This window comes from Falco cherrug, chromosome 7 (assembly GCF_023634085.1).
Source record: "Falco cherrug isolate bFalChe1 chromosome 7, bFalChe1.pri, whole genome shotgun sequence".
NCBI lineage: Eukaryota > Metazoa > Chordata > Aves > Falconiformes > Falconidae > Falco > Falco cherrug.
The window spans coordinates 51,294,220-51,431,701 of NC_073703.1; the positions used below are offsets into that span (position 1 = coordinate 51,294,220).

The 137,482-nt window shown below is 40.8% G+C and overlaps 1 protein-coding gene across 8 annotated transcripts; it reads right to left on the reverse strand.

Moving 5' to 3' along the window:
- Positions 1 to 25,964: 25,964 nt before the first annotated feature.
- On the reverse strand, positions 25,965 to 118,132 carry PCNX1 (pecanex 1). Of its 8 annotated transcripts, none has more exons than XM_055715093.1 (36): positions 117,797 to 118,132; positions 109,535 to 109,743; positions 104,003 to 104,108; positions 101,020 to 101,065; positions 100,054 to 100,143; positions 96,717 to 98,417; positions 85,182 to 85,311; positions 80,340 to 80,524; positions 73,019 to 73,109; positions 71,255 to 71,312; positions 68,928 to 69,145; positions 67,535 to 67,688; positions 66,745 to 66,777; positions 65,569 to 65,740; positions 61,953 to 62,063; positions 61,371 to 61,462; positions 60,035 to 60,144; positions 58,204 to 58,309; positions 56,392 to 56,484; positions 54,084 to 54,234; positions 52,028 to 52,169; positions 50,423 to 50,600; positions 49,926 to 50,034; positions 49,186 to 49,315; positions 48,031 to 48,089; positions 47,105 to 47,320; positions 46,268 to 46,521; positions 45,052 to 45,282; positions 43,601 to 43,701; positions 42,142 to 42,292; positions 40,177 to 40,407; positions 39,520 to 39,794; positions 37,536 to 37,777; positions 36,023 to 36,459; positions 34,470 to 34,610; positions 25,965 to 30,957 (listed from the first exon to the last, which is right to left on the reverse strand). In XM_055715093.1, the coding sequence occupies exons 1-36, from the start codon at positions 117,947 to 117,949 to the stop codon at positions 30,817 to 30,819; spliced, it is 7,047 nt and encodes a 2,348-aa protein (XP_055571068.1). In that variant the 5' UTR covers positions 117,950 to 118,132; the 3' UTR covers positions 25,965 to 30,816. The 8 variants fall into 8 exon arrangements, with proteins under 8 accessions (XP_055571068.1, XP_055571069.1, XP_055571067.1 ...); XM_055715094.1 differs by having other exon boundaries at positions 68,928 to 69,130; positions 85,182 to 85,314; XM_055715092.1 differs by having other exon boundaries at positions 85,182 to 85,314.
- Between the last annotated feature and the right edge of the window lie 19,350 nt (positions 118,133 to 137,482).

The window sequence follows — 137,482 nt, forward strand, 5'->3', positions numbered from 1 at the left end:
CCTGCAAATCCACTTGATATTGGTTTCTGTTTATTCAGCAGTGATGTCGTATCAAAACTTTCTGGAGCACTCTGATGGAGACTTAGGTTTATTAAAAGAAGGCTGGATAGCAGAGCCAAGTTTAGCTGCAGCCAAGTTATTCAGCAAGACAGCAAGTTGGGTAGCAAAGCAGAAGGATAACTCTCGGCTCTGTGCTGAAGTCTGGCTTGAGAGCCTGCATCTGCTCCATCTGCAAATACCGTGATGTGCAAAGGTCCATCCTGAACAGGAATTATCTGCACTCACAACAACCCAGGGTTTCAACCTTAGTTCTGTGAAGGAGACTCCTGTGTGCTGTATTTGTCTCCACTCGAAAATAACACTGGCCAAGATGCATTTTCCACCAAAAAAAGGCCCTACAGACATGGGGAGAAACAGTAGTAAATTTTGCAAGAAAATGTTTTTCAGTGGGAAAATACTAAGTTGCTAATATCTCTCAGAAGCAACTTATTTCCCATCAATTTTCAAACAACATGAAGGAAAGCTTCCAGAGTTACTTGGCAAGAAGCATTGTGTCAGTACCACACATGGATTTTCCTGCAAGTTTTCTTGCTCCTCAGGAGCCCACCAACATTTGCCACATTTCCCCAGCCATTCCCAGAAAGAGATGCAACAGCTAGGAACACAGGGCTTTTACACTCCCTGATGAAAGTGTTTCCTGGGAGATACAGACCCGGGAAGCCCTTGACAACTGCTAACTAAAACTGGCATGGTCCTTGCCATCCCCACCACTCTTTACAGTTGAATATCTGCACTCAAACCTCTCCACTGTAAGGGCAGAGATTGTGTCACATCAAAGCAGCAGCTACCCCAGGTCTGTGAAGCGTATCTCACCAAAGGGCGGGGCGGGGGGGAAGTAGCTAAGTTTGCAATATGAATTTCCCATGATTTCAGTTTCCTGGGAAATTCTGAAAGGAGTAGTTTCATTTAAGCACTGGAACAAACCCAAGAGTGAGGACTTCATACAAACTAAACCCCAAGTTTTGAGCAGCCCTTCGCACGTGCATGTTCCTTGCCACACTTAATGCTCCCTGCACAGCCAGGCCAGGGGGTTTTCTCAACCCAGCTGAAACGCTAGCACTTCTTGAGGGGCGTGGGAGGTGTACAGACAGGTAAAAGTGAAATATTGTCAATGGCTTCTTGTAACACACCTAAACCAAAGTTACCTGTACTAGCTGAAGCTACAGCTTTCTACGAGCACAGCTTTGTTTCCCCAGCAGCAGTGAGCTGTGCTGCTCTAGCAGGTTGAAGTATGTCTTAAAGTGCTTCATACTGCTCAGCGTCCCCCGGGGAATGCTGCATGCTGGTGGCCTTTCCAAGGGGCCACGAGGGGACCCGTGGCTGCTGCAGGGCCAGGGCACAGCCCCTGTGCCAGGGCCCTTCCTTTGAGGGTTTGCTGCACAGCCCCAGCCAAAGCACTTTGTGCTCCCTGCCAGGCTCCCAGGCAGCATATTAGCAATAGCACAAGCTGCCTCACCCAGGGAAGTTGGGTGAAATCTATAAAGTCCAAGCAGAGCATCCCAGGGCAGTGTAAAATACTACCTTTTGTCCTTTGCTGGCACTCACGGGAACAGTTACTGTTCAGTTTGGATAGAGCTGATGACTCTGCTGTTGTTCATCGTTTATCATCTCTAGATTATTCTGGTTGCAAATCATTTGGCTGATTTATCTTTTTTTCTGTTTCACAGATGGCAGCACCCGTGAAGCATGACACCCTTGCAGGCAGCCAACTTCTTGCGAGGCAGGAAGCTCGAGGACCTTTGGGGGTAAAATGACCCTTGATATTAATTGCCCTCTAATGCTCATGGAATGATGCACTGTGGTTTGCATGGTCCTCCCCGATACAAACTCCCTCTGCCTGAGTCACAGTGTGAAGACGGCGCTGCTTCCAAGGAGCCTGGGCTGGCAATGGGCTGGCACATATAAGAGTGTAATTTTATTGCTGGGCTGCTTCAGGTTTACGCTTCAGCTCCAGTTCAGCTTCTTCCAGGGTGGAGCTCTAAAGCACTTAAACTGTAGCTAGACTAAGGCAGTGAGGAATAGGCCCACCACTGCCATTTGGGGTGAAAGGAACACGCAGAAGCTGCACTTCCCCCTCTGATGCCCTGTTTTTTTGGGGTGGACAGCTAACAGAGCTGAGCAGCTCCTGCAGCGGCCAAGAGGGTGTTTCCAGCCCCAAGGCACACTGAATCAGTCCCTGTGACGGTTCTCCTCCGCTGCATTATTAGCAGTTAAAACCTAAGAAAACACAGTGTCTTCCCTAAACCTCTGCTTCATTTGCCTTCCTCTCAGCATAGCAACAGCCCCCACCACAGACCAGCCCTCATTACAGCAGCCGGGGGTGGGGGGGAGGGCGGGGGGGAAGCATAGGTCAAATTCTTCTTCCGCAACGAGCTGCAAGCCTGTGATCTTTAATGGGATTATGCTGGGGGGAAAGGACAGGACCCAGCCTTGTGATTGCAGAGCAGCTTGTGATTCATGAACATCAGTGTGCTGTCTGGGGACATCCTGGACACCGCCTCCGCCTTCTCCTATTAGGATCTCTTTGTGCAGCGGCACGGCGTTTGTTCAGCTGTCCCCAACCTCAGCCCCTGACCCCACGCAGCCAGCACTGTCCAGCTGCCTGGGGCTGGGACATGTCCAGAGCGAGGACGGAGCAGCCCAGCGAGCAACAGAAGTGACCAGCCATGCTCTCTCTGGGTCTGTGCCTCGGGGTTAACTGGCTTTCTAACTGAATCATAATACAATTCACTCTTACCTCCTCCTACCCCTTATAAAGTACGGCCCTTAAAAAACAAAAAGAGGCTTACAGCTTTCCCCTTGGTGACAACGTGCAGGCTGGCATGTGCTGCGGTGCTGGTGGCTCTTCGAAGCAAACCTGGGAATGATGCCTCCTCTCTCCTGTGCACATTTTTTAGTGAAGCTTACCCTGTATTTTTGCTATTTTTGAGGCCCTTTTAGTCAAATCTGGTTGAAATTGGGTAACAGGCTCAAAGATAAGGGTGGCAAAATGGGTAATTCACGAGATCACATGAAACTTCCTTCCATAGGAAACATGTCTAAGCCCAGGTGAAAGAGTGTGATGTATTAGGAAGAGGGGCAGATTTACAGGACAGAGCCAGAGCATATGCAGAGGCGCATGCCCCTCTCCCAGGGGCATCCTTTCGGACCGCCCTCACAGCCAAACAGCCCATTTCCACCCTCAGTGGAAGCTCTTTCCTCTGCTTACGATGGGCCTGTACCGAAGGATAAAGACCCAGGCATTGCTGAATCACACATTCACCACCTCCCACCGTCACTAATGCACTGCACGCCACTCAGGAACGAGGGTTCATGGTTTCTAGAAATAGAGTGAAATAAAATATCATGTCATCTGCCTGAAGATTCACAGCCCACGTGTTCTCCCACACATGCTGCTGCAAAGGTACCGTGCCGGTGCTTTGGGCAGTCCTTGGGCTGGCCCTTCAGTAGCAGCTTAGATTCAAGCTCTGACTCCAGAGCAGGAGTGTGCTCCACAGACAAGCACCCACAGCAGCAGCATTTGCCAGGGGCAGCAGTCCTCTCTGCACCAGGGTGAGCTTTGCATGAGTTCAGGACAGAGGATTGTCACCAGTAATATCTGTACAGCCTTCGCTTTCCCTTTGCAGGAATGGGATGATCTTACTGTAACCAAGCCTGGATACAAGCCTCTGTCTTCACAATTTAGCCCACCCCTCCACTGCAAAATATAAAAATTGGTAAATAAAATCCCTGAGATATCCTAGTAGGGAGAAGAGTTTCTCCAGAAAGTGTCTATTTATATAATCTCTGCGGCACTCAGATACCATGGAAATCAGTAAAGCATAATATCTCGGCAAGGCTGTTGCATTGCAGCTTTATGCATCATTCACCATTTGTTACCAAGCTTAAACCTCTTTCAGGATTTCTGCCCCCAGGGTTGCCCAACTGAGTAGCCATATTTTGGGATCACATCGCATTTTCCACATATTTCACCATATTATTCCTAGCCATGTTTCCTTTCTCTAAGCCCACAGCTCCTCCCTGTCCATTACTCTCCAGGAACAGCAGCCAGAAAGCTCCTATTCCCTCATCTGGCTCCTGCATGGGGATATTTCTGAATACAGACTGCAGACTATTTAACAGTGTATATCTCAGCACCACCCCACGATTCTCTTGTGCTCTCTACTGATACCTTGCCACCAGCTATCCTTTATTAGCAGCACTTTGGGCAGTTTTAAAAATTGCCAAGTCTTTGTCAGAGCCAAGGTAATTTGAATAATTTTTGAGTAACTCTTTTTAAATGTTTTACTGAAACCCAAATATATTCCGCCTTATCACATGCCCCCTGAATCTATTAAGTCTGCAATTCTAGATGGTAGATTCATTTAAAATTCATTTTGCTGGGGCATATCTACATTTGTTAGACTGCTTATCCCATATTCTGAGGGAACTGCCTTTTAGGCATGCTTCTGTTGCTGGGAAGTCTAAAGACCAAAGTCCAAAAGGGTTTAGTTCACATCCAGCCTCAGCAGCGGTTGATCATTAAAAGAGATTTCATCTCTGTCTGCAAACTTCATGCTGCCTTCTGACGGGTCACAGGCTGGTTAAGAGACTCCAGTCTTCTGCTCATTTGATGTGATCGATCAGCTGCGATCACAAGCTTCAAACCCTGATCCTCCCCTTGCCAGGGTCCAGCAGGAGTATCTGATTCTCCCTGGCCCTGGTGACTGCTGTGGAGCTCATAGCAGCTCAAATCAGGCAGATGGGCAGCGTCCAGAGGACCCACGTTTGGGAATAAAGACTAGGCTACAGCTTTGCATGGATGGTTTACTAATATATTTATCTGATGCCAGAGAGGCCATGTATCCTTCTCTTTAAGCACATGGGACATTAGGAAAAAGCTTCAGACTGTCTGTAAATATGTACAAAATATGAATAATTCAGCATTGCTGAAGATAAGTCTGTTATGCAGGGAGCAGTCCAATTCAAAAAAAGTCTCCATATGTAAGCTATGAAAGAAATACCAGAATAGAGAGGAATAATGTGTGGCTTAGGCTATAAACAGTCACGTCACCAGAACACAAGGGGTCCTAGCCCTGGGCGTGCTAGCCTGCTGGCTGTGGGTACACGGGTGTCAAAGTGGCAGCTGCACACCCTGCAGGGTGAGAGGGATTTGTTTGCCTTGTGCTTCCCACACCTTACAGATTCCCAGGTGACACCACTGCGCTGATCCCAGACCCTTGCAACCTAATTCATGTGCCAGTATCCACATTTACAGATTTTCTTGAGGCAGGTGTCTTGGTACCCAGCAAGCTCATGGTTTGTCAGGCATGCAGGTGCCTTAGCTAGGAAGTGATAGAAAGACCTCTTGCAGAAGGATTGCAGAAGGGAGCACATCTTGTTGGTAGAGAAGAGCAGTTCGCAAAGTATTCAGATTCTGAACACTGTAAGACTGAGCAACTAGTGACAAAAGGAATCCACCACCATGCAGACAGTAATTTTGAGTACCACAATCAATCATGGAAGATTACCTTTTAAATACCCGAAGTCCCCTGTCTGTTCTTTCCCTACAGCAGTTTGGGGATTTCTGCTCAAATAAGCAATCTTGCAGGTGAAGACCAACCCTCCGCCGGTGACTTCAGCCAGCAGTTCATAGGAGAGCTCTGGGCTCTGCACCCCTGGCGCTTCATACCTGCCCCAAGGAGCAAGCCACACTCAGCACTGCAGGGACTTGTCCTTCAGCATATGCCAAATGTATCTCCTGGTGTCCTTCAACATATGCCAAATGTATCTCCTCGAAGTATTTAGAATGATCTATTGTGGCTCCTCAAACAATAAAAATGCAAAAGAAAGCTTTCATGCTGTAGGCAACTGTGAAGGCTGGATCATTTGGGCTATTAACCTTGTGAATACTGCAAACATTTAAAGATCTGCCTGGCTAAGCACCCTTTTCTTCACTCATGTAGCTGAAAGTTAGTGGAGATATATGAACCAACTAAACAGAACACAGTGAATGACTGCAAAGTAAATCTAGGTGGATTGCAAAAATCAAAGTAGCTTTATTTTGCGATTTCTAATAAAATCCTAGAAATTTATAGACACATTGATTAAATATATTATTCCTCTAAAGCAAGCAAATTGCTCTATTCATGCCAACATTATTTTTTCTCCTGGTTTTTCCTTTTTATTTTTTTTTTTATTTACCAGACAGCGAATCAAAGAATAACTTCTACCACACTGCCTGCAAGGCAGGTTTGATGATTTGCACTGTTGCCTCCCAAGCCAATGGCAACATTTAAATTTCTTGCAAACAGAAAAAGACCAAGGCTCAAAGAGTTAATACTTGTAGCACAGTCAAGGGATGACAGGAAAGACCAGAGAGGGTTTAAATACTGTAAAGAGAAGGAGCCAATTAGCAGAATGGACCAGGACAGAATTAGCATTCAAGGGTAAAGATAGGAAAGGAAAATGTAGACTATCAGGAAGGACTTCATGGTGGTGAGATATGCAAAATTATCTCTCAAGAGTAAAGTGTCAGAAGCTCTACTTCTTGGTACATTTAAAATTAAGTTGGACAAAGCGATAGTGGGTGAATGCAAGATTAACAGTTCTGCTTCAGCAGGAAGACAGGCTCAAGCTATTTTCATCTTCAACTCCTCGGAGCTGGCTTTTAGCATGATTGTTTCTGAGCAGGAAACTAAAAGTGTTCGCATGATGGCCAGTAGCAGAGAGCTATGCCTGCACCTACGACTAGCTCTGGCAATATTAAGACATTTTGCCAGACAGATCTATGAAGAACAGAGAAAAACCATGAGGGCTGAGACTGCTTTTGAACTCTCTGTGAGAGAAATTAAGAAGTAGATGGAAAAGGAAGCAATAGGATATAGATACACACATCTAGTGATATAATTAGTTTACTGCATAACAGGCAGTCATTATAGTATCCAAACCAGAATTTACACCTCTGGACTATTGATGACATACCCCTAGTTTGCCTTGTAAAAGAGATGTGTCACCAGTATTCTCTGGTCCCAGACTACATCAGGCATTTTTTACAGGACATGTTGCAAAAAAGCCTCTTTCTTGTGGCGATGGAAGAGTCAGGGCTGGGCTGTGACGAGTTCTACCGCTGATTTCCTGCACGATCCATAATCACTTCCTTCACCTTCCCCAGGGTAGCCCTGTTAACATGATGGTGGCTGGAACCATTTGCCGAGTGTGCTTCATCTTGCATTTCTTGCTCAAATCCTTCTGAAGACAAAACTCTCCCAGCTGTGACTAAATATTAGTCATGCACAGAAGCAGGGACTTGAGAGGAGTGCAGCTAGCAAAGTGACAGCCTACTATGGTGAGAATTTAATATGAGTATTTAAACTCCCAGAGGTTAAAACAGTTCTCTTGCAAAGCAGCTGAGCCAGGTGCTGAGTTGCAGGCAGGCTTCGCACGGTGGGGAGCCCAGCTGGGTGGGAGGCAGGGGTCAAGGGCAGCTCTCTGCAGCCACCCGCTGCAGCCCCCGATTTGAGGCACGGTGTGATCTTAAGGCTGCGGATCTGGCTCTGCCTGTTCACAAGTTTGGTGAAGGGGCTCTAGGACCTCTGATCCAGCCTTGCAAAAGAGAGAACCAACCCTTAGGAAAAAAGGAAATTGTTGTGGAAAAAGCCTGCTTTACCTCACGAAGGCGGCAGCAGGCGGCTTTGACCTGGCACGGATCCTACATAATAAAAGTGACCTACTCGTTCAATGCATTTTCTTCAACAATAGCTGGGAACTATAAGGCCCAGCTGTGCAGTGCGACACAGCATTGTACACCCAAGTGGATACCTATAGATCTGACTTTAGCAAATTAAGCAATCCATTTACTGCCTATTTCTGCTACTACTGAGACTTGCACACGGGTAGTATATGATAAGAGAGAAAAGACGCAGAGAGTTAGATCTGTGCTGCTGCCAACATCTGTTACCACAGCAGAGAGAAGCATTGTTTATCTACGAGTCTAGGTCTTGAGATCTTGGCTAGAGTCATTTCAAGGCTGCAGGATAACTCCAATCAGCAGCAGCTCCCAGGGACCAGCTAGGCAGACAGCATCCCTGGCTTTACAGGGAATGGGCTGGCCAGATGAAATCAGGCTTCATATATTTTAGGCTTGGCAAACATCACTTATAGCAGTGATTGTGACCTTTTTTCCCCTCTCAACCCACACTTTTAAGTCTCAGGCTCACATTGCGATCTGGTTAATGCTCAGAAGGGAGGGCCAGGCATGCACACACACCCTCCTATGTATTTTTCTGGGAAAAGTCACAAGGTTATAACAGGGAAAATGGGACAAAACCAAAACATTTCTTGGCTACAAGCCCTGGCCAAGCAGGGAGAACTATTAAACTATGGGACAGTTTTCAGGCAGAAAGGACACTGCACAGTCTCATACTTCGTTCAAAACTAGGCTACCAAAGGCATTGGAGAGTACGCTGCAAGCAATGATCTTGCAGGGAGACCAGTGGACGAGCAAACAGAAATTAAAAAGTTGGCTGTAAAAACCCTCCTTTGTCAACTTCCTAAAGCTCCACAAAGCCATGCACAAGGAAAGCTGGCTTTCCTGGTAGAGACAATTTTGCCTGTAGCATATCTGTGCCTGTTGTCCTGGAAGACCAGCTGGAAAAAGCTGGTACTATGTACTCCACTGAGTTGCCATGGCTGAAAGGTTAGAAATACATAGTTGTCACATATATTGACATTCCTATTACCTCTGCCATTAATCTCGTTACCTCTCCTGGCTAAGCTATTGCTTTCTTAAGCAGTGGACGGTACCCAATTAAGGAGTAAGCTGTGCATATCAAGTCACATAGGTCAGACTTTGCTTCCTTCTCTCAGGAAAGGTGATTTTAAACAAAAGTTTCTATTAAATGAGGTTGGAAAGAAATTCATCCTGGCTTTTATCTTAATGGTCTTTTGAATGTCACCTTTCCATTTAGATTGTCTTGTGATAATCAGGGGCTTCCCACTGACACACAAAGGCTTTGGCAGCTCTTTTCATAATGCCTGTCCCTTCAGGCAGCGCTCTAATTCAGGGAGCTTGAGTGTCTACAGAAAGAAAAAGCGGTGCTTATTAAAAAGAGCACACAAACTTCATCCACCCTGAGCCGCATACATTATTCCCCAGTGAAAAGGATTTCCAGTTCCTCTTTATGGAAGTGGAGCCTCATGAATACAGAAAACCCAGTGGATCAGCCTGTTAGTCATGCCATGTCCCCCCAGCTTTCCTCTAGGATAATAGCAAGCCTCAATTAGGAGCAAAAAGAATTAGTAAAATACCTGCATAAATGATCATACATCAGATATCTATGTGAGAGCTGTTAATGAAACACAAAGAATTTTTTTCTCTCCAGAAGGGTGTATGTGTTACAGTTACACAGCATTGCCAGTCCTGTCTGAAATGCCCTCTGGACCTTTATAAACCCTGCACTTAAATCCCTCTTGAAAGTAATTTTCTTCCCATCCCTCCTACAATGAGAAGCCAGCAAGTACTGGGTTGGTTCGTCTAAAGTGTGTGTATTTTAATATGCCTGCTACAAGACCCATTAAAAACTGCACCCTTGCTGACAGTAACAGACTTCTTTCTTTGTCCTGTCCTGACACTCCTCTTTGCCATCACCTCCTCCTGTGACCTCTGACAGACAGCGCGTGAGCAATGGGAGGCAGGCAGCAAATCCTCTCACAGTGCCTGTCCAGCTTTCTGCCATCACAAAGATAAGCTTCCAGGGATGCTTGCTTACCCCAAAGAGTTCACTGGGGCAAAGGGAGAGGCACACATGTTACTCCTTCAAGCAATAATGTGATCATTATGGCTTCCCCCTATTTCTTCTCACAGCCTCACCTGAGAGTGATTGCTTTGATCATTGCTAGTGCTGTGGGCAATTAATCTAACAGTGGCTGCTTTTTGAAGCACTTTGAAGAACGCTGCATTTGCAAGGCCCTTCACCAGCCATAAACGATGTAGCTCAGTTGCAATGTGACAGTCTGGTCTAACACAAATAAAAAAGTAAGCATAGCTGCATGTTGAATGGAAAGATCAAGCTGAATTGCAATGTAATCCTCGTCTAATACTGACATGGAGGCACAGTCCCTGCCTAACAGGGTACAGATGACCAAGAGCACGGAGTTGCTGATTAAACAAAACAGCTCTGATGAGCAGAGAAATGCTGAATGCTTCCATCAGCAGTTCATTTAGGCAAACTCTCAGCTCACAAGTAAACAGATGCCAGATGCCCCCCAGAGCAATGCAATGATATAAAGAAAAAATCAGGTGATGGATGGATATCTAAAGCGTTAAAAAATCTATTCCTTTGCACTGCTTTAAAGCAATAAAGTATATCTGACACAAAAACTGGCCAGCAAGACTGGGAATGCTGCTTTCTTCCTGTTTCAGTTCATCAGCAAGACTTTCATGAAGGTCAACACATTTTAATGTCATCCTAGCCAGAGAACAAACAGCTTCCAATTTTGAGTAATTACTTTGGAAAAACTCAGGCTAGCATCCCTGTCCATTCACAAATTTGTCATTCTGTGGGAGGACCTTAAATGGGGTGGGAGGCTAGAGGATAAGCTTATGATAAAAACTCATTAGACTTGACCCTCAACAAGAACAGAGCATTTTCTGCCACTCCTGTACAAAATAACACATGGGGCGAAGCTGGCCCTGCAGCAGAGTGGCCGTATGCTGCTGTGCTCCCCTGGTGCCCCACAGCTCTTGGGGTGCCTCATTCCAGGCTGTGCTGGTGCAGCTCCGGCTCGTCTCTGCAACTCCAGCGGGCTGGCCACGTGGGGCAAGGAATACATAGGTTTCCGTCTTGCACTTCTCCCTGTACTTTGTGGCATGCATGTTACAACCCCTCTGTATCTACTGTGCCATGTCCTTCCCCAAAAGGTTTATTGCCAAAGGCTTTCCTTTTGATATTAACGTCCTACCAACATCAGTTTCTCAGAAACTGGCAGCAGCATTCAATCCAACCTCGAGCACACAGTTACCATCCTGCCCTTCATGGCAGTGCCCCCCTAAGAGACCTGGACTGAATATTCAGCCTGACAAGTTATTCTTTTGGGGATTTTAAAATATTTTTTTTATGATTCTAGATATAAAACCCACAGGTATGTATGGTTTCATCATTATCTCACCACAAGTGGCATAACTCCTTCAGGTACCAGCGAGAAAAAGCACAATGTCAGGTAGCAAACCCAGGAATTTCACCGGTTGAAATTAATCATTCCTTTTCAACCTCAGCTCTCAGGAGAGAACAGCTGTGAAATGCCACCCTCAGCATTTATCCCCATGGAAGACATTAGCCCAGCTTTCCAAACTAGCTGTCACCTTGGAACAAGGGAAGCAGAAAGCTCTCACACCCAGACGAACAGACATACAGACTTAATCATTAAAGGTATTGATACCTGACATGGCAAAACGGCCTCTGTTTTTCTTACTTGTTGACATTTTGTTTTATTACAAAGCATGACAACAAGGATAAAAGATGTTTATTTTCCCTTGTGCCTTGACCAAAGCCATTTGAATAGGCTTAAATCTCCATCAGGTGAAACAAATGCATGCTTGCCTAAGTCCCATTTACAGCCTAGTTTGAGAGAACAGGACTCCTTATTCTTTTGTTGTACATCTTGCATAATGCTTACACGATGTTTGAGTTAGCCTTAGAAAGCCTAATGATTTCAACTATAAGGTATTAGATACAGTATTTAGTTTAAATTGTTGACAAAATGCACATAAATTATTTACAAAACCCTAATACAACTGCACGATCAAACTCATGCAAATTTACTTTCTCCATTAGCAGAATGGTATGAGTATTCTCAAACACAGGAACAATATTGTTTCCAACCTGCCTTGCAATATAAGCACCTTATGCAATATGTATGCACATGCACCATGTTACGGCGTAGCTGATACAGGTTAGTTAGCAGAGGGTGCATGCATCTGCAAATTGCACAGGGACTAATTGAGTTTTCTGTATTGCCATAATTCTTTCTCCTAGCCTGCGTCTTGTGGACTCTTAATGAAGCAGAGATCTGATGGGGGGGGGGGGGGGGGGGGCGGGAAAGAAGAGTCTCTAAGTGTGTCATTAGAAAGGTGATGTCTCAGTGCACACACAGCTTGCCGAATCCTTTCCTATCAGTTATTCAGCCTGGACTAACACCGTGTGCCTTGTAAGACCAGCTGTGTCACCCAACAGCTAAAAGTGGTTCTTCCTGAGACAAGGAGCTGTTGGAGGATGGTCATGGGAACCATCTTCATCCCTACCTGCCGATACTGGTGGCTGTTAGGATACAGGTGGGTCCCTCGAATTGGCTCGCAGGGGACTGCCGGGCAGGTCTCTGACTGATGAAGTTGCTCATCTTGACACACCTTCTGTTCAGCAACAAGCTTATGGTGGGTTGGGGTTTGAGCTACTGGTGTTCTGCTGGTCCAGGGAGAGGAGAAAGCTTTAACAACTGCATTAGGAAGCACCTGGTTTTCCCTGCCACATGTGCACTACTGGCTTTAGGGAGGATGTTTTCCTACCCCTAGGAAGCGTGTTTCGTTATTAGTTTTGTAGGACACCATCATTTTTCTAAGTTACAAAAAGAAAAGCAGGGGAAAAGTTAACAAATTCAGTCTATCAAAGCGGAGTTGCATGGGGCAGGTGAGGGCTTGTTCATTCTTCCGCAGCACAGCTGGGAGCTTCTCAAAGGGAAAAATCACAGGAAAGGTTTGTACCGAAAGTGAAGGCACCCTGAGCACAGAGGCTGCTATGAGGCTGAACAGCCATCCTCTCATATTCAGCTCTGCTAAAGCTTATTTACAAGTCATCAAATAAAAAAGTGAAAGTATTTTACATCACTACACTAAGGAAATATTTGGCATATTCCAGAAGTGCTAAAAGGTCATGGCAGTGAAGCACGAGGGGTTCAGCAGGTGCAGAGCCATCTAACCCGCTCCTGTGGGAAGGTAAAGAGGATGATGCCTGAGGGATGGGATGGCATCCAGAGGGATCTGGAAAACCTTGAGGAGTGGGCCCATGTGAACCTCATGAGGTTCAACGAGGCCAAGTGCCAGGTCCTGCACCCGGGTTGGGGCAACCCCTGGTATCAACACAGGCTGGGCGTGAAGGGGTTGAGAGCAGCCCTGTGGAGAAAGGCTTGGGCGAACTGGTGGATGAAAGCTGGACATGATGGACAATAGTGTGGCCAGCAGGACAAGGGCAGTGATCATCCCCCTGTACATGGCACTGGTGAGGCTGCAGCACGAATACTGTGTTCAGTTTTGGGCCCCTTACTACAAGAAAGACATTGAGGTGCTGGAGCGTGTCCAGAGAAGGGCAACGGAGCTGGTGAAGGGTCTGGAGCACAAGTCTTGTGAGGAGCGGCTGAGGGAACTGGGGTTCTTTAGCCTGGAGAAAAGGAGACTGAGGGGAGGTTGTAGCAAGGTCGGGGTCAGTCTCTTCTCCCAAGTAACAAGCAATAGGACAAAACAGCATCAAGTTGTGCCAGGGAAGGTTTAGAATGGCTATTAGGAAAAATTCCTTCACTGAAAGAGTAGTCAAGCATTGGAACAGGCTGCTCAGGGGAGTGGCTGAGTCACCATCCCTGGAGGTATTTAAAAGACCTGTAGATGTTGCACTCAGGGACATGGTTTAGTGGCACTTGGCAATGCTAGGTTAATGGCTGGACTGGATGATCTTAAAGGTGTTTTCCAACCTACATGTTCCATGGTTCTATGAGCTAGCGATATGTGCTCGCAGCCCAGAAAGCTAACTGTATGCCTGGGCTGCACCAGAAGAAGCATGGCCAGCAGGTCAAGGGAGACGGTTCTTCCCCTCTACTCCACACTGGTGAGACCCCCACCTGGAGTACTGTTTCCAGGTCTGTGGTCCTCAGCACAGGAAAAATATGGGCCTGTTGGAGTGGGTCCAGGGCAGGGCCACAATAATGATCAGAGGGATGGAACAGCTCTCCTATGAGGAAAGCCTGGGAGAGCTGGGGTTGTTCAGCCTGGAGAAGGCTCCAGGGAGACCCAGCTGCAGCCTTTCAGTACTTAAAGGCAGCCTATAAGAAAGATGGAGAGAAACTTTACAGTAGGGCTTGCTGCAATAGGACAAGGGATAATGGTTTTAAACCAAAAGAAGGTAGATTTAGACTAGATATAAGGAATTTTTTACAATGAGGGCAGTGAAACACAGGAGCAGGATGCACAGAGATGTTGTGGATGCCACATCCCTGGAAACATTCAAGATCAGGTTAGACGGGGCTCTGAGGAGCCTGATCTAATTGAAGATGTCCCTGCTTATTGCAGGTGTGTTGGATTAGATGACTTCTAAAGGTCTCTTCCAACCCAAACCACTCTATGGTTCTACAATTCTATGATTTTGTGACTCTGCTCTGTTGTGTCCCTCTGCTGACTGTAGAGGGATTCTGCAGGACTACGGATCACTGCTCGCTGCAGCAATCTAGTGGGTCATGCTGAGTGCTGAGCCTCACTGGGTAACCAGATAACCAGCTACTGCTAACCCGAAAAAAGTTTGGTACCTGCAGTGTGCAGGGGAAGATGGGTTGTTGCATCCCTCTCGTGTGGCTGGGGGAAAGAGGCACAGCCTGCACCATTCAGCGCAGTCACAGGCTTTCCTCCAAAGGTTTGGAGTTTGAAAGCTTTCTGTAGCTGTCCCTTCCTGGTGGAGGGAGGGGGTGTTCAGTGAGAAACCACCCCCTGGTGAGCAGGTTTCTCTGCTCTTTGTCAGTGCCCAGTGTGTGTTCATCCCACTGCACCAGGGCTGTGCACGGAAATCCTGTGGGCAAATGGTTCTCTCATCTAGGATAGGATGTGGTAAGCAGGGAAGTTCATTTTGCAAGGACTCTGTTTTGTACAGCAGTGCATTTGTGTGTTGTACCTTGGGCAGTTATTAAGAACTTAGAGTAGTTTTCCTGGAGCAATGTGCTTGTTGGATAAAGACCTTCCTTAGAGAGGGTGGTTGGTATTATTTATGGCTTGATCTGATCTAACAGCTTGCTGCCAAGGAAAGGAAAAGTCCCACTTCTTTCTCGCTGCATTGACACCAGCCCTGGCAGCCCTCTGAGCTGGCTCTGCTCCCTGCGCTGGCAGAGACAACCTCTCTAAGTCCCAGGGGAACAGAAACCGGGAGCGGGAGGATCCCTTGCTTGGGAGCTCTGACGGAGGGAATGGAGCGGAGCGCTGCAAGGTGTAAATTCCTCTTCAGTGCTGAACAGAAGTGCAATGAAATCTGCTTGCTTGAAACACTTCGATCTGGCTTCTTGGCATATGCAAGTAACAGTAGAAGCTGATTATAGCATTATTTTCCCGCAGGACACCTGCCTCATTCACTAGGCAGGATGAGCTGTCCAGTACTCGCTTCATTCACTGCACAACATCCAGCATGTTACACAAGAAACATGTGCCAAAGACACATAACTAAGTAATGAAGCACCATTCTAACAAATAGGCACTGAATGGCAATGTTAAGGAGGAAAGCACAACTTTATTTGTGTAAACGCCTTGATTTGGAGTGCTTCCGTTGAGAAATATGTCCTTTTACACACAGCTCAGTAATTATTTATGATAAAGAAACTGTATCTAACAGAACAATTCACGAAACCAAAGTAATGCCCAGTTGTGCACAAGCTTATTTGAGAGTGCATCGCTGTGGCCCCCTCTGTGAAAGAAACAGTCGGGTCTTTTAGCTAATTGATCTCGCGCTGCTTGGAGCATTTTAGGGGGAAGGAGCACTGCCGGCATCTCCTGTAGCTCTGGTTAATGGGCCTGAACTTCTTTACATTCATCATCTCAGCATCTTGTCAAAGATCTCAAGGACTGAAACTTTGAACTGAAGCACCTGTAGTGACCAGGAGCATTTCCAGTCTAATCGTGGACCAGATTCCAGCTCCTGTAAGTGCTGAATTAACCTATTTCCACGACCTAGAAGAGAAGCTTTTTCTGCACACACAGCATTGCTGAGTCTCAAGGTTTATTGTGTCTCTGAATATTTGGTATTTTTCTTAAATCTCTTGCCTGTGAGGAATGTGAACATCTTAAATTCCATCAAAAATGAAAAAGTTTTGATTATTCTGGCAGTGAAGAAAAACTCATAGCCCAGGTGCAGTCTGTAGATGCAGCAGCAGAAGACAAACCTTGCCAGAGGGTGCTCGGCTGCAGGCGCCATTCCCAGTGCCTGCTCTACCTCTTCAGTCACTTGCCTCAATTCAAAATAACAAGATGTGGTTTTAACACTTCTGCACACCATTCAGGATTTCACAAGCAGGAGCTCGGATGACAACGTGAAGTACAGATTCACACAGACACACTGCAGCGTGATGGTGTCAGGCAGGAGGTGGGTAGGTGGGTGTTCAGAGGGAATGGCTAGCCAGCAAGCAGTCCAGTGACGTGAACGGGACCCAGAAAGGCACCTGTCCTACACCCACACCCTGAGGACCCGTCCTTCTGACAGGGCCCTGCTGCCCCACCAGCCAGGCGGGACCCCCAGGGGTCGGGTGCGGATGAGCCGGGCACCAAACAGCTGCTACAGGCCCCTGCTGGTGGCAGGGTTTGCCCTTGGGCTGATGCTCCCCACAGCTGCAGGGGGTCTGTAACTGGGGTAGGGTGCAGGGGGGTCTGGGGTGCACTAATGCACAGGCGCACGCCTTCGCCAGGGATGCTGCCGCAGCGGTTGCGAGCGCTGTGTTGGCTCCATCCCACCACCACACACTACACTGCTGCTAGAAAGTTACTGTGAGTGTGACACTATATAAAAATCTTACAGACATCACCTATAATCTGATGTAGTTTCTATTTAGAAGAGCCGCATAACTGAGGAACAGCGGTTTTGCTTGGGATCCTGCTTTCTTGCTGCAGTGATGCTGTGATTTGGGCCTGGGGGCAGCAGTCAGAGACCCTCTGAGCGCGCTCTGCCTGCACTGCCCTTCTGCCTCTTCCCTGGCTGTGCTGGCTTCCAACCAGCAATGACAACGCACGTCACTAGTTTTTCACACAGATGGAGTATTTATAGTTTAGGGCTTTTGTACTCTCTTCCATAGCTTAATTAGAAATACAGTTTCCTGTAAATCTCCCTGCACTTGTGGGAATGGAGGAGAATGGCAATTACCGTGGAAAGCCAGGGGCAGCGGGGGGGAGAGGAAGACAGACACAGACGTACATACATACATACAGAGCCATTTCTCTGCAAGTGGTGTAACAAGAAGATGGCACTGAGCTAACGCCAGCGGAGGGGACTGTCTGCGACGGGTTTGTAAGGGAGCAATGTCTCATTTCATGTTTGACTTTGGGAAGATTCCCATATTACATAGGAAGAAAGCTCATACATACTGAAATAAACTGGCTTTAGTCTGCAATACCAGCACAGCCTGCATTACCAATACTTTCACATTTGAAGGAAAAGGTTCTAAACAGTATTATAACTGTGTCCAGGAAATCGGAACAACTGCCAATGTCCTAAAATAATCGTGTTATGATAAGTGGTCAAAGGCCATATTGTAGAAGCATAAAATACCAGAACTGTGCACTGAATCTAACTTATGGCAAAGTACAATAAGGGATATGAAGGGATAAAATGAGAAGCAGTAATATGGGGAAGGAGGTTCTGAGAAAAGAGCTCCTGAGATGCACTGTTCCCATGGTGAAACCAGCCTAAGCATACCCCCTTCCCCTGGGCAGGTATTCCTCACAGAAAAACCTTTTCTAGCCTCCAGCCCTGTCATGGACAACTGGACTTACATTGGCACACAGCGTGTTTGTATCAATCCAGAGGCTTTTCTCCTGGTGCCCATGAAGTGCACTGGCTGCAGAGAAACCCCACCCCAGGAGCTGCGGCTCTGGCTGTGGCAGGGAAAGGGCTACCACGGCAAAATTCAAGGCTGTGAGTTGGGATCTCCAACACCCCTGAGCATGACAGCACTTATGGAGCTAGGCTGCTTTCTCAGCTGGCTTCTGGCTCTGTGTCAAGTGAGTTGATTCAGAAACCCTGCCTCCCCCCAAAAATGACAAAATCAGTGTTATGAAAGCCTTTATAGCATGACATATATATACAGAAATTGCTTCCCGCAACACTTCTCTCCCATGAGGTGGATAAAACTGTTTTCACCTATGAGAAGATAAGAAAAGGGAGGTGGAAAGAATTAAAATGATCCAAAAGTCACCATAGCAGCAGAGTTTTGACTGCAATCCAGGCCCCTGTGCCTGGCTGCTCAGCTTTGACCTCTGCACAGACACCTTCTCCTACAGCATCCTTGGCCCCTGCTACAGCAGCTGCCAGCTGAGTCAGAATCTGTATTTTAAGCAGTTCTCACTCAAGCAATTATGTATTTTACATGACTGGTTTGTAATTATGTGCACAATGGAGGCATAGTTCCTTTCACTGCCACCCTTCACGTCCTCGCAGGTGTCATTTAAAACCGGCAAGGAAAACACTTAGCAAAGAGTTAGGAAAGGTGAGCATCTGCATGTTTGTGAATGGAAGCGTGAGCTGGTAAAGCCATGCTTGTCCCCAGGCACTGTTTATAAATCCTTTGCAGGATGAAAATGGAAATGCAGTTGCGGCTGCAGATGCGAGCACCCCATAGCAAATCCCCGAGCTGGGCTCAGGCAGGAACGCTGAGCTACAGCTACGGTTTTGTCTGAACTTCCAGCTCACATGACTCACATGCTTTCTGCCTAAATCCTTGTGCGATTCTTGCTTTGCTGCAGACATCCCAGGACACGGCTCCGTAAGGCAGCCTTTAATTTCAGAAGCTAGTATGTGTGTGTATATATATATATACACATATATACAAACACACACAGAGAATAACATGTTCTGGGATCTCTTTAGCGAACCAGGGACTGCCCTTGCACTACTCTGAAAGGCCCAGAGATGAGCCACAAGGCGGAATGATTGCTCACACTGCCCCGAAAGCCTTCTATGGCCCGGTGAGCGAAGGCTCTCAGCCTGAACACGCTGCCCAGTTCATGCTTTGCGTAATGCCCGTAAACTCCCCCTCCTACTCCTCCGTCCCCCCACCCCTGACCCTGAAAACACCTTGGGCAGTGACATGCCAGAGCTAGAAGCAGCTTCCCAGGGTGCAGGTGGGGACCGACGCACCTCGGGCATTTGGGTGCATGGGCTCGTAGCTGGCACCTGGGCATCTTTGAGGGGCACTGGGGTGTCTTTAAGCGACAGCACTCAGGCTGCCAGTGCCTTCAGGGGGTGGCCGGGCTGTGAGCAGCCCACACACCTGGAGGAGGGCAGGGGGTGCTGGGGGCGAGCAGTGCGGAGGCGGGCCAGCATTTTCACCTTCCTTCAAGACACTCTTTATATAGCTGGTTACATAAAGCTGTACAATTTGGCTTCTGTTGGGAGAGAAACGCGGGCGTAGGAGTACTGGTACACCAAACCCGACTGTAAAAGTCATCTGTGCAGTTTGGGGTTTTTTTCTGTCGTTCACCACAAATCTCTAGAACAGTTGCTGCAAAATATTTAATAAAACAGAATAACTCAGCAGTAAGTCATGGCATACCTTGAAAACCCGAGCTGGCAGCTGGAGGATGGCCCCTGTACAGTTTTCCAGCTGTGACTGTGCCAAGGCGTCCCAGGGCAGCACCGTAGTGTCCACCCCCTTCCCACAGCGGGGGGACCAAGGGCAGTCAGGGGTGAGGGGAGCTCGGGGATGCCCCTCGGGAGCTGCAGTGGCTAGGGGTGAGAGAGGCGAGGGGCTGCTCCTCTCCCGGCATCCCCCTGGTGCTGACAGCAACTTGGCCACCGGGGAGGGTAAGCACGTGTTCTTGGGCTTGGCACGGGAGTAGAAAAAGCACTGCTTCCCCCAGAATGACATTTACTTGTGTTTACGTGGTGCACTTGGTGCCCAAGATGAAGCCCAGCTGCACCGTGCCGCTGCGCAGCACTGCCAGCACTGCTGCCATCTCCTTCGGGGAACGCGTGTTCCGTAATGAAAACCAATTGTGGTGAAAATAGTTCAGGAGCCGTGCAGCGTGACACCATGTACAGATGAACTTGTAACTGCTCGCCATGCTTCCAGCCAATTACTCATTATGCAAGTCACTGCCATTCGTTATTGTCCACGAGGTGGGTTTTACAGCAGAAGGCGAGGGAGGGCAGTGCCTGGTTGCTCACAGCCACCCCCCAGCGCAGGGCAGGGCTCCAAAGGCCTCCAGCGTCTGCTGCAGCAGTGAAGCCAGAGCAGTGGCAAAGCCGAGGCAGAAATGTACGGGGCTTGCACCTAATCACCCCTCAGGGGGGTCCCACTTGGTGGTTTAACATCCATCTTAGTTGTTCAGAAGCTTTGCGGTGGGTAACGCTGTTTCTGCTGTCAGGAGCTCCCAACCTCTCATGCCCAGCAGGTACCTTCCCTTTCAGTATATAAAGGGGGCTTACAAGGAAGAGACGTTTTACCAGGCCCTGTAGTGACAAGAAAAGGGGCTATGGTTTTAAACTGAAAGACGGTGGGTTTAGATGGGACATAAGGAAAACATTTTTTACGATGTGAGCGGTGGTGAGGCACTGGCACAGGCTGCCCAGAGCAGCTGTGGATGCCCCATCCCTGGCGGTGTTCAAGGCCAGGCTGGATGGGGCTGTGAACAACCTGGTCTGGAGGAAGGTGTCCCTGCCTGTGGTGGGGGGTGGGGGTGGAACTAGATGATCGTTAAAGTCTCTTCCAACCCAAACCATCCTATGATGCTACCCCATGCAGGTACTCACCCAGGCACAAACACCGAGGTGGCAGCTAATCCCTGCCTAGGCTTGGTGGGTCTGCACAGCAAAGATGACCTCAGGGTGCCCACCTGACTCAGATTCCAAGCAGCAGCAAGTACTTCCATATGATGTTAGGGCTGTCTTTTCTCACAGGTGCTGGCTTCCTCAGTCCTAAGGCACTCTGCATCACACTGAACTGAAGGGGGAAAAAAAAACAAGAAAAAAAAAAGGTGAAGAAAGCAAATCAGCTCTCAGACCTCAGCGGTGGTTCCCTGTGAGCTGGCAGCAGGCAGACAGGCTGGCAGGCACAGCGGTGGGGTCTGCTGGTGGGCAGCACGACAGAGGGGTCAGCGAGGGAGGCTGACGCAGCATGTGCAGCTGTGGGGTGCGATGGGGGAAGGCTCAGTGCAGACGCTGCCAGGGAATGCACTGGTGTTGCTGCCCTTACCGTGGTTGGGGTCACCCTCTGTGCCCAGCCAGCCCTGCGGCAGCAGCAGGCTGCTGCTCTTTGCCTTGGCAGCGCTCGGTGCCAGCGGGGTGCATTGGCAGAGCCTGGGGAGAACCGGCTGCAGCTGCAAGGGCACATCCAGGCTCCCTGGGTGGCAGCAAGCAGCCCTGGCTGGCCAGGGGACCCTCACCTAGGTACTTCCCTGGCAGCAACAAGCTAACCTACTTTGAAGTATGAGGCATTTTTCAAAGGCAATTTTTTATTTTTAAATCAGGTAAGGCACCCGTAAAGCAAATCACCCAGGCTACAGCCAGGAGTCATTTTCAGGGATCATTCTCACAGATTCAGTGACAAAAGACAAGACTGCTGCAGGAAGCTACAGCCCAGAAGTTTCCAAGCCTTAGGCAAAAGTGAGTGAAGAGCATTAAAACCAGGGGGCAGGAAAAAGATCCTGAGAAAGCAAGAAATAGAATCTGCTGTCTCTGCCGTGGCCAGGCAAGAGAGCCGGGCAGGGGCCAGGCAACTGGTCGCTGCCAGCCCCGCTGGGCTGACTTCTTTGCAGTCCCAGGGGAGGGAACAGCCCCAGCCTCGCTGTAGATGTACACAATATACATTGATGGAAGAAAATGTTCCATAGCAAGCAACAAGAATGACAAGAAAGGGAGGAGCTGTCGTTTGTAATTGCTCCTGATATAGCAGAGCACTGCTTCTTCTGGAGAGCTGCCATCTTGTAACCTGTAACCTGCAGAAGGGCGAGCTGCTACCAGTTTTGCTTTCAATGCATTCAAGTGACAGGGCTTGCAATTCCACTGGCAAGGAGAGACACTGCTTCCTCTCAGGTGGCTTCCTCTCTCAGCGGGTATCAGGGAACCCTGAGGGCAAATCGCTCAAAGCGCTGGTAAATAGGAAGCGTGCAAGAGAAAAAGTTAGTGTACCACGGCAGTTACAGTGCAGGGGAGTGTGAGCTAGTGTGCTCCAAACCTCCGATGCTCCTACAGTGAGGAAACAGGAGAGCTGGAACGGTTCCTGTTGCTGGGGAACATCGCTACAGCCTCTCCGTCCCCGGCAGCCACTGCTGGGATGTGTAAAACACGCTCCACTGACAAGGTAGGAAATTGTTTTCTACAAAGACAGCATTGACTTACCGGCAACAATCTCCCGCCTGCGTTTTCTGGCACCCGCATCAGATGGAGCAGGTAGGGTTGCAGGAGAGATTCACAATGGCACACATGCCAAGGATTTCTTTCTACAGCAGGAGTGAAAAAGTTACAGAACTCTGTGCAGGTTCACAGCACGCCTCCCCGAGCCATCCTGTGAGACCTGCCATGCCAGCAGAAGGGATGCAGGGTCCAAACCAGCAGCAGGGGCCACCCACATCCACACCAGACTGCATTTTGAGCAACCGCAGTACAGATAGGTGTTTGGGTTGCAGGAGCTGGCCATGCGTTTCCAAGAACTGCTTGTGGAAACAACAGCCATCTTATTCCCAGCATTACAGAGGAGCAGGGACACTGTGCTCTTAAACCAAGGTTTAATATGCAATTTTGCATGAGAATGATAATGCACCATAACATATACAAAACATCGCAGTGAAGAAAGTGGCCTATTATGACCTTTTTAGTAGTTTCCAAGACTGGTGTTTGCTAAATTAGAAACAAATTAAAAAATAATTTGTGCTTTGAGGAATTAACTTCTGGTTCACTTAAACACAGGGGAATTACTAGAAAGAGGCAGAGAAATTATATCGGAGCTGCCTACTTCATGTTTTCCAGCTTCCAGAAAGATGAAGGTGGTCTTTCCCTTTCCTCACATGTCCTTTCCCCAGTGTATTTGTCTTCCTTTTTCTTGCTGTTTGTTCCTCTCTTTTTCTTACTTCCCTGGCAGTGGGATCATGGAGAGTCAAATGAAATTATTGGTTGGGTGGGTCTTTTCCTTTCTTCTTGGCATACGAAAGGGCCTTACAAAGCAACACCAAAAAATCCAAAATCAAACTCATTCATCCCTGCCCTGGCCCACGGAGGGAAGGACCAGCCGGCAGCAGAGCCGACGGGGGCCAAGGGCTCCTGGAAACTACCCTGAGCTCACAGCAGGGCTGCAGCAGCGGTCGGGCAGACGGGGCTACTGCTCTGGCTGTGCCGGGCCAGCACCGGGCCAGCAGGGCCAGGGCCGGTAGGGCCAGCGCCAGCCGCCTGGGCACAGCAGTGTCGGGGGGCAGCGGCCTGGCGGGTAGGTGCTGCTCCGCTCCCGGCCCACGGAAAGGCAGCGGCTTGCTGGGTGCGGGAGGCTCATCCACATCAGCCGGGTCCCAGGTACCTCTTTCAGGCCGCGGGACCCCTAAACGCAGCGCTGCCCCTGCACCCGCTGTCGCTGTGCCCCTGTTCCCGTCCCCCTTGGCGCCTTGCCGTTGCGGAGCCGCGGGGCTGGGGCCGCGATCCCGCCCGCACGGAGGGGACAGTTTTACGTCCCGTTCACCCGTGCCGCAGAGGGGGCGGCAGCCCCAGCGCGGGGCGCGCAGCAGCGCGAGGCTGGACCCCCGGCCCCGCACGCGGCGTTAGCGGGGCAGCCCGGCACTGCGCCGCTCGGCTTAGCGGGAATAAGCAGCTGGATGCTGCGGGAGGGGCTGGAGCTTAGCACAGCATCCCTAGGGAAAAACCCAAAGCCCGCAGCCAAGCGCCACCGGCTCGCTAGAAGAGACGAGCAAGCAGAAAGGCGGGGGCGGGGTGGGGGGGTGTTAAAGACCGGCTTCCCACACTCCGGGGCTTTGTGCCGCGCCGGGGCCGGCGGGCACCGAGAGGGCTGCCCCGGCCCCCCGCCCGCCCGCTCCTACCCGCGGAGCTCCCCCGCCGCCGGGGCAGCGGCGCCTGCCCGGGCTCCTGCCGCCCCCTGCCGGCCGCGGGCTCCCTCCCGCCGGGGCACAGCGCGGCTGCGCCCCCCGCTCCCCGCAGCGGAGCCGCACGGGAGGCCCGGCCCCCTCGGCACGGCCAGCGGGCGGGAGGCGCCCCCAGCCCCCCCGGGCTTCCCCCCAGCAGGGTCGCTGCCGCCGCGTCTCAGCGCCTCGGACGGCCCCGAACAGCCCCAGCGCTCGGCCAGGGCCGCACGGAGGCGAAGGGGCGGCCGCAACGGGCCGGCCCGTCCGCGCAAGCGGCGCCCGGCCCGGCGTCCCGTCGTCTGCAGCCCCCGCGGCGGTTGCGCAGCAAAGGGGAGAAGGGCTGAACCGCCAAGAAAAAGGGTCCCGCCGCGGCGGGAGAGGGAGCTCGGCCTCTGCCCCCGGGAACCCCAGCCTTCCTCGGAGGGCACAGCAAAACCCGGTTAACCTCATCGCGCCAAGAGGGAAAATACGCCTAAGAGACGCTCAGAAGTAAAGGTGGCAAGGCGCTGCTGGAACCCGTTACCATCTTTCCACACAGAAATTATTTTTCAGGTAAAAGCCGATTCACAGGATGGTGCTACAAGCACCTGGGGCATTCCGAGGGAGCCAGGTGAGAGGTGGTACGCTGGCACAGACCAGGCGCACGTTGCTGAAGCAAAGGTCCTGCTCGCAGTTGCCAGACAGCGGCTGACATGGACACAGTCCTGGAGCAAGGGAACTGGGCTCCTCTCAGGCAACATAAACTGGTAAATAGACCTGAACCACGAACTGGGGGCTCTATACCCCCCCTTTTTACCGGCTGCAATCCTTGGGCTAACACTAACTGCAGTGCAAACCCCTTTTCTTGTTACCCCTGCATCATGCCTGAAGTGTTGCTTGTGGCCTTTTTTGACATTGTCACTATTAAATACAGCTGGAAGAGCAGCTGCTTCCTGTAACTACATCAGCCACAGACCTGCTGCTCTCTTGACAGAGAGGCAGTAGCTTTTTTAAGAAAAAGGACTTGTTTTTCCCTAAGAACACTTGTTATATATTCATAGCCTCCTCTATCATCCATAAAGGCAGGCCTGGAGCAGCTGTTGGGCAACTCACCACATCTATTACAGGCAAACAGAATCAAGTTACCAGGACATGAAAAACACTGATTTTCTTTTTTTTTTAAAAAAGGAAAGATCCAATCTTTAATCTGAAATACCCAGAGCTGTCCAATGAATAAATCACCATCATTTTTGTAGTTGATGTTCTAACTCAGACAAGATGATGCTGTAATTCTCTGTACTAGCTGAAGAAACTTGAGACAGTATCTAGACAGCAGCTGAGTATTTTAAAATTAATATCAATAATCTTGTATCAATAAGTGCTTCATGTAAGCACAGCATCCATCAGGACTTTACACAGTGCTGCACTTGGCTACCAGATCACAGACAGCAGAAAGTTAAGATTTCTAACTTTTAATCACCAATTAAACCACACTAGGTAAAATATTTCCCTGGGAAGTATGAAGAATGGAAAATTACTGAGCATAAAAACAGTAAAGTAGTGGTCTGTGTTTTGAAAGAGATTCAGAAAGAAGGGAAATTATCATACATACCGAAAATGCTTTCACAGACAAGAGAAAAACAATTTAACAGTAGAAGAGGACACATGGCACTCTTATTTATGTAAGAGTGTGATAACAGGTATAATGCTGGCAGTAAAATAGGAATAACCAAGGCTCATCTTTCTACTACTACAGCTACATAAGAAATGATTTTAAAATAAAAGAATCCTTCATTAAAGGGCGATTTGAGTAAAAAAAAAAGTCATTACAGGGAATCTGTGAGAATGACATCTTGAAAGAATACAATAGTGCAATAAATGACAAGTGAAAAAAGTTTTATTTCTCAGTGTTTGTCCACTGTCAATACTGTCCTTTTGCTGCAACATGTTGCAAAAAACCCTCTGCCTTTTCCAATTTAAACAGCTACAATATTTACAGGCTGTTTCCAATAACACACGCAGACACATACACACTCACAGACACGCAGGTACATATATCCCTATCCCTGGCAAGGTATCCATTTGCTGGTAGAGGCAATATATATTTCCATTGTCCATTAAAAACCAAAGCCATCCTCTTGTTTATGCTCTGTTCTCCCTCCATTTCCTAACCAGCAGCTTATTGTCCAGCTCTTGGGGTGTCTGTGTGATGAGTTAACATATCCAGCTACTTGATCGCCATCTTTCAGAATTGTGGACTAGGTGTACTGGGATTATCTATTCAAACTGTACATACCAGAAGTCATTGCTTATATTCAGATGTTTGTGACCGAGTGATGTATGTATATTACCAAAAATCTTTTGGAGCAGCCATCTTAACCACCTTTTTGGAAATATGCACATCATGCTGGGGTGAAACAAGCCACATGCTTTACTTTCCACCAAGGTGTTATGTACCCACATTTTTACTAAGGCACCAGTAATTACCAGTATAATTTCTGAAAGACTCCAGCGCCACTGGATGTACTGCATTAGATTATCAAATAGCAAGCCAGACAAGAATAGATGCCTATATAATAGGTATAAAATTCCTTAATAAAATTAAGTACATGAAACCTGTGGTGGTATAACACCAAATCCAATGTAAATTGAGTAATATTTGAGTAGTACTGTCAATGGTAAAAAATGCAATCTACCCTCCTTCATTTTGCAAACGGAGAGTTCTGTAACTGGGAAAGATCCTTAAAGCAGTGTCATTCTATCTGCACTCCCGGGTGGTGTGGTGGTGTGTGCGTTATCAGAGAAACAATCTAAAGTTGAATCCAATTGTAAGGAATCTCTTCTCCTCCCTCACCCAAGTCCAGACAAAGCTTAACGGCCACTTGCCAAACAGCCAAGGGCATGGACCTGTGCCACAAGTCTTCATCTTTCACCTCACCAGTCATCTAGGCTTCTTGAAGACTTCTTCAGCTCCTAAAGGAACTGTGAACATGGGGGTAAGGAGTGCCTGGTGATGAACTACACAGCTGACCAGAAAACAGAGATCACCACTCAGAAACATGCCAACATCCCAGGTAAAGTGGCTGTAGGACCATTCCACCAACCTGCATGGACTTACCTCTGAAAATCATCGTTACCTCCCCACTTGCTCCGCCAACTCTGAAATCATTTCACAAAAACCGAATCATGAGAGATCCCCAGCACTCATCACAGGTACCACACAGTGCAAGTGGCACAGAAGTCTAGGTGTCATCAGTGGTGTCACATAGATTTTCGGACTTGCTTTGTTTTAATCAGAACATTTTAAAAGATTTTACAGGGAGGTGAAATGGGAAGAGGTTTTAAAAAATAAAGTAGCAGCCACTTTTAGCAATGAACATAAACTGATTAGTGGAGTTTTCAACCATTTTTCTGTAGTAAGAGTATTTATTTCAGGGAGCAGTAAGTCCTTACGTATGTATGCGTAAATACCACCTTTAAAGAAATCTGAGAGAAACAAAATAGATCAGGGTCTATCTGGAAGCTAAAACAACAGGACTTAACTGGAATGTTCTTATGACAAAAGAGTATCACACAATGCAAGTGGACAGAGTTAAAGCACTCATCTATAATGGGTTTTCATGAAAGCTTAGAAAGATTTAAAAAAATCTGCTCTATGCTGAACTCAATCTGGACTGACAGGATTAATTTGAAAATACCCATCTTTTCCATACTCGCAGCAGGAGAAAAAAAATATTACGCACCAAGAAAAAGGCCAAAGAAAAGAAAAGATGAAATTATCTCCATTTAGAACAGATGTTTCCGTGGACAGATCCACCCTGTGTGGAGGTAGGAAAACACAAACACAGTTTTATCACTTGCACAGTGGAAACCACGACACAAACTTTGCACAAACTAACATACAATCATATATGAATCTTAAGAGTTCAGAACACAGGAAAACTTTAAACCAATTTTCCAAAGCCTTGTGGAAGAGTGAAATTTGAGCTAGGTGGCTTCTGTGGAGCAGATCTGGAATATATATGGGCACTACATGAATGGCTTCACAACAGGTGTTTGCTGAATATCTGAAAGAAGGTATCATTAACCTGCTAACTGGCCATACTGAAATCCATCTCCTGAAGGCAACCTACAAAAAGCCTTAAGATTAAAAACAAATAGAAAGATCCATCAGTCCTCTTTTCCCCTTAAAATAAGCCTTTCTTCCCCATCTGCTGTTTGTTGATCCAATTCCAGGCAGTAACATATTCTCTAGAATTTTTATGTTAACAAGCTATTAAATCCTATCATGTCTACTACCAGCAACGGACGTAGTCATTATCTTGCCCTGAAGAGAGTGAAAGATTATTCAGAGCCAGTGTTACATACTGAAAAGTTGCTTCAGTCAAGTTTAAAAAAACACCCACAAACATAATTCAAAACTTATGTATTTTGTTTTTCAGTTGTTTACCTCAAGAAAAAACAAACTTGTGTAATTAATATCAAATGGGGGCCTATTTTCAAATTCCTCTTCCTAAAATGAAGCAATATTCCTAGGGATAAAGGAAACCCTGTAATTACCTGAAGGGAAGGACAAAAAATAAAACCTTAACTAAAACATCTTCAATTCAAAACTTACACATTTTCTTTGTTCCCGACAGCAACATTACCAGACTGCTGAGGAAGGTTCGTCTACTGTACCACATTTTCAGATATGCAGGAGATGAATTGAGCTACGCTATTATGTGCGCACATGATAAACTATGTGGCACAGCAAAATTATTTCAACAGTGGCAGATCCAGAACTGTGCATTTATACCAAGATTAAATGGGACTGCACATACATAAACCAAATAGCAATATGCAACTGTAAGATGCACAGTACTTCCAGTACAAGTTTGCATAGTACACGATGTAAGCAAGGTCCTGGTATAGTTCACCAGGAACGGTATCTAGAATTGACCAGCTACCAGGCACAGACTTACCCTTTCACGGCTAGATGCCATAGTGATTTGAGTCGGAATACCGTATTTCTTAGGTAGCTGTTTCTTCCTTTGTTTTTTTTCCTCATTCCATATAATTTCACTCTTACGCTAGGTACATAATGGACAAGGTTTCTCTGATGTCAGAGAAAAAAATTACAATAACCTCTGTGGTATATCAGAAGTCTCTTCTGGTTACGTTACACAAAGAAGCAGAGGTGACTGGGAAGAAGATGGCTGCTCCCAAAAGCTAGGACTGTGTGCAGTTTCCCCACAGAGTCCTATATAATTACAGGTCAGAAACAGGAAACAATCACAACAGGTACATTTTTTTTCTTACGGATTAAGAGAAGTGAGTCATAGGAACTGCAAGTCAAGAACAAACCAGTTTCCCTCTCACACTCCCATGATAGTTCTGAGTTACTTGTTTCCCTGAATACACACTTTAAAAAAAAATACAATAAAACCTAGGATATGTAACACATGAATAATTCAACTTCACAGTTATAAATACTCAAATTACACTTACATAGAATATATAATCACAGAAAATAAAATTCAAGTCATAGAAAAGAATGAAGACTAAAGGGAAAGAAAAGGCAAGGTGGTAAAGGTGATACAAGTTTAGGGCTGTGCCTTCTACAAAAGCTCTTTAAAAGCTGAAGTCAAGTTTTTGTTTGAGTTTTTTTTGTTTTGTCTTTGGGGGTTTTGTTGTTGCTGTTTTTAGTTTATAAATTGATGGAATAAAAAAAAAAAACAACTTGCAAGCATCTACAAAGTAATCATGGACCTGCATCTCCCCCTACAAAACTCAAACAACTGTCTCTGCCAGAGATGAGCCAAAGAAACAACATAGTAGCCAGCTCTGGGTGTAAAGAAGCAAAGTAGCTACCGCTAGCGAAGGGAGGACAGATGAAAGGTAGTAGTAGATCAGGGTCCACTTTAAAGCTAGATGTGTTGTACAGATTTGGGGTACCACTGCCACCACAATAGGCTGATGTAGCACAGGGATACTCAGGTGCTTTTCTATGTATTTGTTATTTTACCGTTTATTGTAAAGAGGATGCAGCAAATGCACTTGTACGAAATACAGAACATAGAACCAAACCCATGGCACAGCCCTTACCATCAACATGTATATGGAGAGGGAGGGGATTAATCCCAAAGGCAATTTAAATAATGGTATTTTATATACTTATATTTATATATATAAATAAATGTTCTCAGCAATCTCAGGGTTGTTTTAGTGCATTGCTGTAAAAAAATTAGTGCAGTTCTCATTAATGTTTAGCTCATTAAGGAATAAGAATCTATACATCTGTTCAGTCTCTTCTTGCCACATCGAAAACCCTTACACTGTTTCACCAAACTGAAGGTTTGTAGTCAATTTCTTTAAAATAAGGTGGATGAATTCCACACACTCTGTGACAAGACATGGTATTTTTTGGCAAAACAATTAGAAAAATATGAGGTGCTCTGATCTTAGAACTGAAAAGTTTGTGATTTAAAGCATTATGCAATGCATAAACAAAATTTATAAACAAAAAGATATGTCTCAACAAATCTATCCTTCATGCAAATGTTTCTTCAGCAGCTAACAACTTAAAAAAATTTCTTACACTTGCTTATTTGGGTAAAGGGACTTGGACAAATCTGTGTTTCAAGTCCTCTCCTGCAACTGGACCAAAGTTTCATGTCCTGGGAGCTGCTTCTTCTGGACCCTTCTCTCTTCTGAACCATTGGAGAAGGGGAAGTTTCAGTCTCAGAGATTTACACTTCAGCCCCAAGTTCAAGGACTCCAGTTTCAACAACAGCAACATATTTATCTTCAATTTGAACCAGCAGGATGGTTTTATCTATATGGGACCGACTACTTGGATCTCTGCTGCAAGGCACCCAGCGGTGAATCACCTGAGGGGAAAAAAAAACCATTTATAATAAAATGTAAGTTCCATAGGGAAAGCTGCCATATCAAAGTTGTGGCTGATAATTCAAGACCCTTACAGGGCAAAAGGAGCAGTAACATAAGTGCCATACTGACTGAGCTGCTTGGTTTTCTGTGACAGCATACACACAGATCAACTACTCAGTCTTGCTGGAGATCTGCAGCTTACCTGAGAACAGCCAGCCTTTGATTTGATTTCAGCAGGAACAAGTAACTTGACCCAAATCAGAACCAAACAGTTCATGCAAAGTGAGTTAACAATTGAAAAAAGTGTGCATGTACAGATTTGGGATATTTTCATGCTCTAGCTGTAAAAGGCTAAAATACCCATTCTGTGTAACACATAATAGCAAAGAAACGTAGTTTATCAGAAGTTAGGTGTAAGCTGTCTCCAAGTCAAAACCCTTGTCCTATCATTGTTCGCTGCTTGCTGTAAATTCAAGGTTGATCTTTTAAATCAAATTATTCAAAGATAATTTTAAAAGATAAAATATTACAAAGAGGAAGGGTTTCTAGAAACTGCCAAACTACTGTCCCATATTAGTTTAGATCTACAGAATTCATGTACTTCGGTCTGCTGCTTCCAAGGATCCCACCTGATATTGACCATCAGACCTTTTCCCTAGGCTCTTATATGAGTTTGCATACGTCTGCGCAGCTGCCTCCATAAAAATACACCCTTCACTCCTGGGTGCCCCAAAGGAACACAAGGATGCTCTAGTAACATGGTTTTTAAGTATTGCTAGCTCCACAGAAATAGTATTACCTCAAATTTGCCAGTTGTGGGAAAAGAAACCGAAATTCAAGGCAAGGTAAAAAGCAAACAAAATTAATTTTACAAAGTCCAGGACAGTACAGTGTTCAAGAGTTCTAAAGATACAGGTAGGAAGAGAAGGACAGAAAACCACAAGTAATCTACATGTTCCAAAAACACATCCAAGAGACCCCCCTTAATTCTTACTATACCCAGCTGACAGCTGCCAATTTGTCTAACACTGGGTAAAGAAGATTCAGCTTTGCCCACTGCATGAGATCTGCACGGCATCCACGGGGAGAGCATTTCAGCCAGGGAAGCATGAAACCTTCAGTTCCCCTATTTGATACAACAGCACGGTATTTAAGCAGTCTGTTCATGTCATTAGTCTGTCCAAGTAAACTTTTGATGCTGTCAGGCTGGAGTCAGGCCCCAGACACATGAAACATTTCCCAGTAAAGTCCAAGTACTACATCTTGGCTGTCCAACTTCAAACCAGTGCCTTAGAGATAGCTAAAGGCTGACTCCAAAGGCATCAATGTTGTGGCCCCTTAAAAACTGTGTATAAGCAAAAGCTGTACATAGAGCACAACTCTCTGCAACCACCCCCCTCACACTCAAGTTCTACCATCTCTTCTATCATGATTGGCATTTTTTTGATGCCCATGACTAGTAACATGCAAAATTACATCACTAGATAGTCAAGAGGTGGTAAGAATCTCTTGAGGGGGAAAAAGGTTCTTCCGCATGCCAGTGTCAGGTATCACAGAAAGATAATAGAGAATATACCTTAATCTTAAAGTCTGGGAAAAAATGGCTACCATACAAAGAGGATTACTAAATTTCATCTCTGTGGAGAAACCCTATAATGCCTTTGTGTACTATATATACTGTACTGTATATTTAGCAAAATAAAAGTCAAAGTTAGGAAACATGCTTTTTTCTATGTAGTAGAAAAGTTTTAAACAACTGAGTGCTGAACCTCATACCGAGAGCACTGACATAAGGCTTTGGCTGGTAAACTGCTTGATGAGCCGCATCTCAGCGGGTAAGTATCATTTCTGCTTGTCTGCAGAAAGGACAGCAGCTGCAGGATCAGGAAGGGAAGACTAACAGCTTTACTGATACTAGTACATTTAAACCAAAGGCAGCTGAAGCAGGCAGTGGAAACTGTGTCAATTTAAATCCTTTCCTCCTAATCACACCAGATGATCTGGTGCTTTCCCCCTTTCTTCTTGGGTTAAGAGATGTTCTTCTAAGAAAACCTGCCAGTGTACCAAAAATAGATGAGAAGCATTCAGAACAGCAGCTTACTCTGACCTTCAAATCCTCTTGTTTTAATCTTTCTGAAACATCAATCACTGCATGTCAGCATGCTGCAACTTGCAAAACACACTCTCAAACTCCTGAAAAACACCTGTCCATTGATACCAGGCAACAGGACATGTTTTAATATAACCCTTTACTTTCACCATCTTTACAACATGTTTGAATTGCAATATTAACAATGAAATTCCAGATGTGTAACATCTAAACACAACATAACCATGAATGTTTACAACAGCATTCTACTCCTAGGTGTTACCTACAAGGTAACCCCGTTATCTTAAGAATAATATTGTGGGCCATCAACTGTTATATGATTATTTGTGCAAGAAATTTATTTCCAGGGCCCTTCCTTCACATGCATATAACATCAAGGCAGATTTGGCATATGCTGTCTTATCAGCATATTCCCATTTCTTACCTGAAGTTTGCACATACATCCACAGTAGTATGGACTTTCAGACAGCAAAATCCAGCCCCTGAGTCAGATTTATATATAACACCTCCAAGTGAAGTAAGCAGTTAATCAAAGCAAATTCTTATGAACTGTCAGAACTGACATATTCCAAGTGAAAATACAGCTGTATTTGATGAAGCAGTGCAGAGACAATGCCAGTGACTCTTCCTTTTACTATTTATCACCGAAAGAATACTCACTGGAGCATTTTCACAGAGACAAAGGTTTAAAAAACACAATAAAAAATAAAAATTAAAAAATGTATGGCTTGGTAAAAACCAAAAGGCCTCAAAGACACAGCTGGATTTTTTTCCTCCTTTTAGAGAGCCTAGATTGGAAAATAAGTTTTCTAATGTAGTTAATTTTTATAAGATGCAGATATAAAGCCCCTGGGGAAAAGGGAGATGGAGTTTTAAGTCATAGGCTTCCACAAGTTTTAGTTAGAGAAGATTTCCTTCTTAAAGGAAACACTCATCACATGCCTGTTACATAACAAAGACGTCTAAAGACAATCTTACTTGGCTCTGTTTTCATCAGAATAATTTAAAAAAGTACTGTTAACCAGTCTATTAAGGACTCATTGGTAGACTGACCTTTCGCTTGTGCTCAAGGATTGGCAGTTTAAGGAAAGGAAAATGAAGGCTGGATGAATGAGTGTAATGCCTGAGACCTCATGACAAGAGCTGGAAGAAGGCAAGGAAGGAGAGGTGGTTGACAACATTTGTATCATCTTCCTGCATCTTTTTTTGATTACTGCTTCAGAAATAGCCCTCTGCTTCAAATTAGGATTCCAGACCTAGTCTGCCAGCAACAGTGAATTTGAGGACAGTTGCTGATCCAACTTACTACTACATCTTTGGCCTTGACATCCAGGCAGACTGCCACAGAATCAAGACACTGTCTTTCTTAAAATTAGCTTGTCAACAACAAGCAAAACTTACATGGCCTTCCATGCCTTCCTGAGGACTCCAGTCTTTCCAGCTGTTTCTTCCAGCTTTTAGCCGTATCACCTCATCTGGCCACTGCAGCTCTTTCCTTTTTGACACGTTGATCCCTTCCAGTACTTGACTGGGATCCATTAACTATAAGTAGGAATTGAGTTTTGACTGTTAGTTCAGCCAAAGTTTAAAAGAAACAGATAAACTGTAACCTTTTGCATACTTCCAGAGAACTTAACCCATAGAAACAGATTTCTGACCAACTTCAATATTGGAAACTCAAGCGCCAAGCCAGCAAAAAGCCTGAGCAACACAGAATTTGGAAATTGGGCTGTGGTCTCAGGCACAGCTGGCAATATACCAGTTCACAGCTGTTTCAAGCAGCAGCTCTGGTTCCCTTTCCCACCCCTTCTTTCAGTCACACTGGCTCATGGCAGGGTCTGAGGAGCTGACAACATAAGCACAGGCAGCACCATGGTCCAGTAGCAGGGAAGAGTTAAGTGATAATGAGCTGTTAAAACCAGCTCATCATTTCTTACAAAACATCTGAAGAAACGTGGTCTTGGAGAATTTACTATTGGACTGAAGAACTATTTATCAGTAGATAACTAACGTAGTTAGTTGAGACCCACTTGTGTTTTTAAGTAAACTGGCGTTTCCACAGGGGCAGCAGGAGAAAACTCCTGAAAACTTCTTCCTATTTAAGGACAGAGAGAGCCACGTAATGTCCACTATCCAAGGGCACAGGCCAACTTCGCCTGTATCCTCCTCACACAGAGGAACTAAACAGTTTCATAAGAGGGCCCTTGCCTGCAGACAAAAGCTATTAAGCACAGAACTGCAAAATGGATTTGTTAACTCTTGCCCACTATGATGCAGTTTACTAAGGATTACTCTAAAATGACATATACCAGAAATGAAATCATGTTTGTTATGATCTATCCTATTACATAGATTTCTTGAAGTTTCCCACTAATATACTGCCAAACACATGTACGTGGGGCTAATAAAAGCTAGAAGAGCAAGAACACAAATTTCTGGATTTTGACAAAATGAGTAAGGCTGCCATGATTAAGTTAATCAATGCTGTACTGTTTGCTGCTCAGTAAACCCAGACTTGTGGCAATAACCAAAGAATACATTCATATGAAAATGGATAAATACATATAAAAATTAAAGTGAGTAATTTTTAAACTTACTTTTGTGGAAAGTCTACGTGGTTTAAAAGAAAAAAGCTAGCTGTTTTCTGGCCTGCAAATTAAGCTGTTTAGCTTCACGTGTTGCAATGAACAAAGGCAAAATTAAGTATGAAGTGGAAACGAGTTTAGCTGACATTCTCTAAGCTGCACTACAGCAAAACAGATAACTAATGTGAACAGGGACATTAAGCACGCAGAAAAGCTGGTTGTCCACGAAACCTTCTCCTCATATTAATTCCCCAAGTGTAACTGCACAATGGTTGTATACTGAGACACAGTGGTTTCAACAACATACAAGGCAACGCTAACAAAAGCATGTGGAAGCATAAGTTGAACTCGTTCTTCTGGACTATTCACCTGGATTCTGTAAATAACGTCATCCTTTTTGGCTTGCATTTGATTTGCAGGGCTTGCATTACCACCTGACTGAGTTTCAGTCGCATTACTCCCTCCTTCTGTCCCTAGAAAGCCCACAAGGGCATGCTGTTTACAGGCTGGGATGCTTTGGCTGGAGCTGCTAGAAGAGGGCAGTCCATGCTGCGCGCTGACCCCAGTCTGGCCAGTAGGTTCCATTTGGTTCACCATAGATAGGCGGGATTGGATGGATGATGGGAGGTTACGAAGGGATATCTGACTGGTGGAAGAGCGCCGACAAGGCACAAAGCCTGTTGTGGATGTGCGAAGAGATGAATGACGACTGCCGTAGCAATAAGATGAATGGCTAGCTACTGAGGCACGGGCAGGGGAATGTCTGACAAGGCTTGACTGCACAGAGTGAGAGCTGTGACTTGTGCCTAAAAGTAAAAGATACACAATCAGGAGAGTTCGATAAAGCCTCCCACACACATTAAATTGCCGACACGCAACTGTTTTATCTCTTGGATACAAAACTGATAAGTCTAGTCAACAACATCTGAAACAGCTGTATTGCATAAGATCTGTTGCATTTCATATAGCAGAGCATTCAAAGACATTCCATTCATCTTATCTAGGAATTTCATATTTTGTTCAATCCACAATCCATGCAAGACAAGTAGCTTGAAAAATGCTGTAGCCTTGCTCTTGCCACATTAACAACTTGTCTCTTAATATTAACGCTTCAGTTTCCCATACAGGCATTAAAGCAGGTAGAGATGTCCATGTTCCAAAATGCTAAATATTCTTTCTTAATATACTTGACTGCATGTTCAAAGATTGAATCAGAAAGTTTCTTAGAACAAAAGCTGTTTTTAAACAAGTTCAGAAAAACTTAATAGAAAAACTAATTCCTGTTTTCCACTTTAAGAGTTTATGAGCACTTGTGTCATTGCTTTTCCTGTACTAAGTACTTGCAGGTACCTCTCCACAGCTGATAAACCTAATTATGTTGTGTAAAAAAAGTTCATTCAACTACATACAATTTTATATTCTTTGTGAGTAAAGGCAGTGTTTGGAAAGCTTTTTCTCAGCTTTACTGTTTATCACCTCCTAAGTACAGATCGCTACGGACTCTTGGATAGGATTCAGCCAAAGTACTACGGAAATAGAGAAGCTATTCCACTGTATAAATCTGAAATATCAAGACATTCACAAAAAATGACAAGTTTATCATTTGCAGACAATATGACAGAAACAAGAAGATCCAGTCTGGAGAGATGCATTATAAAAAGTTATTTAACCTATTTTGCCAGCACAACTATAACCTTATTGCTCAAATCCCTGCGAACCTTGCATTGCATAAAACAGCACTGTAGTTTAAGACAAATACAGTAGTTAACACTACATAATCAAGTCACTTTTGTTTGCTTTTCCTTTTAACTTAGGCCTGATCCAAAGTGGCTATAGGATTATACTTGTACAAAATTGTTGCTTTGTTGTATTTTAACTTTACCCAGAGTGGAGGGATGAGTTGGTGGATGAGCTGCAGGAAGAGCTGTCGGATGAGCTGCAACAGGAGGATGCTGTACTGCTCCAGGTCCCTGCCCTGTAGTTGCATTCCCTCCTCCTTGCGACACGCTGCTCTGCGACTCATTGATAGTTGCATTGTTACTTGTGCAAGAAGCTCCACCTCCAACATCTGAATCTTCAATATTTCCACCACTATTGCAGCCAGCTCCGCAGCCTTTCCTTAGTCTGGTAACAAAATGCAATTGACACATGAAGTCAGGATTCTAAGAAATGCCTTATGATGACAGCAAAAGGCTTTACTCAGCCCAGTCCACAGCATTCCCTAAAATCAGATAAAACTTGACTATTTTCTCAGAATATGCTCTGCAAACACAAATGCTGTTTTCTAAGAGATTGCGCTTTTCTTCATGACACCTATTCAAGTAACATTTATGGTAAGTCAAATGCTCATATAAAACAGTTTTTGAAAAATTATGCCACCTCTAAGTACAATTAAAATGATAAAATTCTAAGTATAAAATGCTGGTAGAACATCCTGGTTATTTTGCAACAATTTAGTAAAATTTATACTCCTTAACACCCCAGTCAAGTGTATTCTTATGCTGCAGAATCTTTATCTATACAGATGACCAGCAAAAGGATGTTTGTTGGGGTTTTTTTGTTTGTTCAGTTTTGGTTTTTTTAATGTATTTTCTTGTTACCTTCAGTAATGTATTCACAGTTGTTTGAAGCACCTATTGCAATTATTTGAATCACATATTCTTGTGTGAATTTTGAATATTCAGACAGTAGGTTTGCCAATATTTTCCAGTGTATGTAACTACATACAGGCTTTTCACCACATTCTTTGCATTAATAAGCTTCAGATAGATACAAAACCCAGAACACTACTCCTCCCTTCAACTCCGATTTTTTATTATTTTTTCCTTCTGTCACACTCAAATACACTGAGTATTCCTTTCTAATTTCATTTGCCCTCGAAATCCAGAATCCGGAAACATATACAGCTTGGATCCAAATACCGTTCTGTGTCACACCTTCGCCCTTCTTTCCACTTTCACTTCCTCTCCATGTGCTGGACAAGCACATGACAACAGAAGACCAACACCACAGACTACAGTAAGCGTGACATTCTGGGGTGAAGCAGCACTTTCTGCTTTGATGTGCTGTAGATGTCCAAGTGTAAACGTAACCATCAGAACAGCTACAGGACTGTTTCAACTACAGCACCAGCTCCTGTAACCGGCAAGAACTGGGATGCACTTTTTGAAATACCACATACAGCTGCCACTACCGCTTTTGGGGCCACAGTCATAAGGGGCCAGATGTGCAGCAAAAGTTCTCGTGGCCTATAAAATACAGCACAGCCAGAGTCTGTACTGGGTGACCAAGGGGTCATGTGGAAGAGGGAGGATTGTATTATTATTACTCCAGTTACTTGTTCTAGCTCTGACATACAGGGTATTTATAAACACTCACGAAATTCTGAACAGCTAAAGCCTGCGTTATGCTCTGTATGAGCATACCTTAACAACATTAATATCGGCACTTGCATGCTAAATATTTGCCAGACAGAATTGCAACCAAATAATCCTGATTCTGTGAAGATGGTATTATAGACTGCAAAAAGTGATGGTACTGAAAAAAAATAATACAAAAGTTGCCTTGTCTTTCATTATCAGACACAAAGTAAGAACTAAAGTCATAGTTCTTGCACCTAGACTTTGTTCTGTTTTTTCTGAGCTCTCATTTACATAGGTTTTAGCATATTACTTATATGCCTTGAAGATTAATCCTGTACCAAAGCAGTTGCCATATGCTACAGATGCACCTGAAATAACAATATATGAGCCGTGACTTTCATGTGACTGAATACTATAAATTATGCTGTGTTGGGTATGTATGAGACTAGTTAATGGAATCAGAGCATGAACGCACACTAACGAGAACTCATTTCCTCAGCTCACCTGTGCCATGTAGACACTATGAAGTTTCTGATGTTTCCTAAGCTGATAGCTCCCCCAAGAATCTCCTTCAGCTGTTCATGACTATCTGAGTAGGAAGTAGTCAAAGGTGAGACGTAGATTGGGTATCCAATTGGCTGGTCACAAGAGGAGTTGATCATGTTCCTCAGAGCTTGCTTTGCATTTTGGATACTTCCTCTTTCTGGATTACGATTACGCAGGAAGACAAGCTCTTGCTGTTGTCCTGCCCACAGGCCACGCACACACTCCTTATTCACCTGCAAAGGCCAAGTAGAAAGGCTGCGTCAAACAGCGAGTGTGTGATGACTGCTTTGCTATACCTGGGCCTTCACAAGTGTATGTAATAATTGCACTGCAGAACTGCAAGCATTCTTAGTCACTTCTTCTAAAGGCTGAACTTATGGACACAGGCTGCAACCGTGAGAATAAAGCAAATCTAAGAATGGAATGAGGAGTAAAGTATTTTAAGTAAGGAACCGATGGTCTGATTAAATACTTCCACTATATGAGAAGCAGCAGCCCTAGCAATAACAGATCAGTGACAAAAATATAGTGATTTGAGTTGAAGTAGCAGTTTGGTATAGTTATTAAAATAAACCACAACACACTATCACATTGTGAAATGTGCACAAAGCTTACCTTAATGACCCTGAAACTGAGATACCGCTTATTCAGCATAATGATTTTATATTCATTGGTGCCATCATCCATCACGTGACGCAGAGCAAGGAGGGAGGGAGAATTGGAAAGAACTGCACTCCGCCAAGCAGGGTCCCCTTCATGTGCTATAACTAGATTTTCTTCATGGGTTGTTATGGCTTCGTAAAGGACAGAAGGATCATCATATTCATCCGGAGAAGTGAAGTGATCCTGTGTCCAAGAACACATGGTTCAGTAAGATATGATTAACATTTCTGATTTTTACACACAGTTACGCCTAACATTTCACACTTCAAACTCCTGAAAGGCTCAGCACATTATGCAAAAACTAGACATAAAAAAATATTAGATACAGACTAAAGAATACTGTTAAAGATGACCTCTTTTCAAACAGAATAGTTCTGTTTGCTTGTGTTTGATGCTTCTTTTAACCTAAACAAAAGAATTGGAAAGACCTGCTTATTATTGAGTCAAGTAAATTTCTGGTTGAGTATTACACTAAACTTGTATTTATACTGCCTGCAGAAGCATCTTAGTTTTAGCTTCTTTGCTTATTCACAAGTCTCCAACTGTAGAAAGCACTTAAGTAAAGCACTGATTATTCACTGAGACTGCATCACATAACAAAGCGATAAGAAGAAAGCCAGTAAGGTTTATCTGTATTTCCTATTAAAAAGGTCACATTAATACTCGATAACAGACTATTTCAGCATCAGATAACTATCACACAGCTTACATTACTACCAGTCAAACACAAAATTTGCAAGTTCAATTCAGTATAAGGTCACACTACTTCCTGATTAAAAAAGGGATAGTGGTTAATAGCTAAATTTCTAATGCTGGCTGAAGCCTGGATATGCTACTGCACTGCAAGTGAATATAAATCACCTTTTATAGATTAATATAATCACATTCAGATTTTTTCTGTTGTTAGAGATATTTGTATTTTTCTCATTTTTCATTCTCTGACTTAATTCAAGCCCATTCTGCACAGTATACCCAAATATACTGAGAACACTTGAGAACTGCTGAAGTGGTACTTCTACTGGTTTCAACAATCACTTTGTAATTATTCTACTTCACTACATGTACTCCTAACATACACATTCTGCTAAATCCAGGGAGTTTGTGTTACACAAAAGAGCTGATTCAGTCACTGCTACCTTTGGGGGACTTCTAGATTCTGTAATGAAGGCAAAAAAAGAAACTATTATTAAAAAAGTACAACTAAAGATCTGCCTACTTAATACGATTTTCAAGCAATCTGTTTTTCTAGAGTTCCAACACTTTCCCGCCCTTCACAGAGTGCTTATCACTCAGCACATGCTTTTTCGTACTTGCTGAACTTAGTTAATAAGACACACCAGTCAGAATTTGAGATTGCTCATCTTTACCCTCAAGTTCACTATGAAGACCAACCCCAATTTTAGCTTCTAGAAAATCAACCTTCTCATTCTCACGTGAAACCTTACTGATGGGATCAATGAGCAATGCCAAAGTGTCTGTCATTACAACACTTCAAAGCTAAAACAACAAGAAAAACCGCTCCCATTGGAAAAGAGAGCTGTACAGCTTCAAATGGCATGATAACCTTTTAAGCCAATTACAAACATGTGAGGAGGGGAAAGGAAGGGAAAATATTAAGAGAGGCTGTTCATAAGGGAATTACTTCTAGATGGGTATGAAACAGGGTTCTCTGATCTACAATTGATGTAACTGTCAAGCTCTGAGCATAAACTGCATTCCCTTCTCCTCTACATAACTTTCCATGCAAGTTACAAGAAAATAAAGGATAATACAGGATATTCCCTCATTTTCAGCTGTCCACATCAATCACGTGCCGTTTTGTGCTCTTCCTTTTTCTTTCTCCCAGGCACTTATTTTTAAATAACAAATGCACAGAAATAAGGGGGACTGGACACATCTTCCTGTGTAATCTCGCACCTGATGTAGCTTAAGTGACATCCGTATTCCAGGAACCACTACTTTCCTCAGCAACTCCATGTCAGCAAAGATCCATTCATCTCTAATTGAAGATATACGGAAGTCACCCTTAAATAGGGCATGCAGGCCATACAGGAAGGATTCCAGATTACTGTTGATGGGGGAAAGGCGGGGGGCGGGCGGAGAGGGAAGAGAGAAAAAAAGGAGGGGGGGGGGGGGGGAGAGCAGGGAAACAGCCCAAATATTAACAGAAATACAAACATATCCACAATTATCATCATCATTGGTATTTTCTGCTTGTCAAGTTGTAGAGAAAGTAACATAGTTCTTCTCTATAAAGATAGCTTACAAGATAATACAGGGAGAAAAGAACATATGAGTAAGGACATGTGTGTCAGCAAAGCCTGGACACTAGATGTCTATGTGCACTGCACAGGTAATGAAGAAACCATATGTGCAGCAGACTATTTACACAGACTAAATTAACCAGGAGCATTGTGAGGAATGCCTGACTACATTCTGAAGTTTTTTTAAAGAGAAAATGTTTCAGGCAATGTAACAGCACAACGGACCAGTTAAGGAAGGTACGTAGCTTCAGTTGTGCGGAATAAAAAACTTGACAACTTCCTCATGCTTAAAAGGCATTGTTTCTTTTACTAAGCTAGAGTGAAAAATCAGATATGCTCTGATCACTCTTGCAACTGCACATCTGGCAAGACCTTAAGGGGGCAATTAGCTGGTACTTAGAAGAATTAGTCAGTTTCCCTGAAAGCCAAGTAGGACAGGTTTTACAGTCAGCACCCAGATGACCGATAGCTTCCACATCAAATTAGGCTTCTTTTTATTTATTTATTTTTTTAAGAACCATCACCTTGTGATTTCCTGAAAAAAAACCCAATATTTTACATTGGCTTTCTGAAGTAAGTTGAGGCTGTCAGCCTGCAAGAAAGAAGTTGCCATATGATGACAAGAGTTGAGCTGAAGAAGATCTGTACGCAACTGCTTGCCACAGACTCCATTAGACTGTGAAACCCATCACAATGGTCTGGCCTAACTTCCATCAAGACGTGTGTGTTCTTCATTTTAAGAATCTGTCCTCTTCTTCCCCCTGTTTCCATATAGGACACATACTTGGAGCAGGAGATGAAGCTTACTTTTAGAACTAAACCAGTTCTTGGGTTTTTTGATCAGTTATAACTGGTCCTTACTCACACCAGAATTCTCACCTTGCATTAGTTCAATAAAACAAAATGCTCAGAATGAAGTTCTCCCTCATTTCCTGTTGTTTGGTTACATTTCCCTAGCTGTTATAATGAAGACAAGTTACATAGCATATCTACATTTAAGGAAAGATGACATTAAATATCTGTTTCTTTTATGAAGAGGCACTCATCTAACACCTAACCTAGGAACCCAGAGAGATTTTGAGGAAGGGAAGCTCATCACAACATCTCATTACCTAGACATATGATGTGAAGCTGTTCCCAACGCTCTCCGCCCCAGAACACACAGTCCGTAACACAATGTCACCAGGGGTGACTCTTTACTTGAATCCAGTGGCTTGTAATAACAAACAAACAAAAAAAATAAAAGTCAGGTGAATGGAGCAAAGAAATTGCCACAGAAATCCCATTCTGCCAGAAGGAGTAACAAGACCCAAACATACAAAAGTACGTAAACTCAAGCATGTGTATGTATGTACCACACCAGTTACTTTTTCTCAGACTTTCCATAGGAATTATTTTTAAAAGTTTTGCAAGTACATAGAATACTTGTAGAGGCAGACACATGCATACTATACTTGAAGTAAGACAAACTGTAAGCTAAACAGATGTATGCGATGTTCCTCATCCATACTGTGTATCTTTCATTCAAACAGTTAATTAGCAAAATTATGAGCTTAAAACAAAAATATTTTCAGCAAACAAAGTGGATTCTCACTTCCTGGTTACGAGTATATAATTCTCAGTTAACTGAAAACTTCCCTGGACTATAGCTTTATTCGGGGGTGGGGGGAGGAAATCACCCTCTGCTCACAGCCAGTAGTAGCTGTACAGGATATACAATGCCCTAGATAACAGCATCATTCATTCAAGTGACTAAACCCAATTCTCAATATCTACACAAAATATTTCACAAGATTGTGACTTCGAGAGAAACAATTTTCTTTGGCTGTGTGTCACTTCACTGCAAAATACTTTACATCTTACTCCTGTTAAAATGGTCTTTTAATTAATCTATTACCTGCAAATTGAAACCGAATTCTGAAGTCTCAGAAACTTCATTAAAAACAAATTCCAATTACATTTCTGTCTCTCTAATAGACACATACAGGGCTTTTTTGTACACAGTAAGTCAAGGCTTTCCCCTACAAACACACTAATGTTTCTATTTAAAAAGGTAGAAGGCCTTGGAGAAGGGATGAATGTTTAAATATAGGATGATCTTTTTCCAAGCCAACAATTCCAGTGGTCCAAAGGAATAGAGTAGTATGACCACTAAGAAAGAAGTAGTCAAGGCTTAAAAGCCGACAACAGGTATTTGTTTTGGGTTTTTTTTGATTAAGTTAGGGCTGATTTGTAAGCCCTGGCATCTAAGCACAAAACTTCAATTCTATAAACACACCCTTCTGTATGTAGATACGTATCTGACTAAGATTCTACTGATTCATTTAGGCCAGTAAATGAAAATTGATTACTAAACAGGTTAGATCATACACTACTTACAGAATTTGTTTAAATTCACATCTCAGGAGCAGAAGATCAAAAGCAGTAACTAGAAAATATTTCAGTTACAAATCTATTTTAGAAATCAGTATTAAACCAGCCTGTAAGGCAAACCAACAGGGAGAAAAAAAAAAATGAGGCCATCCTAGAATGGTAAACTGCTTTCCTCACATGTCCTCCTTACCTTTTCTCTGCGAGAACAGCAATATTCTATCCAGTTCAAATAGATCATACAGAAACTCTCTCTTGAGATCCCTGCTAGACGATGGTCATAATCCTCATCGATATTGGGGTTAAATGTTGGGTCTACATCAACATAATTGCGGTCTGTGCACAACCGCAGTCCTTCCTGCATCGTCTCATTTGCCAACCATTCCTCTAGCTTGGGGGATGTTGTGACATAATAGATGATTCCCTGAAACAGCAGTAGTTAAAGGTATGAGTCAGTATTGCAACAAGTCAGCAATCTCACTTGTTTGTATTCATTTGCATTATTTTCCTGGTAATGTAGGAAACTGATATACAGTACCATTTATTTAGCTCACAGATGCAAAACATTTGCACAGAACACATACGTGGGTTTGTATACATGCATATTTTTCAAAAACTGTCAAGATTTCTGAAGTATGTACTGCAGGAATAAGGAAAAGAAAAAAGGATAAGACAGAGCTCACTAATTTTTCAAAACCCAAACAAATACATAGAAATTTTTATCTAGTTAACATGGAGGCTTAGATATTGAGTTTCTAAAGAATTAAAATGCTAGATAAAAGACAAGACAGTTTAACACCCCTGTGTTCGGGGGAGCACAACAACTTGCACATGTGTGTGAATAAGTATCTTGAAAGTATTTCAACCTGGAAGTTTTCAGCTGTCTAAAAGAGGGTTATGAAACTTACGAAGCTTATGAAAGATCCCAATTACGAAACTGATGTATCTGAAGGGTTCCAAGGCCTAGAGTCCTCTTACAACTACAGGGGAGGGTTTGAAGGCTTTTTTCTTTATTATTTTATTTAAAAACAAAGATAGGTTTGGACAGCTTTTAAAAGACTGAAGCAGCTTGGCTTTCTCCTAAAGAAACACAGTTTATTTAACTTTTCATTTACAACACAGCTATTGCATCTGGGTAAAAGCTTCCAAACTTCTACTCCAGCTTCAGCAGGAAGGTGTCCCCTCTCTGTTCTCAACTACAGGGTCATTGTCCTGCTCATGCACCAGAGTATCAAGTATCCATCAGTACAGCAAACTGCCCTTTGTTGACAAGGGTGTTCATACATCTATAGTATATACCACATTCTATGATCCTTGCATGAAAGACATTAGAAGTTCAAGGCATTAAGCAGTTCCCAGATGTAATCCAGCCTACCTCCCCCCAAGGACTGTACTGATCTGAATCATACCTTCACATAGTAAGTGGTGAGAATTTTACGGAGATCAAAGACTTGAAGCATGGAAGCTGCACTGTTGTCAGTGATGCTGTAACCCTCCAGAACATACTTTGTCACAAGCACTTCCCAAGCCAGCCAACGCTGCCCAAAGGCAGCATTAAAGGAAAGCATGTGAGGAAGGTGGCCTGGTTCACAGCAACAAAAACCTTCATCTTCCTCTACACCTTCAGTGATGGCCTCTACTTCTCGTTGCTGGCAATAAGTTCCTTAGTAGAAAACGGAGGAAAGAGTTGGACACTTTTTACAATTGCTTTAACGTTCTCTTATGTTTAAGTGTTTAGAACCCAACCCATCTTCAATTACATTTCTGTAACACCAAGTGAACAATCTGCCAATGAACACAGAAGATTTGGATAACTTAATTCAGCGGTCCTCAAACTACGGCCCGCAGGCTGGATACAGCCCCCCAGCGTCCTCAATCCGGCCCCTGGTATTTACAGAACCCCCCTGCCGGGGGCTGGGGGGGAAACCAAGCAGCCACAGATGGCTGCCTGCCACTGCATCCACGCGCCGGCCCCCTGGCTTAATTTATTATTGAAGATCACGTTTTGGTTACGTGTCTCTTAAGAATCAATTATGGTAGCCATGTTGCACTAAAATGGGAAGAAAGACTTGGCATGAACCCTGCTAGAGCAAGCTAGTTTTCCTCACAAGTGACATGGGCATAAAGAGGCCCTGTGGCCCATTTTCAAAGCAATTTTCAGGATGGAACTGAAAAAAACCTTAAAAGTTTCTAAAGCAGAAGTCCACTTTTTAGTAGAGACAGTTAAGGAAGTATAACATACTCACCTCTGAATTCAAGCCCTCTCAGCTGGAAGGTGACCAAGCCATTTCCTATCTCTATAAGGTGTACTAGTGCATTGAGGTAGTCAGAGGCTAGGATGAAGCAGTCCCCAGTACTATAGTTTCCCCACCGACCCAAAAGCAAGTCACCACAGAGGCTGTGCTGAAGGGAACGGGTTAAATGTTCATAGAAGATTGAATTCAGGTTGTTATCATCTGAACCTGCAGAAGATTGGATTTGGATTATTATCTGAACCCACAGAAAATCATCAAGCTTGAATGTCAATTATCATTTCACATTAAATCCTACAATTTTTTTTAACAGCAACATTGTTTCAAGGTCATGCTCCATGCCCCACACCCTCTTTTTTTTTAAGGGACAACTATTCCAAATGAGTGTTAAGTGACATTTAGTATTTTCAACCAGTTTTTTTTCCCTTCTTAGTCACTCCTTCATTTTCCAAAATATTCCCTCAGTTCCACTCACACATCTCCAATGAATGTATTCCACGTAATGACGCACAAAACCAAATGAGCACAGAAGCATCTCAGTAATGACTGTTGTACTGATCTCATCACCATGACATTGAGACACCTTCAAAGAGCATTTGGCTTTTTTCAATTACTTAAGAGTAAGAAGCAAAACAGCTTAATGCATACTCTAATTATAAAGTAGTAAAGCAGGCACACACAAAGGTAAGGGGGAAAACAAAAAAGCTTATAGGAGAGACTAAAGAATAAAGCAGGAGATTATGGAGGAGAAAACACTAGACAGAACAACAGGAAGGCCGGAGAAGATCAGAGGGCAAACTGATCATAAATTCTACAAAAATCCTGTGAAAGCCATTTACATTTGAAAAAGAAAGCACTATCTATCCAAACTCTTCCCCTCCAAAAAAAGAAACCATTAAAATCAGACTAAGGAAAGCTACCTGGATTTCGATCCAGCTGCGAAGCCAGTCTTGTATTTGAATGATCCACACGCTTTGTGCTGAAAATAAAATAAAGCATACTTCATACAATGTATTACTGTAAGAAAATTGAAGGGAAGGAACTACTAACAGAATAAACATTGTAAAAAAAAATAATCACAGTGAAATAGTTTCATAAAGTTACTTTAAACTTATTTTATATGCAAATGTGCTGTTCTTCTCATACATAAAAGTATTTCCTGTCTGTAACAGCACTATAATCCAATATCTAATAAAGTTTGTCCATAGAATGACCTTTACCTTTAGATGTAAGCATATACATTTTTGATAGATACCATAAAACTTTGTCACAAGTAAACTTAAAACCAATTACATCAGCACAGCTAACGTTCCAGTAGACTTTACTGAAAGGGCAATTTTCAGAAAAGTATTATTTCATTGGCTAAAGTTACAACTTTAACTCTTTAATGTAAGATTTGGAACATTGTATTTAAACTGTCCAAGTGTTAGAAGGAAAAAACAGCAATCAAGTAGTGAAATGAAAAATTAATTCTCCAGAAATACCAGAACTATCTGTGCTGTTTATCTAACATTTTACTGGTCTGATACTCCATCAGCAACAGCAGACTTCAGACAAATAAATGACAGAAAGGTAGTAAAAGATTTTTCATGTTGGATTATACCGGTCCCACCCTGATAAAAAAAGATTTACTTTAAATATTTTTGTATTGAGGTTAGCCAGTTTTAACTGTGACAGGATATGGAGCAATAATGAACACAGGTCAAATATAGTTATAAACTGCCCCCTCAAAACCTTTCTGTGTATCAATTCACTTTCTGATTAAAATTGCACATTACAATATCATAATTTTTATATTCAAAACAATTACCAGAATGGCATAGCTCTAAGTAGAAATTACTTACAAAGATAAAGCAAATGTTGCTAGTTTAAAAACCAGCTGCTACAGTATTTCAGAAACAAGTTCACTGAAAACTTGCAGTGCTAGTTTTCTCTGGGGAAAAAAATAGCAGCACTTGCAGAAAAAAAAAAAACCCAACAACTAAACATACAACAAAAAAACCAAACCAGCACATCTAGCCATAGCTACATTATTAAAAACAAAGGACAAACTTTCAAGGTCTTATTTCACCTACTTGTAATCTCTTTCCCAGAATTTGACAGGCCTGGCATACGAAGTGATGAATATTGCACTTCCCAGAAAAGGATTCAGTGGAGTAGAGAAGAAAGCTGACACAGCTGCTTGGACAAACAACATTGCAGAATCTGTATGATAACTGCATTAAGGAAAACAAAGAAACAACTGCTTTTTCTTCAAGCTTCTGTGATAGTACCCAAAATAGACAGCAACACCAGTTAAGAGCAAAACAAGAGCTCAAAGAATTTTTATGCAAAGTATCTTTACAGTTACCTCCAGCAATAAGGAGATTATTTTTGTTTTTAAAAACAGAAGTGAGTGAAAATTTGGCACTAGACATGGTGGTCATTCGCTTTCTCAAATTTCTACAGAGAATACTAACTCAATGGTCCATTCAAACTAGCCTACAGAAGCTTAAAATGCAAAAACTCAAGAACTAAAATCACAGTGACAGTTGAAAAAAGGGAATGACTGTCAGAAGAAAAGCTGTGTCATTTTCAGAATTAAGTAACTCCTGCTCTATGATTCTTATGTCAGGATTCTATTCTTACCCTATCTGATACTGTACAATTAATAGCACTGTAGCAAGGCAGAGAGTGTGCAGTTTTTCATAAATACTCACTAGACAAACCTGTTTGTTCAGTAGATTCAGCCCATAATACATAATCCATTATAATGCAACATTCAGAAGTTATAAATACATGACTTCAGGAAAAAGTCTGCATTTTCAAAGGATACGTGGCACAGCAAAGGGCTGGGCAAAAGCATGGAAGGCAGATCCCCATGTGATCTGCCAAGGAGCAATGTAGGTATACACAAACCTCAATTTATAAAAGAGTTCCCAAAGCTACAGGAAGAAAAAGAAGAAAAATTTAGTGATTTGTCAGAATCAACATGTTTTGCAGTACACAAATATCCCGAGGGATTTACTGGTCACCAGAGTTCTTACTGGTCTAACAGAAGCCTTGAGACTTACAAAAAGGATGCAACAATGAAGCAAGTAACATAATATGCATTTCCTTGCTCTGCTAACAGAAACTCAAGATGCTTAGCAAGTTACGTGTGCTTTCTCAAGCAAACATAACTGCTTCGGGAAGGATAAGTCTTAGCTGTCTTATAGCTTATTGATTACAGTACCAATAGGATCGATGATCTGCAAGATTACCTATCAGTCTAGGACTATCTGTTTTCCTTTTTGGATGACCTGAAATACCTAGAAATAGAGTTAAAGTTACCTTGCTGAAGAGTATGGACATGAAGAAGAGATCTAGCAGCATGGTCTCAGTAAAACTTTTGTAATCAAAAGTAAAGAAGAGCACTGTGAAAATAACAGTGACATACTGGCACGTTGGGCTACTGAATGATGAACGCAGTAACTTCAAGCCAGCTATGGTGATCATTAAAGCACCCAACCTGTACAAGAAATTCACACAAAACAGTTACTTATCTGCTGTCCAAAAGGGGTTTAAAGATCACCTAAATTGTTGCTGTCATGCAATGCCAATCTCTTCAAATGTAGGGTTTAGACTTGGATTTGTTTTTAGAGTTGGGCAGGGTGTGTATGTGTTTTTGTTTGGTGGTGGTTATTTTTTTTGTTTGTTTGTTTTTTAAAGACTACTTCAGATTTCAAATTTTTTTAAAGGTTACTATCCAGGTCTTTCCATCAGTATTCTCAAGCCAATCAGTGTTCAAGAATTAGCACTATTTGCAAGAGTCTTGCTAACAAAAATTAAAAAAAATATGAAATATCCTTGTACTCTGAACAGAAGAAACCTGGTTTTTAATTTAGGTTACGAACACTGAGATGCTAGAAGTGCTCTGGATTCATCAGCAAGAGGATGTTAATAAACGTTGCATTATCATTATTTCCTGCATGACTATACTGCTCTAGCTTATACTGGGGGAACCACAACTTCATGATAAACTTACAGTGATATTCTTTTTCAGAAATAATAAGTGACAGATTAAAGGGTTGTAAAAATAACGTTAAAGTAGTGTAACAGCAATATTCCTCCCAAAGGTCTTGTAATGACAAGCATAATAAACCCAAAAGCAAGAACTTACTAGATCCAGGGATTATTAAACTTCAAAAAAACCAAACCCATAGCCCAAAAAATCCAAACCACACCCCCAAATAAATATTGAAACAAAATGAAATATGTATTTTCTCTACAGCCCTTCTGCTCTAAATCAACAGAACTTCAAATCACAGAAAGCCACCTAGTCGCTGTTCTTGAAGGCAAAAAATGAAGGGCCTATTGCTGAACTCATTTGCTGAGACAGATACACCGCTCAAAGGATTATAACTAAGGCTGAATTTAAGAGGCAATGTGCAATTCCATCTGGATACAGATTATACTTGGGGGCGGGAAAGCCTAGGGAATTCCTTAATGAGAGCAGAAAGCTGCAGAGGGGTTGCAAGCTGGCACACCAACTCAGGGCATATTACACAAGACTTAAATTTACACCTGACAAAATACCAGAACATACTGTCACTATTTTGACCTTGCAGGCCAGATAATCACATTATAGGCTCTGAAGATCAACAAGGAAATTCTGGTATCACATTACTAGATAATTCTGCAAACTGCAGTCTTTATAATATATGCTATGAATTGAATGATTTATCTCCACGGGGGTTCCTAGTTAACACTGCAATACTCATTCAGTTTAAGTCAAAATGACTTTGTTCTGTAAGAGCTTTCAAATAAGGAAAAAACTTTATTCCTCGCCTTAGTTTTAAGGCAATGGCAATAACTGTCTTCCCAACAAGGCCAGAACTATTTAATTTCCCACTACAGCAGATATACTCGGATTACTTGATAGACTTTTCTACTTACTCAGTATCCAGTTTCTTTGGACTAGCAATATTCTTAGCGCTGCTACTAAGCTCATTGAGGACTATCAGTGGATAGATAACATTCTTCTCTACAAAAAGGAGCCAAATGTGAAGTTTCTCAAACCACATAACATGTGCAGCATCTATCAAGATATGATAAGAAGAAATAATCAGATTGCACTGTCATATCAAATGCAGTTAACAGAATAAGTCTTGATCAAAGTAATGTGTGGAGCCAAATACTAACTGTACTCTCATAATAGACTTTCATGGTTTTATTTAACTGAAATAAAGAGAAGCTCTTTCTAAGCAACTGTTGGTAGCCCCAATAGTTTTTGCACTGATACACATCTATATAAAACATATTACAATACGACAGTTTGCAAGCCATTTGCTTACTGCATGTAGCAGGAAACAAATTGGCTTGCCACCTTATCAGTAATTTCAGCACCGATACTGATGAAGCTGTTTGACATAACACGTTTTACCTCATGCAAAATAATGTTTTCCAACTATATTCAAACTGAAAGATTTCTGGTTTATGACTCTACAATACAGAACAGCATACATAGCCTGTCAACATAAACGTCTGAGACTTAAGAACTTTTCACACTTCTACAATGACGACAAAATACATAATAGGATTGAAGTTTCAAAATAATACAAATGAGAACAATGAGAAAATTTTACAAGGCAGCACAGATACAGCTGGAAGAACCTATCTCAAAGGTTATGTTAAACGTTGCTGCATACATAATGGGTTAGAGGAATATTTGAAAGAGCCTAGAAAAAGGCCCACACCTCTTCATTGCTATGACTGACTGAATGAGCCCCAGCAAAATCTGGAGTTCCTTTTCTACAACAAAAGCCATAAGGACTCTTAGTCATTGACACGGCATGAATTCTCCTTAAGAAGTTACAAGGACCAAACTAGGAGAAACTACAAACTTACATTTAACATTACTGGGTATGACTTTCATCTTTCCTGATAATATTCCTACACATGGAAATGCTGAAGTCGGTAACCACAAAAGGTCACTGACTGTAGCTTCTCTAGTTATGCAGATTAAAAAAAAAAATAATCTAAGGCATACAATTGCATTTTTCACTTCTTTCTCCAAATAGTGTTTGGCATCATATTGGAATTACTAATATTTATCCATCAGTATACCCAAACACTGAAAAAAAGCCCACAATGTAGACATCAGTGAAAACACCACACTGCATAACCACTACAAAGGTAGCAAGTTTGCAAATCAATTCTGATAGTTCTATGCTCCTGAAAGCAGCAGAATGCTCACTTCCTTTCCGTTACCGTCTTACCTTGAAAACTGAAGAGACAAAACAAAATAGCTTCAGTTGTTTCCAAGACATTTTTGATAGAAATTTCTTAAGCTTGCTGTTAACAATAAAAATGTTACAATAGTGGAGACCCCACAATCTACTGCTGTATTTATTCATACTGGAAAACTGATCAGCAGTATAACTAACCACGTATTTTCTGCAGCCTCCAGGGAAAGATTTCACGGAAATTTACAACACAAAGTGCAAGTGAACGTCTATGCAGATCAATTAGCAAAACTGGTTCCTTAGTGTGTTTTTCCATCAGCAGGCTGCTTGCACTGCCTTCTGTTGTTGAAACATGTCAACACTACCATTAAGACTCAAATCCATGCCAAGATGGAATCTCTGACAGTATTCAACATACCTAATCCTCTAATACATTTGAAAACTCCTATCTTGAAGAAATAGCTAGTGAAACACACTCTACCTTCATAAAAAAATTATGATGGCAATCATTTGCAACTTAAGATTTTGAAGACTGTTTTAACGGAACTGCTCTGAGAGAATGTTACCATCACTAGTTAAGAGATACATAACATGTCGTGGAATCAAAGCATGAGGAACCAAAAAACTAAGACTCTTCTAAATTAGATGTCATTAAATACTCCATTTAATAATGAATAATACAGAAAAGAGGTTAAGCATATCAATGGGTAACACAAGTTGGTCAGCAACTACAGCAAATTGAAAAAAGTGCTTTGAATTATACTTACTTCGGACTTCAAACTGATAATATTCCTTGGTTTTCAGCAGCGGGTGAGAAAAGCAATGCCAAGGAAGTTGCTTTCGGAGTTGAGGCAGAACATAATGGGTCACAAAGCCTACCGTACCCACCAATGCATAGAGAACATAACTTAAAATAGGCTAAAAAGAAGAGTTGAAGAAATTAAGGTTTGTGTTTTATAAACAAAATAATCACTAACAATGCAATGCCTTTTCCATAATTTAGGCAAGTACTCCTGTAATAGTAAGCTGTCAATTTTTTCACGAGAAGCTTTACTACCAACTTTAAGATCAAACAAGAAATGCCTGTGAGAGAATAAATCATCTATTTCTAATAATTTTTCACTAAGTTGAAAAGTATTTTAAAGTAGAAATAGTACACCAATCTTTCTTCGTAGTCCATTGCTTCTGACCCACCTGTATTTTATAAATTATGAAACTATTATCCTCTAAAGGCCGAGTCTAATTTAGATTTTCATCCCCTGGATAAAAGGGGGTATAAGCATAAGGAAAAACTAATCATTAATCTTATATTCTGTTGAGAAGTAGGTGGATCAGAAGCCTACCACCAAGACCAAGCTCACAGAAGCCACAAAATACTACTAAATTAACATGCCATGAAGACTGGATTTCACAGCAAGACTTTTATACATTGAAAATTTCTCAAAAATTTCTAGGTATGTCATAGCAAAATTAGGATTGTATTACATTGTTATAAGCTCTTGATTCAGAAATTCTGTGAAGCCTAAGCCCATTGAACTATACAGCTGGTGAAGAGCATACTGCCAAGCTTCTCAAACTTGGGAGAAAGCAACATTCGAAAGCAGTGTTGAAGTCCAGCCATACAACAGAAGAGATGTTTTCCTTACGGAAAAAACCCTAGTACATCTGCTTATGTACTGCGCCTGAAAACCTGAAGCTACCTAAATACATAATGCTTTTGAAAATTAGTTTCTTACTTAAACTTCAGGCAGCAGCAGAAAAGCAAAATCCTTCTCAAACACGTGCAAGAAACTTTCATTTGCCTGACATATGGCTATTCACAAGCTAAACAATGGTTCCATTACAGGAATGCAAAACCAAGAAATTCAGTAACTCCAGCTCTTCAGGCAAATGACTTAGATAAATTTAAGCACAGGATCTGGTCCCATGTCATCATCATCAAGCAGGAGCCCTATAAACACATTAAAAGTGTCCAAAGCAGTAATATTAGCTAGACTAGCAATTCAAATAGTGTTTGAGTTTCAAGTGTTTTAAGTCTTGTAATTAACCATTCCAGTAAAGGAGTACTCCTGTATGCTACAGTCTACAGCCACACTAGCATGCAACTGCTGAGTCAAAGACTGAGGGGCTGAACCTTAAGAATCAAACCTGCTTAATTTAAATTTTGTTTCATTTTTTCCTTACTCCCAAATGATCCCATGTCCTAGTTTTGCCTGGGACAAAGTCAGTTTTCTTCTCAGTAGCTGGTACAACGCTGTGTTTTGGAATTAGTATGAGAATGATGCTAATAGCACATGGATGTGTTTACTTGTTGCTAAGTAATGTTTGTACAAAGTCGAGGACTCTCCAGTTGTTTAGGCCCTGCCAGCAGGAAGGCTGCAGGGGCACAAAAAACTGCAGGGGCACACAGCTAGGACAGCTGACACATACCAGCCAAAAGGATATTCCATATCATAGAACATCATGCTGAGTATATAAACTGGGGTGATTGGCCAGGGTCAGGCAATCCCTGCTCAGGGACTGGCTGGGCACTGGTCAGCAGTTGGTGAGCAGCTGTATTGTGCATCACTTGTTTGTATTTTTCCCCCTTGGGGATTTTATTCCTCTCTCCTTTTCATTACAATTGTTATTATATTTTCCCTTATTTTATTTATTAAGTTGTTCTTATCTCAACCCCAACTGTAACCTTTTTCCCTGTTCTCCACCCCATCCCACTGCAGGGGCACGGCAGGGAAGTAAGCGAATGCTAGTGTGGTGCTTAGCTGCTGGCTGGGGTTAAACCATGACATCCTGACACTATTTAACTGAGATAAATAAAGCAAAAGAGGGTATTTTGTGTCAGAGACCAAACAAGTCCAGAATGTAAGAAGAAACTGGGAAAGAGCAGGGCAAGAAGAGCTTTTGAGCACATAAAACCGGAATATGAAGATACTTGGTCATGTACTTGCCACACTATATATTTAAAAGACCATCTAAAAGTAGTCAGGAGACCCGGTGCACTACCAGAGTAAGCCTTATATAACATTAGAGTATTTGTATATAGAAGACAAATGGGAAACATGATGGAACGCTTACCTGTAAAACTGTAAATACTGTACTGACGTGAATTGCAAAATAGAGTATACCAATGACTATACACACAATCAGGTCAGATTGCAATCGTTCACTCTGGGGAGTCAAAACAAAATAATTTTAGAAAATACCAGATTTTGTTGTCCTCTTCAGATTCTTAATTCCCATCAGCAGTAACACTGAGACTGAGCAAAGATTTTCAAGTTATGCCAGTATTAATTACTTCCATTGAAGCTATCAATTTCAGAAGACAAATCTTACGGCTAAGAGCATTATTTCAAATGAGTTAAGTGCAAAGACACATACCCAAAGTAGGGTAGGAGAAATTAATCTACACAATGTATTCACTCTCTCATTCTGGACTGTGAGTGTTTATAAGGACCCCCGTACAGCACTGATGAAAGAGCATGAAGGGCTAACCAAATTTCCCCTTTAGGATCTAAGAATTGCTTAGACTATGGAGCAATTAATAGAGCTCTGGAAAACAGCTGTCTAGACAGAGCTAACAACCAGGTGGAACAACTAGTCTCTAACCATTTTCCCACCTCCTTTACAGAAGGGTAAAGGATAGCTTTGGAATGACCATGAAGAACAAGTCTGAATTTTCCATTACTCCTAAAAAAAATGAAGCCAAGCTGTCAATAATGGGCAAAAAAATGAAATGAGTAATGCCTGATGTAGTCACAAGGGGGCAATACGTACTTAGGGTCACTACAACTTGGAGTCTCCCAAGTTTACACCTGTTCCCACTCTGTAAATACAGCATTAATATTTTCAACTCTGAAAATCAAAAGATCTTATCCACTCCAAAATCTGCCAAATAATTACACACAGCAGCTATTGCTGCAAGGTCTTTACTTCTTGAGATACAGCTTTTTTAAAAAAAAAAAATAATCAGTAAGTCCTGATTTAAAAAACAGTAAAAGAAAGACTGTATCATAACCCTTAGCTCCCCTCTCCCTTTGGTGACTAACACCACAGTTTGAGAGCTAAAGAGGAACTTGCAGCTCCTACAGTCATTCTCTCCTGTTAAGTGGTAAAAGAACTGCAGTCTCTGCACTAAATATTTACTTGCAGTTTCCATACACTGCACCCTGTTAACACTTGTGGCTGATGTACTAGGAGAAATCCATCTATACTGTTAGTCTCCTACAGCCAAGCCCTACACAAGGTTCAACCTTCTTTTGTACAAGTTAAATATCCTAAGCTGCGTAGTCTTTACTTACTGCTCCACCATGTGAAAAATGTTTAAATATTACTATTTGCATAAATACTTAAGAGTGAATTTGTACTAAAAATTCAAAGTATGTGCTAAAATAAATGGAACCAGTTACATCTGCTCTTTAAAGAAAAAACACCAGACAAACCACAAAAAACCCACAATGCTTTCCACCAGTTTTATCTTCTGCTTCTGAACAGCACGCACAAATCTCTTGCTCACAATTATAGAAATAGAGTTAATCTAATTTTGGTACCATTAACTCTTTCCCACTAACTTTAGTACAAAAGCAAGTATCATATTATCAACAAGCTAAAAGAAAATCCTCCATGATACTTCACTGAATTCACACTTGGGAATTCTAATTCTCACACATGCCTCCTTTTAAATAACTTAAATTGCAATATAAGCATTATACTCAATATAGTACATTGGTTCATCTCCACATTTAAAGGAAACACTCCAGTATCCATTCTAATCAACACCATGATAATCAACAAGTGTTGTGAGTTAAGTAAGATCCAAACTGATGCTATACAAACTAACATAAAGTAAATGCTTAGATTTCATTAAAAAAAATTTAAAAGCCTACTTACCACAGAATTTCTAAGCTTTTCGGGTAAAGGATCTTTTACTTCAGAAAGAGGATCCTCGGGGTTTTTGTCTTCAGAATTAGGAAAAAATTTTGATTGCACTAAAGAGCTTAAAGACAAAAAGGAACCCACTGAAAAGCATGTATTGTTCGATGTGGTTTTAGAAGAATAACAAAATCAAAAGTTCTATTACAAGTTGATTAGAAGAAAAAGTAATCCTGGCTTATCAGTGTTTTCACATGGCTGAGCAAATTTACAAAGATGAGATCTCAACTTTATACAAGAATTAGTTCTCTGGTTGCAGACAATGACCACCTTATTAAAAGGTGAGCAGTCAGATGTTCAAATAGCAGTTTCTCCAGTACCAAGACAAGTAACTGAAAAAAACGTTAATTCAAAGTGGAGTTCTTAGTACCCACGAAACAAAACTTTAGTTCATAAGCAACAGAAATGTAACTTGGTGCAAAGTTTAGTTGTCTATTTGTCAACACCAACTAGAACACCAAGAACTCCTTGGTTTAGTTCAAACCTCAACAGTAACAGAAAAAAAAATCCCAACAAAACCAAAACCAACTACACTACCCTGATTAATTCATGATTTAGTTGTGCTAACCAAACTACTAAAGTCTTAGCAGATCTTTCTGGTACTAAAGGCCAAAAAACTTACACCTAAGCTTTTAGAAGACCATATGCAGCAGTCCTAGCAAAGAGTGTCCTGCAAGCCCTCAATGTGATTTTTCTTACAATACCTTATGTGGTACAGAAATATGTATTATTTGATTTTATCAACAGGAAGCTCGCTACAGAATGAGCCCTAGATCTTCAAAGACAATTACATACTGCAATGCTTAACTGCGCCACATCCGTCTAAATAGGTGAACCTGCACATCAAATATAAGCATCCAGGCTATAGTACTTGGAAAGAACAAAAGAATAGGTATCTAGGGACAAGGACCTCACACTAACTGAGTAAAGTCACCTGAACTAAGAGAAACAGAACAAGGTTTGGTTGTCAACCCAAAGGTAAAAATCTTCCTTCAGTGCGAACAGTCAGGAATCATTAATCTCCCCTGTGGACAGAATAGGCCCCTCATTATCTACCCCACGCTACCACTTATCAAATTCATCCAAAATTATGGTTAGATTTATATTGAGCTTCAAGCTCTAACTCAGGTATATGACTGAGCCTCTATTGGCTACTTTGTGGGAGGTGTTTACCATACTGGAACTATTTTGTTCTACACACATAACTATTAACTGCATCAGAAATACTCTCATCATCAGATCAATACTCCAACTCAGAACAGCAACACGAATACATTTCCCCACACTACACGGGAACACTCACCACCAAAACAGATCCTTATTGTCTTGCATCTGAGATCAAATAATTTGAACAAGTACTTTGAGCATACATTCAAGATAAGAACACAGTAATGAATTAAGTGAGCAGAGCAGTTCAAAAAATCCACACGTGGGCTTCAGCTTAAACTGTGCTTTGAGCACCTCTTTAAATACAGAATGGGTACAGGCTGTTCAGCACAAATGCACCAGCAGAAAGATGGCACCCGAGTGGCATTTTAGAGAACATTGGCAGTTAAATCAATTTCAGCACATAAGAGATTGGTCAGAAGTCACAAAGAAAGGCTGCTGTTAGAGGGGGAACTAGATGCAAAACTTAAGAATTTCTCTTTAAACTACTGAACACATATCATACTATTTTTGATAATGCTGGTGACTACCAGTTGAAACAGTACTAGTGTATAACATTATAAACAATGTTCCCTTGTGACTTGCTTCCTCCTAGGGGAAAGAACACAAATGAATCACTTACAAAAGTACAGAAGGGTCACTACTTTGTCTGCTGAGATGATACGAAATTGCCACTAACAAACCACAAAATATGGAGAAGAGAACTGGAATATGCTGCCCATCCCAAGAATCCTGGAGACAGAAATGAAGCGTTAATAAAAAGGACACAAAGTACGTAACACTTATCTGACGTAAGAATTATGTATACCATAGTAAGAGAATGGAAAAATTAAGATAGAATTCCACATCAAAGAGGACTTTCAGTACAAAAATATTGATCAATTTTACACATCTAACCAGAAATTGGAAACTAACACAGTGTACATCCCTTAAGCCTACAGCATTAATCATTGCAGTCATCAGTTTTCATAACTTATGAATAATCTCCTGCATTCCTTGAGACCACAGGTTCTTGGAGCTGCAATTAGTAACTTCTTAATTTTGAAAGTTACGTATGTTTTTACTATTTTTTTTCCCTCATGTGCTGAATTCCAATTAAAACAGTAGTCCTCTTTCTTTTCATGATCTGTACAGGATCTACAAAGATGCGACACTGATGCTTTGCTAAAGCTTGTTTATCTTGAACAGATGTGTTTACAAAAGGCTAATTAGACAAACATACAAATTCACAGAAAGCTAATTATGTTCTGCAGTCAATGGCATCATAGGAGTATTTCCTCTAGCAACTTTTTACTGTCTGTGGAAGAGTGGAAAAAAGTCAACTCCAAGTTGGAAGGTGCACATGCTACAATTAATGGTGAACTGATAGCATTTGATTATTGACAAACACCTGAAACCAACAAAACCAACCACACTATTTTCAAAGAGAAGGGTGTTTCAAGCAAGAAAAAACTGTTCGTTTGGGGGTTTTTCCCCCTCCCTTTGCCAGCTAACTCCACTTTTTAGATAGGCACACATCTTTACTTTGTCATTATAAACTATTTCCTGGTTTCTTTTCAAATTAGATCTTTATTTGAAAAGACTTTCTGGTTTGCAGCACTGGAAAACACACTCACATGAGCCATTTTGAGAGATTAACAAACCAATACATGAAGACTGTGCTAGAAACAAGCCACATGTAGAATGGAACTGATGGTAAACATCATGTGGTTTTGGCCAATAAAAATTGCCTGTTAGTGGAGGCACAGTGATAAACCTCTTAAATCAAAAAAATTTGCTTTGTTCCTGCACTGCATCTCCGTTACTGACATCATAGCTGAGCATGCATAAAACCCTACCAAACCAGACTAATATTCCATTCTTAATTCACTTTCTGCATATTTAAGTATCTAAGATACAAGGAAGCAGAGAACAAACCCCAAAACATTAATATATGCTGTGTCTAAGATTTTGCTCACCTTCAGGGCACCATAGCACAGTCCATACAACAACGCTACTGCCACAATACTACAGATAAAACTGTAAAGTGCTGCAAGCAGGCTTGTGGTAGCTGAATATCATAGAAAAGAAAGAAGCATTTAGTAGTGTTATATAATTAGGTTAGAATACAATATACTGCAGATTAATAAAGATAATAGCCCCCTAGTTGCAACACTTGATATTAAAAATAATCCAAACCACAGCAACTACCTGTACTTTCCCCTACAAATGATTTTTTTTTAAAAAAAGCAATTTCTGTGGCTTTATTTACCTGCTCATTTATTCAACAGCATTACCATGGGAATAGTTAACAACTGCAACACAAACCAGTCAAGGAAGAAAGTATACTTTTTGACAGAGTTACTAGAACAGTAATTCTACTTCTCAATAATCAATCAGAAGACCCTTAGCCTTTCTGAAAATACAGTTAGTATTCTATGCTTATAGGGTAGGAATATAAATAAATAGTAAAATCATTAGATTTTTTTTTTAACTAGCCTACTAATCTGATGGCTGGTCCTAACCATGTTTTTGCCACTGACATAAAAAACACCACTCACCATTGCCACCAAAGACATGAATATCCAGCTGTTCACAGAGATACATCACAAATGTATTCACCTGAGGCAGGAGACCAATGAAGAATACTATAGGGAAACATAGTGTAAACACTATGGAGGAAAAAAAAAAAACAACAGTTGAAAGTGGTGAATATGAAAAACATAGCATGTTAACATACTATTCAGTTTAAGTTCTAGGGTGTCACCCATACCATTTAACTCAACATCTATGAAGTACTTCTACTTTCAATTCTAAGGAAAATAGTCATTATGTAAATCTCTACTTCAGTGATTCAGAACTGACTGAATATACAGGTTACATAGACCAACAGTCAGAAAATATCTTGTACTTCCATTTTAATCGATGTAGAAACGGACACAGGCCAATTCAGGCTTTCCATTTTTATTTAGAAAGATCAGCCAAGAACGTTTACAGACTAGAAGATTTTTAAGTTTCCACTCATTGTAAATGAGGCTTATCTGAACCTAACTGCCTGTCTGGAGTTACAGGAGCAAGCTAACACCAGCCACACTGATGTAAGAGAAGCCAAGCATTTCACCTCCAGGTTTTTTGCCACTAGTAACATCTGACACTTTCACTCATTTTCCTACACCACTCCTGAAGAGTTCTGATCTTAAATGACTTTTTTTTTTTTATGTGAAAACAGGTAACTGTATGAACCATTAAAACCTCTGCAAATTACACTACTTAGGATGCAAAGATAAACAAATGCCACTTAATTTTAATACAAAGAATGTCCCAACCTGTACCTATCACTTTCCATCTTAAGGAGTAAAAGGTGCAGAAATAACAGCTATTTACACAGCTGCTAAATAGTTCAGATGTAATTTACAAGCAGCAGCATATGACAAGTTCTAGGTTCTGAGTGACAGAAGAATCAAACCATGAAAATAACCCTAGCAGACAAGATCCAGCAGTTTAGGGAGGATTTCCTATAACCTCATTGACTTGTAGCTTCAGGTAGCAAAAGAAGAAACCAATTTTAAAGTATCCTGTACAGTCACAACTCTCAGTTTTATGTTTCTAACTATATCCACAGAATGGTTGAATACTAAAGGGTATCACATCAGAAATGTCTACATGAGATAGCAACTAAGAATCTAGGGTTTTTTCCTACTCCTTGGTAAAGTTAAATAACTAAGTGCTGTTTAAACACACGTAGGTTCAGGGCTGGGGAAAAACAATAAGGTCTGCATCTTTTTACTGATATGAATTCAGAAATACGAGACTAGGAAGCAGCTATTTTTCAGAATTCTCAAGTAAAAACTTCATCTCAAATCATTACTCAAGGAAGCCTACATAGGAGGCTAATGAAGCTGTTTCATGAAGGCTTAGAAGTTGAACTATCTTGGGTCCACTGAAAACAAAATTATAAAATAAATCTGGGTCTACACAAATTATAAAGGGTAGTCCAGCAAAAAGTCAACGTTTCTGATTGCTTTTGACATCTATAACAGAATTGGCCTCTAATGGGGACCACCTAGGCAAAACCAGAAAGCAACTGTTATAAATATGGAGCAGACTGAAAGCAATTGATGAAGTCCAACATGTGGGAGACAAAATAAATACATAAATAAATTTATACCAGTCCTCACTTGTTTGTTGGCAAGGGCACAGCGATTAAGCGATTATGTTATCTAAGCACAAAGTTTGCCTTGCCCTGCACCTGTGTTGCTCTAGTAGCTATGCCCGGGAATGGGAAAAAAGGCAGCTGAGATTTTTACTTTGTGCTAATGAAGTATGTTTGCTAGCAGCCAGCTTGCTTTGCAATACACAGAAAGCTTTTTGAAATAGTGCTTCATCAACATTAAGGGGGGGAGGTTATTTTGGTTTGTTTTTTTTTAAGCAGTGAGAACTGTTCTGGCAATCTGATTTTTTTGTTGATAGAACTGTTAAGAAATATAAACCACATAAGGTGGTGCAAAATACCCAAGAAGAACAGTAAAACACAAGGATCAAAAAGCATTCAGAACTCTTCAACTGAGACATTTCAAAACCTAATTCCAGAATGGACATGGTCTGGTGAAGAAGCCAGCATGTCTTTAAAACTGGAAAACACTCTTAAGAACTTTTTTTTAAAAGTAGGTCACTTTCCCCATGCAACACACCACTTTTATATATATCTATGTACTACCTTATGGGTATACATTATGGCAATGACTCTAGGTGATAGGAATGGGAAGAAAAGACTTTTGAAATTGACAGAGGAAAAGAAGCAAGATGTATGTCTTGAATAAGTCAAAACCGTCTGCTGTCTTAGCTTCTTTTTCCATCACAGATACAGAATGAAGTAGTCCAGTGCATAAACAGATCATAGAATCTGCAGAAAAGCACCTTTGTAAATTCCTGGACAACCCTCTGTTCATAAATAAGCGGCTTTGACCTTTTCCCTCTGGATATTTAAATACAGACTTAGCAGCAGAAAGTTGAAGGGGGAAATAGTACTAGGTATGAAATTCAGGATATTCCCAAAATAAACAAAAACTAAAATACCTGACTAATTTTTATTGATAAAGTAAACAAAAAAATACAAATTAAGACTCAAGTTTTCATTTTACTTAGAAGACTGTCCAAAAACTGGAGGCATGTAGTCGTAACACTTAACTGCTGCAGTCTTTCATGCACAGATATTTTGGTACAACTGAAGAGAAAGTGTGTTCAATTTAGATGAATCCTTACAGATTTTCTTCCCCCTCCAAAGAGGTAATCCAGAGAGTATCACCCAAATAGCTCTGCTCCATTTAAGAATATGCACAAAGTTTCTATGATCAGATGGTCTTCAGATGTTTACGTTCTCTCTCCTTTCTATAGGCTTTGCCTGAGATTACACAGCTGTTACTACTTTCTATAATTTTTTTAAGTAAAAGAAAGTTTTGTTGGGTTTTTGTGTATGTGGGTTTTGGCTTTTTTTTTTTTTTTTTTTTTGAGGTGGTGGGTTTAGGTTGGTTTTTTTGGGGGTGGAGTGAGTGTTAAAATATAAGAACTATTGTGAACACACTGTGCTGCTCAGAATACAATGGAAGTATCTCATACAGCCCAAAATTACATTTTTGGTATTGCGGATAGGTCTGTTATGAGAAGAGACACACTAAATAAGATTTAATCTGTCTACAGTGTTTTTAAAAATTGTGTCTCTATTGTTCAACCTGATCACTAAACACAAACAACGTGATTTAAGAGAACTCCTACTCATTTGCCACAAGCCCCTCTAGAGAGTACAAGAGCGTCTGAATCAAAACGTTTAACTCCTGAGCAGCTAGGTCCAAGCCAGGGTGGCATATCCGGGTCCAAGTTAAGAAGAAAGAACAGAAGGTCCAGGGATGAGGACTAAGATACTAGATAATTAAAAAGCTAAAAGTATTTTCTTTCTACAACACCGTATTAGTTTATTATCTGCAGTTTGTTACAGCAGAGCGATAGGAGGGAGAAATTTTACCCATAGACTTCAAAGCTAAAACTACTCTTTCCAAAGGAAACTAAGCGAACTCCATTTAGAAGGTGATGATGCAAACAGTGTCATAAAAAGATGTGGGGGCAGGCATGGGGAAATTTCTCCTGTGGTGAAACAAACAAATCCATGAAGAAGCCACTCACCTATAACTAAGTCCCTGGCTGACAGCAGCAGCAATGGGTTGGTGAAAGCCATTCCATACAACCTGAATCTTGTTGTAGATATGTTTCTGCTGCCATAATCCAACAGCCAAATAAGACCACAACATAAACAGAAATACACAGGCCTACTATAGGCTATGATACGATTATGACCCTGTTTAAAAAACAACACAGAAAAAGTAATTGTTACTTTTCTGTTACAGATAATTTCAGAACCAACATTAATCACTAGTCATCAAATAATGTAATCATCTTAGCACATTTTTTTTTCATAAACCCCTTAATGCATCACCTTGCATTAAGTAAGTCTTTTTTGTGTGTGTGGCTTTGATATGATGAGGACACAACAGATTAAGTTAGACTAAGATACAGTTACCCTTATTCTCCACTAAGTTTTCAAGTATGGCCCTTACAATACTAAATGCCAGAGAAACTGACTAGGCTTCATAAGCAAGATAGAGTATCCTTATTATGAAAAAGAAGCAATTAAAGTTGTTTAAAATGACTCGGATACTGCTCCTGCTGGGGAAAAAAAAAAAGGAAGTATCTGTATTTGTGTGTTCGTTAAAACACACAACTTATTACCTGAAGTAATACGAATTACTTGCTGCAGAGGAATAATGCTTTTTCATACCTTATTTAGGACATAAATATTTTGTCTTGGCAATCTAGCAGATGCACACATTGTGCAACACTAGCACATTAACATTTCCATGCTCAAATGTTAATGCTCACTAGAGCACTGCATACTCAGAGTGAAAAAATAAGACTGTGTGCATGCTAGGACAACTGAATGACCTACAAGACCAGAATAGAAGATCAAAGCCGTGTCGGTTCATACCAGTATAGCAAGTTACAACATTAAGAATACTTCTCAGTATAATTGCTTGAATATTAAAGTTTCATACAAAAACCTATCAGGATATGGCTCTAAAGCAAAAGGCCATAGAGGCTTAAAGCAAGGCGGACAGGATTTACTAAATACAAAGTAGGGGAGATAATGTCAGTTCCCTTCTCACACACTGACGACAACCTAAGCCTATCCTGCCTTATGAAGGCAAATAAGAGAAACGCTAAAAGATCCAACTAAACAGATCAGTTCTCTGTGGAAGTTCTACAAGCCCAAGCTTAGTATACTGGCACATGCTCATGACTTACATGTCGAGGGGAAGAAGAATCTGGCTGAACACTCTGAAACCGAAACAGAAAGAGCAGAGTTACCCAATCTACAGGTAAGTGTGTTTACCTCCTCCTACACACACCCCCCTTCTTGATTGAAGTTCTTTTCATAATATCTACAATTAATTCTACAGTTGTCAAGCCACTCTATATCCTTTAAATAACACAAAGTATTAAACTATAAAATATGTTCAGAGAGTATGTCTATAGCCAAGGTTTTCTAAAAATTACTGTTTTCAAACTTTTACCTTTAACACAAATTGTGTTATGCACTTCAATTTTAAATCTGATTTCCAACCCGACAGTCTAATCCTAAGGAAATAAACAATTATTCTTAAATGACAAAAACAGCATTAACAGCTGTCTGATAAAATCTAGGATTCTGTATGCTTAGATATAATTGCTTAATATGAATGCATTGAGGTGTATCCACCTTAAAAATGAAAATAACCCCCCCAAAACTCCAGCCAAACAATAAAACTCCAGGTTTAGTTTGTTGGCTGTTTTCAGCCAGTAAGAATGTGCTTTTTTGGGAAAACAAGAAGTGTGTGAGAACAACAAATAAAAGGTTGTTTAACAAACATACACAGAACCATTCTAGTGAAGTGACCTTGTATGACCATCTATGAAACTTTCCACGAAGCTGAAGTTCACTCCTTTCTTCGTAAATGATAATATGCATGTTTTTCCTTAAAGTTTAACCAACCTGCAACGCCCAACTGAAGTTATTTCTATTTTTTACAAAAAGGAAAGATAAAAATTAAAATACCTTCAACAGCGAGTACTGACAGCTGGCTATTACCAGGCAGAACTGGAAGACCCAAATATCCTTGAAAAAGCCCTCTATAAGAAGTACAGAGCCCAGAAACGCAACTAGAATAGCTAGGATGACAGCTAACACGTTTTCAAGGATCTCACGATTCCTGTAGTAGAAGAGGGGGGAAAAAAAAAAAAAGGACAGAATTAAAAGCTAACTATGTCTAGAAAAAGCTGCAAGGGAACAGTTATGGTCAGAAGTTAACAAGAGTTGTAGCAAAGTAGTTAAAAATAGATTTGAACTTGCACTGACTATACTAGCACACTGTCTTTTAGCAAAGCTAGGAGCTAGCAGGATTTCAGTAATAGCTCAATAGCTATTAGTATCTTATGGAATTTTACTTTAAACAGCAGAAGATAACTTCAGAAATAATTCAAATGCTCATCCAAAAGCATGATCCATAATATAAATCTATACCAAGACCCACACATGATGGTTACAAGCCTGTGAGGAAATATATGCATGAAGCTTATCAGTATATAATCTGTCATTGATGATTTTGTATTGAAGAAACTAAACATACTCTCACTTGGCTAAGACATGCCAAGTGGAATAAAGAGAGTTCCATGTGATACGGGCAGTGCTTAGGAACAGAATTAATAGTATTTTCGCCTGGACAGAATCACTAGTATATTGTTTATCTCAAGGAAGTTCACTACTAAAATTTAAATAACTCCAAAAGCTGGTAACCATGGAGTCACCTTAGTTATATTCCACTAGGTAAATGCAGCAGCGACAACAGGTTACAGCAGGGGTCCTCAAACTACGGCCCGCGGGCTGGATACGGCCCCCCAGGGTCCTCAATCCGGCCCCCGGTATTTACAGAACCCCACACACACCCCCCCGGGGGGTTGGGGGGGAACCAAGCAGCCGCAGATGACTGCCTGCCACTTCATCCGCGCACCGGCCCCCTGCTTAAAAAGTTTGAGGATCCCTGGTTACAGTATTAGATGACCCTCTGGAACAATGCTTTGAAACAGCTGGTAAATTCTCTCGATTTGCTGAAATAATGTATGCACCAGGTTCTAAACCCTTTCAGTTTTTTGGAGAAGGTTATTGTCTAACTTTAAATACTGGCAACAAATTTCTCTTGACTAAATACACTGTCATGCCACTCATGAAGAGTGAAGGTAGGGTTGTTTGGGTTTTTTCCTTTTTGGCACTGCCAGAGAAAAAGGGAAAGTAGCCTTTATTATTTTAGAAAAAACTGTTTTGTATTACCCTTTCATCTTTCAGAGTATAAATAAGTACAATTCTGTAAGGATAAGTATCTCTATTACTCACAGTTTAGTTACCATTTTTTAAATCTTTACTTTCTGATGTTTGTCATGTATGAGGATCTCACCTATCAAATAAAGCCAGGAGAGTTAATCTATCAAAATTGATGCTAATCCAAAGCTTAGGCAGGATCCAAAAGCGATAGTACTGCTTGACTTTTTGAGCTGCTTCCTCTTGAGGTTGCATGTGGTCCTGAAGGTCAGGGCTCAGGTCAATATCTTGCTGCTCCAGCAGATCTGTATCCATGGTTAGCAGCCTGTTCAACCTGATCTGAGGAAGAGAAAGCTAAAAGAAAGTCAGTATTAACAGAAGCTCATTTTTATTATAACACCATATTCCACTGAAAAGTGCTTTGGAGAAAACTGCTAGAATTACTCTGTTTCACTTTACAGAGGTTAAATGTTAAACACTGTCAGTTCTCAGGCTTCTGCTTACTCTTCCTGTCCTTAGCATGGCAAATGAATATCACCAGCTGCAAGAATAGCTTGCATACAACACAACCGTTTGGCATTTTAGCATATGTCTTATTTCAAATGAATTATGAATGTGTCTTCCAAGCACATTATCCCATTTACTCTGAAAACTTCAAATTTGAAGACAAGTAAACTGATGTGTGAACAGAAATAACATACACTACAAGAATAATCCAATTCTGAGTTTTAAGAAATGTGTTGTCATTTGTTTAAAGTTAGCTAATCTGCATGCATACCCATGCTGAATGATTGGTTTTGCATGACAAAGCAACATACACATGCATCAGTGGTCAAATTCAAACTCACTGGATTCAGAATATACTCAAATTTAAAAAAACTCTGCCCTAACTAGTCAAGTACTATTTATGACTGACTGTATTTCTCACTTATTTTATAGCTTGCTACTCCAGCATTCTCTTGAAATCACACTAATACCAACGACCATGAAGGAGGGTACTCACAAGGTTGACAAATTACTACAGTATGTGTCATCTAATCCACTTTATAGATTTCATTAACAGGCCAAGAAACATCTTAATGCACTGCCCTTCAGTCTTAAAAAGTATTACCATTAAATGACCATTTAATGAAAGATCTTCGCAATCTTTATAAGGCAAAGATTAAAATTTAAATACGTATGTCACCTTTAGGTGTCAAAATTATAGGGTTTTCACAATTACCTTAAACATTTAGTTTTTTGGTTTTGATTTTTTTTTCCTGACTCCTTAAAGCATCAGTGTACTGTAACTATGTTCAGTCATCTTTTCCTTCCTAGAAAAATACTAATAAAAACAAGCAAAACCACTCCCTTTCTAAAGGCATTTCAAAAATATAAAACATACTTAGACAAGCTGTGTCAGAATAGGTGCTTTTTTGACAGTTTAAAAAGCTTTGTGTCTTAAAAGGCACAATAACATTCATTGCACTAATAATAAATTTCAGTGGAAGTTTCTATGTAGCCACATGGGCTAAGTTTTTTATAAATATGAGTTTGCCTTAAACAGAATCACTTCCTCCAGTGGTACCACACTGACAAACCAACCGCACATAACGGGTAATGCAGCCTCTTTTCTGAAGGCTATGTTTTTGAGGGGGGTGGTGGAAAGGAAATTAAGTTCCTCTAGCAGATGCTGGGTTTGAAAAGCACATTCTTGATCAAAACCGTGGTCAGGCAAATTGAGGTCTGCTCCTCTGCCAAATGCTGAATCCGTGTTTCATTTTCCCCCTTGATTAGGTCATTAGGTACTTTATTAAGCTAGGAAATCAAAGCATATTGATCACGACCATTTGCACTGTTTTCATGACACAGCAGCATAAGACTTCAGAATTAAGAGTACAGGTACGTCTGGACTTGACAACAATATAAAAAGGTTTGAGATCACAAAGCTAAGGAATTCTAAAGCTATTTACAGCACAACACATTGCAAGCCTCTGCCTTCCCCCCCCCGGTTGTTCCTTGTGTATGAATTAAAATTTTGTACAGCATATTCCAATGATAGATTGTTAAATTCCTTTCAGGGAAATTACTGAAGTTTCTCTTGGTCAGAACACAGAATTTATTCTTTGCTGCCTGCTAATCTTAGTAACGTACAGAAGGAAAACTGTCCAAGTTGTCCAGTCATCTCTGGAAAGCCATTACAAGGTATCTCAGAACATCCAATTTCCATGTGATACAGGAAATCACTATGCTTTAGATCAGAGAAAACCATTTACATTTAAAGCGCTATGCAGAAAGATGAGCTTTTATGCATATATGAAGACATTGCAACAATAAATAAATACTTTATCTTCATTTAAACCCGGGCAAAAAAGCCTTCTTAAAAACAAAGAACTAACACATAGGATGATTAATCAGCACTATACAATTGGAAAGTCTTCTGATTTTTTTTGCATGCTTTAAAAATAAGCAAGAAGGACTTACTAGATCATGTGGATAAAAGCGAACTGAGGTAGAACTCGATACGTGAGAGTCCGTGTCACTACAAGAACAGGGGAAAGACTTCAGATTATAAAACTACATTTTATTTCAACAGGCCACTCTTAGTTTTCTAGTGTCCCAAATTAACTCTTGACTCCTCGCAAATTTTGTCCAAAAATCCTTCTGTAAGTTTTTTTCCTTCAATCACATATTTTAAACACAAGTATCCACTTAGTCTTGTGTTTTGCAATAAATTCTGTAGCTATAGTAAATCAGGACACTCTTTACCCTTACTCTTCGTATAACTTCTCAACACTTAGTCCTTAAGATGTCTAACACCAATCATCACAATAGCAATTATTTCACTTCCAAAAAAAAAAATGTTTATAATCTGAGGTGTAAACACGCATTGCATCTCTAGATGAGTGCAGAGTCTGCTATGTTTTCACATATAGTTCTATACTGTTTTTGCCAAGGTCCCAAAACTGCCAAAAATAACACATACTTTAACACAAGCATACTGAGTTACTTAATCTTAAATTGCTTTTGAAAAATTTAAATAAAATTAAACTTCTGGTAAGAAAAGCAAAATTACTTTGCAATTTCCATTCATTAGAGATGAGGAGAAATTTCTCTTACTGTATGAGAGTCCATATCCAACCATTGCTTTTTTCCCCAAATTTTGGATAGCTTTTGATGTTTGTTTTCCATGTAAATCACATGGCTGTAAGACTTGTACCAAATTTATGCAACTTTCCTTCAGTTCCTTGCCTTAAGATAAAAACATTCTTTGTTATCAATTTTACTTCACTGAAACTCCAGCATTCCCTGAAGCTAAGATCTGATTATTTGGGCATGGCCAGTTTGTTCCTTCCATTAGCACATATAACTTCATAATAGCAGCCATCAGCAAAGCCACTGCATCTTGAACATGCAAGCAGTACAGGCAGGCATTGGCAGCTTTGTGCAAGGAATGCAGAACTTTTTGCCAAAGTTCAACTCTACAAAAGGCACTTGCACACTATCACAAGAAAGATTTTAATATGGGAGCCTTTATATTCCTTACTCCATAATTCCAACAGCTATTCCACTCACACTGGGAATTTCGTAACATTCAGCATGACGCAATAGCTCCAGAGCAGCTCTATGTGGTGAAGTGGACTGGGGTGAGGGGAGGGAAGGATGTTTTGGGATGTTTTTCTTTCTTCTGCCTCCTGTCCCTTCAGAGAAAGAGCGGGCATCTTTCCAGCAGCAGATGAATTTTCTAGTACGTAGCTGGCTATTTCAATGGTAAGTTAAATTGTAACCTCAGGCATGTTAACACTTCCATGTATTGTTTCATGCCATCTATGAACTTGAGAACGAATTTATCAGTTTACATTTGCTTCACAATTGGAAGTTCATTTGTAAGTAAGTTAATAGTCATTATGGTCAACAGCCACCTACTTTCCCAGAAACCAGGTTAAATCCTTTAAGAAAGGCTTTCTATAAGCCAATCAAAAAAAAAAGCATTTGTCAAGTTCTCAGTTTAGACGTTCACTGCTCAAGCTAACAGTAGTCTCCATTTTCTGGATTTATTTAAGCCAAGAAGATTATTTATGCTGTTAGTGTCATCTTCTAGTACAAATCACTTAGGTTTCAAAAGTATAGAGTAATATTTTATGTTCATTTTCTATAGTCCATACTAAATAACCTTTTAAAATGAAAATCAAAGATCTGGTTGTAGTAAGACAAGAATCATCACTTTTGACTGGCCTTCACACACACCAGATGTTGGATGCTCTTCTTGCAGCTGGCTCAAAGTTCACAAGCGACATGTCGCAGCCCCCTGTCTCGTAGAGCGTAGAACTGAACTTACCTATTAAAGAAAAAGGTCAAGAGCAGGTCAAAATCTAATGTTTCATCCCACTGGTACTAGTTTCTATTTATTAACTTACTACTGAGATCAATACAAACCGCTAGATTTACATCAGTGTCAGAATACAGAATGTGATTATGCATTAATGTGTCAGCAACGTAGACAAGACATTAGCTATTCAGTCCTCTTTCATACCTTTTTACATGACATGTACAGTAAACTGCAATACTGAATTTTAAGGTTTTTTACAAGATGTCACCATTAACACACAGAAGCAAAATGTGAACCTCTTTGTCCCTCACTTAGAAAATAACCTGGTGAACAACTTGCAATGACCTGTTTTTCAGTTCCTCCCCACCCCCAGTAGAACAATCAGTACATCATGCACTATCAGTATTTTAAAACCATGGCATTTAGCCAAGGCAGATTCGAGTGTCCTGAATAAATTTATTTTGGAGGCAAGAAACACAAAGAGTAAAAGAAGTGGCCAGAGTAAGTTGTACTTCTAGAAAAACTGAAAAAGGAATGGCAGGCAGAGATCTATTCTACAAGCCAGCACCAAACAGTTCAGTGTAAGAACAGAAGACTGCAAACTAACATCTCAGATAAACCATTTGGAGTTCCTGGAACTCCATTAACCATCATTTCCTAAAGTTGTTATTAAAAACTTTTTGAATAAACACTATCAAGGTATCTCTAAATATATAATTAACAAAAAAGTGCCCAGAGATTATAACTCAAAAGATAAATTACCTTACTCACAATATGATGTTTTTACAGTGCCCTTCTTCCACAATAGTCTAATCAGAGACATAGGCATTGTAATTTCCCCTGAAGGCCAGGTTCAATATATTTCAGCTCTGAATGCAGGAAGCAGATTTTGAAATTGATCTCATATGAAGCATTCTGCCAACTACTCCATCTCTTCTAGCTCAAACCCCTTCTTAAGCCATGCATGCTTTGCATCAATATTTTAAGATCTGCTTATACAAAACAAGAAAATCCCACTATAGAGCATGTGAAGCAAAAACTCCATGCACCTCTCAGCTGCATGACTAGCAGCTTGCTCGTCTGTTGATACAGGCTAACAAGCAGTCCCAGGAGAAACACCTAACGGGATCAGATTCTGTGAGAACACAGCCTGCTTCTAACAGAATGGAGTTTGCTTTTTTTTTTTTTATACCCCCCCCCCCCCCATGGACTCTCCAACTTCTCTTCAGACCCACAGACAAAGTTCAATGTAAAAAAGTCTGAAAGAGGTTAAAACACCTCCAAATGGATTATTAAAATTGCAACGAAGGAAAAATACTGATATATTGAAAATACTTCATAAAGCTTCTACTCTCAGAGGAGGCACTTCAGATCAACTAGACACATACCACAGCTGTGCCAAGCCCAACCATTCTGACAGGACAGTCAGCTACTTGGCTCAGGATTCAAACACAGCATGCATCAGAGCTTGGTAATGCAACAGCACTCTCAATTACTTACATCAGCTATAAGAATTTGTAAGGAAATATAAATAGCAAGTTCACTTGCCACGATATCTTCCCAAATAGTCAAGATTTTAATCAAGCACTTCAGTCAAGTATCCTTTGGTTTTTAAAGCACAGTGTAGTGAACAGTGGTTACTCAAGTTTAAATTTTCAACTAGTGCAAGGCATTAGGCATCTTCCTCCCTACAGCTAATAAATAGCCTTAGCTACACAGGCCTGTTTATTAACTGCATGAGTTAAATTTCAGCAGCAAATATCAAGATATTGGATAATACACTCCAGGTTCTTGTCATGACAAAATTATGCTTAACTTAGCACAGAAAAATCTTCTGAGCAACCAGTCCTTAAATGAGACAGGGAAGTTTGGGTTAAATTATTCATGTTTTTGCACTACTGAATTGAGAGCCTGGAAATTGTACTTTCTGATTTTTACATTGATGAAATTCTAGTCACAGAAATTAGAACATACTACTTACAAGAAACAACTTCCCATTCTTCTCCTGGGCTCAGATAATACATCAGTATCTGTTACACAAGAAGTTTACTGAACTGTTGTTACATTCATGTGAAAAGTCTGAAAAGGGCCTCAAACTGGAAAAAATTTAGCATAAAACCACTTCACCTTAGAAAATATCTACAGTTCCCACACACTTAACTCATCTTGGAATCTATCACAAAGTACTGCATTTGTACTGCTGCCGTAAGTACTGCGTGGCTGCGGTGAGATAAAATAGATCTCGTTACTAGAAAGATAGCACACAGAACACTTAATTCCAGTTGTTTACACACAAACTACAAAACAGACTCAGGTTTTGCCATACTTGCAATTATCCCTCTACTTATATAGACTTCATATTTAAAGTTGGCTCTCTGTCAAGAAAAGAATGGCTTGTCAATAAAACAAAGCTGTCTGCCCCTTTTTTTGTTTTTCTTTTGGATTTCCTTTTGTTGGGGGCTTTTTTGTTTGTTTTAAATCAAAAGGCTCTCCAGAAAAGCCTCAACTCAAAGTAAAAAAGATGACAGGACTTTTCACTGCTGTTGAGGACACAAACCCTAAGGTCTGACTGGAGATCCTACAGCTGAGCTTCAAAATCCTGTGAATTAAGTGATTTTTAAACTGTGTGAGAACAGCAGCTTCCTCACAGCACACTCAAACTCTAATGAAGGATCCCAACGCTCACAAGATTCAATACGCATGGATATACCTAGCATTTTTAGTTACTCAAATTTTTCTCTCTCCCATTCCTAGCTCTCCCACAGCATTCTCTGAAATACTTGTAATAGCATCACATCTTTAAGGACTGTAATTTAGTAAGTGTCAACAAATGGCACTCACAAATTTGTTTTACAAATCAAGAAATACAGCCAGTAGCATGTTTGTCAACTAAACAGAAATACTTGTAACTTCTCCCTTTCCTACCACAAAGGGAGGGCTGTGAGTTCTTCGCAAACTAGTCACCCAAACAATATTCTATTTGGATCAGGTCACAAAAAATAACAACGCCAAGTCACTGATACTCAGGCACACAAAATCAAAATACATCTTTGTGGACATGAAGAGAGGAAAAGATGAATGTACTTCTTTTGAAACAAGTTTCCTTGTTTAAAAAGACAAAAGTATCTCATGACCAAACCCAGAAACAACCACGTAACAATTCACAGCATACAAAATGGTGTTCCCACAGTTATAGGAATGAATGAAAGCAACAAGCTGATGAGCTTACACAGATGAAACCTGGAAGACTTAATTGGCTCAAGATCCAACTAAAATGGTGCTCTGATGGTTTCTTCAGCCAAATTATTTTCAGCACATTCCTCAGTTCTCCATCTAATAAATACTACTGTTTCAGACCTCTCAAACTATTTCTGAATGTTGTTAGCACTTTTTGGCATGTTGAAGTCTACATCATCATTGGATCCAGATATATTAATCTACTACTTGTGACTGTATTTTTAAATCCTAGTCAGCCAAACCAAAGTAATCAGATTTTGACTACTGTAGCGTGCAGGGAGCTATTGTTTCCAAAGGTTAAAATATTTCTTTCAGCTGCAGTATGAAGACTTCTTCATTTAGAATACTTCAAAGCAGTTATTTTTTTATTTCCATATGAAGTTTGTCAAAAGAGTAATTTGCCCATTATGTAGAATTCCAAAGACTACAAAATAGGAACAACGGAAAGTAAATATTTATTTCCTACCTGTACTTTTGAAAAATACCCCCCCATCTATCCCCCAAAAAATTACGCCTACTTAATAAAAAGATAGTAAGGAACTGATTCTGAATTCTTTTTAATCAATTAAGTAATCAGTGCATATGTTTATCTTTAGAGAAAGTTTTGATCTTCAAGGCCATCAAACTACCTTCACAAATTAAAATACTTCAATAAAACTGAAAGCTTATCATTTGCATATAGGCAATAAACTGTAAATCCAACATAGCAATGTAATTGTATTGTAAAGCTCCAGATGACCGGTTTTCTTTAGTCACAAAAGTGATATTCCTAAATTTTAAAAAAATAACAAAAAAATTATCTAGCCAAGGATAAGGGGCTGTAATTTCACCCTACTTTTAGAAACTGGGCATCTTTTCTAGTAACTCAGTACTTGGATCCCTAACTACTTCACAAATAGTAACACCTACAACCTTTGCTGCAAGGACTGAAAAATCCCAATCATCACCTACATGTCTCCAGAATCAGGTATTAGCAAGAATAAAAGGCATTAGTACTGCTACACTGTGCTCTGAAGGACTGTCATTCACTTAAGTCATGGTATGTGTTTTGTTGCTGTCTGCACTCATAATACATTAATCCTTCCCATAATCATGGCATTTGGTCTCCCACCTTTCCTTTCTGTCCTACATTCCCCTTACCATTGACTTCATGCTTACTGTTCCACATCAAGCTCCTTTTCCAGCCCTTCTAGTTTCTTCCCTATCATGAAACAACATAATTGACAAAAATCCTTCTACTTTGAACTGGGTAATTCCTCAAGTATCTCTTGCCTCACTAGTAGGACAATACCCGGTTAAAGATGCCTGTATCACCAGACTGGATGTAGGCTAGGTATAATAGAATAAGGTTCATCCTTCATAAAATAAGCCAGAGTTAACAGACATGATTTTTTACAGCAAACAAAAAAAAATTCAACCGTGTGTCTTGTTTAGAGCTACAGCTTGACATCAACACCTAAACAGAAAAAAATGTAGAAGCAGATACTGTACTAGTGCACAAACACAGGAGTCTTAAATATGGGGCTTTTAACGTTAACACATGCCCTGTTTTGTCTTCCAGATGAGCTGGAATATGCTAATAGAATTTCAGTAAGAACATTAACTCTTATATGCACTGCACAGAGATATATAACCCCATCTACTATATGTCACTTATATTTCCAGTTGCTGTAAATCAGCTTTTGTTTCTTCATCTTTCTCCCAGCCTCTATTTTCAGCAGTTTTTCTGCCCTGGGCAGACACAGGGACTTCCACAACAACAAAGAATTGGTCATATCGCCTGCATTGCTTTTATCAGCATCAGAATAAAAGTTAAAGAAAAACACCAAAATACTACCCCCACACCCGTACACAATCTGAAGTAAAATGGTCACCTTCCACTGTAAGGTATCTTGGGACAAGAAAGCAAAAGCAACAGCCTTAGACTTAACGGGAACAGAGCAGTGGTGTTACTTCATCCCTAACTGGGGACTAAAACCAAAACAGAACCAAAAAAACCACCAAATAAACCATATACCAGGTACAAGGAAAGATACTCTCCCTTCTTGTCAGGCCTGATAAAGGAATCATGCATGCAAAAGCCTGTGCCATTTTGCCAACTATATTACTTTCACAGAAGACAGTACCTGTCACACAAAGCCAGTTACACAAACTAGAAAATTTGTTTTTCCTAAAATAACGAAAACAGATCTTGCCTACAATAGCTGCTTTTGCTCATGAAGGTTTCTAAAGAGCTTCAAACATGGAATAAATCCCTACTATACATTAGATTTTTAACTGAGCAGATCCTGGAAGTTTTGTGCCTCGCAAAGGCAATGTGCTGCCCATGAAACTGTAAGCACAGTACAGACAAAATTTCAGAAGAATAAAGCTGTATAAATATCTGAAGACTAATACACACCAAGACAATGAATATGCCTTTTTAAGAGAGCCTGAACACAACACTGAGTTTCTTAAATGATCCCCTTGGATTTCTACAACATAGTAACACAAGTTCCTAAGTAACTCGGACTTACCTAGGCTGCATATTACATCTTGAATTCTATAAAACTCAATTGTATTATTTTGAGTAAGATTAACCAAATCCTTCAAATACAGTAATGGCAGCTTAAAGAATAAATCCCAACATTAACCTTGGACAAGTATAACCAGTGTCCCTGAATTTCAGTGGTATATTCCAATACTTTTTCAAATGAGAAATGAGTAAATAAAAATTCAGTAAATCTGTAGCTTTACGTGATACGCTCTCATCGTTCAGAGACACATACAAGTGTTGAAATAGTAGTTTTGATTTTTCTATCTAGAACCTAGTAGAGCCACAAAATCTTAACGAAAAATTATCAGGCAAGTAGATTGTGTGTATTTAGCACATCTGTAGTCAAATTTTATAGAGCATCTCAGAGAACATCAGGATTGTTTTCAGGTTTGCTTATATACAGTTTTTCATTATATTGCAGCTAGATGACGCAAAAGAATGACAATTTGTTAGCCAAACTGGTATTTAAAGGGATACCACTGCCTAGCAACTCTTGACATCTTCTCTACTAGTGAAGTAAGATGACAACTCACTTATCTTTTAGTACTGAGTTACAGTAAGGTCTGAAACAAGTGCTTTGTCCATGTTTTGGGCTAACCTGTACTTTTGGGTTATTACAGCTGACAGCTGCTCAAAATACGGTCGCTACTATTTGTCAGTTCTAAAGATGCCCACTTTAATAATTAGAGGGAAAATTCCACATTAATACTAAAGTCCTAAAGTAATTCAGGCCACGTACAGATAGCTGCCAAGATCCCTGCCAGGAATTTTTCTGTATCTGCCCTGCAATACTGTGTTGCAGGAAATGAGTCACTTATTATGACCATCTTAACTTCCTTCTTCCTGGCAATTTTATTAGCTGCATAGCTATTAATAAATAGTTAAGAACTCTTCATGGTTCATTTTATGTAGTACTAAGGGGCACTGTAAGGCTCCATGAAATGATGACATTTGATAAAAGAGTCCAGATTTTCTTCCCAACTCAAGCTCCTAAATCAAGGTGTACATGAAAAGCACTCTAATTTACATGAGTATATCTTTTCTGAACAGCAGCTAAGCAAGACTCATCTAATAAAAGATGAAGAACTCCTAAGGACCATAACAAGTATTCTTTGAAAGAACCAGAAGATCCTCAAAGTTGGTCTCAATCTCTGCTTAGCTACCTGTGACAATGCAAGAGAACTGGTGCATTACACATCATGTTGCTCAAGTCATGAAAGCTCTCACACCACCACTACTTGTATCTATGCATCCTCAGAGTGTTTCTCATCCTGCATTTGTTACAGAAAGTGCCTGGAAAGACGATTGTGAAAGGCAAGGAATTTATGAGCAATATGGCCTTCTAAGAAACGCACCTACAAGATTCAGAAATAAAACTAAGGTTAGCTGATTTTCACCGCATTATTACCCATACATCTGCTGTATTAAAAGTTCCATGTCACCAAGGTTACATAAGGCCTGCATACCAAGTTCATCGTGCAAACTGCTACCGCCTACAGCAGATGCAGTGGCATGTGATGCTTCTAAGTGGACACTCCCGTTTCTCACCAGCAAGGAGGCGCTAGCGCCGAGCACAGCGGCCTGGGAAGGGGGGCGGGACTGCACTTTGACCTGGGAGGAGAACTGCTGGCCTTGCTGACCATCTTGAAGGCTACGAGAAAACATGGATTGGGGACACATTACCAGGAAGAAAAGAAAAATAGCTAGAAGTGAAGCAAAACAAGAATTTTGAGTTTAAAGAGGAAAACTTAACAAGTATAGCATTGCAAAGGCACTTACTAGGGTTAACATAACCCATAGTTCCATGTAACAGAACACCTGGACACCAGTTACATCAGTAGTCTAGAAATACAGTTCCTGTTCTACTTTTTGAAGTAGTATTGCTTTCTAACATCTCCCCAAGTCCCCCTCAGGTAGATCCTTGTAAGTCTTTAATTTGTGGGCGCAAAAGCAAATCACTGGTGATTAGTCTAATTGTAGACCAACTCGAAGTATCACCTACATACAGTACTGACTATTCCAGTCTTCTCATGATAGTTAGGGTCCTTTCTGCTCATTGAGGTATGACTTTATCAACTGTTTAGTTGGCCATTTGGGGTATTAACATCACCTTTCTTGCTATTGATCTGCACTGTAACAAGAACACATCTTTAAGCTTTGTTAATAGCCATACACTACCACAGACCTTGCAGATAATTGTAGTTAAACATTTGGATTCAGATTTTTTTGAACATATTAAGAATGCTTAAAACTTTTCCCAGTTAATAGTTTGTTATAAATCCATTTTAAAGTTATTCCGACAGTAGAGCAAAAACTTTATATTACTCAGTATTACTACTGCGAAGAAGTTCTTCTATACCCAGACACATACTTGCACCAAAAATCAGCTTTGAAAAGTCAACTTAGGCTTTGAAGAAACTTCTAAGTTTACAGTCATATGAGTAGACAATGTTTGAAAACATTCACTCTCCTCTCCACAGCTTTCTCATTGCAAAACTATTTCACGAAGTTTATAAAGTTTATTAAAGTTAAATATTTAATACTTGTTTACTATTAAACTTGGCAAAATGTCAGTATACATGATGTTTACACTTCTATATCACATTCACGTTGCAAGATTAGTGCTTTCATTATCGTTTATTTTGTGCGTTTAAAGAAGTTACATGTCACAGTCATTAGCTGTGGGACATGATGAAATTACAAATTTTTCACACCAGTAAAATAATTTGTATTTTAATGACCATAGAAAATATCTTAAACACTCTTTGAAAAACAATCACCTGTTGCTTTTAACATTTCACTGTTTACAGTGTGATGCTACAGTGGGCAATTGAGGCAACTGAAAAAGCAAGATCTTACTAAGAGTTGAGGGGTTACAGCTGATGTACTTGCTTTTAACAGTATTTTCTAGAACACTTATTTTCAGTTCTTTTGTTAGAGCACCACTGGAAAACAAAATATGGATATAAGAATAGGTGTCAAGAAAAGCTCATGCAAAATAAAGCAGACATGCATACAGCTCATGAGTTTAAAAAATTGCAACTCACAATTTACTGTACTCTTAATACAATCTGAAACGTAAATTTGGTTTTGCTGCTGTATACCAGGCTTTCAGTGAGCTACATGGCAACAAAGGCTCTAAGGAAGCTCACAGATGTGCCAGCCTTCACTGTCTCCCTTAAGTATTATCAGCAACACCAAAACAATGCTAAACAACACTCCTTTCTCCCTTAATTAGTAGCTATGTATCAAGAGACATATATAAAATTGCCCTTTCAGTGGTTACCCAGATCTGTCACAATAAAAAAAACCTCAAGACATTGACATTAACAGATTGCACAGATACGCAAGAGATGCATTTATTCTCTGCCTAATTATAAAAATAAAATTCTGCTTCACACAGCCACTTATGTTCTCATATCAGACACACATGCACACACCACTGACTACATAGGATGTCAACTGATACTTATGCTTTAAAGTGCCCAAAACACTGTTAACATTTGTTAGGGCAAAAGCAAGAGTGGGTGGTTGTTTTATGAGGAGTTTTGGGCTTTGTTTTTCATGTTACCAGGCAAAGTACTCTTGTGTTTAAATTAGCATCAAACCAGCAGCATTTACTAGACCAGGTTTTCTTAAGCATCTACCATTGCCAAACACACACATATACAACACTATTGTCTTTTACTGAACATTCCACAGAGGAAAATTGCAGTAACAGATAGGATATTAAAAAAAATAAATCACATTGAACTCAACAAGTTCTAAAGGGAACATGCCCACAACATCCAATTTTATGCCAGAGTTAGAAGATTAGGAGATTAAAGTTGTGCTGGCAAGAGTAAGAAAGAATTAACATCAGGGCAACTAAAGATTAGTAAACCTAACACTGTTAGAAGTTTAAAATCTGAAGTCATATGGATTAGCAGTATCAGGAACTAGACAGGCAGCTCACCACTAGCATAGACAAGTAACACCAGTATGATTGCAGTGGTATTTTGAAGCAATATTGTCAGTAACTGGCTAAAAAAATAAATATATATATATGTATTTCTTCACATTTCTTCCTTACACATGTTGTTTGGGGTTTTTTTATCTTTCTTAAAGGTTTCTTATTCCAGCAGCGCATAGCATTTACACTAAAATTAAGCTACCCCTATAAAGGAAAGTTTTTTCATAATATTAATCTAGACATCAGGACGGTAATAAATACAGTTTTTCACATACATCCCACAGTTGGTAGTTCAAATGGAATGTATGTCAAAACAAATCTGAAAGCACTGTGGTGTTTGGTTGGATGAAGGCAATTAACTACACTCCAAGGGACCGTCACTTAGCATCACAAACAATGCTTTGAGCAAAAGTAACTTCAACAAGTATTTAATTCTAAAGATATGCTCTTCAAAAATACTTTTATTATAATGCATGTAATGTCAGAGAAAGTACAGTTTTGGTTACTTTTTTTTTATTTAGAAAGGCACAAATTTAGATAACCTGAAGATGCACAGCAGAAATAGAAAGCTAGAATATTTGGTCTACTTTTTCATCCTTGAACATCTTGTCTGATTAACAAGTTACTTCCACCAACTTTAGTTTTCTCATGATCTCTCACTGAAGTCCAGCTTAAGCCATGAGAACCTTAATCACTGCAGTAGCATGTGAAAATGAGGCAGATGTCAGACTGTTTAAACAGAGCCCTTTATTTGCCATACTTTCTACCTGTCTTAAGACAAAGAAACCTCTGCTTTTTGACTAATGCCCAGTTAAGGAGCTCTGTTTTGTATAGCCTCTTATGAAATGATACACAAAACTATACTACCTTCCTTTAAAAAAAGCAAAAAAAAGGAGAAGCACAAAAGTATCAGAAGCAAGTGAATGCAATGGAGAATAGAATAGAAACGATTTAAGAAAATGCAAAGTTTTAGCATCCCTCACTAGGAAGTAAGTCACTAAGCTAAAGTTGAACAAGCAACATTTAGGAAGACCAGAAGCTTAACACAAAAAACCCCACACCTATCTGAAATGATGTGATTACTGCTACACACTGCAGTAGCCACTAAAAACTCATCTGGCTAGTTTCAATCTTTGATGCGGCATCAATCCTTCATTTGTTAATTTCAGTTACCATTCTTGCAATCCTCCTGCCTGAGGAGAATGTACAAATTTGGTCCTTGATTATTTCAGTGGTGCCACAAAGATGGCAAGATTCCTCCCGCATCCTCTATTGTTAAGTATTTTTTTTTATTTGCTCAGTTTCTACAGCTTTTTCCAGTTAAAAAAGTTATACGAGTATTCCTGAAACACAAAAGCAGATTGCTCCTATTATTAAAAGATAGCTTAGCATGTGAAGGAAGATCATTAAGAATACACAACATATACAATTATTCCTGCATATTTATAATGTAACTGGAAGAAGAATTACTTCAATATGTATGAGGGAGCATTTCTTCCTCTACAGATAATGTTCTGCTCAACAGATTCTCCAACACCACAGGCAATCACAGGACCGAATATTTAAAAGGCAAGTCTAAAAACTTAATGTGGTTGCTGCTTCTATTGTTCAAGCTGACAGACTAAACAGAGTCGGTGTATGTAATGTAGCATTAGGCTCAGTATTGTTAACAAACAGGACAGTGAAGGTTGGGGACTCCTAGGATACGTGGATATAGTACATTTTAAACACCACCAAGGCATGCAAAGTGCCACGTGATCAGATTTAACACTGAGCAATACTGCGCATTCAAAGGCATCACTATTATTTCATTATTTCTCTTTTGCTGTAAAAGGCTGCAGCGTGTTCATGCCTGTATTTCAGATTTGGAACCCGTGCACGTACAATTTAGCTTTTTATAACATTCTGCTGTTTTGTTGTCATACCTATCTCTCACTATCTAGACCCAAAAAGTGCTTCTTTACTAGTCCCTAATGCTTACTTTCTTGAAGGAAAGAAAACTAAGATAAGGAGTGGTGAATAGTTATTTTCTTGGGTTTCTCTCCTTGCTTGAAAGTGAAAGTTCCTAAAGCTTTTGATAAGAAACACTGACTCTTCTGTTAGCATTAGTTCTTTTTGTTATCGATGTGAAATCAGCTATAACATGTTATAGAGACTGGCTATCCTGATCATTTTGAAAATAGTGCCACATACACATGCACAATTCAACAAGCCCACAGTGACATGCAGTGACAGCTCAAGGAGGTTATGGTGGGGAAGGAAGTAAAAAGTGCTTTTCTGGCAACACTGGTGGGTGTGGGGAAGAAGTGGTCTGCTGCATGCATGCTAAATACGGTGGAACATTTAGATACCCTACCTGAGGGGTGATCCGATGAGCAATGTAGGAGGGGTAGGGTTACTCCCTGCATTGTGCCGGCGTCGTACTGCCTGACGCCTAAATGTGCTGCGTTCACGACGAAATGTGACAGTCTCCTCGCTGGCTTGTGCTGCTGCATCAAGACAGACTTTAGGTCAAAGAAGAACCCATCCTAGTTACGTACAAAGTAACTTAAGACTCCTTTCTTCCCCCTGACCCTCCCCAAGTTAATGAACTTGACTTGCAACAACAACAGCAGCTTATGCACTGACTGTTCAAATAATCTGTCTCAAGACAGGATAGGATCACAACACAATTATTAGTAAAAATTTGGGGGTTTGGGGGCTGGGGTACACGTGTTGTTGAATATACAGGTTTGGGGTTTTTTTACCCCCAGATCCAAATAAACAGGTTGCAAAGAACGTTGGCTATCCCAAATCTCTTCCATTTACATGGGGCAGGAAGAAACAAAACTGATCTCACGCTTTGTCTCATTTAATAGACAATTAAAGGAGAAGCCTAAAGGACAACCTAGGAAGGTTGTCTACCACTCCTCACTACAATACTCTCTTCTCAATTTTATAATTTCTGCTGAACGGGTAGGGTTGAGGTTAACACCTCACCTCCTCAAGGGACAAAACTGAGGTGCTTTTCTTCTTCTTCCTCATAAGCACCAAAGCACCAAGGTATACATGTTGCTTGTTTTAGACTATTAACACTATGATTTAGAGAAGCAGGGGGTTGACATTAAATGAGGGAATAACTTCTTTGTAAGGACTGGTGGTTTTGTTATTTCAACTCCCCAAACAAAAAACAAACAACAAAGGTTCAGTCCACTTACAGAGCACAACTGTAAAAAACAGGTTTTATGTACTCAAGGGAGTCTAAGATTTTTTCCACACATTGGCCCCCAGAAGCCACCTGTGCTCCCTAAGCTTCACAGTCTGAACAACTTTGGATTTGGACCGCTTCATAGTGTGTCCACAATCTCAAGAGTCCTCCTCCTGAACCAACGAAGCTAACAGCCAGTTTGAACGCAGAACACTAGAGAGCTCAAATGAATGGGTCACTGAGAAAATAGGTTTTGGCAGGCAAGTGAAGGAGAAGGAAGAAAAAAAAAAAAACCAACAGAACTTGACATTAAGTCAATGCAAGAGGAGAATCACAATCTTGAAGAGAAAAATCACAACTTGGTAGCCAAGAAGCCTGTTACTAGAGTGAGAAAACAAAGGAATGTCAAGCCAAAATAAAATTTAAAAAACCCAAAACACTAAGGGAGCAATGTTTTTTTTTATGCCAGAAAGATCACAGGCAGAGTAATCCATGTTCACTTTAGCACATTTCAAGTTAGAACATTCCTGTCATTAAGCTTTCAAAACTTACCAGCAAAGGCACTAACGCTGGTCTACAGGCAATAGCAACCTACTACTGCTGCTGTGTATTACTGCCAGAGCTCAAGCAATAAAGGCTGCAAGGAACAGGAGACTAATTCCACCCATGAACCACAGGTTATCAAGTGAGTAATGTATGTGAAACTTTAATCTGTAGTTTACTTTAAAAGCTAAGAAGCTACATGAAGAGATATACTTTAAGAACAACACTAAAGTTACAAGCATTTCATTACCAAAATATCAGGAGATCCTTAATTAAGTCCTTTCCTGTATTTTCAGGAAAACTGTGGGATTGCTCACTTTCTCCACACTCCTCCACAACCATTTTTGTTACTGTAAGCATGAATAGATGATACTTCCTTTTCCTTGTATTTCAGCAATAATTCAATACATTTTTCTTGTGGTTTAATAGGCAGTTATGCTTTGTTATAATACACAGCCTAATTTCTTCAAGGATTTATTTATAGCTCTCAATATCTGAATTACTGGGAAAGTGAAACACACTAAACAAGATAGTATGAATCCTGACTTTTTTCTGGTGGATTAAGTTCACATACAAGAGGTCAAAACTGTCCACTTATTTTGGGTGCCAATTTGTAAAACTATTTTTCTAGTGTATACATCAGCATATAAAAACCTCATATTCAATACAGCTTCCAGTAACTTCAGATGCAAAAGCAATTCCATACATTTCTGCTAATCAGGCCATAGTTAAGCACCATGGAAGAAAGAACAGTGACTAGTCTTAGCTGAAATGTAAACATCTTAATTACCATTAAGATGGTAAACATCAGCATTACATCTTAATTACCATTTGTAACTACTCAGCAAAAGCAGCATTCAGTACAATTCTTTAAGACAGCACACTTAACACTAACAATATCCATTTTTCTTTTCATAACCTTCAGTCAGTAAACATCACCTTCTGCAATAACTGAAGCCCAAATAATAGAGACACTAGAGGCCCTTCCTACACAGCTTCAGTTTATCACTAAAGCAAGCTTACCTCAATTGCTGACTGAGGCAGCATCCTGTGAAGAAAACTGATATAAATATGTTTGAAGATTAAAAATTTAAAATCAAAACTCATATGTGCTTGGGGATTAAATTCAAAGCTGCACAGGCAAATAGTTCTGCCATTTTCTAACTTTTTATTATTTCACTTAAACCTTTAAAAATCCAAAGTAGATTTTGGTGTAGCTTTCTACCTAGTCTACAAAGGGATTTTTGATTCATCTTGGAAGTTCTGTTCAGTGCACATCTTCTATATACTTCTATATTCTTCCTGATTGCAGATGGTGACACCAAGGATCACTAAGGAGTTTGTGAGTTCTTTTGAAAAGACTGCAACGCATTTCAGCCCAGCAAGCTCTGAGTCTGCTAACATTATGCAACATCTCAAGAAGCTACATGTTGAAACCATGATTAAGTTAAAAAAACCAAACTAGTTGAGCAGATTATGGTTTGTTTGAAGTATGGGAAGCCATACTGAGCAAAATTTGGTTTTGTCTCTGGTTGGGGTTCTTTATTTAACAAAACCAAGCATGTAGTCATGTTAAAGAGCACAAAGGATTAAAAATATATATATACACACCAGTATGGAAAGCTAGTTACATTAATACATATTACTGTGTTTTTATTATTATAAAGACACTTGTCTTTAATAAGGAGCAGTACAGCCAGCTGCTCCTGAGTTCACCAATGGGATGTAATATAAAGCTCCTAAATTACCCTGTCATGCTCAGAGCGGTTTAATAAGGAGGTAAATGGTTTAAACATAAGTAAGTTTCCCTTAATATTTACAAAGTAACATCATGTTTTGAAGTTTAAAACCAAAACACACACACAAGTATCCCTGTAGGAAAGTTTTTTTAAAAAAAAAATAAAAAATTCAGACCATTGCTTGTGCTTCTCCAATACTGCTACTTACAGCCATTTACTCTAGACTCCAGAAAGTTAAGGTCCAACATCTACACTCACACACGAAATCTAGAGCTAACAGGGAGAGATAACATAGGTTAGACTCTGACAGTTTCTGCTTACTTGAAGTAAATCCATAAAGGAACAAGCCTTTCAGTTTACGATGTTTGTTGTTGAAGTCTGTTCTATTTTTGTTTTATTCTAAACTTTAATGAAGTGTATTGTTTCAACATAGATGTCAAGAAATTCAAATATAGATTTCTTCTGCATGTTGTCACATTAATTTGAGCCCCCAACCTTACTGGTTCTCAAAAACTAAAAACCCAACCACATCAGGTCTGAAGTTAAAGGTGCACAAGTTAAAAATACACACCTACACCTCAGAAACCAAAAAAAAAAAAAAAAAAAGGTGGAGACCTAATGAAAACTTTGTAGCGATCTTAACCCCCAAACACCTATTCCCAACTATAATACATCTAATTTCAAAGAGAAAATAATTTGGCTTTTGTATTGGTTACTGCAGCTAGTCATACAAACACATACTTAATTTTTTTCTTTCATTACACTAACTGGAAAAAAAGCCAAATTAGGCCACACTTCAGGTCACAAGGGTATCATTTCATCATTACACATTTGGAGTGACACCTTCCCCAATGTAAGTACTGAAATTTATCGTAGAGAATATTCCTGAGTAACCAATAATTCACAATTTGCCAAACACCTGGGAATATGTGAACATAGCTTGAACTATCCTGCCTGAGGGTTATTCCTTTCCAAAATTTCTTTCTAGAATACACAAGTGTTTTTTGATGTAAACCCCTGTAGTCCTCAAATTTTTAAACAGAACTGAAGACTCACAAGTTTTACACTAAAACTATACAGTAGTTGCAAAATAAAACTAGCTTTAACAAACATAAAATGCAAATATTTTCTTTCTAACAGGAATATTTACACAAACCAGCCAAAACATTTACAACATCACCCTGCACATATGCACCACTGCTTCTAATCCAAACATAGGAGACTGAAACTGAAGCAGCGTAAGATAAAAAAGCAGAATTTCCAAATTTTATTGCATCCACAAGTCTTATTTTATTTTTGCTAGGAAAAATGCTAAACACAGTGCCTAATATTCTGAAATATGGGTAAATTCTTCCTGAGTAAGAAGATTCCTGGAAGGGTAAGGTACTGAGGTAATACAGGGTAAACTATCCATGTGAAAAATGAGAGTTCACGGGATAAAAATTGCAAACTTCAGTCTGATGGGAAAAAAAACCAACCAACTCAAAACCACAACACACAGTGTCCCTCACTCTTCTCAGGAAAGAAAACCACATCCACTACCACCCCCAAACAAAAACACCCCTCACCCCAAATGTAATGCGGTTTGTTGAAGTCTAGATGGTTTTGAAAATTACTCAGGTTAAATATGCGCATGGAATCTGAGTGATGCTCGGACATGCAATTTCTCTCCCCATCAAGTGGAAAATTGTGACCTACCTATTTTCAACCACTTGTAATGACTAGCCCCTACAAATTCTCAGCAAGAGCTTAAATAAATAGTTTATGGCTCATGCATTCACGTAAAGCAATGAAATCTAACACTAACAGTACTAATAATAACCAAATAGCTGAAAGTTTGCTCTTCTGTATCAAGCATCTGTATCTCATTTGTGTTCAAAACCCAAGAAAAGCCATACTTCACATGCATTTATGAGTTATCACCACCACTCTCCTCATAGTCAAGGCATTTGTAGTTTGTTCTCATGTGCCCTAACACCATTTTCAAAACCATACTTTTAAGACTCCCAGGTACAAAGGAACACATTCAGTCCACATCTACACTATACAGCTATTAATTACCATGAATTGTGCATTATTGGAAGATCTACAGTGGCAGGGATTTCTTTTTATACTTCTCTGATGAAAAAGCAAAATATTGGCTTATAGAATGTCCACAGTAAGCTATAATACAACTAAAAAAAATCATTAATGCCAATTTTTTAAGAATAGATGTGTGGACAGCAAAGAAGAAAATGAACAGAGGGGCATCTCAAAAATACAAAACTTTTGCTAGAAAATAGGGCAGAAGAAAATGCTACACCACTTCAGAAGGAAAGACAGTCACAAAAGAAAAAAGAGACAATTGAAAGAAAGAAGGGAAGCAAAGCCCAAGGCTTCAGTGTTGTTAGTTGAAGATACAAAAAACGAAGTTTTGAGCTGGTGTCACAGACAAATTTCTGTATTAACACCAAAGATAACACCAAGAGTCTCAGTTATTGTACTTCACTGTACTTCCCACTTGAATTATTCCACTTTTAAAAACATGCAGTGTTACTCACACAGGACTTCTTTAATATAAATGTTGATGGACTTGGGGTCAAAGAGCTACAGCTATGACCTAAAGCTGATCCCCTGCCCAATATAGTCACTATATCCAGGGATTTCTGTATCAATACCCAATAGTATGTTCATGATCTACATTAATCTTCATGAAACTTGATTCTGGTTTTGTATTTGGATTTTTTCACCTTAAGGAAAAGATGCTTTGAATCTTTATAACACACAGCCTTTCCAGCATAAGTGGTATCCTATCTTAGTGTATCATACACAGAAAGCCATGTTTACTTCGATAATTTGGTTTCTGTTAACTAACACCAGATGTTAATTAGTAGCCAACTTTGACATATTGTGGAATTACATCTCATAGCTACATTTGGCAGCCATGGGAACAATTCCATTACAGTTCAGAGAGCTCCCAGAGCTTTCTCAGCTGTATATGTAACAATAAATCCAGGTACAACTACAGAGAAGCATAAAAAGAAAGTGGCTTATAAACTTGTTAGTAGATGCAGCTTCATTTATACTGTGTCAAAAGTTCTTATTCAACTCCTGTTTAAATTAATACTTGGCAAAGTTATGAACATGCTACCTGTCAACAAAAATCAAATGATTCTTTCCAAATCAAGTAAAAATTACTGCAATAAGTAGCTGCAGAAACTACCAAATTAAGACATATAAAGAACTCGCTCCCACAACAATACAATGTTTTAGAAGAACTACTACTTCTAGTTTTGAGAGAATTTAACCAGGGTCGAATTTTATAAGTAATATTCCTAGAGGAAAAAAAAAAAGAAACAAGAAATTGCATGAAGTGTATTTGGCTTTATTTTTAACTTTTGGTATATGCTGTGGCATGCATTTCTCATCAAGTATCCTGAATTTCCCTTATGCAGCTCTGCAGAACTTTTAGGTAGAGTACCTAGTGCTCTGTAGTTGACACACTAAAGGAGCATGTTTCTAGCAAGTGACAGGAACTCCCTTACCAGTAGTACTCAAGGCTTTTACCAAGCAATTACACACATTCCTGGCTCTCAATGGCCACCACTGAGTTGGACAAAACCTGAGATTTTGGTTCTTTGTTCCCCATCACCGCCTTCATAGAACAAATTACGAGGAAGATGATAGTTATTTTGGTCACAAGTCATCTAATAGAAGTCACTGTATTATCCATAAATAGCAGAAAAGGGACAAAACAGGCAGAACGGAGTCTCCACACAACATACTAAAACTGCATTTTGCTTTAGTAGGTAGTGATTAACAATAAGTAGATGCAAGATTCATTCCAAGTGTCATTTTGTAGTTAAATTCCACAACTGCAGAGTTCCATTTCAGTCTTACATATCACTCCTAATGCTGTTTACATCTTTAATGACTGAACAGCAACATCTCACACCTCTACTGAGATGACAACGTATCCAAAAACAGAGATAATTCTGTAAAACTCAACCTTTACACACAAGAGATTAGAACAGCATTATGCTATTCTACCACAAGTCAGACATTGGGAAGGGCTAACATGAAAATTTCTATGTCATGCTTGAACCAAACACTGCATACATTATGGCACTACTAGCTGTCATCTAAAAATCAAGTAATGGAATACAGCCTTCTCGTTCCAACGAAGAACCTCATATGGAAGAGAGCCCTTTCTACTGGCTAATCTACTTAATCTGACCCAGTTACAGGGGTCCTGCTGAGCACGTGACTAGAGACAGCTAATATACAAACAACCAGATTACAGCAACTTTACACATTTTTCATTTTCTAATATTTCTAAACTCTGATTCAGAGTTTGATTTCTCATGCAAAACTGTCTGGTTTAGCAGTTTCAGTGTGAACTGACAGACTCCCAGGAAGGAGGCCTCATCTTCTGTAACTGTAGTAATTTTACCTGCAGAAAACAAAACTTTTAGCCATTAGAAGCATGGAACAGCTCTACAACACAAGCAAAAAAAAAAAGTAATTACTGTAGACCATATGCAACATAAGCATAGTAGGAGAATAGTGATATACGTAATAGCTGACATGATCATTGGTTGCACAGCAGAGAACTGAATTGTACCTTTAACTTTGGTAAAGATACTGTCTAATGACTACAGGCAGATACACTAAGCATATACATATATACACACAAATACATGCTGACTGTAAAGATTAACAGGTTTCCATATGCCACATGGAACTCAAGATTCTAATCCAAGCTCAAAGTCCTACTTTGCCTGCTTGTAGACATGTACTTGTAGACCACAAAAACCAGAAGAACAGCATGAGCTGTTACTTCAGTACCGCTATGCAATGCACGGAAGGAAAAATGCATTACATTACATGTAGTTTTATTTAGAGAAGGGTATGTAACTGAAGAACTTTAAATAGATCAACCAACCTTAAATTATAGCAAGCTGTAGAAGAAAATAGCAACTTAAAGAGTCCATCTTTGACAGTTAATATAGAATTGGGGGAGAAGACTTGACTTCTCAGGTCAGCTCAGCTCAAGTTTTAGAAAACATCACTGGCATATACGGCATTATGTTGGTTCTTTAATATGAACAGCAATCCAGAAATAGCACACATCTAACAAACCAGGCACAGGAGAATATTATCAAGTGGTATTTCCAAAATATTACTAAACATCTAGGGAAACTTTTAGACATCTAAAGAACTTCATCTAACCCATAATCCATCAGTTTCACTAGCTACTTTAGAAGCTGAGTAGTTAAACATGGAAAACAACTGTTCTAAGACATCTTCCACATTTTCTTTTAATACATCTACCATAGGTATTTAATTAAAGAATTTTCAATTGCTTTTTGTCTGCATTTTAATGAACTGCAATTTCTATTCAAATGCACAGAAGTTATAAAGTGAGTCATTCACCACTTCCTGGCGTAAGACAGAAATGAAACCAAGTTATTTCTGCTGAAGTATAATATGTACAAGTTTGTATAGCACCCTGCTTAGTAAAATACGAAGCCATATCCATTGCAAAATACATTTTAGCAGTTAACACAAGTAAGAATGTACTGTTTAGTTTATTCCCAAAAGACTTAAAGTGAAATTCTAATTACTGATTTAAGTCATATTTGAAAAATAGAAACTGAAAGCTTCACTCAAAAGGAGGATGTGGTATTAAGATCAGTATTTTGGTTATCCAGCATGCATCTTAATTATTTGTTTCAGAAATTTATCACAAGCAATCACAGAAATTAAAAAATATTTATATAAAGCTATAAAATAAACCTTTCAGCAGGAAGTTGGACCAGACAATTTCTGAAAGTCACATCCAACCAATATCCTCTGATCTTATGAAAATCTGAACCAGATTTATTCTGTAATTCATCTGCTACATGTAAATAAAATAACTTCTTTATTGTCTCAATTTCTACACACGATGTGTATTTATATTACACATGTATGCCTTTACAAACACTCCCAAAAAGTAAGGACAACTCAATATTGGGAAATACTGAATATACCGCAACTCTGATTCTAAAAAGTTAAAACATTTTCTCTAATTACTATTAGTCACAGGTAAGCCCAAAGAAAAAAGCCACAATTAAAGATACAGCTGTTGCAAAGCTTGTAATATAATTTGCAAACCAAAAAAAACCCCACCAGACACACAAAAGAAAGAACAGTATAAACTTACGATAACATGAAAGAATTATTCAGATTGATCAAACAGATCAAATCAAACCAATTACTAGTTTCATCCTAGGCATGACTGCATAAATATTTCAGTAATGCTAAGAAAAATAAATATTTTTGTTCTACATTCAAAAAAAAGCAATATGACATTCTTTACTTACAATCAAAGGAAATAATTCCTATTCTATGGGTACTAAGAAACATGAGATACAGCAAATGTTATTTGATGTCACCAAATCTGGGGAACCTGAATCCAGTTTGCTTTTTAAAGTCAGCCTGAAACCCACAGGGCAAGTAATACTTGGGTGCCTGCCACTTATTAAAAATACTAACAACTTCAAAATGACCATTATGTAAACAAAGTGTAAAGGGGAAACTGAATAGTCTGACAAGAATGACATCAAACTTTCCCTGCTTAAGCTGCTACAGATTTCTGTCTAAGACTGCTTTTAAATGCGTTAGGGTTGGTCTTCCCCACCATTTCACTCTTTAAAAGAGCAGTCAAAATACTTGGCAACAGCATCAGTCATGCACTGATTCTTTCAGACTACTGATGACTGGTGAGCACATATGAAGTTTGTTCTTTAAGGTAGGGTATATTAATCCTCCTTTGCATACAAAGAGAGAACCGTAAGTTTTAAGCTGTAATAATAAAAACCAAAATGAAATGAAATCTTGTGCTAAGGAGAACATAGGATCAAAACAGTAAATACGTAAAGGAAACCTTTTATTAGTCAAATTATTCTCAGTAGAACAAAGAGCTGCTGTTACTTTAATAAGGCATAGTAAGAATGTGTGTTAAGTGTTTAACTTGCAGCTTGTACTAAAAGAGCAACCTGGGCCCTTTCATTAACACTACTGCACAAGTCTTACCAGGAGTAACAAAGAAAGTACCAATATACACAGAGTTTTATTTAAGTGAAGGGATCTATATAGGTCTGAATTAATTGTAAACTAGACTTAATTAGACTAAAAAGTCAAACCAATAATCAATACACAACTGAACTTCAGTGTAGCACACCTTTTCACCACATCGCACCCCCAGAAATCAACTGTACTCATTTTTAGAATTTGTCCTTATGTCAGGGCAGGGACACATACGAGTCACTATACTTTGCTTAGACAGTCTAAACAACAAGGCCAGTAAACTTGCTACAATTTCTTGAAAATATCTATGTTGGTATTAAAAACATTTTATGAAGCATTTGTGTGCTTAGCTAACAAGATCCAGATTATTTGGTAGGTACTCCCCTCAAGCAATCCGAAAAGTCAAACTGAGGTAATTAGCAATTCCATACTGCTCTGAAAATGTACTTTAAACCCACTTATCTTCCATGACACAGAAAGCCTTTCTGTTAAGCCAGTCAATATGGCTAACTAAGAAAAGAGACTGAAACGTCACAAGTTATAAACTAAAAAATATTAAGGGCTCCAAAAATATTTTAGAAATGCTCCTATTAATCTGCACTAATAGCTACAACACGTAACCTTAGCATTCACATTGCACCAAGCAAAGCAGTAGTTACAGCAAGTAAGAGGAAACTACATTAGTCTCCAGCACAGGAAGGTTATTGTGTTCTCTTAATAGCAAGAAAAAAAAAACCCTGAAATACACACAAAGACAATCCACAACCCCAAAGTAAACAACACTGTCTAGCCAACAATGGCAAGGCTAAGCAAAATCAAATCCCTAGAATTCCACTCTAGTAACTAGACCATCATAAGAATGCACAATTCAAGGCAGCATGGAAAGGTTTTGGGTTTGTTGGTTGTTTTTTTGGATGCCACCTCAACCCATACCAGAGAGTTCATCTAAGAGTCACCAGCAACTCATCACTTCCATGATCCCATTTGTCTAAACTGCAGAGTCTTTCAAACAACAAGAGTCTCTTGCTTTATTGTTAACTTCTGAAACAGTACACATGATTTGAAGTTGGGGTAATACAATGAAGCAGGTCTGATTTTATCACAAATAATTTTGAGACACAGCTCTGGTTAACAAAGACTGCCAGTTATAAATCCATAACACCTCTACCTATAGGTTTCATACATTTGTTTGAATCCAACTCCCGCTTCTGTAGATCTTCCAAGATATTATAAAGGAAATGCTCTGTCAGTTCTACTAGGCAAGAATGAAGAAACAGGAAGACACTTAAGTATAGTAGCAACTTAAGTCATAGATACCAGACTCATTAACAAAATAGGGCAAGGTACTTCTGGTAGGTCATTGACTTACCTCCACTTGCTGATTCTTGCTCTTCCCCTTCAGGAAACGTAGCCTGGCTCGGTAAGCTATTCCTAGAACGAGTGACTGACTCTAAGTGTGAAGCCCTTCCCAACAGAGATAGCTCATCTAGCACCTCTCCTTCTTTGGCTTCCAAATCGGATTTTGAAGTGGTTAACTGTTTTATGTTACCTGGTGCCATTAAACTATTTGGGTCATTTAAACAAGCTACAGTACCACTGTCCAGGCTTAATACTCTGGCACGATTCTTGGCACTGTTTGTGCTAGAAGTCCGACGTGTAGATCGTTTTTTGCTAATTCCTTCAGAGCTTACATGGGTTTTGTGAGCATTTTCAGGGTCTGTGCCCCCACGTTCTTTAGAAACATATTTGGTCTTTATAGCACTGTACTTTCCCTCAGGAGACTGGCATGAATGGGAGGTGGTGCTGGAAGAGCTATCACTGCTGAACTGGTGAGCTGACTGCATACTTGATGTCCTGCTCAAGTCACTTTGATCACTAGAGTCCTCATCGTGACAAAACACAGCACTATGAGGTTTAGTACCAGATACACCTCTGAAGGAAACATATTCCCTGTGCCGACTTGAGTCAAAACTACTAGCCCGCTTTTTTCCTGTCCTTCTCCGGCTGGACTTGTGGGTAGAGGCTGTTCGATGTATTAGACTGGAAGATTTTGGTCGAACATCTCCTTCTTTTTGTTTTCCACTTGTTTCTTTAGAAGCTCTTGAATCTATTAACACAGCTACTTTCTCACTCTGCTCATCTCTTTGTTCAGCAGCCTTCCCAGGTGGCCTGTCAGCTTGTGTAGTCAATTCATTGGCATGTGGGTTCTTATTGGCCTCCTCCGAAGCAGAAGCACCAAGACCTTTCTGACTGTGCATCTCATCAGGTGCATTAGAACCCCTTACCTCTTGAACACCACTATTAGTGCTCACTTCCACAGCAGTCCTTTCGCTACTAGTCCTTTTGTCAGTAGTAGAACTACTGTCATCCTCTGAGTCAACACCACAGTCCTTTTCCTTACCATCCTTTTTCTCTTCTCTAGGAGACTCCTCCTCATGCTCCGACAACACACTTTCTATATGTGTTGAGCTAGTATGTTCACTTTTATAGCTACTAATGGTACTGTTAGTGTCACGATCAGTCCCACTGCAGTAGCTTTCCGTTGAACCACTGCTTCTAGTACTCAGGCTTCTCAGACTGTCCACGCTTTTGTCTGCTTTCAAGGATTTGCTCCTCCCACTCTTCACCAATGGTTGAGGGCTGCTACTTTTCAGAATGTCATCTAATTGAAAGACTCCTGAAATGCAAGAGTTCTCAGCCAAGGACTCTCTGGATCCAGAAGGAGGCTTTGAAGCTTCTAACTCACTTACGGGATCTAGTCCTCGTTTTTGCTGATAGAGAGGGAAGTCATTTAGTGCAGCATCTGGAAAAGCAACAGCAGAGCTAGAAGTCCTTGGTACACCTCGTGGTCTATGATCCTTCCTATAGGAGTGAGAATGTAGAGTTACAAGCGAAGCTACTTCTGTGTCACATGCACTGGTTTTAGACTGGTCCACAAGCTGGTTGTTCGAGAGGCACACTTTGTCGCTGTTGTCTCTTGGCAAATCCTGTCCAGAGGATAACGAAGGTTGGATGGAGACAAACGAGTCATTGGACACCAGACGAAAAAGCTTCCGATCAGTTGCCAAATCTGTTTAAGTACATATTTAAAAATATTCATGTAGAACATTCATGAAAGTTATATACAATCTGCTTTACAATTGCTTGTTTATATCAAATAAGTAAACTGACAAATCCATTTGCAAGTACTATGCATCACATTACCATTTAAAATATTTCCTAGCATCTGGGCAAATGTGACAGAGCCTTGTTTTTTAATATAAAAAAAGAAACCATCAACACCAGCTTGATCTAAGCACCTAATAAGACAACACAATTCTGACAAGTCCCCAGCCTCCTCTACTGCTTGTGTGTCTCAGACAATATTTTGATATATGCCAAAGCTTCTTAACTTTGAAAGGGTACCCTGCCTCTTATTTCCTACAAGCAGTAAACTGTATCACAGTTTAAAATTATCAAAGAAAACTGAGTAAAACCTATTAGTTTGAAGGCACAAAAAAACCCAACAAAAATCACCTTTCCTACTAGATACCAGGTAAGTTCACAGCTGGCAAGGACGCAGGCACTGGCACAGCTCTGTTGATACTATAATGAAACTCCCTACAATGTTACTGAGTTTTACTACCTCTAACACTGGTGCTGTTAAAGCAAGTCATGAACATTTGCTGTTAGCTTTCAGTCAGAACAATTATTTGTTATCCATTACAGGCAGTCTCCCATAAAAGCGTCCACCTGCAGGCAGCATTGAAAGGCTACTTTCCCTTTTTGTACTGTCATTAAAAATACAAGATCTGGAGGCCAAGTTAAATTACTACAACTGCTAAATTTTTGTACAATGTATTTCCACATGTGTGATTTAAGAAGCTTCACAAACAGTTCCATTACTCAGCTGAAAACAGTAGAACCCTGCTGCCTATTACAACAGCACAGTCACCTGTAATCCTCTATGTTAAACACACTTTCTGCACTGAATCACATGGTAACAACTGAAAGAAACCCATCAGTCCCATTAGGTTGGCCAAAATGAACTATAGTATTGGCAGAGTTAACTTCCCGCTAACCACCAGGTACTTTAAAATTAGCAAACAAAAGGTTTACAGTTTTATGCTCTGTTTCAGTCTCAGACTTCTTCCTCGCAATGAAGCTAAACAAAAAGTGAGATCTGAAACAAGATTGGACAACTGAAGAATACAAGCTAGCAATTTCCTTACTAGGAAAGAAACAATTACAGGACCCTGATTGCTTCCAATATGCAAGCTGTCTATAGCTCCAGAAACACAGAACTCTGTGCAGGATTATTTACTTTACAGAAAGACATGCCTGATTTAAAAAAAAAAAAAATCATTTGTACTGTAAAGTGAAGCAAAGCAAATTAGTCTACAATGAAGTCCACAAATCCCAGGCCAACTTCAGTATGAAACAGATCCTCTAGAGACATGTAAGCTAGCTATCTTTCAGCAGTAAGGAGAGAGAAAATATTTACTGCCTGCTAGAATATGCCAGAACAAGAAACATGCAGTCAAAGAATAAAGTTAAAAGTATTCAAGCTACACACCTGAGGAACTAAGAGTAATTGAGAAATGAAACAGAGTTCCAAGATACCCTTTCTTTGAGTTTATCAACAAACTGCATAAATTTATTTAGCATGTTAAGCAAACTGTCTTTGGTAACAAAATACCATGTTTAATATGCAGAAGAAATTTTACCTTGTTCTTCACTCCCTTCTTTACATAGGCTAGAACTCTGGCCAAGACTTAAACTGATATCATCAGAGGTTTTGGCAGTGTCAGTATCTCCTGTGAATTTTAAGAAAGAAGAGTAGTAGTGCTCAAAGTATTAGCACATACAACTATACACACTGCAGATTTCTCACCTGTCATGAAAGACCATTGTTTTTGTTTCTTAATTTGGAGGTTAATAACAATTATTACAAGTAACACAAGATTTCTTTTATGTTTTAGTAGTATTGCCTATCCTATTTCTTTTATGTTTTATATAAGATAGTTTTCATTCCACTACAGAGATCTTCTATGAAGTGCTGGAAAAGTATCTTACACAATGCAATGGAAAGTAACTTTTTTTTAAACGATGTATCTGTTTGATAATTCCTTTTTGCATGGTTGCCAATAAAAGAGGGGTAAGATTATAACAAAATACTTGTAAACATAAAGGTAAGGAAAAAATCAGGAAGGTAACAAAAACTTGTATCTCATTTTCTTTTGTCTTATTATTGGCTTAAATTACAAGATAGCCACTTTGCATATTACAAATAATTTATCTTTTCATCTCAGAGGAGTTGACAAGGGCTGTCCTGGACAATACTTTTGCTAGATGCCAAACAACTAGAAATAATAAAGTCATTGAAATACAAAATTCTGGTTGCTCAGAATTCAAAATAGTAAGCAGAAGTCCACTAAAACCAACCCCTTGGCTTTGTATTGACAAGCAAAAGTAAAACCTGTTATTACATTGAAAACAAGAGCATGGATTCAAGGTTATTATCTCCTAGCGTTTTAGACACATAACTTGCAACTCCAAGAAAGATTTTTTCTGTTTAGTAAACTTTGTACTTCACATTAACAAGGTAGACCATATTTGGAAAAAACATAGTAAGCAATAGTGATTTGAAGTGCTACTGCAAGGTAATTTTAAGTAGCAGCCAAAAATCTCACCTTTGATGGTTGCTGCTGTTCCTAGACGAGATAACCCAGATCCAACCTAGAAACAGGGAATTACGTAAAAAGCTGTAAACTTTCAGGAATTACCCAACTACTGTTTCCTATAACTGCAATACATGCATTTGCCTATACACTTAGGAGAGATTTATCCAAGGCACAAAAGCATCCAAAAGCACAATGCTGTAAAAACCTTTCTGACTCTGAATGTTTCCACTGCAAACAAAGATGACAAGGAATCTAATTATGCATCCAACTATATCACCACATTATTCTGTTTTATAGGAAGTGTACTTGGGAGATTTTGCTGTGCTGATTTTAAAAGCAGTTTCAAGAAAAAGTCCTAGATTAGAAAGTATTTCATGTGGTAACAAAATGGTATACTAATAACTGCTGTTGTAAAACTGCATGTTTAATGCAGTGATCACAGTTGCCTAAAATGCTTAAGGAAAACACCACATTAATATAAAACTTACCTGTTAAACATAGTAAACATCAAGCTAAACTCAGAAACTGCTCCCATTGGAAAAGATACATATTTTTACCAGGGTGAATTTTCAGGTTTCTCAAGAATTGGTCCAATGACCAGGTAACCACAAGAACCTAAGTGTTGGTACGTGGAAAGCAACAGCAAGCAGCATAAGCAGGATATATGACAGGATGATCCCTACTGGCAGCTGAACACACTTAAATCAATTGAACCTAAATATTTTACTGTATTTTATTCCTCCCTCTCATTCCTGCAAACGCAGTTTTTCTTTTGAAGACAGCTTCCAAGTACACAGATTACAGTTACCTCAAAGTAAACTGGTTAGTGGAAGACTGCAGTATTCCTTATCTATTCTTGGATATCAGTTACAATCGCATTTCAAATTTATGGTGTCTGCTTTACAGCCGTGTTCTATGGCCAACCAGCAGGTACGTACCCCCTCATATGAAAACTAGCTAGCTGTTTAGGTTTTCAGTCTGCCTCTCTACCTATGTCCTGTAATCTGTAGCACATTATTCTGCAGAGGTGCTAAACAGAATTTAGTCTTTCCTTCAATAATATTTCCAATACCATCTCTCTCAAAGAACTCTGAAGAGCACACAAAAGTGTGCCTGTCAAATAATTAAACTACTCTGAAATAAGATAGAAGAACGCTTAAAAGCAAAATCTGAACCCAAGATACAGTAAAATATTGGCAATTTGACTTTACACTTTTGGGGATGATTTTTTTTCAAAACATCTCTAGTTCAAATGATTCTGGGGAAGAGAGCGTAGTTCTACTAACTCTTCTCTGTAAACACAGCAAATTTATGGTAATCTGAAGATGTATGCAGATTTTGTTCAGCCATACTAACAACAGCTTTACTACATGTAATGCAAAAACACAGTCAAGAGTTTAATGCATTTTCTTTACTACACTGTCACACACACTTTTAGCCATTTTGCCACATCTCAACTTTTCTTCCTTCAGGAACACACCTTGCTGAATGCAAGTGTATCAGCATGGGAAAACTATTTTGCACAAAAAACCAAACAAAACTCAGATGCTTACTGTTCACATACCCTTTTGATGCTGTGAATTCAATCACACAGGGGAGTAGTGAACACTAGTTTTATCAGCATAAACACATTTTAAACACTGTACTTCCTTTCACATTAGCTTTAACTGTGTTGTAGTGTCAGCATTAAAGCACACAGGAAAGAACACAACTTCTTCACATGCTTTAACATTAGAACTGTTTGAGTATGTTTGGAAATTTTTTTCTAAAGACCAGTGAAAGAAACATGACCCCTAGCATAGTTCTGTCTTCCTACATGGACCATCACTTCCTATTCCTTTGAATACTACCACGTATCTGCTCTCTTCAAAGGACAAAATCTCCTAGAGTATCTATGCTGCATAACAGATAAAACGCCAACATTAGCATAACACTGCACTATATTATATACTGCTTGCTCAGAGAGCTAATTAGGGCTTAACACTGTAATACCACACCAAGGATTTCCACATCATTCAAAAATAGCTTCTGTATTTTTAACATGGCACTGCATTGCTCATTGTCAATGTAACCATACAGTCTGGCCAGTCAATCTACTTGTCCTCATGAAGAGTGGTGAAAGAAAGATGCCACAACTGGCTAAACGTCACAAGTCAAACAGAAGCACATGCAGTGCTATAGAAGTTGAATACATAAATCTAGCACACATAAGGGAACAGAACAACTTCCCAAGTGCAATTACAAGGCAACTAGAGCATAATGAAGCTGCATTAAAATCTAATAAAGCCAAGTTCTTCAGCACTTTCATCTGGTGCACAGCAGCACCTATTTATTGCTTTCCTCCCAACCCTGTTAAGTATCAAAATACTTAACTTTCACAGAGGTCATCCAAAAATAGTTTTAGTTTTTCCATTTCTACCAGTTTATCTTGCTTTGTACTTCAACATACTAACATTTTTGACTGCAGAGTCTGACCTGTCAGCAGTAACAACTTTCAGAAAGCCACTTGGCATTGCAAGAGATAAGCATCTAAATGATAGATCAAACAAACATAAGGGAGGAAAACAAAGTTAGAACATACGGATGAAGTTACAGCTTGAGCTATCTAACAGCTCACTGACACGAAAAGAAAGAAGGAAGCCGTACACAGTGGGTCTCAGTACTCATCTGACCACACTCTGAGCCAGTTTTTGTTTACTAAATCAGAAGAAAGCTAACTGAGCTTAAGTGGATACTTTCTGATGGGACAGTAGGTTGCCATATAAAAATCCAGATATTCCTAAAATGAACCCAAGACGGGATGAGTAAGAGCTATGCAGCTGGAAGAGTGCAATGCCACCCTAATGAGCAGTTAAGAAATACAGAAAGGCAAGTTGTTTATCCTAATAAAAAAAATTAAGTAAAATAATAGGAAAAAAATCAGCAAAGATTACTCTACAGATTGCAAAGCCAGTGGTACTAAAGCAACAACTGCAGCGGCTTTAATTCTTACCTGGTTGTTTGGATCTACCCCAGCGTAAGAATTGCGTGAACTACAGCCAACAGGGGGAGTTGCTTCTCGTATGAACTCTGACATCTCTATCCCTCCACCGGGGTCACTGAGGGAGACATAAGAGAAAGAAAAATGAAAACAAAACAGAACAAAAACCCACAAATATTAACCTAGCAGTTAAACAGAAGTTTGTCTGTCTATGCTATGTGTATGTTCAAAACAATTTTTCCTTTTTCAAATCAGGGGGTCAAATACATCCCAGTATTTCAGAGGAATACTGCCGATTTGACACAGGAAGCTCAGTCAGAGCTGGAGCACCCTATATATACATATACTGTCACAGAAGGTGCTGCCTGTCACCAGCCAACACAAACTGTAGAAGACTTAAGAACTACAAGGCATTCTGAAATGCCAACACACAAACTTTCAGACCACCTGTTCAACTATAATACCAAGAAAAAAAATCAATAGAAAAAGTACTAAAAAACTCTTTCAAAGAGCAGGGAAAGCACTCCAGATCTTTTCCTTATACTGATCTATGAACAAAGGGACAGGTTAACCAAGAAAGCCACACACCGTTTGTTGTAAAAGTTATCAGAAAGGCAGAGACATACAGGGCCATGGCATCTCTCCAACTGATGCAAACCACTTTCTACCAGAAAATAACTTCCCTTCCTCTAATTTACAGGCCCTACCAATAAATATTTTGAGGTACTATATACTTTTTTATTATGTCCTAGTGACTTCACCCTTTCAGGATTAGTAAGTATTGATTTCAAAGTATTTTCTAGATCAACATCACCAAACTGTAATTCAGCATGTCAAAGGCTTTAATTATAAAACAAAAGCAAGTTGGACCCGTCCATTAGTACAACAGGGTGGGAAACGAGTTGGGGACCACAGTTCAGGGATCCAACCTAACATTGTTTATTAACTGCAAAGAGGGAGAACCTCAGGCATCCTTTTTCTTCTCCCAGTACAGTTTTCTTCAGCCATCTTGATCCAGGAGACTTCAGAACAGAAGTAACTGCAGTGTCATTTGACACAGACCCTCTCTGCTCCTTCCCAAAGATAAACTGCCTTACAACACTCAATGCTTCAGAGCTGTGGCAAGCTCACTCCAACATTCTACTGGAGAAAACATATGCACAACCTTTCTCTATCTGGACTGAAGAAACTGAAGATGAAGCTCCTCTAGAGAAGGGGACAGAAGTGAACAGAAACACTGCAGGACTTACTTTAATTGACAACTAGCCTCACAGAAATATCTCATGCAGTAAGACCAACATCTAACAATTTCCATAATGTATGGAAATCAATCTAAGATGTTATAAACAAACTGTCTGTAGACTAAAGGACCTGAAATACCATTTAACCTACAGCATGACATTTCAAGTTGTTTTCATCTCAGAGAGGCGTAAAGGTACGACCTTGGGAACCATTCTAGAGCATACAAAAGGCCCCTGAACCTTCCTACGCCAAAGAGATGAAAAAAGGTTTGAAGTTAGGAACTTACTACCTCAGTAAAAATAAGAGACAACAAGCCTGGAATTAGCAGAACAACTGCTAAGTGGTCCAACTCCAGCAAACTGAGGAAAGAAGTGAAAAGCCATCATTTTGGTACAGCTCAGCAGCAAGACATAAGCATGCTTTTATTGATGTCTGTTTACAGAGCCCTCTCTGACCTGGTATTTACCAATCATGCTAAGGCAAAACCAGGTAAGGAAAAAACCACACATAACCATGAACAGAATTCAGCTTCAATAATTTCCACCAGCTTTAGACAAACAAAGTATTCATTACTTAAGCACTTTAAGAACATGTAGGGACATAACTTGAAGTTAAAGACTAAACTGAAAAATTCTCACTGAGATTTAAGTTCAGCATACATTATGATGACAACTGAAGATATAACAAAGAAACCTTTCACAAAAACATTAAATTCCTTTCCTCTGAGTAATTCATTGAGAAACACTGCATATGATTAAAGTATGTCCTGTGAAGTAGAAAAATAAGTCAATGTGAATAAACTCTCATGCATAGAATGGGGTAGCTAGCCTGGGTGGGAGAAGGAGGCAATTTTGTGTATAACTGAACCAACAGGTATCAGCATAACCAATAATATAACCCAGCACCACCACTCTACTCACAGCTGCTATATCATGTGTGCTGTCACAGAAATTAATGTATTAACAAAAGCTAGTAGCAAACAAAAACAAATAAAAGTCTCCAGGAACAAGCAGAATAATTCTTGAAATCTGTATTTTCATCATATGCATAACATTCTGGACTACAATGGCACACAGAAACCTTTAGGAGCAATCTTCTGCTACTGTTGTGGCCATTCCTTTTTGCTTTTAAGTTCTACAGTCAGTTTCTTACAGTTGACTGAATTTGTACCTTACAGCAAGTGCTACGCTTCTCAGTTTCCAAGTAAAAAACACTGAAGTGTAGTTACTGCACAGATTGAGAAGACTGAACTGGGCAAGAGTTGTAGAGGGTTTTGTTTGGTTTTTTTATTTTTATTTCTCTTGCCTGTTTAAAGTAGACTGTAACTCAAAGATGCAACATTCTCTAGCTGTCTGGTTTTTTTGCAAAGTACATGTGAAAATCATGTAGCATTATGATTACAGGTCCTCCATGACAATGGAGACAGGGGACAGCAGTGTCACCAGGTTAATGCTTTATCATACTCTGAACCATAACAGTCACTGACACAAGAAAGAAACCATGTTCATATCCCCAAAAGCAAGACTGACTCCAGCGTTTTATCTATGTGGGTCTGCTGATATCCCAAAGACTACAACTGCACTGTTCCTTCTACCTTTTACATGAGATTAGGAGCCTGTATCCCCACTACTTGTTTTCATAAAATCTCACAGAAGCATTACTAACACCACCCCCTTAAGTACGAAAGCAGCAACTGCACTAGAAACTACAGAAGAAAACTCACATTCGTATCTCTAAACGAAGACTTCTCTCAAAAATTCACTAGATAAATGCCTTGTTGTTTTCTCATCCTCTTTATAAAGCTGAAATTCTCAGAAACAGTAAGTTGTTCTTCACTTAAGCATGCCCAAGTTATTTGGAAAGATTAAAAACTCAGGTGTTTGATCCCATTCACAAACCAATGTGAATTGAAGACAAATCAGTAGTTCATGTAAACCTACAAATGACAGCATATCATTTTTGTCAGATACCCAAAAGCACCATTTTGCAGATAAATATCTCCAGAAGTAAAGAACAGCATTTCTTAGAAGCTAAACAGAATCCTAAACATAAACCAAACTATTGCATAATCTTTCAAAAATATTGATATTCACATCTGAAGAGGTCTCAGGGAGGGTGTATGTGGTAAAAAATCTAGGACAGCCTTGTATACTGTACTATATGTATTTATTTGGTATCACAGGCTGTAGCCTAAGTTATCAAAACTAATATTCTGATTATGCAAATATTTAAGGTAGTATGTCTGCTTACATCTCCCCTATATCCACCTTATGCTAGGGGAGCCAAGTTTAAAAAAAGAAAACCCTACATACACAATTCCTTTTAAGACAGCTTTCTTATAAGCATTCCAACTTAACTTACTAAGAAGGTGACTGACTGCTTTATATTGAACACTCACTCTACATCCCCTCTACTGGTTTGAACGTTATCCCAGAGTTCTTGTAAGCTTCCAGGCAAAGGTTAGTATATACTGTACATCCCACTTACCAAAAAGTAACTCCGTAATTTCTGCATTGACCTTGTTCCCAGTTCTAGTTAAGAGACCTGAAAGTGGGAACAAGGATCATATAAAAGTTAATGAAACTTTAGTTGGCAAGCAGGACACACAGCAAACTAACCTCTACTTCTGAGTTCACAAATGCTTATAATGTAGTAACTTGTCCCATGTCAACTGCTCCTTAGACAAAACAGAAATTCTGAAATATCCAGAAGTAACTCACAATACTAATAGAAAGAAGTCCCTTGCCAACTCTTGGCTACTGTTTTGGAAGCAAAAGCTACATGGCTTAAACACCAAACAAGCAAACCAACATATCTAAAGATGACAGCTTAACCATGCATTAGCAAGGCTGCATTGAAACAGAACAGAACACTAGTTTACTTTCATGAATTTTATTAAGCAGAATATGCATTACTATACATTTCAGCAAGCGTTCTGCCAAAAAAGCTCAATACAGTTTTAGTAAGGTATATGGTGATCCAAATGAAGACACAATTAAAATCAGCAGGTTCAGTTACCAAACACAAGATGGAAAAAGGGTCAGGTTATAAAAGATTGATACAAGATGTTACTGTATGTCAACGTTAAAAGGAATCTAAGACACTGTTTTTGCTAACAATACCTGAGCCGAGAGCAGATTCAGAAGAACTTAAAACCCATCTCATGAGAAGCTACTCCACATACATAGTGAAGTCCTTTCACTTTTATGCTGAGCATTTTAAAGCGCATCACTAAACTCTTCCTTTCTTTAAGCATCCTGGTAAACAGACTTAAAGAGGCTTCTTGCAACTACATTTCCTTATAGCATATGTCTCCATATAGAAGTTTCAGGTTTCCAGGTTGGTTTTGTTGTGTTTTTTTCCCCAATACGACACACACAACCTTTTAAGAGTCAGGACAGCATGCTCATTGCCTTACTCTGAAAACTATGGCTACTAGTACCAGAAACTCACAGACAAAAGAAAGGTCTTTAAAAGCTAACAATTCAAAGTCAATTTATTTCATGCAGTATAACTCTTTAAGATTGCCTCAATTATCTGGAGCCAGGCAGAGGCTTTGATAATAGAGCTTGTAACACATCCACTGCCTGATCAGACTGGTTAGGCTGGCCCTGTTGATGAGTCATCTTTTGCTCTTCTTTATCCAAATAGTTTGGTAAGAGAAGGAAAACCTCTGGGTTTGGTTTTTGTTTTGTTTTTTTTCATTCTGGCAACAGAAAAGAAAATTTGTGGAAAGGAATCACCTCCTATTGACAGTACTTCAGAATCATTATCTTCATTACTGAGCTGAGCAATTCCAGAATTTCCAAATTCACAGGACAGCATTCTTCTGAAGTCTATGACCAGAATCAAGCACTGTATGTGACTCCCGCTTTTGCAAAGCAGCAAACTGAAACCCAGTCAAGCATTCCTTTTAGTGATAAAAGACTTAGCACATAGTATGTGGTCTTTGACAGCTAGATTTTTAAAACTAAGTCTACTGCTGAAAGAAGATTACTTGTACTGGTTGTGTTCATTAAGTATTTAGTGACCTCATCAGCACACATTTTCCATGCTATTGTTTAAGTGCTTCCAGCATTCTCAATATTGTTCTGGAACTCCTCTGGGGGAGGAACCAGGAAATTAACAAGAATCCATTATTTCAAACCTAATACGTAAATAAGTCTGCTTTTAAAGTCTTTCAGAACTACAAAGGTCTGCATCTATATTCCTCAGTGTTTTTTTCAACCACCATTCCAGTTAGAAATCTGATGAAGACAGGACTCCTTATAATTTGAAGCAGTGTACAGACAGACACCTTACCTGGGCCCATTGCTGTCTTTCCTCTTGGCTGAAACACTGCTTTGTTCTGTTTTTGCACCTCTGTCCATACGTTCACTGGCATTCCTCTCCACAATTTCTCCCTCATCCAGTGCCCTGTGCAAACGGTAATTCACCATCTTCAAAACGATAAAGAGAGCTGCTATCACCGGGCAGTAGACAGCTACTATCATCATGGAAGAAGGAAGAGCCTTTCAAAAGAGAGTAAGAAAGAGTTAGTGAACACAGTGATAAGTGTCCCTAAGCATACATAAGGCTACCTAGAGTTCAACAGTTTCTTCTACACAGAAAATACCGATCATACTTAAAAACAAAGGTTGAGACACACACCCCCTACATTTAAACTCTGTGTGGAGATTGTTAGGAGTCTAGCAACATAGAAAAAAGGAGCAGCTGGACTACAAGATACCAAAGCACCACAGGAACATGCTTAGTAGACCTATCACTGGACCCATCACTGGAGGTTGAACGAAATGCAACTCTTATTCTCTTTTTCGAGGCTATGGAATGCAAGACCTGGACTAAGAAACATAGAGCTAGCATGATTTTTTAGGTCACACCCAATACTTTTGATTAGTTCTTATGAATAAAAAAAAATGGGAAGATTTTAAGCAACTTGAAAACTCAACCAGGCACAGGATATGACCTTATTTCAGGGCTAGGACACAGCACCAAGACCATTTCAGAAAAACAGGAGTCTGACAGCATGGTGGATAGGAGAAAACCTGCTCAACTACCAAACACAGATGTTTTGACTTAACTTAGTTTTTGTCAGCTTCGAACAGATACTCTTGCATGACAAGATACTGATCAGTCACAAAAGCCAAAGTTTTCCCTGTCTGCATACAAAAAAAAAAAAGAAAAAAAAAAAGCTGTTTACATCTGTGGCTCACACATTTGAGAAGTAGTCTACAATAATCTGCAGCATGTGGTCTTGCAGGTTATTTGTGCTAGACCATTACATGCCTGTGGAAAGGCAGCCAATGCAGATGTTCTGAAGAGAATTTTTCAGATATGTCAAAGGCGGCCAGAACCCACATGGAAAACCTCAGTCCTGAATTGTGCTTTTGAGATTTCACTCAGTTAAGACTTCTCATGCAACTTTTTCTGAAGTCCACAAGGTTTTTATAGATCAATCACTTCAGCAACAGATATTAAGTGAGGGCTAATAGCATTTTAAAAAAAGCACTAAGAGTACTAGTTAAAGTTCAGATTTTACTTCAAGGCTTTCCCCCTTCTAATTCACCTTTTATTCATATTTATAGTTTTGTCATTTCCCTAAGCAGTCACTAAACAAAATGAGATATTAACTCTTAGTCTTCATTCACAAATAGGTGACCTTCCTTACAAAAGCAAGAAGAGTCTGTGTTCTCAAATATTTTGCAGCATCACCACCCTTTAACCCACTAATGGAGTGGTACGGTTTGATATCAAGTTCTAACAGCCACAAATATATATATACACACACACACAGAGACATATGACAATCAGAACAGCATTTGTCACCCAGCACAAACGTTAGTTTAGTAAATGAGAAGACATGTACTGTCTTTTTAGACCTCCTAGCCCAAAGAGAATTCCAGCTTGTTTCATACACCTAGTCTCCCTCCCTGTACAGACCATTGCAAGTGAACAGTCTGTATGGTGACCAAAGCCCCACACACATCTTGCAGAACCAGCAAGGGAACACGACTGGAGAAGACAGAGCACCCTCCCTATTCTGCACATAGAACTAGTTTTAGTCATTTAAGAGATCACAGTATTAATATTTCTACATATTCAAGAGCTTACTAGTCCTAGAAGACCTGGCAGTGCTCATCACACAATTTAAACCACGAGTTTAGGAAAAACACTGTTTGAATCTCCAAATACAAAATACTGTACCAATAAAGGGGATACAAGAATAAACATTTCTGAATGTTGTACTGACTGTTGACTTCAGAACAAAACAAATCCTTAGTCTGGCTGCTCACTTTCTGACAGTAAGCAAGAACAAATAATCAATATAACATTTCTAAAGCCAAACAAGTATAAATAATTGAACCCGGAATCAATCAGGAAGCAGGTTACCTATTAGGATTCTTTTCTTAAAGAGATCAAGTTTAACCTACCTTATCCTCCAAAACAAGTTAAGTCAACACCTAATATAAAATCTGAAGTGGGACAGGAAAACTAAGCCAAGGTATGCCAAAGATTTTGTATGCAGAGCTGGACAAGGCCCTAATGGATAGGGAGAGACTCACTTACCAAGCACCACCTCAGAAGGAGAAAGAGGAAACAAAGCTATTTAAAAACAGCATCAGTAAGCAACCAGGAGCCACAACAATGCTAATAGCATCCATACAACCCCTGAAGCAACGCTACAAGGGTTTCCTCAAGAAATGCAGTGCTTCCCCTTTGAATAACTTCAGAGGCAGCTAGCTCCCTGCAGGCAAGGGCAAGCCCGTTAAGTCTTGCTAAAGTTATGAGGTTCCTGTGACTGGATAGCAGGCTGTCTGGCAGGTACAAGAACTGCACCTACCCTCTCCTTAACAAGTACCTAGCGTTCAGAAGCCATTATCAGAAGGGTCAGTTTAACCCAGGCAGCAAAAGCTAGTTAGTCTATAAAAAACATGCCTATGGTTTTCTGTCTGGAGAGCTCTTCAATTTCTCCCCTCCACTTAGTCAGCAGGGAGGTCACACAGTGTATCCAGTTTATCTTGTGGAATGCAAAGTCTATCTGTTCCACAAAGCAAAGCTTTGAGAACAAGTGAGGGGAGAAGGCAAAACACTTCATGTAACTTGCAGCAAGCCCACTAAAGAATTAAAGTGCTTTTTCCTCACATCCTGTTTCCACTGGACTGCAGAAAGCTAAAAAATAAAGTTAACTCACTACTTCCGTTGTTCATATTCATTAGTACTTACTCCTTTCTGGATAGGGCACATACTTTGGGAATAGGAGACATTTTAGCATGTCCAGCATATTCTGCTGTCTGATCACAACTTAAGTATCATGCTGTGGTACAGCAGCACTTACCCACGGTACCAGCAACTCATCTGCATTCCAGCCTTGAGAGGGAGTAACTGCAACCTAACCTAAGCCACTAGTGCCTTCTCTATTCTTCTTGGCCAAACTTGGAAACATTCAACTTCCACTTGAGGTCTTCCCTCCACAGGGCAAGTTAAAGTAAGATTAGTATTTAAAACTAAGGTTGACACTTTACCACATTTGAGGAGAGACAGGCCTCCCGCCAGCATAACTGAACATCCTACATAGTATCATCTTTAAGGTTGGAAAACAAATCGAAGTCCTACAAATTCACAGCTAGATCTCATTTTGGTCTTTTCATAAGTACTAAAGCATTTTTTATTGGGCACAACAGACTAAAAACCTCAGGTTACAGCTTGTTAGCAGGCACCAGCTGGCTACAAGTCTGTAGCTGCAACAGCATTTCACAGAACATCCCATTTCACTGCATTTCTCTAGTCACTTCCATTAGCACCAAAAGAAAACATGCACTGAACAACAGTAGTCACAACTGAAGCTCCTGTAGGAGAGAAAAAAAGAGCTAGACAAGACCATACAGAAACCACCTGGTTTAATTACATTCTGTTGAAAACTTCCGTCATCTAGTTGCCGAATAAACCCAACCGTTAGATAAACTCCTAGCTGAAAATATTTCCCTAAATCTTAAAGGGAAGCTAAGTAGAACTCTCAGAGATTGAGGGGGAGGGGAAAGGATACTGACTTTTTACCACCTTTCCCTCAGGAGTTACCTTCCAAAACAACCTATGAAATCCATACTGTACAAGTGGACAAAGGTAAGATGCGGGAATGCACAGCTGAAAAGTGGGACTGTCCCTTCTGGAAACTGCTGGCTGTTATGTCAGCTCAGTTGTACCACAACACATCTTTCATGAAAGAGTAGGCAGAAAAAGCTTTAAGCAATCCTAGATTCCAATGATCAATCTACAAAAAAAAGAAGCCTCAGACCACTAGTTACAGGGCTAAAATATTCCCACTTGAACTACAAAGGTCACTGTATCTTGATTCAACATTTCAAATACGTAAATGCCAGGAACCAGAGGGAATTTCATTGATCACAGACTACACTACATACTTAAAGAAACAAAGACTATATAGATCTTACCCTAATCACATCTAGTTTTAGCTAGCCACTACAGATGCAATGAAACTTCCAGATTCTTTTTGAGAAGAGATATATAGGTGTTGAAAACGTTCATAGGTAAGGCTCCTAACCCAAATCAGATTGCCAGTCCCTACGTAAAACTTATATCAAACATTCATTATGCAGTAACAGTTGTCTTGTAAAATGCTTTCAAGTTCAAGCATTCTGAGGCCAGTATTTTGTAGAAATATTCATAATGAAGAGGAGGAAAGATCAAGAAATAGCAGATGTAGTTTTGTCACCAATTTTCGTTTATGAACAGCCAGAGCCCTTAAGAGCTGCTGTTACCAGGAAGCATGTTCAGTTACAAGTTACCTAGTTTTTGACTGAAACCTCAAGGTATACAAATGAAATTTTGCTCTAAGCTGCATCTAGTTGCTTGGCTACTAATGTGGGATACTAAGAATTCTCATCATACATCCAGCTTCAAGTACTTAAACTCTTAGTTTAAGAAACAGCACCTATTTCAGAAACTTCACTGGAAAAAAGAGCTTTCACATGAAGCTATGTTTATGTGACCTACTTCTCTAACTATGCACACAAGTCAGGAAATCAAGTGCCTATTAAGTGAACTGTTGTCTAAATGAGCTTGACTTTGACAGACAAGTTCTGTAGGTACATACAAGCCCATCACCCCAAGCAAGGTACAGTCCTGGCTCCTCTTCAGACACTGGCAAAGTTCCATGAGTGCCAGAGCCAAGACCTCACCCCCTCCTGCACACGTGGTGGGGCTGAAACAGCATTCCGACAAGGGGAAGTGCTTTGGCAACCTCCTCTCTTCCCTTCCCCCTTGCAACACTGATGCATAACATCGGCCTCTGCATTTAGGGTATTTTTTCCCAGCTCTATCACTGTAGTTTACAACCCAGGTGTACAGTTTCCCCATATTGTAGCATATTTTTTTCCTCCCAACTTGAGTTTTGGATTAGAGTAAAAACAGCGATCACCTCTTATGACAGATATGCAGATCAACAAGTACAGCTGAGTGTTACTGAATGCAAATATTCAAACAGGATAGATTTAACTAGTCTAGAAAGCAGTATTTTTGTACGCATGCTGCCAAGCCACAGATCCAAGAGTACAGAACTCAAGCAGACATTTATCTTCCTCTACACCCCAATTCCTTCAATATCTAGTTTTCTTTTTGCCGCACTTCCAACAAGGACAGGTTAAACATATGAATACATGAGAAAATTAAAAGTATCCGGATCTGTAATATACACATCCATGGATACATCTGTCTTTTCCTTCACACAGGGTACAGACCTCACTTTCACGTGCTTAAGCTTAGAAAGCAGATGAGAGACCAAGAAAGGCTACCTGACTTCCACTGCCAATTTCTTCAGTTGGTTTGTACTGTGCATTAAACCCATCAATCCTAACAGCACTGGCATACACGTGCAAAAAAACAGAGTTAACCTGCTGACCACAAGCATTACCAGAATCAATAGAAGGAATACACAGATGAAAGATTAGCAACAAAAAATGCAAGAAACTAGGACTTTAAGCAGTGAGTGCATCTAAATTAACATATCTAGTAGAGATTAAGTGTTCCATTCCTGTTGGGGGTTAAATAACATTGGAAAAAGTGTGATTAGCTTAGTGTAAAATGCATTCAGCCTTGACAGCCAGCTACAAGGAAAGTTCTTAGGGGATCCTTTTGCCTTTGTTGCTACAAAACAGCTTAGGAATAACTACAGTTATGGCTGCCCCAACACATCTAAGCAACACTATGATCTTGGAATTCCTTATATGAGGAAGTTTTAGAAGCAATATAAAGCCTGCCAGCATTGTAAGTCTTTCTATATACCTTGTTTTTTAAACGCACAGGGTTGTCTGCCAGCAACAAGTCATTTGAAGCTAGCTTTGAAACTCCCTCCTACACATCAGTGAGCCATGCTCAGAATTCATCTTGCAATTACCTAAGACTTTTTAAGCAAGTTTTGCTTATTTATGTATGTCCTACAGCAATACAACATTTACTGCTTTTTATTCTGAAAGAGCTGAAGAGATGCTAAAGAGCAAAGAGGACCATCACAGTTCCCCCTGTTTAGTTTATGTCTAGACAACACTTAAACTGCAGAGAGTGGAAAGAGGGAAAACCGCCAAACATGATTCAATCTGCTTTAACTTGTGACTAATCTCCCTACTCATTCTCAGGGAAGTTGGCACTTGTTGCATCTTTAACTTGTCCAGAGCTACGAAGCAAGAGAATTTCTCTGACCTCAACAAAACCCACAGCAGCTTGCTTTGGCCTGTCTTTTCCCTTTTTTACAGGAAAAGAAAAAATATTTAAGCAACACTGAAGTTTACCCCATAGTACGGGCAACTGAACCTTAACTGCTGCTCTAAGAGCGTCAGGAGACTCAAATACTAGTCCAGATTTACCAGTTGTCAAAAGACCTATGTACAATATAAATCAGCTCCACTTGAGAAGTCTCCTTGCACATGCAGGATAGAGCTCAACACACCCTTAAGAACAGCTTTTTCAGCAAGGCAGTACTAACTAAATAGACTACTCCTGTCAAAGCAGAAGAGCAGGACTTCTAGAAAAACAAAAAAAAAGTTACATTTGAGATCAAAAGGACTCTCCCTCTTTCCATATTCAGTGGAATTCCAAATAGATACAGATTCACAGAGAGGATCTACTTAAGTTGCAAGTTTTATCTAGTTGTTGTCACATTAACTTTGGTTTTAAAAGCAGTTTGTCTCAGTCTGCAGTTTCCTTGCCAGCAGTCTCAAGTTTTCAAACAAAAAGCCTTGGAGCTACCTTTTCCAAGACATAGTAATATGAATTAAAAACTAAATATACAGGGCTGCAACTACCTCCTCCACATTAGCTATTTCTTAGTGTGAAGTGTCTCATACTGCAATCTTACAAATTGCTCTTTAACAAAGCAAATGCCTGACCCCAGAGCTCCTAATCTCTGCAATTGCACTCACATGTAACAGTTTTTCCTCCAAGGCTTCATTCACTAACTCACTTTTTTTTTTTCCCACAAGGCAGTTTCTACTTTTAAGTTGCCACAGCATCTGGACCTGGCCGACTTGCAAATTACATTCTACCTCATATGCTCAAGACTGGTGACAACACACCTGGTATGATCACACTTTTCTACTGAGGAATCTGAAGTATTAGTATTCCATAAATACACACAAGTTATACAGAAAGAAAAGCACTGGCTAAAAGGAAACTGCCCCCTTCTCTCTTAACTGATCATACCTTTCCTGTATTTGTTTCTATATCCACACGTCAATACAGTTTCTAGATTTAAAGGTTAGTATTTTAGACAACTTTGATTGAAGTATCAGATACAAGGGCACATTCAACAGGAATTTTCCCAACCCAAGAATGCTGAATTCTGGACACAAGCAAAAAAACCACAGTAATTTCTTATCAGTAACACAGAGTTCAGACACATTGCCAGTCAGCACACAGTACACTACCCTACGGCTAAATAAGCTTCCAGCTTTTGGACCCTGAAGCACATCCCTCCCCCAGTCTCAAAAGTCAGACGAGGATACCAGCCAGAAACACCGGCTGGCTCAGCCAGCTTCTACAGAAACTGTGCTTTGTCCTGGACTACCGGTGGACTTCCACTACCAGTGGAAGCTAGTGCAGCTTGGCCAAATCTGAAGGCAAGTAAACAGAACACCCAAGGCAAGGTGCCAGCGCCCGAAGCCATGCCGCGCCCGATGCGCCCCGCTAGCACCCCACACACACACCCCTTCCCGGTAACAGCTCCGTGCCTCCCAAACGCCGCGGCCTCACGAGGTACTCCGGGCCGCTCGATGGCGGCTGCCGGGCCCGCCGTGAGCCACCGCGCACAGCGGCGGGCAGAGCCGCGGGCGGCGGGGCCCCTTCCCGGGGCAGCCGGGCAGCGGCAGCGCGCAGGCCCCGCCGCGGGCAGGGGGCGCACGTGCGACGGCCCCGCGGCCCTTCCCGCCCCCCCCCCCCCGCCACGGGCCTCCCCGCCGCCGCCGCCGCCGAGGCGGGCGGCCCCCCGCGAGGCCCGCCCGCCCCGAGGCCAAGGCCGACACCGTCCCCCCGGGCTCGGCGACGGGCCGCGCTCACCATGTAGAGGGTGAAGGGGAAGCCGAGCAAGAAGAGCCACAGGTAGAGGTGCAGCGCGTTGACCCCAGCGCCCTGGTGCGGGTCCTGGTACCAGCCGCCGCTCAGCGCCGCCCACACGCCCTGGCGCAGGATCTGCAGCACCTGGGAGCCCATGGCGGCCCCGCTCCGCCGAGCCGGCCCCGCTCTATCCGCCCTGCGAGCCCGGGCAGAGCCGCGCGCCGCCCGCGCTCCGCGACAGCCCGCACGGCCGCAACCGCCGCCGCCGCCTCTCCAGCAACGCCGCCGCCATCTTATGTCCGGGCCTCGGGCCGGCCGCCCGCCCCCGCGCCGCCGATAGACCGGCAGCCCTTGCGGCAGGGGACGCCCGCCCCGCGCTCTGCCGCCGGGTACGGACGACGCCGTGGGGGCGGGCGCGCCCGCTACTGCGCCTGCGCGCGGCCTGCGCGCTGCCCCCGCCTCCGCCGCGCGGGGCACGACGGCTGCTGGCGCCCCCTGGCGGCGTTGGCCGCGGGGCGGGTGGCCCACTGCCGCCGTACCCGGCACGCTTCCAGGGCCCAAATCCCTGCCCCGAGGCGGCGGCGGGCCGTGGCCCCCGGAGCACCGGGTCCGCCGATCACTGAGGCACGCTAGTGCCAGCGGCCCGGCCGGGGTGGCTCTCGGCCTGGCGCGGTGGCAGGATTTGCCTAGAAAATGGAGGGAGACACGACCGCAGCTGAGGGCTCGCCCTTCCCCTCGCGCAGGGCCTTGCTCCTGGCAAAGCACAGCAGCCTCTTCTTGCGGCAGGACGTTTTTTAAAATTAGAGCAAGATAACAACCTCACCATTTTTTGAGGCCTTCTGTCTACTGACAGTATCTGATTTGACCAAAACGCTTGCATGCCGGGCCCCACCAAAGGGTTTGTGGTGGTGTTGCTTTCACCACACACAAAGCCAGAATTGCTGCGGTTTGTCGGAAAGGTGAACTCAACAGAGCAGGCCATAGTTACACCCCGCGTTTCTCATATACTTGTCTCAACTTCCACCTTCAGCTATTTTTGGAGAAGGTCACTAATTCTCACCAAGCCCTAGCATTCAAGCTTTCCCCTTAGACAAGCACATCCCAAAAGTCACACGTTAGAGAGGGAGAGATGAGGGAAGGAGTTTACAGAGTGCTGTCAAGCAGGGGAAAGGGGAGGTCTCCTCCTTCAAACTCAAATGAGTAATGCTGAGGATCCCTCTCTAAATTACCTGACTCTCCAGCCATACTCGGGGAAAAAGTAACTTTGAGGACACACAATGATCCTGTCGCTGTGGCAGCAGGAGGATCCCATATAGGTTCTATCCTGAAACTAGGACACTGCCCTTCTCCAGCAGATACGGGACTGGGCAACAGCACCTTTGGGTCTGCTGCAGAGGAATTGCAGGAATGAAAAAACCTGAGCGTGCACTCAGTCATGACTCATGATGAGCATGCATTTGGGCTGGTGTTTTCAAGACGCTGCGTTAATGCCACAGTCTCCACAGTGTTTTTCTCCCTGACAGTGGACCAATGGCAGCATTTGGCTATTCTTGGAAAACCAGAAGAGAGAAGTGACTGACTCAAAGCAGATGTAGATGATCTATTTTTTGTTTTCCCAGTGGAAAAGTAGGGAGAAGGGACGGATACAAAACCCCAACCATGATGGCAGTCTTTCCCCAGTATAAACAAATAAACCATTTTTAACTTTATTGTTTCATATAATGTGTTTTCAAACACAAGACTGCTAGCAGTATTTTGCAAAGAAGATTTTTTTTTTCCCCACTATCAAACAGGATTGAGATATGAAAGGAAAAAAGGGGGGGGGGGGGGGGGGGGGGGAGACCAGGAGGATGGGGGATGGACACAGCCAACAGGGAAAACCTACGGAGGATTATCATGGATGGGGAGGGAGAGTTCCCTTTATCCTTTTGGGATAAAGCCAAGCATGACAAGCCTCACCAGTTACAGTAGAAAAAATAAAGCTACGAAGCCTGTTTCAACTACATCGTTTGCCAAAATACCATTAAAAACTAACATTACAAATACAGCTGTTGAAAGATGACATTTTTAGGATGTGTAACCCATAAAAATGATATTGTAATGATCAGGATTATGAAGCATTAGTTCTTCCAGCAGCTGTTTTATGAATGTTACATAAAAGCTGTTCACCTTCTTCCCAAAAAGGAAGCAAGAGGGATAACATTCAATAGTAACGTGTCTGAAAGCTGCAATAAATGCTTTAAAAATGTTTATGCTTCTGTTTAGGAGCCATTGATTGAGTCTGGACAGATGAGCCTCAGCCTCATCATAATGATTCATGTTAAACAGCGTCCCTGTGTGAGAGGCTGGATGCTGTGGAAGGTTATGGCTGCTTCCCCAGCCCTGCTCCTAAAAGTCATTGGACCAGCCATGAAGTGATGGAGGCCTGGGGGTATGGGGAGGGGGTGTTAAAGCAAAACACAAACAGTGGAAAGAAAGCAGGAATATTACAGGCTCAGCCCTGGTCCATAACAGTGTAACCTAATTTAGCACAGATAACCCTGTTCAAGAACATTTCATCATGGGATGATCTAGCCTGTGTCCAGTAAAATAAGTGAGAGAATATCACATGCTTGAGAGGACAATTACATTTTGTTGCTTAGCTGTTTAAATGCAGACAGGCTGAAAACATTTGGACACAAGATGAGGAAATAATATTATTGGAATCCATCCACACCCAAAGGTAAAAATGATAACAAGCCCCGTTGCAGACAACAAAGAAAAAAAAAATCATTATTAGCTTTTAAGGGAAACAAACAAACAATCCACATCTGGATAGAAAGTAACAGCAGTAGACTCATGCAATCCAACAAAAAACTAGCTTATCTTCTGCACTCTAGCCTTACAATGGGTATTACTCTGTACAGGAAAAGAGCATGCTCTAGGAAAAATAGTGCATGACATCAGTGAAAAGCAACAATTTATTAGATAAAATATTTAAGAGAGGAGGCATCAAATCAAATGATTGGAGATCAACCTATTTTTCTCCAACGTTTCTCTTGTAATTTAGCATGCCAAGACTCAGGCAAAGAAGTCATGTGCCACATAAGCCAACATTACACAGGAAGAGACCAATTTAAACTTTAACTTTTATTTCAGCCAAACAATAGTTCAATCCCATTTTTCCTCACGTTTTTTATGTATGTACACAGTCAAGTGCCCTCCTTACAACTACAGGATATTGGTGAAACTTCTGTAGCAAACTAGTATTATTGGCTCTCTTCATTATGGCATCATATTAAAGATAGAGCTGTTTTGACTTGGAATTGGCCAAAAAAGAATGATCTTGTAATCGTTCACAGCAACATTTTTGTTTACTTCATGCCACACTCTGGTGGGTTGAAATGGCATTTGCAAAATCAGGGCAACGCTGTATGTGGTACACAGTAGAACATGTTTTACCAAATACTGAAATGGATAAACTAATCACCATTTGTTGACCAGCATTATAAGCACACTTTTTCCAATGCATGATATTGATATTACAAGAACAGGAAGTTAATCAAACAGTAACAAAACACTAAAACCTGCAACAATAATGCTTCAGCATGTTGCCATTTCTAAGAATAATATTGCAGCATGCTTTGCACCATTAGTAGTACTTTAGTCTCTCTTATCTTCTCATTCAAAGGAATGAGGTTCTACACTTTCCCTCCAGACATCTTTTGTGGGATAACTAATTTAAAAAATATAATTTTTGGGTATCAAGAGCATGCCTAAGTTTTATGAGAACATAACTTAGATAATTAGGACAAGAGGTGAAACAGAAAGTTAAAAAGAATGTTTTGCCTAAATTGGGTGCAATTTATTATGTCCAGAAACAAGCTTATGATTGGCAATTCCTTGTAATTTTTCATTTCAGTAATCACAGTATGATACCAAGCTGTAAGTAGCTAATAAAATAAGCAGCAGAAAATAAGAAAAACACTGATTTACTCACTTTACAATTATGAGGGTTAGTAATTCTCTCTCCGTGCTGGACAGGGCATTAGCTTTCCAATGAAGATTGACAAGCTAGGCCTTGGTGGCTCACTACCAACTTTTATTTACTTCTTCCTATTGATTCCTTGTCTCAGGACCTATAGTTAGACAGCAGCATTTCAACCTTGATTTTTGGATCCTGCTGACACATACTACTTACTGCGGATTGGATATAGTATCCAAAACAAACAGCAACTTTGGTTCCAAAAAGAAAGAAATAAAAAGACAAAAATAAATTTTCTATATAAACCATTACAATCAATCAGCCAAGAAGAAAACTGCACCCATCTTTTGACTTTCCTGCTGAAGCAATAGTTAAAATATATACTTGCTACTTGGACATTAATAAGAGTCTTTGTATAATGTTAAGTCTTGACTTTTTTCCCCTGTCATTCCCCTGTAGTTGAAACCTGGTTAAAAAAAATGGTTTATCTGAATTCAGAACATTGTTATAGAATGGTGATAGATATATTTTATTCTCTCATATGAAACTAAGAAGCAGGCTTACCTGCAAGGGTGATAGAAACCAGGAAGTCATTCTACAATAATATTTGTTAGCCTGGTGCCACTGTAAGACAGCTAATTTTCTTATAAAACCTGTCAGGAAGTTGTTCTAGATTTGCCTTTAATTACAGTAGAGTGGTTTTTGACAACTGCAGGACTCTACTGAACATGTTGCCATCATGTTAACATCTGATGGCAGCTTATCTGCTATTTGCAGTTTTTAAACAAACTTCTAAGCAAGAGCCAGATCCTTTCACAGACCATGCTTCTTTTCTAGCAGGGAGGCCACACCAGATTCAACTTCACAAGCTAAGAAGTTGCTATGAAATTACTCTGTGAAATTCAGTCCTGTATATTACCCCCACTCCCAACTGGAATACAGCCTTTAGAAACAACAAGAAAAATGATGCCTATTCTCTAGCATTTCAGCACAGACCAAACGTAGATTTACCAACAGGAAGGTTACACGGCAGGAGACCTCCTCTCCCTGCCGCGCTGGCAGGTTCACTGCTCACAGCACACAATAGAGCCCCAGCTGCGTGCCAGGCTGCCGCCTGCACCCACCTTTTTCACAGCTGCAGCACCAAACACGCTCCCAGACCCACCTGCCCTTCCAGCATACACCCTGCCTAGCAGCTTGTGGGGCAGGCCAAACCATCCCCTCTCTCTCAGCATGCAAGAACACAAATCATGAAAAGGGAAGAAAGATTTGGGGGTTGTTTTGGGTTTTTTCTTTTTTTCAACTATACCTATGACTAACATAGTTCTCCATAGTACTCCACAGCGCTACTTAGGGAGAGATCAATTCTCTGGGTGGAGGATGCTAATTACTGATCTGCAAACAGCTGAACTATGAAGCTCACAGTCCCATTAATCCTGCCCCCGCAGTTTGTCTCAGCTGCTTGCTGCACCTTTTGAGTACGTAAGCTTTTTTCATATGCTCTCTGAGCCCTGTGGTTTTCTCAAGGCAAAATAAGCAGACCAAACGAGATTCTCCCTGAAGAAGGGCACTTACATAAGTTTCTTATTATCAGGGAGTACTGAAAGGACAAAACCATTTAAAATAGATCCACAAAGACAAAGAAGTCCTGTCACAGCTAAGAAAAAAGAATTCTTACCAACTTGTTGATAACAACCTTCTGTAAGTTGCCACTAAAACAACAGCATTTTCAATTCCACTCCTTTGTTGTCTAGAAACTGTCTCTCTGCAGCTTTTGGCTATACATTTTTAGCAGCTACATGGCCCCAGTCTCACTATCTTAACCTCTTGCAGCTGCTTCAGCATGGCTGAAAAATCAATTGAAATAGCTTAACGGTCCCGTTGCTAGAGACAGAGTGCAGTTTTGCAATGAATTTTCCTCCTAAAGATACTCTGATAGTGTTTCTTACAAGAAAATCACAACAGCATCATCCATTTTCACATTACAGGACCTAATTTTGTGAACATGTCCATACAGAAATCACACAGAGAAGTGTCATCAGTGTCCCAGTGACCACAAGGTCTCTCTGAAAAAGAGGAATTTGCTAGCATTGCTGGTACAATAATTGCCTAAAAACACCATGGAGATGAAACATAATAAACAAGGCTAAAATTAGAATATCCAAACACCCAGCTGACAGTATTTTAGCAGCATTTATACCACATTCTTTAAAGTACAGCACAGTGGTGCCTCACTGTAAGAAATGTCTACCAAACAATGATTCATGATGCCACTGGGATAAATTCCTATTTAAGAGATTTGTTCACAGTTAAAACTCTCTGTCTGAAGTACAAATGTCCCAGAGCAGGTGAATGAGTCCCTAAGACCATCTTCTCAATTTTAAAAGATTTCCTCTCTCTTATTGTTCTTTTTAGCCATTTTTCTAAGAAAATTAAGCCTTTTGATTTGGTCAGTCCCTGCCTAGGAAGAGTTTTCAGTTTAAAGTACATTGTCAGAAGCAGAATTATGAAAAATATTAAATGCCCAGAAATTTCAGGGCAATGAAAAGAGACCAAAATTAGGAACCCTAGGAGAAAATGTAGGCAGAATTTGGATAATAGTCTTAAGACATCTGGCTTATCAACAGGGAACTGTGGAATAAGTAGTAGCATTGCAAGGTGACAGTGTTGTAGGAGATATAAGCCCCAATTTCATGTGATTGGATTTTATACAAGTACAAGGGTCCGCTTGGGCAGATTAATTGAGAGGCCCTGCAGGCCTTGGCAGTTTCCCTACATCTTTCTTGGATTTTGGCTTCATTCTGAATAAACAGAAGACTATACTTCTGTCTGATCTCAACTCCTTTGCTAACTGTGTATGTAAGACTTCTCACTGAATACAGCCTTGTCTGAAGTGGAATATAGCAGTGACTGTGTGCTTTAGTAGGAGGTGTGAAGAATAATTTTGACATTCAAGACTATTGGAAACAGTATGTAATTCATTGCCTTGAGATGGAATGTGGCCATAGTTAACAACCTGAATTTGAGAAAAGAACTGCAAAATCTCAGTTTTAAATCCCTTTTGGAAGGTAGCATCTCTAGTCACACTCTGCTTCAGCACCAATATAGGTCGGTCGCAGCAGAAGCAGTGCTATTTTTTAAACAACCAAGGCTTAAATTCCCAGAGATGTTGTATGATCTACACTGGCAAGAATCTCAGCTGCCTCACAAGATCTGTCCCCTCCTGTATTCTGTTCTCTGGAGGTCTCCCAGATAACTATTGAGCAGGTCAGACCTGCTTAGTGTAGAAGATCTGATGAAATCATGCCCTGAGGTGTTGTGACTACTATTTTTGTATTTGCTTAAATTGGCAGTGCCTCAAGGTACAGTTGACAGATTTCAGAATTTGAAAATGATTGATCTGGGGGGAGTACCCTGAAACACTGCCACTTTATGGCAGGTCTACAGTAACTTGGATTCCAGCAACCCTTTAAAGAGCTATTTAAAAAGAAAACCCATATGAGTACGCAGTGAGTAAAATTCCAGGAATCACAGAGGCACAGACCCAGGCTGTCCCAGACAATCTTTCCTTTTTCCCTGGGCCATGTTTTCTCTGTGGACTAGCTTAAAGAAGCCATCATCCTATAGCTGTGCTGCTGCATGAACCAAATGAAATCAGGCATAAGTACAGCAGAATGAGGGAAGCCTGAAGGAGGTGTGATGAGAGCTTTATTAGAGAGGACATATGGCTTTTAAAGAAAAGGATCCTTGGCAGCCAGCTGGAGGTGGCATAACAATTTGTCAGAAAAACAACAGCAGCTACAAAGACCTTCTCCCTCCCCTGCTGGCCGAATACATTTGTTGCAGCCATTTAATGGGCAACTGGTTTTAACCTATCCTACATAAACAGCTTTTCATGTTAAGCTGATTTAGGAGGAAACTCTTACTGTAAAAGAAACCCATAGGTATACAGAAACACATACATTCAACTCGGCCTCTCCTTGCAGCTCCTGCTTTCATCTGCCTCTCTGCTATAAACCAGTAAGGCAGTCCCTACGAACTGCAAAGCACACATATGCGTGTATATAGACCCATGTGTTTGTGCACATATATAGATACCACAGGTTCTAAAACAGCATATTTTTTCACGCAAATATTCTTTCAGCTGCATTAGCTGATAGTCTTCAGTCTGTCTTAACATCAGACGGTGTTTCACTTCTTACATCTATCCTCGTGTCCATGAGGTGGGCTGTCAGAATTCTTTGCCCTTATCCATAAAGGTGAGGCCTGATGATCCTCATCAACAGCAGGGGCCTGGTGGTACCGTATTGAGTGGAGAACTATATGCAGCCAACAAAAGTGGACTTAAAAATCGATTCACTTTTTGCAGCTCCATGTTATCTGTTAAGTGGCACTGATAGTAATTCATGTGTTGGATATAGTTTTTTTATATGTGGATGAAATCAACTTGCAAAGGAGGTATCCTGAATTCCCTTGTACAGCAATTCAAGTGATTTACTCTAGCTCACAACATAAACCATCAACAAAGCCAGCACCCGGATCTCCCAGGTCTTGATCCATTAAACAGAGTGAATTTTAACACAAAGAGCACCTGTACAAACTACAGCTTCTGCAGAGCCAGTACTAGACAAGTGAGCTTTTTCTTGGTTCAGAGACAAGGCAGTGGGATGAAACTAAGGCAATTCATTCCTCTGTTTATCACATGACATTGTTCCCCACTTCATATCAAAAGCAGATACTGAACAGCACAGTAGTGGTGGAGTTCACAGAAGGGAACTGCAGGCAGATTAGTTCCAACTCTCAGCCAGACTAAAGGTATTTCTATAAATGCTGCTTCTTGGTCCATCCCTTCTGTGCAAAAACCCACAGGAGACACTCTGAGAGGGTGGATCCATGAGCAACCCTTTGCAGAGTCTCCTCCTGATCTTTTGCTCAGGAATGAGGAATTTTGACCACTGTGGAGCAGCCTGCAAAACCCTCACGGCAGATTCCTAGGGATATCCAGGTATCCAGAGGCATCTGTTTTCCAAGGCCACTTCTGTGGATGCCTTGTGCACCTGCTAGGTTCTTGGCTCCAGAGCACTGTCCATATTAATAACATTAGTCTGTTTATTTCATTGGTGCATCCTTTACCAGTCCTCAGCATGAAAAGATATATTCAGCCCCTTGTGAAATCTTTGCTAGATTAAGCAGCGAAAATGAACAGGGAGAAAACTGTTAGAAAGCAAAGGAGTTAGATATAGGTGTATGATGATGATGACAGTCATATATTTCTGACCACATCTGACCATATATGAAGAAACATATAACCTTCACCTTTTCATATGCCTTCCCAGAACAGTGATGACTGCAAAATGGCCTGGAAACACTTCTCTGGAGGTAAACAATGGAAATGATCTAACACTGAAAATAACCCTAAAGGCAAAAAAATCAGAAACTAATTTGAAACAAAGGAAGGGTGGAGTAAGCACCCTTTTGGAGGGATTTATACTCTGCTTCATGCTGCTTGTAGAACCCAGAAATACCAGTGAAGGTTGGATCAGAAATCTTTGAGGTATATGCCTATAGCTGTTATATACAGTGCTCCAAAGATTATAGATATTAGTGAACGTATTACAAAATTTTCAGCAGTTAAATTTAGATTTGGAATGATTTATCTTTTTGCCAGTTTCAGCATGTGACATGACATGGAAAGAAGAGGTTTTGTTGCAAACAGTATTTTAACCACAAAGAGCTATTTTGCAGTAGAAAATGTACTTCCAAGATTTAATTCAATACTGAGTGTTACACAAATCATATGAAAAACAGTCTCACTGTGGTAACAGCAGAATTAAGTACAGGTGGCCAAAATATTCTGACTCTTGGACTGAATTTTGAATTTCTTGTACATACAGCTGCTTCGCAGTTATGTTGGTAGCAATGCAACTAAATGCTTTCTCGTAAATCTTTAAATTACATATGATGGAAAACAAGCAAAACTTTTTTTTTAAAAAAAGAGATATAAGTCAAAGGTTCAGACATAATTTTTCAAGCTATATATTGATATGCATCTTTATTCACAACTATTACTTCTACTGGCATCAGGAAAACTGCACATAACGATTATTTTTTTAACACAGAAAGTCTGTAGGATCTGAGTCTTAGAAGTGAACAGTTCAGCACTTAAAGTAATCCAACTTTTCACTAGCCTCCCTTCTGCCTTACTTCTTACAACAGATCTAAACAACACATACTTCCTCAAAAAGATTTCTACATGGTTGGCAAGCCCAGTCAGAGCTTTTGTCTGATGCTATTCTCTCTAGCTAATTGCATCTCCTGGTTTTATAAGTCTCATCATCTCATAAACTTTGAGACAAGTGCTTAAATTGTCAGATTTGCTCACAAATACAACAGAGAAATTATGAGGGTCTGAGTTTAATGGAGTGATAGAAGAACATCAGCTCCAGGCTAGAAGTATTTACTAGGAGTGAGACTGATGTCTCCAGAAAAATCCATCAAATTCAGTTAGCTAGAGTGACATTCAGGGAAATCAGTAGGAGGTGGCTGCACAGGCAGCATGTGTGGCCTTGTGTAGTCTATAGGAAAAAGAGAGATTTCATTACTGAAAGCTTATCCTTACAATAACACCTCCTCTTCCTCCCAACGGTGAGATAGCAACAGGCATTGTCTTTATGATCCATCTGTCTTTCTGTAGAGGAATGACAGCAGGTTAATTAACATTGATAATATACAGCTGTGGGCTGGCTTCAGGGATGGAGGGTTGGTTGATGGGGATAATGTGCAGCTGTGGCTGGTTCCTGCTAAGTAGTTAAATAGCTCTAAGGACTATATGAAGAGGAGTACTAGAAAAAGAGAGACTTGTGAGGAATTGGTGGCCATGCTGGGACAAGGTGCAGGAACTACTTATTGAAGTTAACCTGGTATGGGATGATAAAAGCCTTATTGCAGCTGGTTAGTTTTGCTAGTGCAGTGGCATCTTTGTAATACTCTCTGTCCAAAATAAGGATAGAAGTGTACTGAGAGTTAGTCTCAGTGGGTACAAACCTGGAAACTGTCATGTTCTCTGAATCTGTCGGTAGCTAAACTGAGAAAAAAGCCAGGAGTCCTAGCTGTCCATGTACAGTTACATTTGAATTCAGACTAATTTCTGACTTTAAGTGAAAACTCATGAACCTGCTTCACCCCACTGGCACAGTTTATAAGAAAAAGAAACAAGATTACATCCAGAAAGCATGTGTTTCTTTTCTTTTGTAGTCTATAGCACCCTTGGGATTTGTAATGGCACATGTAATAAAAGATTAAGAAGGGTAAACCGGAGGGCAAACAGGAAAGAACTGCAATTGGTTTCAGAGGATAAAAGGAGTTTCTGAGGGGGAAGCTGGAGGAAGAGTATGGTGGGAGTAGTATGAAGCATGGGCTGTGAGAAGGGGTATTCCGAGGAGGAGCTGGGTGTTCAGAGCAGCCTGTGGACCTGTCTCCCAAACCTCCTGGCAGACCAGGATGAGGCCTAGATTCAGTGGTGGTGTTCCATAAAATGCAGGTAAAGAGGGGTTACACTTCTGCTGAGGGCAGCTGTGAGATCATTTCTCACACATGCTAGGAGGTGACTCGATGGAGCTGTTTTGAGCGCTGTACCCCTGGCTGGGCGTGCTGGCTGTGGGGTGTACACGGGCCTGGCAGATTCCCTGCTGGATGGGTGAGAGCCCTCAGACGAAGTGCTCATGAGCCAGATGACTCATGCTACCTCATTCCTGCACTATTACAGAACTGGCTTTTTTTCCGGAGTAAGGTTTTCTTCCACATTCTTTCTGTGGTATTTTTTTTTCTTTTTTGTTTTCACCAAAAGCGCCTGCCTTTGTCACAATTTCACCCCGAAACGGGTAGGGAATTCAATAACGCAGCCTGGCAGGGTATCAAAGGTCCATTTTCTCAAGGGGATCAGGAAAAGGTAATAATGGTTTGAGGAACTGGAAAACAACTATGTCCTATATAGACGACAATTGTTTCATCTAAGTGAATAACACAATGCGCTCGGCGCCCTGAGGAAACAGCGCGCGGCTCCAGCAGGGCCAGAAATAGCCCGAGCGAGAATTTCCGCGTTGCGGGCCGCAGAGCGATCCCGGGCCGCCATGCCGGGTTCGGGCGGGGCGCGGGCTGGCGGCGCCCCCCGGCGGCGCGGCGGGAAACGGCGTCACACACCACCGCCTGAGCGGGCGGGGTTTGCCCCGGCCTAGGGCTTCACCCTGCTGCTGCGTTAATTGAGAGCAGCGGCGCGGCTCCCGCGGGTGCGGTGGCGTCCCCTCTCCTGCACCGGTGGGAATGACGGAGGACAAGCGCCGGAAGGATGCGGCAGATGTCACGTTGTGGCTTGTGTCGGCGGGGGCGGCCTGAGGAAAGGCGGCTCTGCCCAGGACTGCGGCTGCAGCTCCCTCGTGGGTGGCGTTCCCATGGCGGGACCTGCCTCGGTAGGGGTCCTGCCCCCGGCACCTCGGCGGCTCGTTGGCCTTTCCTTTGTCACCCACACAAAGACACCCTAGCACAGGGCTGACAGCTGAGGGATGGACACCTTCTACTAGAGTGAAGCAGGCGAAACAGTTCGTACACTACAACTGCATAGAAAGGAAGCGTATTTCTTTGCTGGTGGTGAAGCAGCTATGCTGTACTGGAAAGGATGAGGTAACTGTGAAGATGGGGAGCTGAACTTTTTGTAGCCATCAAAACTGCAACATATTTTACATATGCATTCAAAATAATACAGGCAAACGCCATGCTAGGTTACCTGAAGCTTATTAGAAAACAGGGTGTTCTGTGCAATGCTTCAACCCCACCAGGTACCCTCTGCTGTCCCGGGGAAGCGCTTGCTGGTGGGATAGGCTTCGCTCCCTTTAGACTCCCGCAGGAGCATCATGGAGTCTAATGAGTAGGTCTGTTGTGAAGTATTGGAGAGGCTCTGCTGGCATGAATTTGAGGTGAATACTTAATGCGCATTAAAGCTGTGAGCAAATTATCTAGCTCATTCTGTTGAGTGCTGGTTCATTGTTACCCTGATCCTTTTTAGCTTGACACCAGTTACACAAAAATAGTATTTAAAAAAAAACCTGAGAACTGCAAAACCTTTATGGTGACTCTTTTTCAAATCCCCTTTTCTTATAAAGCCAAGTGCTTTCCTTGTTTTGAATACAAGGGCCAAAGCTGACTTCAAGAAAGATCTGATTGTTATTTGTCTGTCCATAAACATTGTAGGAAGCCTCTTACCTGACAACTTTTGGGATCGAAGCTGAGACACACCACTTACCAGTGATACAAAATTTCAGATTCCACCACCAGTGGAGCAGGAAGACTTAGGCTTAAGCAGTATCTATGTGCATAAAGCTTGTCATTCACACACTAACAAATCTTACTCTTACAGGCCTTTTCCGTGGCATAATTCGGAGGGAAAATACCACACCATGAGAAAGGAGGCACGTATCCTTCAGAAGTTAATTATGTTTAACGTTATCTTTTGAAAACTACTCTGGTACCAATTAGAGTCAAAGATACTCAACTGTCTGTAGTCTGGGACTGATCTGTGTAGGCTCACTCCATGAACCATGCTTCCAGCATTCTACAGAAGCTTCAGCTGTATGGTGAACTGTACAGTGCCTTGATGGTGTTCAGGACCAGAGCCCACCAATTAAGACTGCTGACTTGGTAAAGAAAAAAAAAGTAAATAGATAATGCAAATTAATTCTGGAGTGTAAAGGTAGACTCCTTGATACAGTTGCAAGTGTAATGGGTTGATGTCTCTGGCTGTCTATGGATCTGGTGCTGCCGATGCAAGGGGTGGCATCACAGTAAAACCATGTGTCTTTCTGCCCACACTTAACTAAAAGATCAAAACAGAATTAGGTCCCTTTCCATGTAAGTACAAGAAAATCCCGTTCCAGTTGCCTTATGAAATATTGAATGAATAAAGTATCATATCTGAGCTTAGACACGGCCATAGAGTAGACGCTATATGTGAAAATCAAGACAACATTTTGCAGTACAGAGTCATACATTTTTTGAAGGAGGCTTGTCTAACAAATTCTGCTAAGGATTTAAACTGTGATTGCAAATAAAAGGAGACAGCAGGCAAATGTTGCCTGTTCTCTCAAGACAACGTGGAAAAAACAATTCTACAGCAGTGACCTAGTTGATCTTATTTTAGATTGAGGTTTATTATTCTGAATAGTAAGTTAACTTACTAAATACAAATTAGAGAAAAAAACCATCAGCCTCAGTCTAAAAAAGGATTATTTTACTCCAAATGAAAAGGCTATTTATTTTATGTCTATAACTTTTAATGACAGATTTAGAAGAGTTATGATTTGGGTATAAAGCTATGACTTGGATATGAATGCTGGTATCTAATGGACATTGTATGTCTCTGTATGTTGTAGTTTGCATCCGTCTCCTATAGTTTGAGTTCAGATGCAGGATTCTTCATTTTTGTGCTGTGTTTCTGAAGCTACTCAAGGAGCAACCTGAAAACTGGCCCAATGGCTTTGTTTGACAAACTTAAAACCTAAACAAAACCACAGGCTAGTTAATATCTTGTTTTCCATCTCATTTTTGTTATTTCCAGAAAAAAACTCATTGCCCTCATAAACAAGGGAGGCTTGGTCATTCCTTGTGCAGAAGGCCTCAAATGGGAGCCGAGGTGCCACAAGCAGCGCAGAACAGTCTGAGCTAGTGCTGCACCCTGTGCTGACTGTGAGACTGAAGGTACTGCGCCGCTGCTTCATTTTTCATACAAAGCATAAAAAGGAAAATTGAGGCCACCATCACCTATGGAGATTTCAAAAGCCTAAAAGGTTTACTGTAGTGTCTTTGCGGATCTCCAGTGGGAGCATCTGCATTGCACTAATCTCATTTCCTCTATTCAAATTAAATTTTGGTTCCACACAATGTTGCCAATGCAGCAGTGTGGTTCTGGTGTTCCTCTATAGGAGCAGCAACTCAACCAATGACAAATTAAACAAGAGCTATAAATGTTGTTTGGATTGAGATAATACACAGTATGCAAATGGTAGTCATTATTAAACATTATTTCTGTTAGTGTGTATCTTTTAGTGTAGGCAGAAATCTCATTTGAAAAACTTCCTGTTTTGGTTTTTTTTTTTCTTACAGGGATGTTGATAAATGTATGAATGCTTCGTGTTACGTGTGAAATTATACTGCGGCTTGTAATAATAGTCAAGTAATCACTGCTATATTTAATCATCAATACAAATTCAAACTAAATTTAAAAGCCAAGTCTGTCTTTAATCTACTGGAAGCTCCCAGATTTTGGCCACAGAATTTCCCACTCTCCAGTGTTTTTAGTCTTCTTTTATTTTCCAGGTCATCTGTTCTACGGAGAAAGAAGATATAGCCATCTGGGAGATTAGCATATATATTTTATGAAGTAGAGTGGAGTGCTCTCTTTTACTGACTCAGATGCTAAAGACCCAGATTCGCAGCCTGCCTTCTAGCTAGCACAGCACAGTTCATCAAGCTTCTGTTGCCAGTGGCTTACCTCTCTCACTTGCATGAAGAGCAAATCTACACTAAAGTGAAGCTGGCAAAGCAGTACTGTTCTAAAGTGGGGAAAAACCCCACAGTCTGGCTTTACAGCCATGCAGAGAGTCAATCTATAATGATAGAAGAGTCCATTTGACAGTAAAGCTTACATTGTTTGAGGAGAGATTATCAGCAACTGATCAAACAAATCTGTCTACTGGCATAAGATGCATCTCCATGGTGGTGTATATGGTTATATCTGTGGGTATAACCACGGAACACAGCTAAGATATATCCTCTGAAATACATAAAAGTCAAATGAGAGTATTAGTGCTGCATTAATTTAAGATGCAATATAAATTACCATGGGATGTAAAAGGAATGAGCTGCACTAAGCAGATATGCCAAGGAGCATCTCCTTAATCTTTTATACTTTAATACTGTGCTGGTAGAGATGCGCTTTCATCATGGCTCTAGTTGCAAGTACATTGGTTTTCCAGTACTGCAGCATAGTTGGACTGTGCTGCAACTTCTTCTTCTTTCTGGACATTCCTCTTCCTTGTTTTTGCAGCATTCTGGTTTTTTCCCTCCACAGAGACTAGGAGCCTGGAGCGCCAACATTTTGATATCCAGTGTGGATTTATAACTATGGACTGGCACAGTGGTAACATGTTATAGAGCTGCTAAGTCCAGTGAAGAGAGACGAAGGGCATCCACTGAAAGAGAGTACTCATGTAGTAGTCTGCACAAACATAGAAAAGACAGGGCAAAAGCTGACATGATCATCCTAAATTTGTATGGGTAATGGAATTCAATAAGCAGAGTACTTCCCATAGCTTCTTAAAGCAAGAGGTGGGGATAGACTGGCCTTTTAGTTTATCTTCTAGTAATTTGTTGGGGTTTTAAAACATAGATGCAAAAATGAGCCCAAATTAAAATCCTTGGGGAAGTTTGAACTATGTACAGAGTATTATTTTGCAGAGTAGACTCTCCTGTTTAAACATATCAAAACAATATCTTTATCCAAACTTTGAGAAGCACTGAGTGTGTATTCAGATACAGACTTTGAGAACTGGATCTGTTCTATCTAGAACCTAATTTCCATTATTCAGATCTGCTGAATAATAATGAGACCATATACACCCTTATCAGAAAACGTGCAAGAAAAAAACCCCAGTGTAGCATTTAGGTTGTATGTTCACTGGAAAGGCATGCACCATTTCAAAAGTCTTTCTGTATCTGCAAATACTAAAATGTCATCTCTCACAGACTGCATGCAGGCAGTCTTTAATGTTCTTTTCTTCTGCCTTTTGCCGGTTACTGAAATATGAACTTAACATTTACTGACACTTTTATTTACCTTGATCCTAAGAACAGCCTTCCCAGTCTGGCCAAATCTTTTCATTCAGAAACCAGTCTCTGACATGGCTGGTAAAAGATGCCAAGAGAAGTCTGTAATAATGGGAAAATCCTATTATGGCTCTTCAGAGCATTTCCCTGGGCAGTTTCCGAGCTCCAGGCACTGGCCGTTCTGGGCTTCCTGAGCTAGTCACACTGTTTCTGTAGAAACAAACACATCATCGGTGAAAGAAAAGGGGAAGGGGGGGGCAAAATAAAAAAAGCAAAAAAGCGCAAGATGTCTTTGAGAAGCAAAGCTGACTGTGTACTTCAATATCAAGGCGTTCCACAAGATGGCAGGGCTCTGTCTTGGCAGCTCGCTACAGCAGGGACCCCGAGCTTCTACAGAAGTAATTTTTCTCCTCTTATAGTTTTCAGCATCGGTAATGTAACTCTCGACTTTAAACCTATCAGTGCTCTATAGTGGTGATCAAAATAAGTGTCAAACAGCTGAAAGACAGAAGGCCTCTATTTTCTGACGTCTCACTCAAATTTTTATAATACAAATTTTAAAGCACAATATTCACATAAAGTATAATAATTTCCCAGCATGTGAATTAAAGAAATAATTTTTTTCCTAAATAAAATTGAACAGAGAACTTTTGCATGCAACTGAAACTGCTTAACTAGGGACATTAACATCAGTCCTGCAGATACCATCTCAGCCATCTATTATTTGAACTCCAAAAATCATGAATACAGCTATTTGTTACTCCTCAGCATCATGATCCAGACATGGTAACATTAACTACGGGCTGCTGCTGAAAGAGCCAGGTCTGTTGTCCCTTTCACCTGTCCCTCTTCCTTACATTGTGCTGGCTTTAATGACTGTGTGCACAGTCCTAACACAAGTCTGATCAACTTAAAAAGCTGACTGAAAACTAGCTGCTTTTATGTGGCGGCTCAGCTTTCAGTTAGATAAGTGAGCTGAAATGACTCTACAACCGGGCAGTCCAGTACTGCTGCAATCAGGAAAGCAGGTCAAGCATGTGACAAGGGGCAGGAAAGTCCCTTTCAGCAACAGGATAATATTGGATAAGCTTATGCTAAATGTGAAAACACACCCTTAAGTAACAAAAGAATAGTGGAGAGGATGCATCCTCAGCTGTGCCCTCACTGGCAAAAGGAGATGGAGATACAGGAGAAAAGTGGAAGTTCATTTCTTAGACAAATGCAGTTGAAAACTAGTGCTGCAGCATGCCTAAATCTTGCATATGTCACATAGAAATGTTAGTTCCAACCTCATCTAGATATATATGCTCCAAAATGTTTATGTACAATAAGAGTATTAATATACCAGCTCTTTCTAGGCAAGGTATTTTTGGTTTCTGTCAGAAATAAAGGCTGTGAAGTTTGTGAGAAAAAGAAAGGAACTAGAAAAATTTCAGTTCCCTGCAGGGTCCTGTGAAATACTTGTTACTAAGTTACAGTTAGGTGGTGTTTTTCCAGAGAACAGACAAGTAAATTCAAATACTTTACAAACAACGATAAGGATTTTAAATGACCTCTTTAACTCAGAGCACACTCTTCTTAAGATCTTCATTATTCTTTTTAAAGCCTAAACCCTGGTGCTTCCTAAGTGCAGAAGCATAGTGCTAACACAAGGATAGATAAACAAAGCCCCACTGTGCAAAATGTAAGAACTATTAGCAGTTACTCTGTACATAAACGTAAACAAGGACCTCACTAGGGAATGGAGAATTTAAAAATAAATCATCTTGCAGAGAAGAATTGTGTAACTCCATTTGCAAAACACTACAGAAAAGCTAAGCCCAAGATTTTATGTAAGTGGGAAGACATTACATGTGGTCAGGGTACCTGGGATTCTCATTCAGCATCAGGAGGCTTTGTCACGATGAAGCATGAACAGAGGTTTTTCACTTCCAGTTTTATCACTGAAAATCAGATGAAGATTTTTAAGGAAAACCGGAGTGAAATGGAAAAATCTCCGGTTTATATCACTGAGTACGAGCAATCTGTTTACAAGATCTGTTATCTTCACAAGCTGTAAAAATGTTGGTAGCAGGGAGAATTTGTATGTTCAAGATCAAGAAGCTACACACTGATTGCAAGAATGAGAAATAAACTGTTACTTAATTTTTAACGAAGGCATTCAGCAGGGATGTACCCACATGAACCTTGCACAAAAACCATTTAACACCTGAGCTTAGTGTAGACGGAATATGGAAGAGCACTGAGTTAACTGAAGACAAAGGCTTCCCTGCACCTGGCTGGGGTCCCGGCCTGAGCCCCTGTCCCAGGCGGCCGCGCCAGAGCTGCCCGGTCCCTCCGGGCGCCCAGGGGGCCGCTCCGGTGGCACAGGAAGGGCGGGCAGCTTGCCAGGACAGGCAGCTCCGCCTGCACACGGCCATCACCCGCGGCGCCAGCCGCCAGCACCCACAGGAGACACGGCCTGGCTCGGCACCCCGCGGGGGGCCCGGGCAGGGCCGCGGCACTCGGGAGCGGGGACAGGTCGTCGACATGCGGCGGAGCGGCCCCCGACGGCCAGCCGCTCCCGTGCCAAGGGCCAGCGATTTTGAGAAGCGAGCCCCGGCGTCTGCCCGGGGCCCGCGGGGCCGCTCCCCGGGCCCGGCCCGGCCTCAGGTACGCAGCCTCCGCGCGGCAGTCGCCGCCCGCCCCGCCGCTGGCCAGCAGCACCCCGTACGGCCCCGCTCGCCGCCCGCCGGCAGGCGAAGGTCGCCCCGCCCAACCCAGCCGCCCCACCCTCGACCTCTCCGGTGTCATGCCCCTTTCCCCAGCCAATGAGCAGCGGCGGGGAAGGCGGAGCCAGGAGGGCTTACTGA

Coding starts and splice junctions, on each gene's coding strand:
- PCNX1 (XM_055715092.1), bottom strand. CDS start 117,949: ATGGGCTCCCAGGTGCTGCAGATCCTGCGCCAGGGCGTGTGGGCGGCG. Junction 65,741..66,744: donor ATTCTTCTTCCCCTCGACAT/GTAAGTCATGAG, acceptor TTTTTTAAACAG/GGTCATAATCGTATCATAGC. Junction 37,778..39,519: donor ATAGTGTCTACATGGCACAG/GTGAGCTGAGGA, acceptor TTTTGTTACCAG/ACTAAGGAAAGGCTGCGGAG.